The sequence below is a fragment of the Maylandia zebra genome, linkage group LG10 (assembly GCF_041146795.1).
Source record: "Maylandia zebra isolate NMK-2024a linkage group LG10, Mzebra_GT3a, whole genome shotgun sequence".
NCBI classification, from domain to species: domain Eukaryota; kingdom Metazoa; phylum Chordata; class Actinopteri; order Cichliformes; family Cichlidae; genus Maylandia; species Maylandia zebra.
Window position 1 is genome coordinate 17304463 of NC_135176.1, and position 144179 is coordinate 17448641.

The 144179-nt window shown below is 40.1% G+C and overlaps 3 protein-coding genes and 1 long non-coding RNA gene across 4 annotated transcripts; 1 reads left to right on the forward strand and 3 right to left on the reverse strand.

The window, feature by feature from the left end:
• Positions 1-13610: 13610 nt before the first annotated feature.
• Positions 13611-23598, reverse strand: trim47 (tripartite motif containing 47). The gene is made up of 8 exons (XM_004550098.6): positions 23360-23598; positions 22776-22987; positions 18379-18424; positions 18113-18208; positions 15941-16165; positions 14973-14995; positions 14776-14897; positions 13611-14322 (listed from the first exon to the last, which is right to left on the reverse strand). Exons 1-8 carry the CDS (start codon positions 23540-23542, stop codon positions 13793-13795), a joined length of 1437 nt encoding a protein of 478 aa, XP_004550155.1. The 5' UTR covers positions 23543-23598; the 3' UTR covers positions 13611-13792.
• A 2079-nt stretch (positions 23599-25677) lies between these two features.
• frem2a (FRAS1 related extracellular matrix 2a) lies at positions 25678-94645 on the reverse strand. The gene is made up of 24 exons (XM_014409899.3): positions 89497-94645; positions 86700-86789; positions 67465-67611; positions 54864-55094; positions 49006-49131; positions 46689-46940; positions 41265-41414; positions 40941-41150; positions 40245-40442; positions 39704-39868; positions 38067-38249; positions 36908-37038; positions 36315-36473; positions 35208-35511; positions 33662-33793; positions 32952-33283; positions 30502-30694; positions 30248-30373; positions 30029-30153; positions 29772-29906; positions 29472-29598; positions 28942-29129; positions 28695-28841; positions 25678-28302 (listed from the first exon to the last, which is right to left on the reverse strand). The coding sequence occupies exons 1-24, from the start codon at positions 94478-94480 to the stop codon at positions 27754-27756; spliced, it is 9384 nt and encodes a 3127-aa protein (XP_014265385.3). The 5' UTR covers positions 94481-94645; the 3' UTR covers positions 25678-27753.
• LOC143420845 (uncharacterized) lies at positions 46913-52926 on the forward strand. Its single transcript, XR_013100575.1, has 2 exons — positions 46913-46966; positions 52737-52926. It is a non-coding gene; the product is annotated as an uncharacterized LOC143420845 (long non-coding RNA).
• A 15365-nt stretch (positions 94646-110010) lies between the features above and the next one.
• On the reverse strand, positions 110011-125557 carry ufm1 (ubiquitin-fold modifier 1). Its single transcript, XM_004550100.2, has 6 exons — positions 125422-125557; positions 125265-125321; positions 119461-119518; positions 117768-117807; positions 113317-113349; positions 110011-110410 (listed from the first exon to the last, which is right to left on the reverse strand). Coding segments are annotated over exons 1-6 (264 nt in total). The 5' UTR covers positions 125424-125557; the 3' UTR covers positions 110011-110336.
• Between the last annotated feature and the right edge of the window lie 18622 nt (positions 125558-144179).

Consider the following 144179-nt stretch of genomic DNA (forward strand, 5'->3'; position numbering starts at 1 on the left):
ATCCCACATAGCAGACGGGTCTTGCCTGGATCTGGTGTCAAGCCGGCACTGCTGGCTGACTTCTGGCATGGTAAGATGGCACTGTTTATGTGATGGCATGCCACATTTGGCCTGATTGGGTGAATGTGACATGTTGTATAGAGCACTTTGAGTAATATGGGTGAGTAAAAAAGTGCTGTATAAGAATCAGTCCATTCACTGTCTGAACAGAGTTTCGTCATGTTACTTTTGCACTATTATGTTCCAGCACATGTTGTTATTACATGGCTTACATGGCTAAGGTACACATTAGGCTGACATCTGGGGCCAGAGCTGAAACTGTTCTGGGCCAGCACAGGGCCAGCAGTGTGTCTGCAACTGGCCTTGTGCTGGCTCATCAGAATCAGAATCAGAATCAGAATGGGGTTTATTGCCAAATGTTGAGCAGGTTTACAACATTAGGAAATTGCTGCGGTGCTTCAGTGCAAACATGGTGTCATAAATAACACTTAAATAGACATGGAAAAAATAAAAGTAGGGATAAGAATTAAAAGTGCTACGTGGAAAGATATGTGCATGCGATATACATGAGATATATACATGAGAGTAAGAATTAAGAGTGCTACGTTGAAAGATATATACATGAGTGCAGGTGGTGATCAGTGCCAAACATGGAATGATACAGTGAACACAGCGTAGGGTCATGTGTTAGTGGCGGGGACAGTCATATGGTTATTGTTCATGTGTCCAACAGCAGAGGGGGAGAAACTGTTCTTATGGCGAGAGGTTCTGGTGCGAATGGACCGGAGCCTCCTGCCTGAGGGGAGCAGGTCAAACAGACTGTGTCCAGGGTGAGAAGGGTCAGCTGAGATCCGAGCTGCACGCCGCAATGTCCTGGAGGTGTACAGGTCCTGCAAAGATGGGAGTCTGCAGCCAATCACCTTCTCAGCAGAGCGCACAACACGCTGCAGTCTCTGTTTGTCCCTGATAGTGGCTCCAGCGTACCACACGGTGATGGAGGAGGTGAGGATGGACTCAATGATTGCAGTGTAGAACTGCATCATCGTCCGTGTTGGCAGGTTGAATTTCTTCAGCTGCCTCAGGAAGTACATCCTCTGCTGGGCTTTCTTGATGACGGAGGTGATGGTGGGCTCCCACTTCAGGTCCTGGGTGATGGTGGTACCCAGGAAGCGGAATGAGTCCACAAGGGTGATGGGGGTGTCAGTCAGGATGATGGGGGGGAGTGGGGCTGTGTGCTTCCTGAAGTCCACAATAATCTCCACTGTCTTCTGGGCATTCAGCACCAGGTTGTTGTGGCTGCACCAGGACACCAGACGTTCAACCTCCCTCCTGTAGGCAGACTCGTCACCGTCCGAGATGAGTCCAATAACGGTGGTGTCATCTGCAAACTTGATTAGCTTGACAGACTGGTGGGTGGAGGTGCAGCAGTTGGTGTACAGGGAGAAGAGCAGAGGAGAGAGAACACAGCCCTGAGGGGAGCCGGTGCTGATGGTCCGGGAGTCCGAGACATTCTTTCCCAGCCTCACATGCTGCTTCCTGTCCGTCAGGAAGTCAGTGATCCACCGGCAGATGGGATCAGGCACATTCATCTGGGAAAGCTTGTCTCGGAGATGGTCTGGAAGGATGGTGTTGAAGGCAGAGCTGAAGTCCACAAACAGGATCCTGGCGTAGGTTCCTGGGGAGTCCAGATGCTGCAGGATGAAGTGTAGGGCCATGTTGATGGCGTCGTCTACAGACCTGTTGGCTCTATATGCAAACTGCAGGGGGTCCAGGAGGGGGGCCGTGAGGGTCCTGAGGTGGGAGAGAACTAGGCGCTCAAAGGACTTCATGACCACAGATGTCAGAGCCACGGGTCTGTAGTCATTTAGTCCAGTGATCCTAGGTTTCTTGGGGACAGGGATTATGGTGGAGGACTTGAAGCAGGCAGGCACATGACATGCCTGCAGTGAGGAGTTGAAAATGCCAGAAAACACTGGGGCTCATGTGTGGGCCACCTCTGGTAAACCAGATCTGGGCCACCATAGGGCCGTCATTCTTTGCGGTACGCAGGCCATGTGTAAGCACATTGTGTGGGACAGATCCAGGCCATACCAATTTTGCTATGTGGGAGGAATTATGTAAAAATAGAAACATCATAAAAATGAAAATGAACATAAAGTAAAATGTACTGAAAAGAACATCAGTATGGCCATCATTATTTGCTTGGAAAGTCTAAAGTTCCATGGCTTTGAACAGCCAGAGAACGCAATGCCCAGCTTAGAATGACTAAAAGTAACTTCTTTTAACATTCTGTCATTCTGCTTCTATATCAAAAATCCACTAAAAATAGTCATTTGAAAAAAAATATTCGCCACTTTTCATCAGTTTGGGTTCCTCTGTTTATAGCAATTTTTAGAAAAGAACCCAATACCTTTGTCACTATACAGTTGTACAGTGAGATACAGAGCATCTCCTACTCATTGCAAACATGCTGGGAGGGTGGCTCTATCCGCCTTAGTGCAGCTGCTGTACCATACTGTGATGCAGTAAGTTAGTAGGCTCTCAATGGGCGAGTGGTGGAAGGGTGAGCTGTAGTCCACAAAGAGCATTCTGGCGTAGCTCTGCCGCTGTTCTAGGTGACTCAGCACCGAGTGGAGGGTGATGGCATCTTCTGTGAATCTGTTTGCACGGTATGCAAACTGGTGGGTGTCGAATTCTGGGGGGAGGTAATCCTTGGTGTGCTGAAGGACTAGTCTCTCAAAGCATTTCATGATTACCGGTGTGAGGGCCACAGGGCAATAATAGTTCAGGCTGGTGATGGGAGACTTCTTTGGTACTGGGATGATTGTGGCTGATTTTAGACAGGATGGGATGGCTGCTTCATCCAGTGAGAGGTTGAAGATTCTGGTGGAGATGAGGGTGAGCTGGTGGGCACATGGTCTTAGCACTTTACCACGTATTCCGTCTGGACGCCTTCCTGGGGTTCACTGCTAGGAACACTCATCTGACATCGTGCTCCGTTACAGTGAATGGAGCAGTGCAGGAACCAGGTGAGGATGAGGATGGGAGCAGGGCTGAGGCAGATGAATGCTGCTGTTGTGGTGTTTCAAAGCGGGCAAAGAAGCTGTTTATGTCCTCTGCTAGCTGCACACTCAGGTTTTCTGTTTTCACAGTTCTGCCTCTGTGGTTTATGATGTCTATTATTCCATGCCATGTGTTGTTGCTGGACAGGTGGGACCCCTTTTCAGGTCAGCTCGAGCAGACCTGTACAGAGCTCTGTCAACAGACCTACAGGGAGTGCAGAATTATTAGGCAAGTTGTATTTTTGAGGAATAATTTTATTATTGAACAACAACCATGTTCTCAATGAACCCAAAAAACTCATTAATATCAAAGCTGAATGTTTTTGGAAGTAGTTTTTAGTTTGTTTTTAGTTTTAGTTATTTTAGGGGGATATCTGTGTGTGCAGGTGACTATTACTGTGCATAATTATTAGGCAACTTAACAAAAAACAAATATATACCCATTTCAATTATTTATTTTTACCAGTGAAACCAATATAACATCTCCACATTCACAAATATACATCTCAGAATCAGAATCAGAATCAGAATCGTGTTTATTGGCCAAGTATATGTGCAGACACATACAGGGAATTTGGTTCTGGTAGATGGTGGCTCTCAAGCACAGCAATGTAAATCTCACACACACACACACACACACACACACACACACACACACACACACACACACACACACACACAAGTGTCTATATATACACATTACACATACATACACAAAGCTATGTAAACCAACTATAAATAACGAATCTAAACTTATATACATAAAATACAGAAATGAATGAGGTGGAATGAATACTACAAAATGTACATAAGGTGCAGTTGCAGTCTGGCAGTGGGAGCAGTGTGACAGGTCAACTGTTAAGAAGGGAGATGGCGAGGGGAAAGAAACTGTTCCTGTGTCGGGTGGTCCTGGTCTGCAGGCTTCTGTACCGTCTGCCAGAGGGCAGCAGATCAAAAAGTCTGTGTGCAGGGTGTGAGGGGTCTGCGATGATTTTCCCTGCCCGTTTCCTGGTTCTTGAGAGGTACAGATCCTGGATGGAGGGCAGGGGGGCGCTGATGATCCTTTCTGCTGCCCGTACAGTCCGCTGCAGTCTGCTCCTGTCCTGTTTAGTGGCTGCTCCATACCAGACTGTGATGGAGGAGCACAGGACAGACTCAATGACCGCAGTGTAGAACTGGATCAGCAGCTCCTGTGGAAGACTGTACTTCCCCAGTTGTCTCAGGAAGTACATCCTCTGCTGGGTCTTTTTGAGGATGGAGTTGATGTTGGTCTCCCACTTCAGGTCCTGGGAGATGGTTGTACCCAGGAACTTGAAGATCTTCACAGTCGACACAGGGCTGTCTGATATGGTGAGGGGGAGCAGAGTTGAGGGATGTCTCCTGAAGTCCACTGTCATCTCTACAGTCTTAAGAGTGTTCAGCTCCAGATTGTGCTGACTGCACCAGAGTACCAGCCGCTCAACTTCCTGCCGGTATGCAGACTCATCACCATCTTGAATGAGGCCAATGACAGTGGTGTCATCTGCAAACTTTAGGAGTTTGACAGCAGAGTTATTGGAGGTGCAGTCGTTAGTGTAGAGGGAGAACAGTAGTGGTGAGAGGACACATCCTTGAGGGGCACCAATACTGAGGGACCGGGTTTCAGAGGTGATCTCCCCCAGCCTCACTTGTTGCTTTCTGTCTGTCAGGAAGCTGGTGATCCACTGACAGGTAGCTGGTGACACGCTGAGCTGGGAGAGTTTGGAGGAAAGAAGTTCAGGCACAATGGTGTTAAAAGCCGAACTAAAGTCCACAAACAGGACCCTGGCATAAGTTCCCGGGCGGTCAAGGTGTTGCAGGATGTAATGCAGCCCCATGTTCACTGCATCATCCACTGACCTGTTTGCCCGGTAGGCAAACTGCAGAGGGTCCAGCTGGTGGCCTGTAATGTCTTTCAGATGGGCTAACACCAGTCGTTCGAAGGATTTCATGACCACAGACGTCAAGGCGACAGGTCTGTAGTCATCCAGTCCTGTGATGGTGGGTTTCTTGGGAACAGGGATGATGGTGGAGCGTTTGAAGCAGGAGGGAACTTCACACAGCTCCAGGGATCTGTTGAAGATGCGAGTAAAGATGGGAGCCAGCTGTTCAGCACAGGTTTTGAGGCAGGAGGGTGAGACGCCATCTGGTCCGGGGGCTTTCCTGGGCTTCTGTTTCTGGAATAGTCGGCTCACATCCTGAGTGTGTATTCTTAGTTTCAGGGAGGAGGAAAGGGGGGTGAGAGGTGTGGTGGAGGTCGTTGAGTCTGGGATGGAGAGGGTGGTGGTGGTCGTTGAGTCTGGATTGGGGAGGGTGGGGGTGGTCGTTGAGTCTTGATTGGGGAGGGGCAGGGTGAAGGGGGGAGAGGTGGAAGGTGTGTTGGGGGTCAATGTCTGAAGCAATGTCCCTGGGAAGGGGAGGGTGGGGCGTGGGAGTCTGTCCGTCTCAAACCTGCAGTAGAAAGTGTTTAACTCGTTGGCCAGGTCTTTGTTTGCTTCAATAGTGGGTGGGGGGCGTCTGTAGCTGGTGATTTCCTGCAGGCCCCTCCACACTGATGCAGGGTCATTGGCTGAGAGCCGTTCTTCCAGCTTCTGGGAGTAGATCCTTTTAGCTGCTTTGATCTCCTTGGTCAGTGTGTTCCTGGCTTGCTTGTACAGGACCCTGTCACCACTTCTGTAGGCGTCCTCCTTGGCCTTGCGAAGATGTTGGAGTTTAGGAGTGAACCATGGTTTATTGTTGTTGTATGTGCAAAAGGTCTTTGTTGGCACACACACGTCTTCACAGAAACTGATGTATGATGTCACAGTGTCCGTGAGCTCATCTAGGTTCTCAGATGCAGCTTCAAAAACAGTCCAATCAGTGCAGTCGAAACAGTCCTGCAGTTCCTGCTTTGCTGTGTTAGTCCACTTCTTCACAGTTTTGACTACAGGCTTGGCACGTTTGAGTTTTTGCCTATAAACTGGAATAAGATGGACCATGCAGTGATCAGAATGTCCCAAAGCTGCCCGGGGCACAGAGCGATAGGCATCTTTTAGAGTGGTGTAGCAGTGATCCAGTATGATGTTGTCCCTGGTGGGGCAGACTATATGCTGTCTGTATTTAGGGAGTTCGTGGTTTAGGTTTGCTCTGTTAAAATCCCCAAGAATAATTGTAAAGGAATCCGGGAATTTCCTCTCCAGGGTAGTAATCTGGTCAGCCAGCTCGCACAGTGCGTTGTTCGCGTTGGCCTGTGGAGGGATGTAAACTCCGACCAGCATGAAGGAAGAAAACTCCCGCGGTGAATAAAAAGGTTTACAGTTGATGAGAAAACTTTCCAAGTGTGGGCTGCAGTGTTTCTGTAACACTGTGACATCAGTACACCAACCTTCATTAATGTAGAAGCAGACTCCACCACCCTTTGTTTTCCCTGAGAGCTCTGTTTCGCGGTCCGCCCGGTGAAGTTGGAAGCCCGGCAGATTTAAGACAGCGTCTGGGACTCGCTCACTGAGCCAGGTTTCAGTGAAGCAGAGGGCAGCAGAGCGTGCAAAGTCCTTGTTAGTCCGGTTTAAGAGCAGTAATTCGTCGACTTTGTTTGGAAGAGAGCGGAGATTCGCGAGGTGAATGGAGGGGAGTGCCATGCGGAATCCTCGCCGACATTCAAAAAAAAAAACAACAACAAATCAGCGACCAATATAGCCACCTTTCTTTGCAAGGACACTCAAAAGCCTGCCATCCATGGATTCTGTCAGTGTTTTGATCTGTTCACCATCAACATTGCGTGCAGCAGCAACCACAGCCTCCCAGACACTGTTCAGAGAGGTGTACTGTTTTCCCTCCTTGTAAATCTCACATTTGATGATGGACCACAGGTTCTCAATGGGGTTCAGATCAGGTGAACAAGGTGGCCATGTCATTAGTTTTTCTTCTTTTATACCCTTTCTTGCCAGCCACGCTGTGGAGTACTTGGACGCGTGTGATGGAGCATTGTCCTGCATGAAAATCATGTTTTTCTTGAAGGATGCAGACTTCTTCCTGTACCACTGCTTGAAGAAGGTGTCTTCGAGAAACTGGCAGTAGGACTGGGAGTTGAGCTTGACTCCATCCTCAACCCGAAAAGGCCCCACAAGCTCATCTTTAATGATACCAGCCCAAACCAGTACTCCACCTCCACCTTGCTGGCGTCTGAGTCAGACTGGAGCTATCTGCCCTTTACCAATCCAGCCACGGGCCCATCCATCTGGCCCATCAAGACTCACTCTCATTTCATCAGTCCATAAAACCTTAGAAAAACCAGTCTTGAGATATTTCTTGGCCCAGTCTTGACGTTTCAGCTTGTGTGTCTTGTTCAGTGGTGGTCGTCTTTCAGCCTTTCTTGCACTGAACATAAGTTCCCTGCAATTTCTGAAGAATATTACAGTAAATCTGGCTGAAACTTGGCCCAGACGTACAGCAGGTTTCCCGGAGGAGGGATGTGTTGAAAGTTGGACCTCAACTACTCAGGATGATTTTTAATGAATTTCTGAAATTTCCATAATTGTAGTGTATTGGCTGTATTGAATTGCATATAAATGTCCATTAATTTCTGAGGAATTTTACAGTGAATCTGGCTGAAACTTGGCACACAGGTACAGTAGGTGTCCCAGAGGGGGGATGTGTTGAAAGTTGGACATCAACTACTCAGGATGATTTTTAATGAATTTTTGAAAATTGACATAATTATAGTGTATTGGCTGTATTAGATTGAATACAAGTACCCTTTAATTTCTGAGGAATTCTACAGTAAATCTGGCTGAAACCTGGCACACAGGTACAGTAGGTGTCCCAGAGAAGGAATCTGTTGAAAGTTGGACATCAACTACTCAGGATGATTTTTAATGAATTTTTGAAAATTGACACAATTGTAGTGTATTGGCTGTATTAGATTGAATAAATGTTTCCATTAATTTCTGAGGAAATCTACAGTAAATCTGGATGAAACTTGGCACACAGGTACAGTAGGTGTCCCAGAGGAGGGATGTGTTGAAAGTTGGACATCAACTACTCAGGATGATTTTTAATGAATTTTTGAAAATTGACACAATTGTAGTGCATTGGCTGTATTGCATTGAATACAAGTACCCTTTAATTTCTGAGGAATTCTACAGTAAATCTGGGTGAAACCTGGCACACAGGTACAGTAGGTGTCCCAGAGGGGGGATGTGTTGAAAGTTGGACCTCAACTACTCAGGATGATTTTTAATGAATTTCTGACATTTCCATAATTGTATTGACTGTATCGGGCTGCTACATTGTAATTTGTGCGCGCGCGGGTATAGTCTTTCAATCGGCACATAAAGCGAAAAGGCGCTACCGTAAAGACTGGTGTAAAAGCGCAAGGAAATTTATGCGGCGGATAGGAGGCGGCTGGCTTGACCGCGGCTCACAAATGACGGCTCACTTTATCGCGGTTCATTTCCAAACAAGTTCAAGTGTGTATCATTCTGTAATGAAAGATACGCAACAGGAAAACATTCAAGACAAGTTTTCAGAAAACAAAGCCTACCACATTTGGACACCTGGGCCCTATTTCAGGAAGCCGGTTTAGTGGAAAAACTGAGTAAGTATACCCTGAGTTAACGAAAACTCTGGGTTTTCGGTTTCACAAAGCGAGTTCAGATGAAGCCTCAGTGAGTCACTATGACGACACACGCCGTGAAGCTAACCTGCCCCCTAGCAGGTTTACTACAACTAACCCTGACTGTCTCCGCCCCTTTGTCGGAAACCTGACAGTAGGAAGTGTCAGACATGGCGTCCCCCGTCCTTGAAGAGCCAGTAGATCGTGAAGCCCAAATTCTCCGCAGAGCTCTCCGCCGGGAGAGAGTGATCAGAGCGCGTTTGGACATTTTATCATTTCCTGATGATTTTCTGTGCGAACGTTACCGTTTCACAGCACAATCTATAAGTTATTTGGATAACATCCTCAGGCCATATATTACGCATGTGACACATCGCGGACATTCTCTCAGTTCTGTACATATTATTTGTATTGCACTTCGTTTTTTGCAAACGGGAGCTTTCTGCATAATATTGGTGACGCTGAGCACGTTTCCAAGGCTACCGTCTGTCGGGCAGTCAGGAATGTTACAGTTGCACTGAAACGTCTCCTGTACTCGTCTGTGGTGTTCCCCGGTCATAGACCCACAAGATTTATCAAAGAGGGATGCCACAAAATTGCAGGTAGCAGGATGACCAAAACTTAATTCATGATGTGGTGATACTTGAACTACTACTTAAATTTTACATTTATTCTCACGGTTCCCAGGCGTGATTGGCTGTACAGATGGCACTCACATTCCAATCATTGCTCCTTCAGTAAATGGAGGAGACTATGTGAACAGGAAGTCTTTCCACAGCATTAATGTACAGGTACATAGTTCCCTGTAGCATTTCAAACTAACAAATTATTTCATTATAGTAATGGATGCTAATTTGTGTTCTCTGCACTGTGAAGATCATATGTGATGCTGCCAACATTATCACAAATGTGGAAGCCAAGTGGCCAGGCTCTGTCCATGACTCACAAATATTCCGTGAATGTACACTGAGCACAAAATTTGGACATGGTGAGTTGAGAATACTTTAAAATATATAAAGACCAATTGCTTCAGGGACATTTGAACTGAAGTGTATCCTTCTGTCTTAGGAGAGTTCACTGGCTACTTGCTTGGTGATAGGGGGTATCCATGTTTACCCTATTTGCTTACCCCTTACCCGGGCCCACAGCAGCGATATAATCTGGCTAATTGCAGGACAAGAGCCAGAATTGAAATGACTATCGGAATGCTTAAGGCCCGGTTCCAGTGTCTGCAAAGACTCAGGGTCACCCCAGAAAGGGCATGTGACATTATTGTGGCATGTGTGATTCTTCACAACATTGCCACAATTAGAGGAGAACACTGTCCTTCTGAACCAAACATCAGCAGTGATCCAAACCATGAACATCCTGACCCTCCCACGGACATACAAGATGGAAGCGCAGTCAGAGACACCATATGTCACAATCATTTCTTTTGACCCATCACCTCAACATGTTGAAAGACGAATAAACAGATTTTTTGTTCAACTGGCTTTATTGGTCACCTGTATTTCCTGTACACAAAGTATTAAAAGATGTAAACCTCATAAAGTGTCTCTGTTGCTTCCTCCTCTGTAACAGCTGTCAATGTTTCTCCATTATTTTCCTGTAGTAAAGAAATAAACAACATTGCTGTTCTACTGTGAACTCATATAATCTGTGGAGTATTACTCACAACTGCATGTTGGTCTGGCTCAACAGGAGGCTGCACCAGATGCAGTACACCACCACCATCAACTGATAGAATATGAGGTTTATACAGGACACTTATAACTTACAAGGGACCAAATGGCAATTAACAAACATACCAATCACCTTACACTTCATTGTCATTATGCTCTCAAAGACAACCAAGACTGAGGGAAGGCAAAATCAGTAGGAAAATAACTTCACTACAAAATAATCCATTATGGTAAAGAGTTTATCAAATGAATGAGTAGCACTGCAAAGGTGACTGTGAAGAAAGGATGTATGCACATCATGTATTATTTTGAATTTACCCCCTATGTAGGCACTTGTGTCTTGCGGGGTTATTGACTCAGAGGATGTCCCCGCAGAGATGCCTTCGGCCACAGGGCGCCCACTGTTTTGGCTGAGGGCCAACTGCTCAGCCTCTGTGAGTGGTGGTGGTGGTGGAGGACCCCCACCTGTTTTTTGGGCCTCCGCTTTTTTTCCTGTTGGCTATAACGGGTCACATTTGAGCATACAGAGTAAGCAAATATGTACTTGTAATGTGCTCAGATAATTTCAATAAGTGCTTACAGAAAGAATATTAATGTAGCCTCTAACTGCAATTGATTTACATCGGACAAACAGACCAAGCACTATGGCTCATAATACAATTACACCTTACCTGTTTGGACTATATTTTTATATTTCATTTTTACTTGCTGCCAGGAACGTTTGGGGCCTGTTGGGTTGCACCTGCGCTCACATCACATCACAACATAAAATGTATACTGTTAGATATTTTGATACCACGGTAAGCATTTACAGGATATTGTTTTATACAGGAAAACTGTTACTCAATAAGGCCGATCTACTAGTTGTTTTTCTCTTTCTCTGTGACCCAAGAATTAATGTGAGACTCACAAGCTGGTACCTCAAGGTCGAAAACACCACAGAGATGAGACCACTTCCTTACTCCCATCCTCCCTTTTTCTTTATCTCCTGGAAAAGGCTCGTTAAAGGCTAGGTGGTTTGTTTCAGAATTCACTGATGAAAGAACTCTGTATTCTATGTCTAGGAGTGTATTTTGCTGGGATGATCATAAATTGTAGCTGAACTGATAAACTACACAAGGGATACTTTGCTCAGAAGGCAGGAAGACGTTTCCTTATTTGGTCTGTACCGGTTTGAACTGGGAAAGCTGACACACGAACCTTTTTTCATCTATATAAACTGCTGTGTATCAAATAAACCTTTGAGTCGATTTGGGAAGACAACCTGAAGCAGTCTGTGTTTCCTTGTTCTCCCAAGCTGCTCCCGACGTCGTAACTAACCCAGCTGAATGGCATACCTGAGTGTTACTTTAAATAATTAGGAATCTTATAAGGAAAGGACAGAACTCTGCTTATCGCTCACGCCACGGAGGAAACCCGGGAAGGCAATTTCCTTCATATACAATAACAAATAAAATAACATATGATAAAATAACGTGTTAAATGGGTGGTAATCCCTAAATCAATGTTTATATTAACACTCACGCATTGACTCTGTCGGCTATGTTTTGCCATGCATGCTCCCTTTCTTTTGCAGCTGAGGCTGTGTTACTTTTTTCCGCAAAATTTGCATGTTATCGGCATATGCTGCCATCAGAATTTCGGCCTCAAGCGCTGTAAAATACATTGACCGCGCCTTCTTTCCCTCCGTCTCCATGGTGACTCGCTTACTCTGTGCTCCGCTTATCAGGGCTTTATGTATCCTCGTCCGCGCGCTTCACTTGGGGTTAAAGCAACTCCGCGTTGATTGAACTACTTGTTATCAGCCTTTCTGAAACCGAATATTCCGAGTTGGACAGTTCGGGGTTACTCAACCCTGAGTATCGTTTTTCACTCTGAGTTTTCTAAACCGGCTTCCTGAAATAGGGCCCTGGAACTAAAATATAACCCAAATATCCCAAAGTACTCTAGAGTTCAACGTAAGGCCATCTCTGTCTGACAGCTAAAGCATGGCAAAAACTGAGGCATGTAACAAGACAACGATCCCAAGTGCAGCAGGAAATACTAAATTGCAGAGACTTGTCGTGTTTTTGATCTTTAGTAACCTTATAGCAAAGATAAAGTTCAGTTTAAAGGAAATTGTGGAAGAAGTTGCAATACTATTCTAATTTTACTGCATTGTCTAAATACAAAGTGTTTTAAATGGATGACAGACTTACAAGTCAAATACACTTTGCATCTTTTAATCCTAATGTGAGAAACACCAATCACATTAATAGAACCCCCCCCAAGGGGAAAAAATAAAAAATCCAACAATACATTTCAGTAATAAAAAGTATGTATTGAATAAGATACACCATCTGAGACAACATTTACCAGCAAATACTCAAAGTTAAAGAGTAGAGTTTCAGTCCCAACATGTGATGGCAGACCTCCGTTTTAAATGAGGCCGTTTAAGATTACAAAAAAAAAAAAAAAAAAAAAAAAAAACCCCACACACAAAAAAAACTACCAAAAAACACATTTAAAAAAGTTAAATGGGGACAAAAAGACTTGAAATACAATGGTGATGATTTGAAAACAAAATTCTGTTTATGAAAAAAAAAAAAAAAAAAAGTGCAACAACTAATGCTTGCTGAGCTGCAGTTAGAATACTGCGGTAGTTTTTCCTTCTATCCAGATCAATACCAACACTGGCTGAAACTGATTTGCTTTCAACACTGCGGGGGGGGGGGGGGGGGGGGGGGGGGGGGGAGGAAAAAAATGCAGCATCAAAAATAAGCTGCAAGAAAGATGCAACTCCGCAATATACAGAGGGAAAAGTCCAAAAATGCCAAGCGTGCAACTTTAAGTTTTTATCATCTTATATAAAATTAAGTGTTTAAAAGGTTTGTGATAAAATGATTTGTACTGATGGATGTTGCCACTTCCATTCATTCCTGGAAGTCTAATTGTAAAATCAGTACAATATGGACAAAATTGAGTGTTCAGTCTCATATTGATGAGGGAATGTAGCATGATAACAACAGACAGTCAAACTATACCAGACAATGCTTCACCACTGACCCTTCTAAGAGTGAGCTTTTATAGTAGTAGAAGTATGGCATAGTTGTTGCTAACGGGATAACAGCACTGAATATGCTCTGAACAACAAGAGCATCCGAGGCATCTGCAACCCAGCAGACACAGTGATGAATAGCAAAGCACTTCTCCAAACCCCCAGCCAAAGGAGGTGGTATGAGCCTACAGTGTGTGTCCAAGTTGAAAACTACCAAATTTGTGTACACCTGGTACTTTTTATTCAATGTAAAATGTACTTTCTAAAAACCAGTAAGACAACTCAAAAGCATACATGACTTCAAGGGTCAACATCAGCCTATCACTCCAGCCTGATCTATGAGATAAAGCCTTGCCAACAGGCAGAAATGAACACGCAGGCGTTAAACTTGTTTAAACTCTCAGTAATAGTGGCATATTTGCAGTCTGCTGCCTGGGTCATTTTTCCCTGGGCTGAAGAAAGGGTAGACAGGCTCCTCAAAGCAGGTGTCAAACATGTACAGCCTCTTCATTGTTACAGCATCATAGAAGCTAAGACGCCCGTTGTCATAGTCCAGGTACACACCCACGCGAGGAGAATTCCAGTAGTCGGCAACTGGAATGCGTCCGTCCTCCCCATTGGCGTACAGCCTGTCCTGCAGGCACAGGCTCCAGTATCCTGCGGAGGGTGTGAGGCTGACGAAGCCCTTCCTGTTGCTGCACTCTGTGGTCACTCCCAGGTACCACACACCTTTGTCCCTCACATCCACCTCCCAGTAGTGCTGGCCACTAGCATACTGGGCTGTGGAGAGGACGCCACAGAACCGATTGAAGCGGGCAGGCAGGTCTGGCTCCTGGCTGCGGACACGGCCCTCCTCCACTTTGGTGTCAAAGTCCGAGATAAGCAGGTTCGGGTGAGCGGTGTCTGGGTCCAAGGTGAGGTTCTGGGGCACTATGGAGACGCCATGACAGATTAAATCACATTAGTCTTAAGCTGACCTGATACTACATTTTTAAAAGAGCAGACTTGGTAGACAAACTGCCTGCTGAAATTGATATTTTTTTTATATTGTCATTTGTGCTTAGAAATATAATCATTTGTATGCTGATAAAAATCATATCCTTATTAGGACTGATAAAAGTCTGTGTGCAGAAAAAAAAAGGTAGATTAGTTGACTATCAAAAAGAATCATTAATTGCAGCCCTATTAGACAGTAACCCGTTTCAAAAAGAAAGCATGCAGAAAAGTTAACCTGCATTACTGCAGTTTCTTTAGAGACTTTAATATATTCACCATCCAGCAAGCTTTAGGCTGAAAATGCCCAACCTCATGCCTAAAAAATCTGTCTTACAGTTCAAATATAGCATCTCTTAAGCACTAACAGTACATGATTCTTCAACTTACTGGTGTGCAGCACGTGCATCATCTTTTTCCACATGATGAGCTGAAAGGGCCCTGAGAAGTCTGTAAATTCTGTCGGACAGTTAACCGGCTCCAAAGAGGTGAAAGGCTTGCACTGTACAACTCTGAAGAAACATGGAAATTAACATGCTGGGTTTTTGTAAAGCATTTTTGTAATAAATGAACAAAAAGCTACTTACTCATTAAATGTCTCAGCAAGGCTCTGTTGCAGGGGGGGGGGGGGGGGGGGAGAAAAGAAAGAATATACTTAATTTGTGGTTTAATGTATAATTCAAACCCTAACAAACAAGTTTCATAACATTTCTGTTGCTTTGAGCAGCCCCATGTGCCCATATGCCATTTTAAGGACGCTTTGATCCTTAATCCTTAGTGCACAGTGGTAAACTGTCATCAGGGTGTCTGCAGTTTATCACAAATTAATATTTAAAGTCCTTTTATAAGAATATGAAATCAGACCAGTTTCATGACTGTTTGGCTTTGCATGATGAATGGCCACGCAGTATGCTCACATCCACAGCAACTCTGCTTTTAATGGTAATTTGGAGAAGCTTGTCAAAATAAAGAATGTTGGATGATGGCGGCTATTTGCTGGTGGGGTTTTACTTCACGTTTGACTTCCCATGTGATATTTAAATACAACAATTTGGGCTCCTGAGTATCTACAGTAAACAGTATTTAAGGCTACTCTGGTTGACTAGGGGCGTGTTCCTAGGTCTAATTTTATAACTACAACTCTGTGCACCAAATTTTCCCATCGCATTGTTAACCTAAAGACAATGGCTGTGCTTTTATTTCAGCTTTAAAATGTATGATTATCACCCAGTTATAAACAAGCATTTTCACTTTTGCGTACAGTTTAAAAAAAAATTAAAATAAAAGGGGGCACATGTTTGTCATAGGCAGCATGATTGCATTAACACAAAAAGGTAAAGGCAATAGTGCAGCTTTTAACAGAAGAAGCCTGATAAAAAGGAATGTTACAGGCCTGCCAAAGCTGTATTTAAGACAGTCTCATTCTTAAGAATACTGCTTTATCCTTTTTGAAGCAAAAGGGTTTGGGATGGGGAACTCAGCAATAACGTTATCCAACTCTTATGTCATAGCCATGGTCTGACAATTTACAAGTTAAACTTTGAAGTCAACTGACCTCAAAGTTAGTTTTTCCATTGATCTGGCTGTGGATAGCTGCTATAGCTTTGTCCACAGCTGCTGCTTCCGTTTCCACAGTCTTCAAGTTATCATCTATAACAGCCATGGTGGCCACTTCCTCAGCGTCCAGGCTCTCAAGCAGCGAGTCCCTCTCGTCCAGCAAAAACTGGACCAAGGCACCGACGTCTGCTTCAATCTTTTCCTTGAGTCTCTGCTTTTTCAACTAGAGCAAAAGAAAAGTATAAGATAAATGTGTCGCATTCAGTGTTGGGTAAGTTACTTTAAGTAATTACTTAATATTGTATTTAAAATACTTAATTACTGTGTCGGGAAAGTTACTTAATTACTCAATAAGTAATTAAACTAAATACTTCTGTGAAGATTATGAGTAAAACATGTTATTTTATGACCATAGTCAATGTAGTTGAATTATGTTAACAGTTGTAGGACATGTATTATCCTTTAGTTTAGATGGTGTGCTGTGTATGTAGTCTAGTTCTCATTATACTCTTGAGTTAACAGAACATATTCACATATTAGTTTATTAGATAAATTTGCATCACTCTGTATCCTTGATCTGCTGTGAATGTCTCACACTGTGTTCTTGACATGTTTTATTGCTGAATCATGAAGAGAAAGGAGACTCTGAGTCTAGGGCAGAAGAGATAAACCACATTCTATACCCCCACCTTTGCAGGAAGACAGGGAGGCAAGGTCAGGAGCCAGTCTCGCTAAGAAGTAGAAAAACATGTGAAGATGTAGCTTTTATGACTAGGTGGGGCTGTCAGAAGCTATAAAAGTCTGTGAAAATCGCCACCATTTTGAGAGACATGTGCCTAACCCCCTGGCCGCATCTCTCCCGTCCGGACGTCTTAATGCTCTGTGTGTTGAATTGTATGGAAATAAATGATTGTTGATTGAGCATTTATACACCGAGTATTGTCCTTCCTTCAGCCCAAAGATTAAAAGAACTGGGAGATTACAACACTTCTTAAAAACCCTATAAACCTTGAGTGGACAAACAATAGAAATTAAAAAAAATAAATAAATAAATAAAATAAAGTTATTATTTAAAGAGTTTAAAGACTGAGACTACAGTACGCAGCGGTAGCATCTCTTCCACAATGTAGCCTGCAATCATTTAAGCTCACCTTCAGATGCTTTCTGTGCTGCTGAAGTAAAATCTAATTTTGCCTGCTTAGCAGGAGTTGCCGCGGTGTTATCCATGGATGATGAACAAGGATCAGTCAGAAGTGTTCGTCTCTGCTCTCGTGTCAGGCGCTTCAGTAGATCACTCCTGGTATTAACAGCGGCTGATTTTTTTTTTTTTTTTTTCCCCCCTCCCCAGGACATAGCTTACACCTTACTGTAATGTTCTTGTCTGCTTGTTTCAGACGAGTGAAGAGACAGGAATATGTCCATTTCATAAAACAGCCACTCGCTTCAGCCTAGTCCGACATCTTCCGCTGCGTAGTCGTATTCTAACGACTACGCAGCAAACTGGCACGAAATGACGTGCACCTGGACTACAGCGATGTTAAAGCGGCAGAGTTTACTTCTACGTTTAGAAGATAAATTATTGAAATTAAATGATATTCAGCGAGTTTTAATTTTACAATGTAATGCAAGTACATTGTAAGTAACTAATTAAAATACCTAAAAATGAACAGTAATCAGTTACTCTACTTTTTCAGTGGTAAAGTAATTTAATTACAGTAACGCATTATACCCAATGCTGGTCACATTGCAGTTCTAGTGATGCCTACCACAAACAACGACACTGTTGGTTTAAAGTATAAATGACACACGATCTGTGGTTTAAGTCAACTTTTAAATGTGACCATGCATTTCCAAATAATATGGCAGAGTCATTTGTGCAAACAAGCACGTCAGCCTGAGCAAAGCGTTATAAACAGAACTGAGAATCTGCTAGAGTCATCCTGACAAGGCTCTTACCCCCCAACAAAAAACAAAAAAAAACCCAAAATAATATTGACTGACCAGAACTATAATGTTAACATAACTTCAAGACGAATGCTCAAGAAATGCATGTTCAGCAGTCCACTAAAATTTCACCGTGCACAACTGAATGTTTGCATGCAATATGCAAAAAATGGCCACTTGAACACCAAGTTCACAAACAGAGCAAGTAAGAACGGTCATTTCATACCCTCAGTTCACTTTTAGTGAGCTCATCAGCCGTAACAACTTTTACACATTGAGACTTCTGCCAGTTGAGCTCCATTAGCCTCAGTTTCAGTTCCATCTGTAACAAATGTACAGGAAGACATGTAGTCAGGAAAGCAGGGCAACAGTGCAAATATTAGAGATGCAGTAAATAAGAGTCTAGGTTACCAATACATAATAGGAGACTACTTAAAAATAAAAAAAATATAATAATAATAATAATAATAATAATAGGAACACTACTGCTACCTTCATGTCAGTCACAACTTCTGGCACTGGTGCCACATCATGGTGTCTGAAACGAAACACTCAGCATGTTACAGAACAATTTGTTTTAATCAAAAATAAATAAACATTGGACTCACTGTGTCATCTAGAACTTCCTTTCAGACAGATGTTTAGATTGTGTTTCTTACAAATCCCAATGGATTAACTTTCCACAATATAATTATCCAACAGAGCAAATGTTATTTTACACAATTCCTCATCTGAGGATAAAGGAACAAATAAACACAAATCATATGATGTTTTGCACAGTGTGTCGTTTATAAAGAGTTTCTTGTTGTTTGAATTAACTGGGAAACTGCTATGACAGAAAAATAGCAGTTTTAGAACCTCTCATAGTGAATTAGAATGGTTGAAAGTTTTCAGCGAGTCCTTTTTTAGTTATTATATGAATAATGTTTAAAAAGTGACTCGTAAATACCTAAGACAGGAACTAGCCACAATCAGTTTTAGGTTTCAGTCATCTTTCACTTTAATCAATGAACATTATTCGTGTCACATCAGGTCTCCGACAGATTACAAAAGTGAAGGCTATGACATCAATATGGAGACAAATTTGCCTCAAGAGGGTTGTAAAAGTGTATGATATGATCCACAAGCATAAACTAAGCTTTACAAATGTGTGCAATGTTGTGTGTAACTTATGGACTCATGAGCATGTGCTTCAATAAATAAAATATAAATACTGATCAGTTATACACAGTCAAGTTGAGCTCACAAATCCAATAAGTTTTCGAAAGGTAAAATTTTCTGTGTACAAATTATTCATCCTGAGGGAAATTGAGGGAAATTGGTGTAGGGTCTGGTGTAATTGAGTGTAGGTCTGTGTCAGTGCACATTTGTGTTCAGCCGAGAGAGAGTGTCCCTTCACCCAGTTAGGCAAAAGTCAACAGTCTTTAGTCGATGCGGGTGGCCTTGGGGTGGGGGAGAGAGTCAGTCTTGTTATCCAAGGAGAATTTTGTTATTCAGCTTTTGCCTTGAGCATCCAGCTGGCGCCAGGAGGGCCGCATGAGATGAAGATGGTAGTTTTGTTTAGTGCGAACAAACTGCTTCCAATTTTGAGACCATCCTCTGCATTAAGTATATGCTCCATATTATGAATACAGATATAGTCGAGGTAAAGTGGAATAAATCCTTTGTTAATCTGAGCATTCTCTAATGAAATCAGGCCAACATTGATATTAGCGTAATTAATTATCCTTAACATTTCAGAATGTGGCAGGCTACTCTGTAGGGTCTGTAATTGTAAATCTGTATTTTCTTGTAAAAGGGATTACCAGCTGTTCTGTTTATTTAGAAAAACAAAACAAAACAAAAAACCCATATGCATGCAATGGAAGGCCAGATGTCCCAGTTTTACACTGGGATTTGAACATAGCTTATATTTGTGGATCTTGTGGAGCAGGGAAATTATTTTACTGCTATTGGTAAATAATCATCATTACTATTGCATTAATAATATAATTTACAGCATTGATATTGTATTCAGAGGTTTAAACAGTGTGTGTGTCTTTCAGAAAGACTAAGTTGCAGGAGTTGACAGGAAGTTGTAGAGAGTTTGCAGAAGTGAAAGCAGAGTAAGTTATTTTGAGGAGCAGGTTAGACGAGGCTATTTGAATTATTAGGTTATTCAAATTGTCTGTTATACTTTTATATTCTTTTAGTAGAAGTTCCACCCACACACACCCCCACACACCCACCCACACAGAGAGAGAGAATCATTTATAGGTGGAAGTTTAAACAAAAACCATAGTACACATTTGTAAAGCTTATCATGGCGTGTCCACATAAGCACCAATGCACTCATCCTCGAGTTGTTTATAATAACTTTATTTATAAAACTCTTTTAAACAAAGTTCTGAACAGTTATTTGAAGATAAAGATACTTTTTAAGTTGCTTTTTTGCAGACACTTTGTAGTTGACTAGTAGACTTTCCAGGCTCTGGTTGCCTAGGTACCACCACATGCTCATTGACAAGTTAGCTTATTTTGGATAATCAGCATTTCCTCTACTTAAATGTAGTTAAAGAAATTTGTTTCGCCTACAGTATGACCTGAATTGAGCAACCAAACCCAGAAATGCAGGAGAAAATGATTAACAGTTGTGGCAGAGGGAAGTTTTCCCTATAGAGCTCTAAAAGATGGGAAGTCTTTTAGAACCATAACCAACATGCCCCAGTGCATATTTAAATAAAATGTTTAAATCACTTTTGCATTGGCTTCACTTTTCAGAGGTACATCCTCTATATAATCTATGTGTGAGCCCCACCCACTTTGTCTGCCCTTGCTATAAGTCGCTTAATGCAGTGGTCCCCAACCCCCGGGCCTCGGACCAGTACCGGTCCGTGAGTCGTTTGGTACCGGGCCGCGAGAGTTGAGGCTCAGGTGTGAAATGTATAGTTTTCAGGGTTTTTAATCTGTTTTCAGCGTTATTTTGTTATCCTGTGTCTTTTCACGTGTGTTATGAATAAATTCTCTTTTTCTGTACCGGTACTAGTTTTATTTTGTTGTATTTATCCACGACACCTTAAAGGCCAGTCCATGAAAATATTGTCGGGCATAAACTGGTCCGTGGCACAAAAAAGGTTGGGGACCGCTGGCTTAATGTCTTGCTGAGGTCATTGCACACTGTGTGGCTGCCCCTCCTCAATACTGGTCTCAAACTAAAGTTAATTCACAGATGGACACTCGTACACTAGGCATTCACAATGATGCTTCCAAATTTCGTTGCCTTGTACCTGTGATGTGTGCAATGACCATAAAGTTGAATTCTATTCCAAATGAGTCTTGGGTACATTAGTGCCAAAAACCTCATTCTACAACCCTCCTGGGATCTTACTATGAAATGCAGATATACTGCAGTGCTTCCCAAGCTTGGTGTGGGGTCATAAGTAGGGGTGGGTTTTTATAATCGATTAAAATCGATTCTGGCTTGGATAACGTAAAATCGATTCATTTAAATCCTGAATCGATTTTTTTTAATATAAATTTATTTTGCTTGAAATGCCAGAATCTTTGGTGACATCTCACAAAATTTGAAGAACCACCAAACAGTTAAGACAGTAAATGAGAGCAGGTACACGGATTCTGCACATAGACTTAAACACACAGTGCGACCCGCGGATCAGAATCACTTAGATGTCGCCTTTCTCACGGTTGGGGCTGAAAGCCAACAGCTCGCTGATCCTGATGTTTCGGCGGGTCCACGCTTTGTGTTCACGCCCTTTTTGCGCCGATTCTAAAGCTGTTAGTTTGATCTCTCTCCAAACAATATTGACCGAACCAGCAGCAAAAGAAGATCCAAACGTAAAATCGTCATGAATTCACTCTGACTTTTACTGTTTTGCTTCCACCGCGATGCACAGCTCTCTCTCTCTCTCTCTCCCTCTCCCCCCCCCCTCTCTCTCTGTACTTCAAGAACAGTTTCCCTTTCTTCATTATTCGCTTGCTTGTTACGCACCAGTCTACCGTAGTTTACAGCGCTGTCAGCCGCTGTTTTTTTCCCTTTTACATTCTTCCGAAAAGAAAACCTCATTTCTGCTGTTCAATACTAAACAAATTTAAACTTTTTAAAATTATTCAAAATGCAAAACGCTTAACCGTGTCTCTAATAAAACCGCTGTAACTTCAGAGGTAATGTTCATATGTTGATTAATGGTTTTCTTTCGTTTTTGATGTACTGCAGAATATTTTTATAAAATCCCAGGCCAGGAAAATCACCTTCATGTTTTTCTGTGTTTTATCTTCAGCTACTTTGACACAAAGGCATCTGCTGTGATGCTCACACCTTTGATAAAGTCTTGCGTGTGTCAGCTTCCTTTTTATTGATACAAAAATATGTAAATGTACTGATTTGAATTATAATATTTCTGACTGTCAAAATTTCCCAGATTTAAATCTAATCGAATTAAATCGAATTAAATCGAATCGTGGATCGAATCGATTCGGGACCTTGTGAATCGGAATTGAATCGATTCTAGAAATCAGTGACGATACCCAGCCCTAGTCATAAGCAGCTGCCAGTCATGCTATGGGTCCCAATTTCCAATGATACTGGTTACATTAGTAAATGCTTGAAAGTTATTTAGGCGATACAGGATTGAAAAAACAAAAACAACAAAAACCCCACAAAGCCACAAACTAAAAGTAAAAATGTGAAATTATTCTGCTAATATTAAGGTAATACCATTAAGCATGGCAGACAAAACATAAGATGAAAATGGTGCTTTTTACATCGCCCCCTTATTATTCCTAAAAATCTGGTTCATACTGTCCAGTGTACTAATATCTGTCATTAATAAAATCTTTTCAGGGCACAGAGCTGTGGTGTGATATTTGTAAAGTCAATCATAAAACCCAACCTGTGTGATCTAGATTCCCTGCAGACAACACAGATAGGCCTCTTATCGGTCTGGCAGTAGAGTTTCAGCTCTTCACCATGATGCTCACACTTTTCACCAAATTTCACAGGCTTGGAGGGGGCAGGACAAGCACCCAGGCACTCCAGATCGTCCAGTTTGGCCACCAAGTTCTGCACCAGATAGTTTTTAGTGAAAGTCCTCTTGTTGAACACCTGACGGAATAAAGAAAGAAGCTAAGGACGACTAACCAAGCACAAGGTTGCGTACATCATATCATTTTTGGAGCTAAGCTTTTAACCTGCCAGCTCATGTGTTGACAGGTTGACTATCGTTAGCTAAGGGAAGGAGGAAAAAAAAACCCCAACAATAACAACCAGCTATCCTAGCAACTGCAAAATGCACTGCGTAGGTATCCGTTATTTTAAAAGCAGTAGCCAAACACGCGGTGTTATTTCTCGTAGATATTTATAAAAGAAAAAAAAAAGACATTGGAAGAAACACTGGCACCGCCGTGTTATTGTATTTACCTTCAGACGAGGTTCAAAAAAGAAAAACAAAAAGGCGTATATAATGTATTAACTTACCGTTCGGCACTGAGGACACTGATACCCATAGTCTCCGCCATTTTCATCCCAGTGCATACAGATGCAAAAGCGGCAGAAATTATGGCCGCATTTCAGAATAACGGGGTCCTTGAAGAAGTCCAAACAAATAGCACATGTCAGTTCCTTCCTCAGGTCATCTCCAGATGCACCAGCAGTCGCCATGTTTACAAACCAACCAGCAGCGGAGAACTGCCACTGCAGGAAGTGAAGGAAGAGGATGGAGGGAGGGAAGTGGGCACATTTGTGCAGTGTCGCTTTCGCTCTCAGCCAATCAGTTTTCACTCTCTCTCTATTCAATTGTATTTCAATTATATACCCTTTATTGGCACAGCAGTCAAATGAACCATAGTCTTCAATCTAAGAAATCACAAATTGCACTTTTATTTTACTGCTTCCCAGAGGAGCATTTAAAACATTTTCCCCTACAGACATTGTGGAGCCTAACTCATTTCACTGACAGTCATAATTGTGCCATTTTTTCCCTTCTTAATCGTTCCTACTTTGCCTAGGAAGGTGAATTAACAATGTGTGTGCTTACAGGTCAGCTGCTAACTGAGCTACTTTAACTTATTACTCACCAGTCCAAATAAGCTCTTAAGTCTGTGATAGCAAATGGAAAATTACTAGTACAGTGGGGGAAATAGTCCCTAATTTTTGTGGTAGTTTCACTTTAATGGTGAGACAGAATATCAACTAGAAATCTAGAACCAAAACACATTATATAAAAATTGATTTTCATGCCACTGAGTGAAATAAGTATTTGATCCCCAACAACCCAGCCAGAATACTGGCTCCCACCAATTGGTTGTGTGCCCACATGGCACATAGATTACAGTTAATCAATTAATCAGTCAATTAAATAGAGATAGTACTGATCTCAACTCATTATGTGTATAAATCACCCCTATTCACAGCATAAATATCTTCCAACCTCTCCCCCCATCATGGGTAAGACCAAAGGACTTCGGGACCAGACTGTAGAGCAGCAAAAGACTGGGATAGACCAGAAGACCATCATCAAGAAGCTTGGTGAGATGGTGACTGTTGGTGTGATTCTTTGTAAATGAAAAAAGTATAAAATGGCTATCAGCCGCCCTCAGTCTGGCGATCCAATGCAAGCCCTTGCCTCATGGGGTGAGGATGATTATGAGAAATGTGACGAATCAGCCCAAACTACAAGCGAGCAGCTTAATGATCTCAAGGCAGTTGGGACCACAGCCACCAAGAATACCACTGGTAACATGTTTTCCTGTATAACATGAATAACTGGATTGAAATGTTGAAGCGTCCGCAGGGTCCCCCATTTAAGAAGGCGCATGTACAGGCCCAACTCAAGTTTGTCAGTGAACACCTAAACGATTCAGAGAATTGTTGTGGGAAAGTACTATGGTCAGATTAAACCAAAATCGAGCTCTACTCGATCAGCTTGCAATCAACTTGACACATCATGTTTGATAGAAGAGAACTGCTGAGTGTGACTCAAAGAACACCATCCCCTCAGTCAAGTCCACAGAAGTGGAATCATTATGCTTTGGGGTTGATTTTCTGGTCAAGTTATACGTCGACCGCATTGAGGGACTAGTGACGGGGGAATGTAGTGTAAAATCTTGGACGAGAACCTCCTACTCTCAGCCGGAACACTGAAGATGGGTTAGTGATGGATGTTTTTTTTCAGCAACAAAGAAGTGGCCTAAAGAAGAAGCGCATTAGGGTCTCCAGACCTGGAGCTTCAAGTTGCCAAGTGGCTGCCAAGAAACCTGAAGGATTAAGGGAGTATCAGTAAAGAGGAGTGAGCCAAAATCCCTCCTGAGATATGTGCAAACTTGATGACCAACTACAAGACACATCTTACTGCTGTGCTTGCCAACAATGGTTTTTGCACCAAGCTTTAAGTCATGTTTTGCTTGGAGATAAAATACTTTTTTTGCTCAAAGACATGCAAATAAATTACCAACTTATATGTAATGTGTGTTTTTTTTTTTAGTTTTAATTAGTTTTAATTGATATTCTATCAACTACTATAAAAACGAGAGAGAGAGTTCATTTCCTTATAAGTAAGCAAAGTTACAAATTCAGCAGGGCATCAAATAATTACTTCCTCCACTATATGTTTTTGTTTCTATGAACATAAACCAGTAAAACAGATGATTTTAACATGACAGAGACAAATTTGGGGAAAGCATTCTCAGTCTCAAAGCAGTGAAGTCAAATCAAGTATCAAAGCCGCTAAAGTTCATATGATCCACCCCACCTCTAAACCTAAATGTACTGATTAAATCAATGAAAATAACAAAAGGCACCAGTAAACAGTATTTATTCTTAAATACATATACATAAAAACCCATTCATAAAAAGACACAAAGTAAATATCAAGTCTGATTGTGCTAAATTTGTCATATTATGGGAATAACTGGCTGTGGGGTATACATTACATTGCATAGCTAGTAGTGGCGTGTGAGGGAGGCGATGCAGAAAAGTGCATTTGATACCAAATATGGTGTTATTTCCAAGTTCATCAGGGTAGAATTAAAAAAGGAAACGAAAAATAGAAAAATACAAACACATACGCAGCTGGCAATCAGATGTATAAATCCTGACATACCTCGAGGATTCACACCTCAGCTGCTTTCCGGCTCATGTCCAGCACATCAACTAACCCTGATGAATAGTAGAAATAATTATACAAGGATGACTAACAACACCATAAGAAGACAAATATTCAGGAACACTTACATCAGCATGTCGTATATTCATAGCAGAGTAAGACATAGTTTTAACAATACATATAAACAAGAACCTTCACCAGTGACATCGACAAAATTATGAGATTATATCAAAAGTCTCAAATGTGATATTTTCCATAGTGACATACTGATCTGTGAGCAGCTATTTTCTTTGCATCATTTGTTTGGGAAAAACAAAATGAGTCAGAACACTGAAATCCCACACAACACTAGTGACAAGTAATATGAACATAATGTGGGAAGAGCAGGGGGTTAAGTCATTGGATATGGATACAGTATTTGAATGTTCACAGCACCACACTTATTAGCAGTGTAACACACACGTTGAAAGTGGCTCTTGAGAGCTCTCCAGTCAGCAGTAGTAAATTGTGTTATAACACACAGTCCATTCTTTGTAAAAGAAATAACTCCTGAGATGAGTGTCTCGTTACAAATGTACCTCAATCAGTGTTAAATAAAGAAACAAACAAACAAAAAACCCTCAAAATGACAGAAAGTATTAGAAAAACACAGAGCAACAACACTGTGAGGATAGCAGTGACAGCAGTGAACATTGTGCTATCAGACGCAGCGATGAGCTGAAAACTAAAGTGTCAAAACTGTACTAGTAATATTTAAAAAACTAAAATAAAAAGGAGCAACAGAGATGCCAAATACATGCAGGAAAACACTCTTCGGTATATGGTAAACATGATGAGGAACAGTAGATATGGTGGAGGAATAAAAAAAAAGTTTAGCTGGTGATTAAACATTAAATTATATCAGTAGTTGTTTTCAATTCCTGGAGTTTGATAATAAGAGTTTTGCAAGGTTTAATTCACAGATAAAACACAAGTGGTGCCATCTTGTCTTTATGACTGCCCCAACAAATATCTTAAGACTAAACTGTAGGCTTAAAGGCACAGTTCACCCCAGATTTAACATGAATGTGCTCATACAGCAAAAGTTTTGCAGCCAAACACTTAGTTCACAGAAGTCCAGTATTTACCTTTTGTTTTCTATTATCTCCCACCAGTGGATGGAGTTTCTAACAACCTCAGCTGCACAGCATGTGTACATTAACCTATTTTATCCTCAGCATACTGCAGAAATGATGGGATAGTTTATCATTCATATTTTTTAAGGAAACATCAGAGCGTTCTTTGTGAGATGAAATATTCTTTCCTCTGATGCACATATCGTTAATATCTAGCCTCCTTTCCCGGAGGTACACCCGCGGCGCTAAAGCTCTCGACTTGTCCTGTGTGACGCTTTATCGTAAATGTTCACTGGGTGACTGGGACTGTCCTGAAGGGATGTATTTGCTTCAGGCACTTTAACACCACAAAGCCACTCAGCGAGCACAGCAGTATTACGCTACTTGCAGGACAAGTCTGAGTATTAAATAATTTTTTTTTTAAAATGTTGTTGTTTTGCTGTTGCAGTGATAAGTATATATTCTGTACTGTAGAGCGCACCCCCATTTACAGGCACACTTAATACCATACGTGATGACTCTTGAGTTTTGGTGTTATGAAAGCAATTTAATGCCATTTTTTAAATATATTTTTTAAGATATTCCAAAGAAAAACTTATAAAAGCTCCCATATATTTCCTACATGTCCATCTGTCTGTCCGTGCATTCATTGCTCAGACCTCTGAGCTGTTGCGGCAGTCTTGCATCCTCACCACCAACATGGGCTCTGTACTGACAGACCCTTTCACCACTTCCTGCACGCCCTCCCTCCATCCTTCCTTCCCATCCTTCTGTCTGGATCTGAGCACCAGCACGATGGAGACAATAATGAGGACAATTAGCAGGAGGCCGATCAGCGCCCCTACCACAGTTACCAGACCCTCCTCTTCGTCATCTGCATGCAGCTCCCTGGGTTCCAGGCCATCAGCAAAGAGTTCATTTGGCCCCATTGGCCTACGCTTGGTGCGATCCAGAGCTATGTGCATGATGTTAGTACCACGGTTCTTATCCACTCCAATATCTTCAGCGATTTCAGGAACTTTATTGGCAGCTGACCTCCTCCAGCGGTGGCCTTTTGAACTGGATGGGGTCAAGGCCACATCATTGCTTGTGGAAGTCACAGAGTGGTACTCTAAGCTGCGTTTTCCAATCCCTCTGTTAGCATTCTCCTTGGAGCGAACTGTGTAGATGGTGTGAATGTACCATTCACGACCTGCAGCAACCTAAGAAGCAGTAAAAATGATGGATATTTTTAGAATTATAGTCACCTTAATTTGATGCAAAAGACACAAAGACTAAAACCAGACACCTAATAAAATAGAAACTGTAATCCTTAATTGTTCAAACTTAACTAGTGCAATGAAAATCTGGTATCTATAGCCAATTTATAGTCAGTTTTCTACTGGCCCTAATTTAAGTAATTTCTTAAAGATTGAGATTTTTTACATCCCTCCAAGTAAAAGTATCACAAATGCATAATCAGGATTATGTTATTCTCCTCATATCCTGCAAAGTTGCAGGGCCTCACAACTTTGTCATTCAGGTTATTTCTGTAGCTTTTGATTCATACAAAAAATGAACTGTTGGCTTCAGGAAACATTAACATATAGGATACCTGAAACATGGCTGCAGAGTCCAGTCTAAAGCCATCAGACCCTGGTTGCCTGATGAGTGACATGGCCAATGGATCGTCCGCTGCCAATACAGCATTAAAACTGACATCGCCGAATGCCCGTGCCCGAGTCTCCGGCTGAGCCTTGTCCTGGTGGAGTATTTTAGATTGAAAATCAAAAAGGGATGGAAGATTGTTAAATGTTATTTTGCATAATGAAATGTTATCATTAGAAAACAAGAATACTCACAAGAATCTTGAATCTATACAGCAATGAAGGGGAGTCTGCCAGGCATCCAAATTCAAACTTGGTCGGGTTATATTTGGGTACATATCCATCGGCGCCTGTGCAGAGGAACACCTTCTCGATGCTACAGAAGAAAGAATTTCCCAGGTTCTGCACAGGGTCCACCATGACACGGCCGTATACTGTATCACCTGAGGAAAGACAAACGTAAAATCTAAATCGTACCTTTTTTTAAAATTGTATTGTCATTTTTGTCCAAAAAAGAAACCATAGATGCATAATCTGCTGCCACTGCTTTAAGAATTATTCTCAATCAAACCAAACCAAAACTCTAAATTAAATGCTTTTATTAAAATCTCATACGATATTTTCTTTTAATAATATAAAGCAAATCATTTACTTGAAGCAACCCTATGTCTGCATGTAAGGTAAACATTTCCTTTACAAAACTGACAGAAGCAATGTGAAATATTTTAGACTAGTATAGTTCTACTAGTATAATTCTGTAAATCTTGGGACCTAATAGGCCTTACCCTCAGAAAAGGCAACATCACTCTCCTGTCCAAAACCCATGGATCCATCAGAAAGCCATAGGCTTCTTTTGGACAGCAAGAGCATCTGAGTGTTGAGACTGAATTCTACTGCAACTGGATCACTCACCTAAAAATGTATGCACATATTTAGAAAGTGATAGCATCATAAAAGAAGACAGATTGCCAGTTACAGCTGGAGACAGAGAATGGAATAAATAAATGAATACAAATGAATAAATCCTTCCTACAACGAGGAAACATGCCACTCTTGAATCTTAATCTTAGCTGATGCTGACTTACTTGCTGGAATCTGATGTCCAGATCAAAGGTGACGGGTTCTCTGGGACTGCATACAGGTGGAACGGTGTATTCCATATTTTGGGATGTTGTACAGGGAATCAGCTTCACTGTGTAGGTACCAGAGTAGTCTCTCACCTATATGCAGCAGCGGGGAGATATATAAAAACATCAGTCTGCATCTGCCCTTGTAGCTGCTTTGAAACAGACTACATGTCTCAGATTACATCGTGGCATTTAAACGTTTCATGCAGTCTTACTGCAAAATCAGAGGTGAAGGTCCACTGCTGGACTGGTTGGTTGTAGGTGGGCTCACTTCTCACTAAGGTCAGATTAAATGTCAGGCCAGTGTGGTCCACACTCATCACCATGGATGACATTGAGACTGCAGGGTAATTTTGAGAGCAAATTTTATACTTTATACTAAAATAATGGTCCCAGAATACAATTCTGATACGATGACAACATTTCAGTCTCACCAGATCGTTTTATTCTCCCAGAAGAATGAGACCTCACAAACAGACCCCTAAAGTGAGCCTTGGTATGGAAGTTTACCACCAAACGTCCCTGCTCATTGATGCGCATGCTCATAGGATACAAAGCACCTTGAAAAACACACACACATAATATACACATTCTGAATTTTGCAAGAGCTGGTCTTGTTGATGTGGAGAGTATCCTGTGCAAGAACAAAAACACAAGCTATAATATTCTTTCTGTCTTGGTGACATACCGTGTAGCTCTGCCTGTGGGGGGCTGCCGATGCCATCCTTCCAGAGGATGGCCGTGTCATACACAAAGGTGAGGCGCAGCTCGGACTGTAAATCAAAGTGCTGCCAGCCACCAGCAGCCAGAGGGGAGTGGAACACATACGATACATAAAGAGGCACACGCAGGGTCACATAGGACTGCACCAGGTTCAGCACCTGTAAAGATGTTTCAATGAAGAACTGGTCATTTGATTTTTTTAAAATGAAACAAGCTTATTGAATTGAAGGGTGAAAAGACACTACAGAAATCCTCAACATTGATGAAAAGAGGTAAAATCTTTTCAGATTAAAGGGCGATTGTAGGTCGGTAAGCTATAATAAGTGCAGAGAAGATGTAACAGATGAACACACTGTTCTCCTCCACAAGGTGTTTAATGTTTGAACTCTTTCACTCCCACTCAGTGTTTCTACAGAGATGCAGAAAACTCCTGTGTTGTACACCAAGAACCACAGTGGGCATTGGTGTGGGATTGCATTGTTTTTTAAAGGTTTTCCAAACACTTCAAAGCTTATAATTCATGTTGATCATTGATGAAATAAAGATGTGAAGGATGTTTCCAAGTATTTAAAAGTGATTTAATTACATTTTGCTTTTTCTGCTGCTACAAGATACATGCAATGTCCAGTGTTCCCTGGTAACAACAAAACAAAATCACCACTAGGTGTCTCTGTTCACCAATTTTGTTTTAGCAATGTTGTCTGACTTCACAGCTTTTGAACTATTTTATGTTCCTTAAAAAAACACAAAATAGTTCAGTTTGACAGAAGCTGAAACTGTAGTCAATTATCATTGTTTGGCTTGAAGGGAAAATTACTCGATTTGCATAGTCAATAACAGAAGTGGATTCAGAGGGGAGATTAAACGATGCGAGAAACTACGAGAAGCAAAAAATGATTCCGTAACAAAAAAATTTTGTTCTGTCTTTTCTTTTTCTGATCAACTTTTGCTTGTCAGTTGAGGACAGATGATTTAAAATCCAGTCGTATTTCTAAAACAGCATTTACATGCAAAGCACTGAACCAGTGTTGAAAAAGGAAATCAAAAGCTGGCTGATTGAGAAACAAACTCGCTCTGTCCACAATTTCACTACAACGGCTTCCTAAAATTAGCCATTCTTTCCTTACTTTCTTGAAAAATCATTTTCTTGCACTTTTCTTGGGCATTCAAAGTTCCACTTTTTCAAATACACGCACTCCACAAAGAACAAAATAACCTAGCAGTTACACAGAAAAGCAAAGCTGTTATTGAAAAAAAGCAAGAATAAATCACAGCTCATGATTTTTTCACCCAAAACTCAGGCAAAAGTTTGATTTCTGAGTTATTACATTTTTTTTCTGTGCTCTTTGATATGAGCAGCTGCATGGTAGCGCCTGTCTTTTTGTCTTTCCACAGTCCTTGAGGAACCTTACAAATGACATGGACTAGACACTAGTGGAAGGCTTGCATCATGTGCAGCTAATTGGTGTTTGCTGCATGCTATGACTAGGGACAAGTACATTCATGTTTCCATCTATAATTCCCTTTCTCTCTCTCTCTCTCTCTCTCTCTCCCTCTCCATCGCTGTTTCACACACACACACACACACACACACACACACACACACACACACACACACACACACACACACACACACACACACACACACACTTAGCAGTCTGATCAACAGCAAAAAGCTCCCAGATAAAAAGCCAGTGGAACACTAACGAACAGCAGGACATGAGCAAGGGAGCAAGGGTCTGTCTCCACAATAACAGGAAGCAAGAGAATAGTCCTTATAACATCACAACATTTGCAACATCTGCTGCAATGATGCAACAACAGAAAACAGCAACTGGAAGCTTGTTAGCACATAAATGACAGATTGCCACATTGCCAAAATTGAATGCAGTGCTTGACTTGGTAGTGAGCCCAACAGAAAGCCAGTAAAAGTACCAAAAAAAGCTTTAGAAAAGCTTTCAGGTAACTAAGAATTGGGGATATTGGTGTAGATGCCCAGGACTCAGAGATTTCATGCGGATGTAAGCTTTAGTGCTCTGTGTTGAGAATAGTATTGAGTATTTATGAGTGACGGACTGGCAGGTTGGCAATTCTTTGTATAAGTGTGTGTGTTTTATGTGTGTGTGTGTTTACCTTCACACTAAAAGCTGTCAATCAAATGCTTGTGTATAAAACTGGCAAACACACACACACAAACAGCAAATGAGACATAAAATGCAGGCAAACAGCTCTGGTGCCATTGAGTCTGGGTGTCCTCCTCATTCACAAGGCTGCAAATAAACTGAACATACAGGCAAGCACGCATACAGGTGAGCACAAACACTCACAAAGGAGAACAGTCAAACAGATGTACACGCAAAGCCAAGATTGGAATTTATGCATTGTGGAGAAAGGTACACAAGCAAACAGACTCACCTGTCCATCAGTCCCTATGGTGCCTCCACAGTCAGTAAGCAGCTCAGACATGTGGTAGTAGCTGGTGAACTCCCAGAGACAGGCTTCCAGGTTGAGGTTCCTGTAGAAGCGCAGTGTGCTGTTCCCCCGCAGAGAGCTGCTGAACTGATATGGCGCAGGGTCCCCCATGCTCTCAGGGCTGCCCGTCGATGCAGTGATGAAGCCGTGAGCTGTGGTGACCTCGGTGTAGTCAAGCAAGTTAGAGCAGCGGTGGTTTCCGACCCGGGTTCCATCGGGACTGAGAGTCAGTTCAAAGTTCGTGAGGCGGCGAGTTGAGATCACTGGAAGCATTCCTGCCAGACAAGGACATTTTTGATTTTGAGCGTGCCCAACTACCTTTGATATTTGAACTGAGAGAAACGATTATTGAAAAAAAAAAAAGTAATGCAGAGGAAAGAAAGAGTATATAGACAGTTAAAACTGATGGGGGGTGAGGGGTGGGCATAAAAAAGGAGAAGTAAAAAGATGAAGCAGAAGGAAACTGATTAAAAATCAAGAAAGGATTGTTAAGTAGCAGGTGTGCTGGAGGGTTTCTACAGGTTCGGTACAACCCGGCGAGATCTATATTCTGGCTGTCACGCTCCTGAGGAGCCCCAGACGTGAATATTACACACACTAAATTACACCTCACTTCATCTGTGGTACGAGCTCTGCCTTCAGCTCCTACATACCATCTATGTGAGGCATGGTGACAGTCACTTTGATGAGGTTAGGGTGTTTTGGGTCGTCTGCTCCAGTGTAGCGTAGCTTGGCAGAGAAAGGCTCGGCACCAACAGTGCCCATCTTGCGTGGTTGACACATACCTTTTAATGACAGAAGAGCAGAGAAGAGATATTCTAAACACAGGAATAGACACAAGACAGTTACAAAACATTAGAGAAAGCAAGATATAGTAACTGGCAATGGCTTACAGCTAATTACATGTGATAAATCCTTATGTAGTTATTCTTTTTTTTTTTTTACACATTACAAATGCAATATCCTCTTAAATCCCTTTCTGTTCATAACCTGCCCGAACTACTACTGAGTCATATAGTGATTTCCATATTTCTAAGAATACCCTGTGACCACCCTGAGAGAGTGAGTCTGAACTTGTTCCATTTGGGATGTGTAGGTGGAATGAGTGCGGCATAAGTGATAGCATAGCAACAGCAAAAATTATTATTATTTTCTTTCCCATTTGAGAAACGAGTGAGAGCTCTGACCCATCCTCATTGCACATAGCTTGTAGCTGCATTGGATTATGATTCATTAGGGCTATTGTAACCAATGAAAATGGTCTGTGGGTGTGTGTCTGTGTGTGTGTGTGTGTGTGTGTGTATGCCACTTGATTAATCTTTTAAAATAGGACAAAGTTGCAAATTAAACAATGTGTAAAATTGGTTCAGATCTTACCAGCTACAATAAAATTCCACTACATCAATTACCCAATAAATTATTCTTTAAAACTACAACATATGTAGAGGACACGGACCGTTTTCTCAATTAGGCGCTTTTTGTTTTATAATTAAGTACAGCAATAAGACTTACTTAATTTGATCAAGTACCATTGTGATTACAACCTTTATTTTTTTAGTTTCCTTGCTGGCATTAATATTTTTACTTAAAGATCTGAATACTTGTCAAATAATTTAAATCATAATTCAGAGATAAAAATACTGAACTTCAGGCAGTTTAATCACCTTATATCAGTGCCGACCCAAGTCAGCGGATTGCTCAGCTGTGGATCCAGCTTACAAATCTTATATGGGGATCCCTATTTAGACCGCCACAGCCTGCGTACAGTTGCTGCTTCCCACTTGCATGCAAGCCGCTTTGCAACCCACCTTTGTCTCCAGCTCATCATTTTCATCTGTGTTGTCAATGATGGTACTTAAAGAACATGTTTTTCTACCCATGTTGAGTACTCAAAGAGTTTTGTTAATAAAAGCCTCATTCAAACATTTATGTGGGTCAATGAGGCAAAGGAGTTTTAATATAGCACTCACATTTGCTCTGATGCATTAATTGGAGTGTGAGTACGAGTGCGGGGATGACTGGGGATTCAGCATCTTGTCCAAGTATTGAATACCAATCCTTTTTTATCAAACGTTGCCCCGACTGAACAAAGCTGTAATGTATAGTAGGTTGTTTTTGCGATTCTTGTAGAATAATTCTCCAAAAAACACCTGGAAACATCAGGCCCAGATAAGATTTAATTCATTTTTCAGTCCTCACCTTCCACCCGGCTGATTGTGACAACGGGGCTGCTGAGCTCTAAGCCCTCATCCCCGTTCGAATTAACAGCTCTAGCAGCACACTGGACCCTGGAGCCTGCTTGGAAGTAGACTGAATCCAATGTGATCATCTTGGAGGATGTAAAGAATGTGTCAAAGTCCACCTCCCTCATGGGACTGGTGACGCCATCAGGGCCAGCTGGGGCACTGATGAGCCAGCGGTAGCGGGTCAAGGTGTTGTTGATGTGCTCGCTGACACAGATAGAGCCCGTCCTGTCATAATCTAAGTATTTTGTATTGCAAGCCTGGAGGATGGATAAGGAATTTAGCAGGAGTGGGTGGGTAAGCAAGGACAGCAGAGAGATGGAGAAAGATACAGTACATGCCAGAGGAAAGAAGGAGACAGATAATACAAACGAGTAAGTGATGGTTGCCAAGGAAATCCAGATGTTTCAGTGGTTTATATTCTCACATTTGTGGTCTTGGAAATATTTTTTTTATATTTAGAAAGCTACAAATATTGGATCGAGGGTTAAACCTCAAATAGATTCTGTAGATTTCCTTTGTAAACCTGTTGACACTGAGCTTCCTGCCACAGCACTCAACACTTCAATTTCGACAAGACTTCTTCATTTTGCCTCTCCAGGGAACCTCCTACGCAGCTGACCACACTGCACGAAAATAAACACACACGTGCACTCTCTCTGTCTCTCTCTCGCACATGCAAACACATACACAGTTCTAGCCACATTCAGCAGTCACCTGAGGAGCAAATGACTTAACACATCACGACAATCCATTTAAGTTTCTCACTGAACACGTTTTCAAGAGTGGCAGAGATTCTCCTGTGTATGAGAGCATGGCGACTGTGGCCTACCAAGCTGTGTAATGTTTATTTTAAGAACAGAATAGCTGATTCCTGGTGGACAGTTTGATCCTGAGGAAAAAAAATGCTACTTTCGTTACTGGAGAAAACGTAATAAATGTAACTGTTTTCTGTTAAGCTGATCTCTCCCAGGTGTTTCTAGAAGGCATGTTGTCGTAGAGTGAGCAAGACTATTCCTCCAGGGCCACTTGTGTCCCTAAATACCATTTAAGCGTGACTCACTGTGACACAGATGAGTGGATAGCCGGCTGGTGGGTGGAGGCTGTCTTGTGTCCTGGCGACATCATCGTAATGGAGCAACGACGCCACATGAGGAAGGGAGGGAAAGGTGACATCAGCCATGCTGTTGATCTCCTCGATGTAAACGATCACTTTAGTCACCTGGTTCAGAAAAAGAGCTTTAAGGAGTACTGATACAGAGGTGTTTCTGAGTAACGAGTTATCAGTGAATGTGTTTAAATTCTTGGACATTTCTCTCTTCAGACTTTGTTTCCCCTTTTATTTCTCTTTCTACTCCTTACTTCTCCTCACTTCTTCTGTCTTTTTTTTTTAACATAATCTATTATTCATTGCAAAATGTTTTCATTGCCCTCTTGGTTGCAACTACAGTAAAGTGCTGCCGGTGTCTGGGCCAGGACACCCTTGTAAAAAAGATCCCTGATCTCACTGGGACTGACCTGGATAAATATGGGTCAAATCAGAAAAAAAAAAAGCTTTTAATCTTTTACGTTTTCATTAAGCTTTAAATTCCTGAGCCGTCAGTTTGGATTTTGTGTGATCGCTCTGTGGCGGTTAAGCACGCGCACACTTCTGACCTGAGTTTCAGCCACCATGTTTTCATCAGGCTTCAGATGGAGCGTAAACGCTTCCCTCATTTCTCGGACTCCGTCAAAAAGCACCTGCACCTCCACCACATTTTGCTTATTCCCCTGCTTGAACTCAAGGACTGGGCACACACAAATATAGAAGAACACAATCATCAGGGAAACAGTTTAAAATGTACACGACATAGCACAAATAGATCGTTATTAGGGAAAGTGTACTGCACCGATCGATATCTTTTCCTGAGATAAAAGTAATCGACTTGCAAGGCCAGATTTCCACCTCTTTTTTGCCAAATTTACATTTTTACAGGAAATAAAAAGGCCTCGCAGATTAGCCCAATGCACATTTTATTGCTTCAGAAGAATATATCACTTAGCTAAAAAGCATTGCAGGTTTCTATTTGCATAGTGCCAAAGGTGGTCCATCTCCTTGCACGGTAAGTAATAGAGCTTTGCATTAGAAATGTGCTGCGGCGAGAAAATATTGTGCAATATGAGAAATTCACGGCTGTATGATTCAAAACTGCGGGGAAATTTTAACGGTGGGTAGGCAGGTATAATTTGAATTGACTGAATGTATTCTATAAATATTTCAAGCCTTGATTAAGCTTAGAAAAGTTCACTTTGGGCTAAAAGCTGAACAGATAGAACAAAAGACCTCATCCTGCTGACATGAAGACTGCTGAAATTTTATTAAAAATTACATAACCTCCCACTGGACTATAGCAGAAATCACCTTTCTCCATTTGAGATAAAATTATAAATTAATGACCCTTGCCCAAATAAAACCCTATGCCCACTTTCATTAATCTAACATTCCTATAGGGACCCTTGTTTCACCTCTCTGGCTGCCGCAAATGCATAATAGAAATCAATCAGGAGGATATGTGTAGGTCATTAAGTGCAAATTTGGTGTATCTCGTGATTACTAATGGTGCTGTAGAGGTTTGTATTTATTAGTGAGTTACTGAACGTTCTGCTTCACGTTTCAACGCCACTAACGTGCTGAGAAAAGGGAATGAGGAGAGGAAGACAGCTTTTGGTCTTTAATAGCAGTTCAAAAAAAGAACTGTGCACTGCATTGAAGCTCTTTTATGCATCTGGAGCTTTTAATCATATCACACCATAAGAGGATATATGTGGGATTTACCTTGAGATACAGGATAATAGTCTTCTCCTGAGACAGCTGACCCATCTTTAGTGTGAACGCGAACCACCGACACTTTTGATGTGTCACCCACTCGTACCACAGGGATCTTCACAGTGGCTACAGCGCTGGCTTCCTTTGGTTCATTAACACTGAACCTGGTGTCCAGAAAACGGATGATGGGTTCTAAGGTGGACAGAATTAAAATGTAAAGCAAACTCATTGAAATGTATGCAACAACTTTTACAACATCAGTTCCAAGTCGATCAGAAAACTGTGTAAAATGTGAATAAAATACAGAATGCAATAATTTGCAGTAATTCATGCTTTATTCAGAGTAGAACATAAAAAACATATCAGATGTTTCGACTGAGATATTTTACTATTACATGAAAAATATTGGCTTATTTTGAATTTGATGGCAACGTGTCTTCAAAAAGTTGAGACAGTGGTAAAAAAAAAAAAAGGCTGGAAAAGTAAGTAGTGCTAAAAAAGAAACAGCTGGAGGAACATTTTGCAACAGGTCAGAAACACGATACGAGAGTTTCTCCAAAGAACAGGTGGGCAGAGGTTCTTCAATGTGCAATCCCCCCCCCCAAATAATAGTAGAACAATTTCAGAATATTGTTCATCAACGTAAAATTGTGTAGATGTAAAATATATATCATCATCTACAGTGCATAATATCATCAAAAGATTCAGAGAATCTGGATGCAAGTAGTTTTCAGGCCTCCGAGTGGACGGCATTAAACACAGGCACGATTCTATCATGCAAATCACTGCATGGGCTCAGAAACACTTCCAGAAATCATCGTCTTTAAACACAGTTCATTGTGCCGTCCACAAATGATGGTTAAAGAACATTTAACCAGTTCAAAATGGATTTTAAATAAAAAATGTATTTAAAATGTGGTAAATCATTGAAAGTGGTAAACCTCGTCCTCTGGAAGAGGAGAAATACCATCCAGCTTGTGTCAGCACTCAATTCAAAATCCTGCATCTATTGCACCGGCAGCTTGCACATTTAGAAAGACATCAGTGCTGAAAGTTATATACATTTATTTATAAGTCTTAGAGGAACATAAGCTTCCATCTAGACAATGTCTTTTTCAGGGAATACGTTGCATATGTCTGCAGCTATTACTGTCTAACAGCATTTATAGTAGTATGGGTGTTGACCTGACCTGCCTGGAGTGCCAACCTTTCACCAACTAAAACATTAGGTGTATCATGAAATTAAAAATAGGAAGAGCTGCTGATCAGCTAGAAGCCTATATCAGATAAGAATGGGACAACATTCCTCTCCTTAAAATCCAGCAGCCGGTTTCCTCAGTTCCCAGATGTTTATTAGATGTCTATTAAAAGAAGTTTAAACATTTGATATGCTTTCCATGCTCAGTTGTGAATAAAATAGGGGTTTTGAGATTTGCAAATCACTGTGTTGTGTTTTTACATATATTCTACAATATTCTACAAAAATTTGATTGTAATTACTACATGGTCATCAAGAATGATGATGTATTGGTGTACTTATTTTCTCTGCGAGTTATATTCAAAGCCAGTGCTCTTCATCGGCTTCTATTTTTTAAAGCAGTTAATTTCTGACCTTTTTCAACCTCTGCCTTCTTTCTTCCACTTACTGTCTGCCGTATCCTTGATTTTCACAAGCGTCTCGTTTAGAGCTCCAACTGATGCGCCAAAATGTGAATTGCTCTTCGGGTTTCCTAAAACCAGCCGGAGCTCCTCTCCATCCTCATACAGCGTGTCATCAACCAGAGACAGAACACACGGCTTCTCCACCTCGCCTAAAATGTACAGCAAAACGTGTCACAAGATGTGACATGTCAAAGAAATTGAAATGGAAGAAAAAAGGCTTCTACTCTTCTTTTATCTGTAGAGGATATAAAATCTTATTTATACAATTATTCTTCCCTTTATTCAGTCCCTCAATGGTTTAAGGAAGCTGTTTGCATGCTGAGTATGTTTGAAAAAAAATTAAAGAGAACAAAAACAAGAAAAAAAGGGAACCGTTAAAGCAGTATTGGAGTATGTGGATTTCTTTCTTTTTACATTTCTGAGAAACTTGTTTATTCACCTGAAAAGGTGTCAGCTTTCAGAACGCAGGGAACAAAAGAATTTAAGGAAAGCATGCATGATGTAACAGTGCAGTTACTGAAGAACCTGGTAAGAAACTGATGACAGAGGCATCTGTGTTTGGCCGCTCATCAAAGTCTGAGGCGACCTGCGCAGAGGCCTGACGGGTGTAACAGCGGACAGAAGATTTATGTCTGATGTCACCACTGCGGTACACTGTTGCTGTGATCTGGCCGTCGCTCTCCTCTCCAGTGTACACCGACTCACGAAACTGGACCTTTGGCACTGTAGTCAAACAGGATAGTTCAGTCATTTCATAAGATTAACGCAGAGATAATTTCTCCCTTGCTGGAATTGGAATAAGCCGCAAATGAAAGACCAAATCAAATAACATAGCTGTCACATCAAGCTAACAGTGGTAATGATTGCAGTGGAACTATGAACACACAGTGACAAATTAATTATAACTTTGCGTTTACTAAAGCAGCCAAATTAAAATCTGAAGAAGTTTGACAAACTTTCTAAGGCTTATTTATATATTTCTATACACATATATTAACAAATATCATTATTTTTATTATATTATTATCAGTAATATAAAGAACAGAAAAAACAGGCTGGATAGTGATGCTCTAGCTCAATGCTAATATCATTTTCCTACAGTAATGTGTTCCCAGTGCATTTCCAACACTTTGACCGTGTGAGTTAATCACATTAAACATAAAGTTAAGATGCCTTTATGAATGTATTTATGAAAATTCTCAGCAATATAGAGTGACTCACAGTCAGACACTGAGTCATTTATGAAGACTGTAGCCTTTCCAGGTTCTCCCAGGATGCCATTCACTGGCATGCGTAAGACCAGCTCAAAGCTCTCAATCCCCTCCAGCTCTGGCTGTCCCAGGTCATCCAGGATGATTACCCTGAACGTCTGCGTGCTGACGCCTGGAGCAAAGTCAAGGTTGTGACTGATGCCCACATAGTCAATACCGGCTGTAAATAAAATATACAGACAAACAGAATGCAGGTAAATGACAAATAATGCTATTGGTCAATTCAATTATTCTTATCTGTCAGAAGCAATACTTTAACTGTATGGGAGCTCACCTTCTGCAGAAACGAGCTCTGCCTTGCGAGAGCTGACAGTAACGGCTGCAGATTTGGACAAATCCGTTCCCGTCCTCCACACTTTGATCTCCACATACCCATCGCTCTCATCCACATGATACTCTACCTCCCCAAAGTAAAACACAGGAACTGGGGAGAAAAGACAATAAATAAATAAATGGCTGTAATTAATGGTTCTTGATTCCAGACTACAGCTTCATAATATCCGTTTAGTTTCAGTGATTTCTGTCTTTAACCTCCTAGGACCTGGCGTCCACATATGTGGATATCACATTTTGGGTTATTTAGACTAAAATAAATTATTAAAAAAAAATTGCTCTACATGGGCCTGATATCCACTTACGAGGACATTATACTGCTACTGTTCTATCAAAATTTTAAACAAATATCCTCATATGTGGCTCTTATTGTTCTTAAAAACAAAAATAAGGTAAAGAAAAAATCTGGTAATTCTTTGTTTTTACATTCATTTGGCCCCAATATGCCCAAGTATCAAAGAGAAATTAAAAATGCATGCCGTGGAAGAGTTTGGATCTGAGGAGGTTAAATGTATTAGTTGACTCATTATTTTCTTTAAATATTAACACTCTGAGATATTCAGTATTTGGGGACTTTTAAGGTCAGCACACATTTTTTCTTCATACTTTAACTTGACAGCTGACGTAGCATATATGAGCTAAATCAGCAGTGGTACTAATCTATAGATCTGTATAGATCTCCAGCAGCCACTTGCAGCCTGGCATGATTCATTTGTATAGCCAGTAGCTGGACAGAACGGTCAAAAAGCGGCAGGCCATTAGTCTGAAGCTAAACTGCAGGGGAGTGTGACCTTTCAACATCTATCGGCCTTAAATCCACACATTTCTTTATTTTAATTGTTTCTCCTGACAGAGTAATTAAGTACTTTTAACAAATATGGATGCTGTTAACACTGAAACAAAGCCTGTGTGTGTATGTGTGAGTCTGTTCCCCTGACTGTAAAGTAGTGAGATGGAGAGACAAAGAGAATGCGGCCCCCCAGACTGCTCAAAGGCTTGTTTGAACTAGGATTGTTTCCTGAGGCAGCAAAGTGGAGGCAGTCCAGTGTGTATTTGACAGTTTCATCTCTCACAAGCCGCCCCCACCCCTTTCCCTCGCACCCGCGTTGAGTCATAAAAAGTGACAGAATAAAAGTTCTTCTGTCTCCATTTTAAACTGGCCTGTTTCTTATATTCCGGCATATAATCCAAAAATAGCACGTGTGTTATTGTGTTTTCGTGTCTCGATCAAATACTTAACAAGCCAGAGATTTTTTTTTTATTCTGAATATTACTCTACTGATATATGAACTTTCATATTTTATTTATATACTTTAACTAGGCCACATAACAAAAGCTAAGTGGAGTACTTAACAAAGGGACCGAGAAAAAAAAAAATCTGCAGTTGCATGTTGACTGCCAGCTTCACATAACAAGTGACAGCTCAGGGTAATAACATCCAGCGAGTATTGCACATCAAGTGCAGCCTGTGCCCTCTCTCGCCCCATCCAAAGACTTCTTTCCTCAATGCATCTGTCTTTCTCATTTACCTTTTCTTCCTACACACTCACTGTTATCTAACAGATGCATCACTGCAAACAGAATGTGTGTATTTGCACAAAGGCAGAGTAAAAGCAAAGTAACAGACTGCGTAGGTAGGAAAAACACATGGATAAAAACGTCTGACCGTAAACACTGATAAACAAGGGGCTTGTAAGAGTGTGGACGTGTAGCTTATCTTTAAACACTAAATGCAAGCAATCTGGCTCCAGTTCCTTCTGTGCTCAGCGAGGACACTTCTGCTAAGATGCTAATAAACATGTCTGTATTCACACATGTCTTGACTGCGCTCCCCTCTGCGTGACACCACAAGAGGGAGGTGAGTGATGACTGATGAATGAGAAATGAATTCTCTCTCCCCTCTGGGACAACGCCTGTGGTTTAGCACTCTGAAGTGTGTGGGGAAGGTGTAAAGCCAAATTATGATAATTACCAGTGTGTGGGTGTCTGTAGCCATTTGTGTGTCACTGCACCTTTAAATGCAGTTTATAGTACATTCTCAGCTGTCCTGTAAAGAATGGGCCCTTTTTTGCAGGAGGCTCGCTAATACAAACTGTCTGTATGCAGTATTTCACTTGGTATGGAGGCTTTTAGGTAATAAACGTCATATCGAATCGTGGAATGATTAAGAAGGTAGGTCATATCTAACTATAATAAACAAACCTTTGTCTTTTTGTTGGCATTTAGCTTTTATCAGCTAGAATAGTGGAAAGGGCTTAAAACAGGGTATCGTGACACACAGGGAACAGGCTGGCTCACATTTGAACCCATGCCCGTTCAGCAGCCTTCACCTACTCCTCCAGGTTTTCTACAGTGGCACCTGTGAAATCTGTTGGTTTTTGGTTTTTTTTGTTCTTTTTTCTCCTCCTAGACCATCAAAACTTGGACCAAACCCCATCACACACAGACTGCTCGAAGAAATTAAAGGAACACTTATTAATCAGAATATAGCATCAAGTCAATTAAACTTTTGGGATATTGATTAAAACAGTGCTGTAAGCTAAACAGCAGAGGAGGTTAATCAGCTTTAGCAGCTGTACTAGAGGGGCAACAATGAGACAACCCCCAAAACAGGAGTGGTTTTACAGGTGGAAGTCACTGATATTTTTTCCCCCTTCTCATCTATTTTGAATGTTTTTTTTTTTCATTAGTTTTGCATTTGGCTGGGTCACTTCTGTTGGCATAAGATGACACCTGGACCCTACAGAGGTTGCACAGGTAGTCCAATTCATCCAGGATGGCACATCAATACGTGCTGTTGCCAGATGGCCATGGAGGAGAGTCCAGTGGATGAACAGTTATTGTGGGATAGCTGGACGGACCAATAGAAGGTTGTTAGCCCAACTGCAGGACCAGTATCTGCTCCTTTGTGCATGTTGGCACATTTCAGTAAACATGAAAACTGAATTTCAGTGGTCATATTTCATATAAAAAAAATTAAGAAATAATGGGTAGTTGAAGACTTATACTGTAGAAAAATAGTATTGCTGATAGCAGCACAAACAAAAACTCTCTAAGTTCTAAGTTCTGTTCTAAGTTCACCTTCTGAAATGCAAAGTAACCCGACTGTTTCACCCCAGTCAGGGCGTACAAAATAGCCAGAGGTATTCTGCAGCTTTGGTGTGACCAACACTCAGGCTGCCCTAATATTGAAATGAAGGCCTGGGTTTCCAAGAGATACTCAGAGCTAATCTACAATTCTACAAACTCAGCTGTGGCCATATGCACCCATCCGAAAAGTCTGCGCGTTCGTCTCTCCTTGGCAGGGTACAAGGAGATGACAACACTCACTTTGAGTCAAAATGTGCATCCATGCAGAGCGCAACACTCAGGGCGACAGGTACTGTAGAGTTTAATCTGATAAAGTACTAAATCAAGCAGATATCTCTGGGACTTTTTTTCTCAGATGAAGTGAGAAAACCCTGTGTGTGTGTGTGTGTGTGTGTGTGTGTGTGTGTGTGTGTGTGTGTGTGTGTGTGTGTGTGTGTGTGTGTGTGTGTGAGAGAGAGAGAGAGAGAGAGAGGTATAGTGGATAAATAGATGGAAGGAGAGCAGCCAGGTGAACTTGACTCTAACCTGAGGGAAGGAAAAATGGGGCTAGAGAGAGGACTACCAGTCACACTTAAGTGTTCTTTAAGTGCTTTTCTCACCATTTACCTTAACCTTCACACATAAACATCCATGCAGATGCAAGGAACCATGTGACACAAGTAAACACATGCTGCAAACTCTTGTTTCACTATTTTCCTGGCCAATTGGAGGTTGCACTAAAGAAAATGAGGCTGCAGTTTGACTGCCTGGGTGCAGGTATTAGAACACTGTCAGACAGCGTATTATCCTCTGGGAGGCTATGACACATAATCTCTCACTGGAGTTGGGCTCTTACAAACACATTTCCATTCCTTTGAACTCAGCACCAAGTCTGAAGTCTTCTGACAATTTACTACCAATCAGACCATGTGTCATGTTTCTTGTTAACTAGCCCCCAGATGCCTCCCTGCACATATGCACAGTCAGTCAATTTGGCACAATTGTTTGTATCCCTAAATGAGTTCTCAGTTGTAAGTCGTCATTGTTTTATTTATCCCAGGCTGCTGTTTGGCAGTAGCATGATGAGGCCTCTGTGATACAAACAGTTCATGACAAAATGAAAGACTAAAAGGAAAGCAAGATTATAAAATGTCTGTAAAATAAGACTTCATTTTTCTACATTTTAATCTTAAACCCAATAAAGAGCCTTGCCACAAATTACAGAAAATGAGTAAGGATGTGTTCTCAGCTTGATTATATATCTTACAATTTTTTTGATTTGACTTTTTCCTTTGTCCTAAAACGTTGGCTCTTACTCTGTTGCTTTAAATCTGCCAGCCTGTATTTGTCCAGATAGATGACAAATGGGTGTCTGAACAACAAGCGTGTAAGCTGAGAACCACGTTGTGCATAAAGGGAATGAAGACTGTCTTTATGGCCTTTGTTACATCACTGGTATTTGACCCAAATTCATTATAGACATTACAGCCTTATCTCCAAAAGAGATACAAAAATTGTGACTTTTACCGACTTTCACTTTTTAATCGATTTGGTGGCATTTAGCAAAAAAATCCAGAGCACAGACATCATTCTGTCACCGTGAAGTCTCTAAAGTAAATCAATGCAGAATAGTGAGATGGTGGAGAACGCATACAGATTGCAATAGGTATTTCCCAGCAGGCATGTCAGTCCCCAGATAAATCATCTACACATTTCTCTTGCTTTCGGAATATTTAATCTACTTTGGTCCATGCGATGCTGTAACTGGATGAAAGCAGACAAGGGACGCGTGTGATAATGCAGTCCCACCGGACTTGTGCTCGCTTCTCGACTGTAATTAAAAATTGTCAGAATAGCAGCGTGACAGGAGTTTGATTCCATCTGTCTGCTGTGAGTGCAGGGTCTATTTCAGCACTCTAATCCTGCATGCCTTAACACCCGCTAAGTCTGTGAAACAAGCATAATTAAGAGAAATTCTGTGATATGAGGGCTCTGAAGAAAATTCAAAACAACAGAAATCCATGCACTTGTTTGAAAGAGTGCATATAAGCACGTGTGCTTTAACATTAAAGCCAAGCTGAAATAAATCAAATCTTCTAAATCTCTGGAGTGAGACAAGAACCTTTTGCAAAGTTCGCCACAGCCGCTGTGATTCAGGTTACGGTACATCACATCTGGCAGCAAAATGGTTTGACCACAAATAGATTTTGAAGTTTTCTCTATGAAGCTCTTAGAACTTCTAGAAATGATCACCTGAAAAAGATAAAGTTAGAAAGCTATTATTAGAATGCATTACCATCATCCGTATCTTCCAAGATGTTAACTTTGGTGGTGGGGTAGTGCATTCCCAGACGTCCTCCCACAGGCAGTGACAGAGTAACATTGAAGCTCTCCTCTCCCTCGTACAGGGAGTCGTCTATGATCACCACGTGGCACAGCTTCTCCCTGTCACCTTTGTTGAAGCGAAGGAGGCTGCTGTGTTCCTCAGGACGGGAGATGTAGTCCGAGTAAGAGAGGACAGTGGTGGGAATGGTTCCTGAGGCCGAACCTTTAGAAAGACCAGCAACAAGAATGGTGAGTACGATGCACAAAAGCATAAAAAGAATAAAATATGATTGAAAAGACCTAATGAAAAGACCATAAATGGTATCCTCTGTACAAAGAAGATGTGTTATTGATACAAATCTTTTAATACAGTGTTCACAAAAAAAATTAAAGGAACAGTTTGAAAACGCAACAGATCTCTGTGGGAAAAAATCATGCTAAATAATAATATGGATATGGACTGGGTAATGTGTAAGAAATGAATGGATTGTCTAACGGAAATGAAATGTATTAACCTACAGAGGATTCAATCAAAGTGAAAAAATGATGCAACAGGCTTTTCCATTTTGCCGAAATTCCATTGCAGCAACTTAAGACACTCCGTAGTTTGTATGGCCCCCACGTTCTTGTATTCTTGACTGACAATGTCGGTGAATGCTCCTAATTAGATGACGCCAGGTGTCCTGGAGGGTCTCATCCCAGATCTGGACCAAGGCATCCTGGACAGTCTGAGGTGCAACATAACAGCATCACAAGGACTTAAAATGATGTCCTAGAGGTGTTTTACTGGATTTATGTCAGCTGAGGGTGGGGGCCACTCACTGCACCAGCGTAGGGTCTAACAATGGTTTCACGGTTTGTTCGTCTCTCCATTGGTGAACGATGTTACAAGCAGCATAATGTTCTCTGCGTCTTCTCCAGAGCCTTTCACATCTGTCACATGTGCTTAGGGTGAACCTGCCCTCATCCATGAAAACCACAGGATGTCAGTGGTGGTCCTACCAATTTTGGGGTTCTTTGGCAAATACCAATCACCTTCAAGGTGTCAGGCAGCGAGCACAGGGCCCACTAAAAGATGTCGAGCCTTCAGGCCATCCTCATGAAGTCTATTTCTGATGAGAGACATTCACACCAGTGGCCTGCTGGAGGTCATTAGTGTGACCTAACGGGAACAGGATGGCAGTGCTCTTCCTGTTTGTCCTTGTACAGAGGAGCAGATACTGGTCCTGCTGATGGGTTAAGGACCTTCTACAACCGTGTCCAGCTCTCCTATAGTAACTGCTTGTCTCCTGTAATCTCCTCCATGCTCTTGAGCCTGTGCAAACCTTCTGATAAACCCTCACCCTGGATGAGTTGGACACTGCACCTACTGTTCATGTCATTAACACCAAAGTAGCTGAAACTAATTAACAACTGTCTGTGCTACTTAACTGACCAGATGATATTCTCTGATTAAAAATAGTTCCTTTAATTTTTTTGAGGTGTGTATAAGAACTTGGATTAAGAGCATAAAAATAAATATGAAAATAATGAAATGAAGAAAATATGAATATGTTGTGTATCTCAGTGCTACAAATCTGTATTTGAATTTCATAAGATTCAGATTTTCAGCATAGCTAAACTTTGACTTTTAATTGCAGCAAGTCCATTAGGTCTGTCGGTGTATGGCAAGGAGCACAGAAGTAAATTTCCATCAAGTTCTGGCAAATTTGTTAGAAATCTTTCATTTTTCATTAACCGTGAAAAGCAAAAAAATAGTATGGCTGAATTATTAAAGGGGAAGCGGATGTTGTGGAGCATGTAAGGAATCAAGAATTCTTGCAAAACTTAACAGCTAAGTGTGATCCTGCTGTGCTTAGGCTGCTAACATGTGATTTGTGAAAATGCAAATGGCGTGTAAACAGCTTCTTTTCCAGAGAGCTGACTTGACTTTAAACAGATTTAACGGGTACTGTCAAACTGCATAGGTGAGGAAAAAAGCTGCACCCGACACTCCACCTACACATCAATATAACAAAGACATCGCCTGTCATCCAGACGCATATATCACAAGACTGAAACATGCCTCACTTTTTAGGTTTTAACAATTACATGATCTATTTGTTTTGTAATTTGAAGTAAGGACATCTGAGACTTCATTATACAGGTGAATATAACGAATGTAAATCAGACCCAGCTTTTTATACCGTTAACCAAGTGGTGCGATCACTGTCTGCAAATATGGCAGGATTGCAACGTATACAGGGGGGGAAATGGGTTAGATGAGGTGAAAAAAGGCCAGCCTGTACCCTGCTGTGTGTAGCAGACCACCATGAGCTCCTCGCTGATGTCTCCACTGCGGTGCACTGGGATGAAAAGCTCTCCAACATCTTCCTCTACTGAGCGGATCTGTTCAGGGAAAAATACAGTCGACTCTGTTTGGAAGGGGAAAAGAGAAAACGAGACAGTGAGAGAGAGTGAGAGTCAGGGAAAAAAAGAAAAGGGTAATGATATGTATAACAATCTGCAAAAATCCACAGTGCATTAGGCCATCAAGGACTAATACAGGCTTTTGTTCTGGTTCTGCATTAGCGAGCTGCAGCTGACATTTTCCTTTCATTTTTTTTTTTATTCCATTGAAGTGGTGGTCCTGCAGTGTGCTTATTCATATTCGAGAATAACTCTCCATCGGTCTTTTGGTTTGGTGTAACCAGACGGGCTCTTCAAAGAGACCGCTTTGGAAGTTTTTCTTCTTGTCTCACGTATCGCGGACAATTACACAGGCAAGAATCTGAATTTATACCACAGAGTCAATCAGCTGGGAGTTTCACCCATCTACAGCTCCATACTCAGAGGGGTCAATCATCTCTCTCATATTTTCTTCCCCGCCTTTCTCTCCGTCTCTGACTGGAGTTTGTGATTGAGGGAGAAACTTTGAGCTAGTGAAAGCATCATCTATCAAAGCACAGAACTTACTGGCATTATAGAAACAATAAATTTTGGAGGCTATTTTCCACAGACGCACTGGGACCAATAAAAATGCTAACAGAGTGGCCGAAGCTTCAGCTCGTCCCAGTTCTTCGCGTGCCTTTGTTTCGTGCGCTCTCTGAAAGAATCGATGACTGAATGATGGGAGGTGAAAAACACTGATGAAAACTTCAATTAAAAAGGCGAGGACTGGCGCGTGAAACAGATTTATATCTGACTCAATGCCCGGCGTAAAGAGAGATCAGCAACCTGAGCTGGCTGTTTGGGATGAAGTCATCAACATAAGACAATCTTACACACAGCGGGGGGAGGAGGTCGAACATTTCTTTTATCTTACGATAAGTCGCTAAATTGTTCTCACAGTCTTCTTCCACCTCTCCGACTTTTTTTCATTCTGTTCCTGTCCACAATCTGTCACTCCCCGGGGACTCATACAAGGAGACTGAGGTCCACCGCTTACCTATTCCACACACACGAGTAACGTTACAACCTGATTTTCTTCCCTCTTTCCACACACGTACTGTACACTTAGTCTCCTCCTCGCACTCTTCTATTGCCTCTAAATCCACCTACGGTTTGGAAAAGCACATTTTCAGCCAAGTGGGTCAAGTTCACCTCCTGGAGGAAAACCCACAGTCTTTTTTTAAATCATTCATGGGGATTGGAACATAAACACAGGCTTTTATGCTGGGTGTTAAAACAGCGAATACTTGCACCTGATTTTGCTATTGTTTCACCAAATAAAATAAAAACTGCTTTTGTTTTCTTTTACTCCAGCTTTTCTTTTCTTCCTATGCCTTGAACCTCTCCATTATTGATAATTTCATAAATATTCTGTGGATGCTGGGATATTTTCCTTGTTGCTGCTGTTTGACTGCGTTGTGATAAATGTGCACTTTACTCATTACCACCTTGCAATGCTGGTCATGGACAAAATGGAGATGCACATGTATAACAAATGAGCCCCTAAAAACCTGCAGTTAATAGCACAATATAAGCAAAACACAATCCAGCATAAGAAGATGTAGCTCCTTGCTTGAAAGCTCTGTGTTTACGACTAGAGACAAGTGTCCATGATGACACACAAAAACACAAGTGCGTTCTTGTTTGTTTAGCAGAATGACACTGGTGCAAACGCAGTAAAAGTTGTCCTGATGTATTGTGTTCTTAATGAGAACACAAGAACTACACGACCACCTGTAGCAATGTGGCTGCTGCTTAGAGTATGCAGTCCAACAACAGGCGTTTCCCTTCATCTTTAGTCATCATTGCGTATGCATTACATATATAAAGAATAAAATCGTAGCAATCACATGGGCAGACAGCAGGTAAAAAGTAGAAGCACACTCACACATCTCTATAAAGTATGTGTTCTTGCTTAAAACACCAGAGAAAAACTCCAAGCATCGACACAGACAAGTGCAGTTTGTTCGCAAACTCCACTCCTTAATTTTGGAGCACTTTTACTTAACGATCCTCTCTCCTCCTCTAAAGCTGATATTAGCCAAGCTGACATGTTCTCCGGGGAGTGACTCTCTGGGATAACCAGACGACTAGACAAAGCCCGTTTTCATCATTAGAGAAAGAAGCTGGAGTACAGCTAACACCACAGGCATAGCTAAAGCTTCACTAACCCATTAGAGTACAGAGTGGCACATCTCTGCCACATTAGACAGTCCCCCGAGAAGACGGAAAACAAACCAGCCCCTGCCCTCCACACACTTCGTAATTAACCCACTGGGGAGGATAGATTGAGGAGGGAAAATGTGGCATGGGGAGTGATACTGAGAAACAAAGGACAAGAAAACAAATGAGAGAGGGGTGAGAGCAACTGCAGTATGTCACTATAATGGACGCTTCAGCGTTTCCATCTTTGGTGCTCAACTGTAATTACTTGGAAGTTGCACTGAGGAGGGGGGTAATGCATGCAAAAAAATGAAAGTAAAAGCAGAAGAAAAGTAAATCTCGTCTGGATGGAGCAGAGGAGTCAGTTTGTCGCACCACTCAATATTCCATTAACATTTCAATTTGCAGGAAAAGACACAAAGAACTATGAGAGTGAAAATGGCAGATTATAACCTATTTAAGAAAGAAAGCGAAAGACATTGTGTGTGCGTAGATGTGTGTGTGAGTGTGTCAGGGTGTGATTATTATTCTTTTTTTATGCCTTATTGGATTTTAAGAAGCACAGATTGTGCTCAGTATTTCCATTGGGTATAAAAAAACACTACTACCATTAAGAGATGAGTATTATCCTTATAGTTATTTTTCACTGGCTATCATGACAAATATGTATTTCTGCTCCTTTCCTCAGGGCAGACCTGACAAGGCCTTATATTAGAAAATACTTATATTGACAGTTCTTGATTCTGCGTGTCAGGCATATGTATTTTTCAGCCTTCTGTAAAGAAATACTTGAGTGGCAGAGGAGAATTTTTGTGCTATGCTTTATGCATTGCAGAAACTTCAGTGAATATTCAGCCTTATTCTTCGATCTGGGTTAACAAAGGAATTATTTCCACTGTGCACAGTGGTTTTAATTGATTTTAATTTGTAATGCTGGGTACATCCTTCTGAATAAAATAACATTTTAGTTAACCAGTAATGACAAACAATGTTGTCTCAGTTCTTTCTACTGCAGCTCAATGTATAGAAGTAAATAAATCATTTTCAGCTTTCATGTTGTGTTGTCTGTTGAGAAAACAAAGGACACACATCAGATTAGCAGGAAGAGCAAATTGGATCTAGAATGAAATACTGTCATGACCCTGTGCCTTCTCGGCTGACTCTGTATGGCTACAAGTGTTTTTGTTGTGCTGCATCTCCCTCTCTCCCCTTCCGCGCACTGCGCTCTACCGGGGCGGAGTCATGACGGCTCCAGCCCCTGGCTCGGACACCTGCAAACAATCCTCTCACTCACTTCTTAAGGCGGCTGCTGAGAGTGCTTCCTCGCTGGATTATTGTGTAACACTCGTCAGTGTCATCACCTATCTGAGCCCTTTTCCGAGTTTCTGTCGTGCCACTACTTACCTGCTTTTCCTCTCTGTGCCAGATTTCTCGCCAGCCTGAGGACCGCCGTTCGGTGACCTAAGACCGGAGCCCGAGCTGCCTGAGCTTCAGTAGATTGTGTATATAGCCGTTCCCTTCCCGTGCCTGTGTTCCCCGGAGACCCTCTTCCTGTGCCCCCTCACTTGTATATACCCGCACCTGGTGTCTACGTGTAAATAAAATTGTGAACCTTAGTGACGGTCTGCCTCCGAGTCTCTCCTGAGCCTGACAAATAAAATGACTGTAGATGCATGCCTCTGCCCCTCTTCCTTTTCTGTCCAAACACATATAATAAATACAGGTAACAGATTAAAGGAAAAACTGCAGTAATCTGTAGTAAGGGTGTCCGGTGGCTATGCTGCTGTAGCCATTTTGCCAGACGTCCTTGGTGCCATTTCATGTAGTTTCAACCTTTATAGTAATGTGCAAAATTCTTGCGCTACCCCTTTTCATTAAGAGTGCCGTCTTGACAACCACCCTCACACTGAGCCCATTTCTGATGAGGCTCAGTCAGCAATATATTTTTTCCCTATTTCTTAAAAAGATGACTTTCAGATACTGTAGACCTGCACTAGGCCTGCCACTTGTTGTTTTGTCTTCCACATGTCTAGTTTACTCTGATTTTTTGAAGGACACACTGTACAACATGTCAAGATTTCACGTTTTGGGCTAATAGTTCTTTGGGAATCACCTTGTTGAGGAGAAAACATTTTCTGCCTGTCAAGCTCTGTTATTGTTGGCAGATGGGAACAAATTATGTTTTACGACCGCTTGCCAGTAAAGTGCCTAAGGATATAATTTAAAATAGTTTCTTAATTAATTGCATATCATGTGTAAACATAAAAGTGATTAATCCCACGCGTTGAGTTCATTTTTATGATTCATAAGTTCATGTTAAGTGGCTTAACAAACAAATATAAAAACATACCTGGGAAAATGGTCAGGTAAAAATCTGAGCTCTTTGGAAGCCAAAAAATGAAAGAAAAAATGAAGACACAAGGGGCTACTACTACTGGCTAGATAGTTTAGCACAGTAATATAATTTATCACATGCCTGTATATGTAGGGAAGACTTAACTAAATGAAAGGTATCATGTGCATTATTGTTTGACCAATAAAACAGAACATAAAGTTGCTGATCAGGCTGCAGGGAGGTAAATATGTACATACATTTTCAAACCAGCAGCACAAATCAACACATTTCAAAGGTGGGCACCAAAGTGTCACTAAGTCAGTGCTCAAGCAGTTGTAACGAACTGTCACAAATGTGACAAATGGCAAAAATGATGATGCTGTAGTGAAGGAGGCCTTTGACTTTTAGGATATTAAGCACTTAGTATTGTTAGATTAAAGTATAGATTTTTCAGTTCTGGTCAAAAATGTGTTTTGCAAAGTCAACATGTGATTCTAATTAGTCCCTCATTTAATGCTTTGGCCAAATTTGGCAATATCCTTAATTACAGCTCTTAGAACATTAATAAAAGCTGCAACAATTTACTTTGTAAAACCATATCCTGTTATTTGTTCATGATTTGTTCTCTTCCATTTCACAGTCAGGAGCTAGCTTACCTGAAGTAACTCTGGCCATTATCATGCTTTTCCTGGTAATGTCACTAAGTTCATCTGCCTACTTCTCACACATCCAACACGCTTTTCTCTTTTTTTCTAGTACACTAGAGGCCATGTGCTCTTCTTATGAGATAATCCTCCACCCGCATCATTTGTGAATAGTTAATATTTGGCCTCCTCTGGACATTAGTTCATTAGAATTCATAGGAATTACCTTAAGGTTGGAAGCATTAAAGGGGCCTTGTTGTAACATCTTGAAACGGTGTGAGCAAGGATAATATATGTGCAATATTACATCATAATTCAGTAGGTGATTATATAATGTGTCTGCAAATTATCAAGTCACTAAAGCGCTCAGAAAAATCGAGTTATGAGAGCAATAACTGCCTTACTTAAGTAAATGTATTTTACCACTCATCACCGCTGATAATTGTCACATAAAACATGTGTGTGTGTGTGTGTGTGTGTGTGTGTGTGCGTGAGTGTGTGTGTGTGTGTGTGTGTTTGTGTTTGTGTGTGCGTGTTGAAGGCAGGGTAAAAGGTGCATATGGGAAGGACTGACCATCACTGGGATCCAAGATCTCAACTGTTGCCATGACGGGGAACTCTATCACTCCCATCACCGGCTCCGATAATAAAATTTGAAAGGTTTCTGCCTGCTCGTACTTCCCATCATTCAGTATCCGAACACGCCACGTGGCTCTGGTCTGTCCCGGGTTGAACTGAATTTGCCGCTGGGACCTGCCCTTGAAGTCCTCCTCCTTCTTTGCGCTGCCGTCCTGGGTGCCAATCCCTGAGAGGTGAAGGCGGTGATGGGCATGAAAGAAGGAATAGACAAGAAAAGCAAAAAAGATGAGTTAAAAAAAAAACCAAAGGAGCGGAGACAAAGAAAATGACAATGAAAGGATGACAGGCGGGAGAGAGAAACAGATGACAAACAGATTAGATATTCACACCCTTTAATGTTGTTCAGAGAGGTGAGAAAAAGAGTGCTTTGCTTCTATTTTTTTTCTCCACTGATCACTACAGTGCCTCAATGTGTGAAATGAATTTGTGACTGAAGGATTTAAATAAGCATATTTTAGCTTACTGAGATGGATTAGCTACCATAGTTGTTAGGTACGCATACATGAATGGGTATATGTGTGTGTGTGCGTCACGACCCTTTCCCTTCAAATGCCGCTCACTTCGTCTATCGAACGTCTTTCATGTGAATCCACTTTGCAGCAATCCATCAGACATTCATGCTTGTTGATACATTTCATAAAATGAGGAAAGCTTGCTGGTACCAATGGGGTTACACATTAAACAAAAAGGAATCCAGGTGGCACAGGCCATAAAATAAAGCCTTACATTTGGAAATATGCTGCTCAGATTCCTTCCTCTATATTCATAGAGGAAGGAGTCTGAGAACAAGGTGTGCATAGCCAGGCTGATGCATGTGTTTGTACATAAAAGGATTTGTTTTCTTTTTCAGATACCCCCCCCCCCCCTCCCCACCACACACACACACACACACACACACACACACACACAAAGAGACAAACGTATGCAGATGGGCCTGAATCCATTCAATCATACGCACAACGAGATCGGAGAGGCGAGTATTGTATGCAAAATCTGAGCTGAAAATAAACACACATGCCGGAATGAAAAGTTGCACAGTCACAGTCTTTACCATGCCTGCGAGGACCTTCAGACATTATAATTATTTGCAAAAGCTCTAATATTGCTGTACATGATTTTGGAGTTTCTTCTATATTTTTTTCTCAGTCCACCAAATGCTTCTCTTTGGGCAAAGTGCTTTGGATGATGTTTAACAATAACAAAATCAAGTGAAGCACACTCACGGTCAAACCCTGCCGAACTGTAGCCGGCAACGCATTTAGGGTAACATCTGCTGTTGCTGCATTTTTGTCAACAGCCCCACAAGTATCACTCGGCCTTTACGTTTCCTGTTTTTTTTCTCTCTTTTTCTGTTTTTTTCTCAACAGGAAAAGCCAAAGATGCTTCTATTGCTCGGTGCAGCTAAACTATCGCAACATAGAAAATCTATTTCTCTGGGGGTGTTGAAAGCCTTTCCGGAAAATCTAAGACATGCCTAGCGGAAGTGCTGTCAGGAGAAGTCTTGGATCCCTTTTTCTTACTTGCAGTGCTATCATCTTAAGCTGGGTGTGTGTCTAAGTGAGAGCTGGCTGGTGCAAACCGGAATCCAAATGTGAATTCAAATATCATTATTGTTACAAAACTACTGCTAAATAACGGCATTGTTGGATAGACTATCAAAGCTGGTTTCATTTGCTATCAAGCTTAATGTCCTGTTCCAGTTTCTTCACTTGAGTTTAAAGTTAAATAAAGCACAAATGCTCGGTTGATTGATTTCCTTAAAGCACAGTGGAAATCCCATCAGCTTTTACAATCTTAAACAAGACATGACGTCTGTCAGCATGGTGACCTTTCCCATAATGAGTGCTAGTAGTCATTAATCTATTATTTTGTGATTACCACTGGCGATAGATCCACCTCGTGATTCTGTCTAGCAATCTGTGTGTGTGTCGTCACGGCAAAATGTGGTCCTGGAGACATCAACTGAAGTGTGAACTACTACAAAGACAGTCTGAGTAGTTTGACAAGTGCTTTTGTCTGACTGTCACTATGGTGAGCAGCTTTACTGAAAACACCAGGCTCAAAATGTAACGTTCAAAATTCAGTCATGAAGCTCCGCAGGTGTCTAGTAGTTGGGATCAAAATCAAGGCCGAGTCTGAAGATGAGTGTGATCTGAGCGCTCGCTGAAGACTCGCAGGGCTGAAACATCAACATGCTAATGACTGTCCGTCCTGGTATTTTGCCACTGCAAGATGGTCACTATTATTCATCATTACGCAGAACTTATGGGTCAGACCATATCTGACATGCTGAAACACAGACTTACACACCCACGCAGAAACACAAAGTGAAAACAATACTCTTGCAGTTGGTAATGAATGCAGCGATGGCAGTCTTTGCATTATTAAAAGCAAGAGTAGGACTGAAATCTGTTTTGCAGGTACTTTTATGTGCAGTTTAATGTTCTGCAACCAAGCAGCTAATTAGCTATCAAGCTTTCAAAATGAAGTTACCCAAGCACTAGTTAATGTTTATAAGGTTGTTGTTCAGAGTCTGTGGGTCTTGTGTTATGCAGCAGGGTGATTATTTTCTCACTTTGACTGTCTCTGCTGCATAGAAAGTTGATAATGGTGTTCTGTCAAGTGAAATCAAAATAATAGTGGGCAGAGTCATTAAAGTAAAAAGAATACGTTTCTTTCTTGCGTTTGAATGGGATTACAGGGCAATTAATTTAGAGGAAATGGGCAATGATGAAGCAACACATTGAACTAGACCCTAATGTATAAAATTATTGTCCATTAGTACTATTTAAGTAAAAAGAAATGTGCATTTTCCATTTGTAGTTGAGTTGTATTTGTATTTGGGAGCATGGCTCTGTTCTGGGACTTTCTCATCTTTCCATGTGCAGACATGGAAAGCCTGAAGCAGATCAGGGGAGGTCTGAAACAGCACAAAAACAAAGAAAGGGTGAGTTGTAAAGTGTCTTGTTGGGGGACGCAACAGCAGTAGACCAGCTGAAACAACCTAAATAATATGGACAGAGTGTCAAATGTATAAACTAAATGCAAAGAATAGTATCAGGTGAGCCATCAGCTAATTTGGGACTTAACTTTGTGGTGACAATGTCTCTCAGCAGTAGTATTATGTCAACCAAACTGGGGATTAGTTTCAAGAAAGCTCGTTCACAAATCTTTCATTTATGCTCTACCATATTCATTATGCAAAAAACTTTGTTTTGAATGTTTGAAATGGCTACAAACAAGTTCAAAAACAAGAACCCCTCTGCATTAACCTTACTGAAATATTCAGACAGTCTTTACTGTCTATTTACAGTAAAATAATTTCCATTGCTCCCAGAAACTTCAGCTAAAAGCCAAACAAGGGTTATTACTGGTCAGAAGAAATGGGGTCACTTTGTAATGATTAAAAGAGAAAAGAAAATAATAACATACATCAGGGAAGACATGTTGGTGGGAAAAGAAACGTGAGGTGGGAAAGGTGTTGATGGGAATTTGTGACCAAATGCTGAGGGAGAACTAAAGCCTTCAAGCCCTCCCACTCCTGTGCAGTGTGAGTGATTAGACCATACACTGGGTTGACATGTTTTTGTAATGTTGTTGCAAATGTAGAGAGAGAGAGAGAGAGAGAGAGAGAGAGAGAGAGAGAGAGAGAGAGAGAGAGAGAGAGAGAGATAGATAGATAGATAGATAGATAGATAGATAGATAGATAGATAGATAGATAGATAGATAGATAGATATTTTCAGTGTGTTATGATTATGTATGCTTTATGCGAGTTCTTTAGAGTTACATTCTAAAAATCTCATTTGGAGGCCAAGAAACATGTTAGCAATACAGACTACATGAAGAATTTTTTAAAAGTTGCTTCAGCATTGATTCATGCGCGTTGTAAATTTAAAATAAATCTGCGAGACTCTTAAAGGTCTGTAGACGATTCAGAGCAGCAGCCTCGCTCTAGGCAGCTTCTCTGTCAAGAATGCAACACATGTATCTGTTCCGAGCACAGAACAAATGATGGTGCATTTTGATAAAGAGGAGATGACAGTCAGTGCTGTTGTCTGATATGGAAATACTGTATCAGGACTTGTTGTCATTTGCATTGAGACGAACGTATGCAAAGAATCCTAAACGAGACAGCAAACTTCATCAATAACAAGGAAAACTATCGCGCAATGCAAACACACTGAATGGCCATCATTTCAAGAAACACAAGATTAGAACTTTAAAGAAGGGAAGTATGTTTGCTCATAGCTGAGTATTTCTATCTGATCTTCCTATTCTGATGATTTGTAGATCCACATCACATAAAACATCTGTACACCATGGCGTGCCTACTGGAGAGAGGAAGGGCTGTCCTTAAAAGGGTGGTGTCTCACTACACCACCCTCGATGGACTCCCTGGAGGGAAGAGGCACACAATTCCCGAGGTTGCACTGGGGTTTCTTCTCCACTGGAGGATACATATCCTCTCGAGTGTTTTTGATCTCCATCGCACTGTTGCTTAGAGCCAGAGCACCTTGTGTTTGTGTCTCCACAACAAGTACAGACTCGCAGATCCAAAGAGTTGCTTGCAAACACAAACACATCTTCTTTTTCTAGCTGCAAACTTTCCTTGTGTTTATTCACTGTTGTAGTTTCTTTAGCTTCTGAGTAACCTCAGCATGGCTCATTGAAACATGCACAATTCAAAAAAAAAAAAAAAAGCATGATGATTGCATGTTCATTATACTAGACTCATTTCACACTGAGGCAGCAAAGGTGGAGACTTGCGCAAAAAAGATGGAGGGGTCCAACAGATTCTTTTCTCTCCTGGTGAAATGCAATTATCTCTTCATCCCTTCTGCTTGGCAACAAAAATGAGGTTGGAATATGTCCCACAGGAGATAATATATCTTAACCTGGCAAAAGTACACCTCGTTAACAATTCATCTCTCAGGGCAAGGACAGACCAGAGAAGGACAGTGCTGAAATAAAAAAAAAAAGTCTTCAAAGGATGAGCTTTGACTTATGCAATAAGTAAAAAAAAAGAAGAATGAGAATTCAATTCCATCTTGTGTCCCTATGGGGTCCCTCATATTGCTCATACAGCAAGGAAGACAGGAAGCGAGAAGGAAATGGAAAAAGTCGAGGAAAAGAGAAGGCAAAGAAAGGAAATGAAAGGAAGGGAAGGAAAGATGTACAGGAGATGTGGATCTGAGAATGGAAGGTTATGTGGAGGGAAAGTGCGAGAAGGTGCAAAAGCAAGTGGAGAAACAGAGCTGAACCAGCATATGCACCGAAATGTGTAACAACCAAACAAAGGATACAACAGAAGAGGAAGGCAGAGTGGGAATAAGCAGCCAATGAGCACAGCATTGGACAGATATACGACTCATATTTCCACCCAATATACTGTCCAAAATTTGGAGTGAGACTGAAGGGGAAAAAGGTAGGTATAACACAAATAAGGGAACTTATAGAAAAGAAACAGTTGATGTCAAACACCGAAGGCTAGACTATTAGTCAGTAACGGCGCAAGAAAAGGAGAGATGGTGCCTTTGATGAGTAAAAGGAGGTTAGAAGCAAAAGGACGTCTCTACCGTAAAATGAGGTGAGGAGAGATTACGGATAAAAGGGAAAGAATGTGAGACGAGCTAAGTGGCCCGACGTCACTGGGACGGACGCTTTGGCAGAAGGAAAACAGCGACGGGACTTAATTAGCGGGATTTAGGCTGCACGTTTATATGTTTGGTCGAGAGTGGAATTTTATTGTTTTCATAAGAAATGAGAAAGCAAGGTGAAAGCTTAAAAAGTGAAAGAAGAGGATATGAGGATAGAATTCGGTCTAATCCGCATGGCCTTGTCCAGCCCTGTTCTGCCTGAGCTGTGCTTTGCGGGAGCATCTTTGAACCCTGATCTTATCTCTGTGTTCCTCCTTCACTGATCCTCTCTACCTGAACATCCTGTTGTGATGGACCATGTGTAACAACTCTCCTCCACTGTTGCCTGGCACCACACCAGCTTTCATCAGCTAACCCTTGCAACAGCAGCAGCAAGCTTCTGGCAGCATCATCGGGCAGCTTTCTCTCTGCCTTTCAATCCTTGACACAATCCTCATCAAATCCAATGCAATTTTTCCAACTATTTCCACATACGTTATTTACTTTTAACATTTCTTTTTAGAGCTGTAACAGTTTCATGATGGGATCCATGAGTCTGTCAGTAGAATTAATAAAAATATTATTTTCAGATGTAAATGTTTTGCTGCATTTTCTTTCTGTTTTATAATAACACTATAGTAGCTATTAAAGTCATGCACCTCACCTCAGTCCAGCTCGTGTTTCCCAAGGCCGGACCAAAACCGCAGAACAAGCAAGAAATGAAAAAATAGCTGTTCTCCTTGTATTTGTGTAAAAGACTTTAGACACTGGCTGCCACTTATTACGAGTCTACTGAAAGCTAGCAAAACTTTAATGCCAGCTGCCATACGTGTCTTTCATTTCATCATCAAGGTTTCCCTCTTCTGCTGGATCTGAGCTTTGTCCATCAAAACGGGTCTCGTAACGAGCCCTCCTGAATTTCACTCAGAATTCTGTCCATTTATTTCTTTTATAACTGCAAATGCAACAACACTCATGTGTTAATATTTTGCAATGAAAATAAAAAGCGAAAAAGCTCATAAGTTTGTACCATTCTAACAAACCTGAAAGTCAATATTCGCTATGATCGCCTTTATTCTTCAACGCCACCTGCACTCTCTTAGGCAAACTTTGTTGTAATTTCTTTAAGTAATCTTCAGGGACAGTTTTCCAGGTTTCTTAAAGGACATTCAAGGTTCTTCTTTGAATGTTGGTGAGGTCAGGCCATGACTGATGAGTGTTTCATTGTGGTTTTCTTCTTGGTCCAGGTATGCTTTTACTGCTCTCCCCGTGTGTTTGGGATCAATGTCAGGCTGAAAATTGAAGCCACTGCCAATCACATGCTTTCCTTCAGAAGTCTGATGCTACTTTTCTGTTCATAATTCTATCCGTTTAGACAAGAACCCCAACACCACTGGCTGAAATGGATGCAGCAAACCATGGCAGAGCCTCCATGGTGTTTTACAGAACGCTGCAGACTATCATTGTTGTCTCTCTCCTGACCTCCTCAGTACATACTGACAAAGACTTGAAACAGAAATTTGAAATTTGGGATCATCACTCCATCAGAGCTGTTAGCACTGATTTTTAGTCTAGTTCTTGTGTAATATCTGTTTTAATTCTTTAAGAATGGCTTCTTGACAGCCACTCTTCCACTGAGACCATTTCTGCTGAGACTTCAGCAAAAAGCACCTGGATCACGTCGAGGGTAGGATACATCTCACATGTACTGTGTCGGGTTTTGCTGGATTTTTTTTCCATCTGTCTTAAGGACATGACTTTCAGATACTGATGATCTGCTATAGATATTTTTTAGGCTTGCCCTTTTTCTTTGTTCTCCATTTGTTTGGTTTCTTCCAATTTTGAAATATGAAAAGGTCTCAGCTAATAGCTCTTTACCTGCCAAACTGTGTTATCTTTGGCATTTTTCATAAATAACCTAAAGACAGGAACAAATGATTTGCTTTGCCAACAGGCTGCTAGTAAAGAAAGTGCCGAAAGATACAATTTGAATTGGTTGCTTGCTAAGTTGACAGTTATGTGCAGGCACGACACTGGCCCTTGTGACTGTTTTATATATCTCACTGCAGTTTTTACATTTTTGCAATAGAAATTAATTCGTTTTAAATACTAAACATAACTATAAATAAATACATGTCTGTGTATAGCAACAACAACAAAGCAACATCCCTTAGTTGACAGTTACCAATAACAAGGGGAAAATGAAGAAACCTATGAAGAAAAACATGTTGGTTATTTTTTTTACATTGATCACTGTTGCTCTAGACTTCACCATATTTTATTATTAGTGCCTAAACAGTGCCACAAAGGCCACATTAAAACAAATAGACTGAAATTTGAACACTCCATGTGTATTTGCACTTAGAGTGATTTAGGTTGGTGCTGTGGAGGAACGGTGCACTTATTCTCTTAAGACTAACGGCACTTTCAGCTGCCATCTTATTCCTCAAGGGATCACTAGAGCAGATGGATCTGCATCTTCTGATTTGGCTCAGATTTTATACACAGGATGCCCTTTCTGATGCAAGATGCTCATTTATCCAGGCTTGGGAACAGCAGTTGAAATTTGCTTGTTAATGACCCCCAGAGGCAGGGTTTATGTCACTCTCAAATCACTATTGGTTAACATGTTCACACATAAGGTGAACATGTTACCCACTACACTGGGGTACAACTCCGATGCTCTTAAGACTACAATAAACATTTCTTTCTTCTTGATGTTGCCTTCCTCTAAAATGTACTAACCATGTAAGTGCACATGAATAACACATTCATGCATAGCGGCACGTCAGCATGCCATGTTAGACATTCCTTTTAAAATGCTGGCTTGAAAGTCGATGTGTGCGTGTGTGTGTGTGTGTGTGTACTATGTGAGTGTGGTCAGAGATAACCAGGTGCTCACACACCAACTGTGCAAAGAGATGAGAGTCTGAACGCAAGCTTTCATGTGTGCCCAAGAGATACACTTAAAACCTTCCCAAGAGGAATCAAATATACACACCAGCACACACACACACACACACACACACACACACACACACACACACACACACACACACACACACACACACACACACACAGGTAGATGAGTCTTAAAGCTAACATTAACCGCTACACTGTGATGCTAACACCTGACCCCGCGATTAACAGAATAATGATGAGAGGTGAGAGAGTAAAAGCTGCTTACAGCTGCTACTTCTCGCAGGGCAAACGAGCTGAAGCATAACAAAGTACTAAAAGGGCCGTTCAGGGACAACATCATCACCATCCTTTTAAACTTTAAACCTCCACAAACAGTCAGACATAAGCACAAAAACATGCTGGGCTGTTCTTTCCAACACAAAATCACCTCCGTCTGTTGGTCATAAGGCTTATTAAGAACTCAGGCAGTGATGTTTGTGCGACTGGCTGGATTTAAGATTTGACTGACACACACCAGCATGTTCTCCGCCCACACTGTGTTATGTACATGGATGAGTGTCACAGGCAGCATGATGCCTCCTTTATTTCAAATCCGATGATTCAAGAGGGGACAAAATGCGACTTTGTCACTGCTGCCATTGTTTTCAGTTCCGCCTGTTTGTTTGTCTCTTAGCAGGATTACATAAATACGACCAGGTTGATTTTCCTGAAAGTTGGGGGAAAGTCAGAGCACGGGTAAAAGAGGATTACAATAAAATTCTGGTGTCTGTGGCCTACACACACCATAGCACCACCAATGAGTGGGGTACCTTTATAAATACAGATTGTAAACCAGGAGAACAATTTTCACGTCAGTGTTGGATTTCATGGCTCAAACCAGAATCAGAAGACATCATTTTCCATATTGGATTTTATCTGTATTAGAAATTATGAAAGAAAAAAAAATTTGTGCAATTCTCAAAAAATGTATCTTTAGCTCAAAGCTTGCAAATATTACCTTATAGATTTTTCAAAAGTATTTCTCTCTTACAGCCCATTGATAAAGCTGGCAATCAAATAATTAAAATCATGTATTATATAGACAGGGTGTAGGCTCTGGGTCAAAAAATTGATGCCAATGGAATGACTTACACATGATCTTTTCTTTGTGAAAGTAGGGCGTAACTTTGGCTGGAAAAAGAAGTACATTGTATAAAAATCTGTGTGTACTCCTATCACTTGTCCTCAGTCTGGATGAATGGTGAGAGTTGTAACATCTATGTTTCTATGATCTGTAGCGTGAGTAGAGAGCAGGTCGAGGAGAGCCTGGAGAGGTGGAGATGTGAACTGGAGAAAAGAGGAATGACAGTAAAAGAAAAGGAACACAGGTGTAGCAGTAAATCTGCAAGGAGCAGAGTGTAAATACCTGGGATCATCCATACAAAACAAAGGGCAATGACAAGAGAGGAGAAGAAGAGAGTGCAGAGAGGGTGGAGATGAGTGTCAGCGGTGATTTGTGACAGATGGATTGCAGCAGGAGTGAAAGGGAAAATTTACAAGATGATAGTGAGACCTGCTATGATGTATGATAAGACAGCAGGTGGCAGAGCTGAAGATGTTAAGATTTTCCTTGGGAGCGACCAAGATTGAAAAGATCAGAAATGAGCACATCAGAAGAACAACTGAGGTGAGCAGTTTGGGGACAAAGTTGGACAGGCAAGGTTGAAATGATTTGGACATGTGCAGAGGAGGGATAGCGGATATACTGGACAAAGGATGTCGAATATGGAGCTGCCAGGGGGGCGGAACAAAGACAAAACACCACAGGGGCGATTTATGGATGTATTGAAAGGGAATATGCACAGGGTTGGTGTTATAGAGGAGGATGCTCAGAACAGGGTGAGATGGAGGCAGACGATCTGCTGTGGCGACCCCTAAAGGGAACGGCATCGACCGGAAGGCTTGCTTAATTTATGACCTCAGTAAAGATATTCCCAGTGACTTTATGGTCTTAATTGCTTGACTCAAGTCAAAATATCATTTTGTGAATTACTGTCCCATAAAGAATAAAGGCTTCAAACCAGGATTTTACAAAGCAATAAGCCAGGTCACAGTGCTTTGTTTTATATTCAGGTATTCGGGCACCTGCATGGACACAGGATTCAGTTTCACAGACGTTACACTGTAGCAACCGAGCACCATCAACAAGCAAAAATGCACTTTTTTCAAATAACTGAGTGTTTTTGACTCCAATAAATATTCCAAATCATTTTTCTTTTGCATCGACTTAATGTCGTCTTAATCAATTCCCTGCTCTTTCCTTTATTTTGCAGCTCAGAGTGCTGACTCATCAAACCTGCCAGCAGCTTGACAGTGATCGACTGAAGCATATAGGCCTGCTTTCCACTTCCTCTACTGTTTTCAGTTGCGCTATGCACTACAAAAACCCCCCCAGAAGAAAACAACACAAGTGGTCTATAATAGAGTGCAACTAGCATGCCATGAGTGATACCCAACTCTGCTTTTGGATGATTGCGGGAGATGGGGATCAGGGGCATGGGGAGCAACCACCTGCACGCAGATGCATCTTTATTTGGAGCGCAGAGTGTCAGAGTGGTGCTGTGGTTAGCAAGGCAGAAAACTTGCTCAGGCAATGGGAGACATGAAAACTACACACAGAAAGGTCCCCGCTGATTAGAAAGCTGTTTATATGAGGCACTGCTAACCAATGCACCACTGTCTATTCAAAACAACATTCTGATAAAATAAAATGACAGTTTATTGATGTGAATAAATAAAATAACATGTTTATTTTTATTGTATACATATAATGTTATTAATAATTTGCTTCTTCAGTTAGTTAGATAAGTGATTAAGACATAACAAAATAAATAATAAACTCGTTCAAAAGACTGAAGTCCACAAGCTGAGCAAACAGACGTTTGTCAAATAGCTAACAATGACCGTGGCATTAAAACTGCAGGGGACGGTCGGCCATAGTCGCCAGACAGAGTGAAGTCCAAAAGTCAGAAGAGAAAAACATATAAATATTCATTCACATCTACAGCTTTGTATTACTTAGAGACAAGGTGATAATGGGATGAGATTTCTCTTGATATGAATGATAATGACCTAAGTATGTAACAGGAACTTAATGTACAACCTCAGTAAAAGCCATAAAACTGTCAGTGTTTTCTTTGCAAATGTTGCCATAGCCATCTGGTCAGTGCATTTTTTATTGCCTTTTGACATGCACGTGTTTTAATATTTATTTCATGTCCTTTCTTAACCGTCTGGGACAAATACAGCAAATGAAAAATTATGGGTTGCATTACACCGGTTTCCTGTATGCGCCATTAAAGACAAAAAAAAAAGAAAAAAGAAAAGAGTTACATCTCTGTACATAGCAAAGCACTGACCTTGCAACCATCTCAGCTTCCTAAATCTAATAAAACTTTTTTTTTTTGCAAACTAAATTGGCTTGAAGCCAGAAAATATTACTCTGACTTTGAGGACAAATCTGGTCAAAATGTGCGTTAAAAGGAAATTCTGCAATAGATTTTTAGCTTCAATAGCATTTTCATTTTGCGTGAATGTGTGAGCTTTTGTTAAAAAAAATTTTGTTGCAGAAACAGGAATGTGTAGCTATGAAAAGCCTGGCATTTCAAAAGACACTGTAAAGCACTGAAATTTTAATTGAATTCTACGGAAAAAAGACAGTAAGAGAATATGAATTTGACATCAAAACTAACAGGCCATGCTGGAAGTACTGTAAAGTTGTACTCTTTGCTTTTACTAAATGGTTGCCAGCATGCAAGCATGTGCTGTGGAATGCAAAGCCAGAGCACCACCAAATTATTACAGTTGGCTATGAATATAATATAAAAAATTGAAGCAATCCACCGGACATTATTGTTCAATGCCATCCCTTGAAGACAAAATGCTAGACGATAGAACATATGTCCTCTGATCAGAAAGGGAGACTAAACAGACTCACCAACGAAAGACGTCTCCCCTAGGTATCCTCTTCGTCTGAGCACCACATCCAGAAATTTCTCCTCCTCATCCACCACATAGTACTCTTTCTCCAAAGAAATCCAGGCCCAATCCAGACAAAACTGCTGTCCTTTCAACTTGTTCCCACCTGAAAAAAAACCAAAAAACATAAAAACACTCCTGACTGTAAACTGTAATATTTTATTAATAGTTTCTCACTTATTAGAAGTTTAGCCATTGATTGAATTCTGTCCCTTCAACAACTCGTACAGTTTTTCTAAATATGGGAGTATTACGGTATTGTGTATGTGCTGAGGTGGATCTGGACCTGTTTATTTCTCTGACATAAAGACTACATGCTGCATTCATTTTCATTTTGCAAAAACTAGAAACTAGAAAACTATGATTGGAAATTCTGCCACCCGTGGGGGTAATTACCGTAAAACTGAACGAAGACTAAGGGTTTTAATTATTTTTCAACGCACAGTCCAAATGTTCACAACACATCTGCTGCAGATTTATGAAAAAGAATCGGCACAATTTTATACCAGGCAATCTTCTTCTTTTTTTTAATGTGCCCTATAATTATATTTCAGCTTTCCTTTGGTGAACTGCTTTTTTCTCTATCTTCTCTATCATCTTGATGATTCAAGCACACCAGCTAACCAGTGTTATGAAAGAAAAGTTTGTTGAACAAATGGATGTATTAGTGCTAGGTTAATAGAGCACTCAATAGCTGCCACTTCAACAAGTAGGCCAGGAGGATGATGCTTTGTGGAGCTGATTTGCCCATCTACTGCTTGCAAAAGTGGATTGGAAAAGGTAGAGGAGGGTCGATTTTCTTTTTTTTACTTTTGTGTAGAAATGAACAATACCTAACTCTGCATGCCATTCCTGGAAATTATGCCTGAGTGGGTGTTATAGTGGTAGAAGATAATGTAGAAGTGAAGAACTGTTTATGGAACCGTTATTTGTAGACCGTCAGAAAGGAAATCTCATTTAGCTCCTCTGACGACAATTTGCACAGCTGTTTGTTCTTCCAAGTCATTTATGCAGCTTACATTCAGAAGCAGAATTGCTGTTGAAAGCACACAAATCATAGCAATTTTACCTCCATCATCACAGAGGCATCCCAGTGCCTCTGGGGGAAAAAAAAGAAAAGTCAGTTGACTCTTTAAAACTGTAAAGTATATTTACTTAAGAGTATAATCAAGACTGGAAAAGATATCGAAAATTTGTACTTCTACTGTGAATTCAGGTTCTGCTCATGATCAGCAGAGGTGAAAAGTTAAGTACTTTCCAGCATGGCACAGACACATACGCACAACATGCTGAGGTGAGGAGACAGCTAATCAGAGTTCATGCATCCTCAAAAAAGCCTGTAGGCCAAGTTCAAGCTTCATTTAGCAGGTGCAAATCCAAAATTGCACACATGCGCATCTCTTCGATTTTAACTCCACTGCAGCCTGCAACCTTGACTTTCATCCCGGCTCTCTGTTAGTAAATGCAGCATAAGCCTTCTGAAGTCGTAGTTGTGTGTGTGTGTGTGTGTGTGTGTGTGTGTGTATGTCTGTATGTGTGCGCATGTTTGTGCATGTGTGACCTCTCACACTGGGAGAATATCTGTGGACAGACAATAGCGATCTGAGTCAGTGGGCTTCAGACTGTCTCATTCCTCCAGCCTTTTGGAGGGATAAAAGACCTCTCACATATGCTGACCGTACAAAAAAAAAGCAGCTTTGAAATCATCCTCAATAGAGCTAAATTCGCTTTGCAGCGTCTTTCAAAGGCTTTCCAAACAGAAACTAAGCAGAAGCTTTTTTTTCTTCACCAATTAGGGCTTCTAGTTCCAGAGCAATAAATTTTGAGGATCAAGTTGCTCTGAGAAATCTGAAGATAAAACTTTGATACTTACAGTTCTGATGCTGCATTGTGATGTAGGATCTATTTCATGGCACAATCACTGACTGCCTTACTGCTGTGTGTTTCCTCCTTTCCACTCTATTTTCTAAGATGTTATCCAGTTTACCAGCACACTGCTACACATGATGTGAACTACTGTATCTCATTTGGGTCCTTGTAGCTTGACTCAACTTGGATAACTTAGATAATGTTGCATAATTAAAGCACCACCTATACTTCTATATATTATTACTGAATCAAGTTACTACACATAATCTGAAAGGGTTGTTTGAAGCGTCGAGCTGTGGAACTTACTGCCAACTCTGCCTCTGCAGGGTCTTAAAAGGGCTAGTCAGTGTTTTGGTTTTATGCCCTGAAAAAACTGTTTGGTTCAGTCTCAATGCTTTCATTAACCCCACTGTCAGGTGGAACAAACAGCCCTCTTTAGAAAAAGAAACACAAAAAAACAAACTCCAGTATACCCACTGCATGCTACTCGAAAAGCACTAAAAAGGAAAAATGCCAAGGAGTTACAACTTACAGAGTTATAACAGAGCAACCTGATTAAATTACTGTGTAATTGCAACTGTAAGCTGCTATAGTTGCAAAGAAAAAAATGCATAAATACATAAATTAGGTACATAAATTGTTAAACAGAAAAGCAAATCTACACTAACATTCCCAGTACTGACTGGAGACAGATAAAAAATAAACTGGCTGTTGGACAGAGTTGAGAAATGAAATAATAAATATTGGAATACATTTGGCTAATGCAGGTAATATCATGTCAAAACAGTAAAAGTGCCTTTTTAAAAAATAGTCTTTTCAAAGCATGCATAAATCTCATAGTAACCAAAATCTCAGTTTTTCCCCTTCAATGTTCTCCTTTTAATGATATTTAGATCTTTACCACCAGAGGAAACCCTATTTGAAGCTAAGGCATCAAAACAACTGTACCTTCACACAGGCCTGAGTATCAGCTTTGTTCTTGAATATACTTCAGGGACCAGCCTAAATTCTCACACTTTGGGCTTAGGGAGGTTTTCAAGTCACAAAACTTGAGGCTATGCAAAGTCAAGAGATGTTAGCGTTAAAGTCAAAGTGGAGTTTAAAGCAGTTTTTGATTTTGTAAAGCTGAATCTCATTAACTCCTGAATCTGACTGAGCCAAAGCTCTCAGATTCAGCTAGTGAGCTATCTGAAGTGAGAGTTAAGCGAAAGGAATATATCAGCAATACTGCAATAAAAGTAGATTAGGTTTTAGAAAATGCTGCTAAGGCAAAGGGTTTCTTTTTTAAATTTATTGATAATAAATGACTATTAATATTGATAATAGTCACTAACCCCCACTATAACAACTTTATTGACATATTCAAAGTCTTCCTCCTATTTTACACAGTGTGTTGCTATGCTGGGTATGATGGAAAAACACATTTACAGTATTTTGAAATTTTCTAGAATTTTTACAGTTTATTGTGTTTTCTTTTTGCAACCCTCCATCTTTTTTTTTACAGCAATGAAACATCTTTCAGCTATAAACAGACATAAACAGACTACCTTGTTACCTGGCGGCACTCAATGTGTTATTCAATGGTGTAAAGGCGTAAATTTAGCAAATATCAGTGTTACAAATTATTAATTGTTTTAAAATCTCAAGTGAGTCATGGTATTTGCTGCATCATCCTACTGACTGGGGTCCGTGCAGACCCCAGAAGTATATTTTTGTAATATCTCATAGATATATAAATATATCGAGAGATTTTTTTATCATTCCATTTTTGTATGACTTTGTGAATCATTTTGTTCCTAACGATGCCACATCGTTCCTTTTTATTTTTCTTTGATTTGTGCTTTTTAAAAATCCAAATGTTCTATGAAGTTTTAATAAAGGGAATGATTTGCTCAGTTAGTGCTTACAGTGAGTCTTAAATTAAAGTGTCACACAATATCCGGGCAGTAGGGACACTCTGACACTCATTTAAGGAAGAAAAACTCAGATGCTATCACTTCATTCATCACCTGGTTATCATAATATTGGAGACATCCACAGATCTACCTGAGCGAGATAGAGGTCCCGATCATGCAACACATAGCTACACTTAAAGCCATATTTTGAGAAGCAATGATCCTCCAATGTACCTTTGTTCGCGATTTGCAGGCAGGAAGGTAGCACTATTGGTTCCTACTCTAAGATGTTATCATGGCCTTAGCAAAGCATTAGGCAAATTGTATGCTATAACTGCCTTTAGTGTGTGTTTAGCCTTAGTTTCCAATGTTTGTACAACAGTAGTGAGAGTCTGGCAGTAAAGAGCCAGACTGGTTGCTGGGTGTGGGTCTCCGCCAGGACTGCTGCTTCTGACCAATTCTGTTCTCATCTCTGGTTTTCACAGATGATGTGGTTCTGTTGGCTTCATCAAGCCATGATCTCCAGCTTGTTCTGGGGCTATTTGCAGCCAAGTGTGAAGAGGCTGGGATGAGAATCAGCACCTCCAAGTTTGAGGCCATGGCTCTCAGCTGGAAAGGAGTGGAGTGTACACACTGGATTCAGAATGAGTCGCTGCCCCGAGTGGAGAAGTTTAAGCATATGGGTGTTTGTTCAAAAGTGAAGGGAGAGGGCAGCATCAGATTGACAGAGCCATGGTAGTGGTGTGGAAGCTGTACTGATCTGCTGTAGTGAAGAAAACACTGAGCATGAAGGTAAATCTGTTGATTTACCGGCGGAACTGCGTTCCTACCCTCGCCTTTGGTCAGGAGCTATCTATAGTGACTGTAAGAATAAGATCACAGGTGCAAGTGCCAGAAACAAGTTTCCTCAGAAGAGTGTGCTCAGCCTTAGAGATCGAGTAAGGAACTCAGTCATTTTGGAGGAGTTCAGACTAAAATTGCTACTTCTCCAGATGAAAACGAGCCAGCTGAGGTAGTTTGGGCATCTGGCCAGGATGCCTCCTGGGCACCTCCTAGTGAAGTGTTTTGGGCATGTAATGGAGGCTCCGGGGAAGACCCAGAACATGCTGCAGAGATTACATCTCTGGACAGCTGGTTGTGTGTATAATTTTATAGTGGGGTTAAAGTGACCACAAATGATGTGTACTTGAAATGAATGAAAACTAAGTCATAACAGATCTAAAGATGCTGAAAAAGCTCTAAAATAATTTTGTGAACTGCATTTGGAATAATAGCTCAAAGTTGCATTCAATAAAACTATAGATTTTCATTTTACAAAATATGCAAATTAACAGTAACTTTTGTTTCTTTTGATGGAATTAATTGTGTAACTGACAAAGCTTTGAGATTGCTACTAGTATTATTATTATTGCTATTTGTCTATGCAATAAATTATTCCCCATTCAATGTTCAATGTCAGTAGTATGAGGGTTAATTTTGGGTTATTAATTTTTTAAATATTTTTTAAATACAACATACTGATTTACTTATATTTAAATGTATTTAAATTGTGTAATTATTGGCTGTTGCTTCTAAGCTGTGGCAATATGTTAGAAATATGCAAAATTAAAACAGCTCTGGTTTATTGTCTTACTATAATACTATTTGCCTGCAAACTCTTCTTACATGATCAGGAATTTAACCACCAACATTTGCACACAGCTACAACTGCAGGTTCTAATCTACCTAGCAACCACATAATAATTTATTACATTATATTATATTATAACAATTTGCCCATTTGAAGCATTTATGATATTAAAATGATCAAAAGCAGATTATCATTTTATTTCAGTCAACTCATTTAAGTGCAGAAAACTTGAACTAGGCATGATATATCATGATGTCACCATGTTGCCTAGCAACCACTACCAACAGGTTAAAGTCACAAACAATAAGTATAAAATGCAGATGCACTAGTACACTACTACCACTTTAACAATAATAATGGATTGCATTTATATAGCGCTTTTCGGGGCCCTCAAAGCCACTATTCATTCACTCTCACATTCACACACTGGTGGAGGCGAGCTGCAGTTGTATCCACAGCTGCCCTGGGGCAGACTGACAGAAGCAAGGCTGCCATATCGCGCCATCGGCACCTCTGGCCATCACCAGTAGGTGAAGTGTCTTGCCCAAGAACACAACGACTGAGACTGTCCTAGCCGGGGCTCGAACCGGCAACCTTCAGTTACAAGACGAACTGCCAACTTTTTGAGCCACGATCGCCCAACACACAGCGGTATAGATCATGCATGTTCAGTCACATGGTTTAGGGTGTGTGTGCATGTGTGTGATTATTTGTGCTTTTAATGAAAGTGGCTACTGTAACAACCACCAAATAAATGTCTATGTTTTGGGTTTTTTTATTTTTAGAATTCAACACCAAAGTTTGTTTTTTAGCATCTTTCCTAAAAATCAGGGCTGCCTTCAGTTGTGTATATTTGTGTGTGTGTGTATGTGTGTGTGTGTGTGCTTGAGATTTCACACTCAAAATCAAAGGAAATTTTTCACAGCAAGATTGTGCGACACACTACTTCTCTTCTGCTGCTGGCGGTGTGGCCTTTCTCTCACTGTTATGTCTCCATCTGCCTTCTGTACTCCTTTGTATTTCAACCCCCAACTCCCTCTGCAACTGGCAAACAGAGCTATATGCAACCAACAAACTGAATGATCTCTCACCGTGGAAAACTTTTGAGAAACATTGGTCTACGAAGGAAAAACTAAATCTAAAATTCTATTCGTTCAGTTGCCATAATGTTCCTCTTTTACAAACCACATTGCATGTTTAAGTGCTGGGACAAAAATAGACTACCAATAACATTTCAGTAGTAACAGAAGCCCACGCATCATCCACCTGAAAGGAGTGCCACACTACATAAATTTTGATGGTTGACAAAATAGAGATATCTCACACCCCCCAGGATGTTTCAGTAGCTTTTAGTTTATCCTGACAGATATGTGGCAGTCATTCTACTGAGAGGCTTGGCATGCGTGCAACTAGTGGCAAAGAGGATCAGAAAGACTGTGATGGGTTTTGCACTCAGCTGTTCCTTTCTTCTAAGAGTAGTGTCTGTGTGTGAGAGTGTGTGCGTGTGTGTGCATGTGTGTGTGTGGGGCTAGGCTTATAGCAGACAGAAAGCAAGTTATTTTGCAAGTCTTTTAGCAGCACTATAATGCAGTGTGTCTGTGCATAAACTGTACATGTGTATTCTGCTACATTTACACTTCACTCAAGGCAATCAGCATGATAGCGGATATCTCCAGAGGTGTAGGGAGTTATCAGTAATCTGACCAGGAATTCACAGCCCTGGGCAATTTCAAGCATTTAAAATGCTGCTCGACTCAAAGGCAAATATAAGCCAACATGTGTGAAGTATTTTTGTTGTTAATTTGCAAGGATCAAGTACATTTTGACAATCTTTGTATGTGTGTAGGTAATTAATTCTCCTAGTCATCGTGTTTGATCACAGGAGTTCAAACTAAACCAAACGTAAAGCTGAATCTTATGCTGCTGTTTGTGCATCAGAGAGCACTGTGTGTGCCTGTGGGCTACAAAGGAAATGAGTGCACATACATTACTTCCCACCTACCCACTCGTAAGAGATAAAAGTTGAGTGTGACAGAATAATGCATTGTTTCCTGCCTACCTTCAATAGCCATTAGGCATGAGAGTACCGCAGAAACACCTTAAGCGACCTTGCACATGAAACCATTTGAAATTGACATTTGGGGCAAAGAATACTCAAACCTTTGAAGTTCTTGCAATACAGTTAATAAATGTGAGGTTTTTCACTGATGTCTACAAAGACAGCCTTATACAACCTGCGGCATAGCTTCAAGGGTAAAGACCTGGGGACAAAGACAAGGTGGAGTGTAATATTTAATTAGGTTAACTTAAGCTTCCTTGCATTCTCTCTCTCTCCTGGCTTCCCAGAAGTCACTTCTTCTCAGCTATTCTGAGTTTCTTCCCTTACATACACTTTGAGCAAACAAGAATGGAGAGAGAAAGTTTCTGGAGGAGGATACAGATAGGAAATGTTCTATGTAGAAGTCTTTTATCAAGTGGTGTACATAAAAATGTCTCACCAGCACGTGTTCTAAGTTACTACTGGCATAGCTTACGACTGTCACTACAGAAATCAAGAATTACTCATTTTACAGCTTCGGGTGCTAGCATTTCTTCCTCCTCCTCCTTTGGACCACATCAGTGCTAATAATCTTGACATGGTGCTTTACTGGCAGTGCATAGATGAGATTTTAGGACCTCTGTTTAAATGTTGGAGCTATCTACTGCCACTTGGGAGCAGTGTCAAAAATATGTGGCATAATTTGTTTTAAGAAAACAAATGATAAATTCATCTGTTTGTCAACAACAATAACTATGACAAAAAATCTTGTATTGTGCACAGGAGGCCGGACCAGAAGTAGGTTTCTCAGGTGTGTTTATATTTGTCTGTATTTAAAGTCATGTGAAAAATAAAGTGGACCCTCTTTTCATTTGTGTATGAGGGCATAAAACCAAATCATTCAGTCCTTAGCAGGTCTATAAATTAAATAAATACGACCTCAGATGAATAACAACATATTACATCATATTATTTATTTAACAAAAGCTATGGGAAAATAAAAATGCCCAAATGGGTGAAAAAAGCACACACGTAATCTTTCCACAGAAATTAAAAGAATAATTAGCAGCCAGGTGGTTTTAATCACAGCATAGTTTTTAGCAGTTCTCAGGTTTGGTTCAGGAGTGCGTTAACAAACTGACAAGGAGAAAAGACATTCACAACGATCTTAGAGAAGCAACTGTTACTGCCCATCTAATCTGGGAAAGGTTATAAGATTATTCACAAACATTGAGGACAGTTCCTTCCCATTAGTGAATGTTCCAGCACATTCACCCCAAGGTTAGACTGTACGAGAGAGAAACTGCAAAAAACAAAACAAACCCAAGAGTTACATTTAAGACTCTACAGCAGGGGTGGGTAATTCCAGGCCTCGAGTCCTGCAGGTTTTAGATCTCACCTTGGGTCAACACACCTGAATCACATGATTAGTTTGTTACCAAGCCTCTGGAGAACTTCAGGGCATGTTTAGGAGCTATTTAGCCATTTAAATCAGCTGTGTTGGTTCAAGGAGGCATCTAAAACCTGCAGGGACACCGGCCCTCGAGGCCTGGAGTTGCCCACCCCTGCTCTACAGGCTTCAGTTAGCATAAGAGTACAATTAGAAAAAGACAAGAGTTTTGACTAGTTTTGAAGGTTTGCCAGGTCTCTAAAAACAACGAGGCAGCACAGATTAGGTTTGCAATGTTGCATCAGAGCAAACCAAAATAGTTCTGGAACAATGTCCTTTGGACAGATAAGGCTAGTGTAAAGATGTCTGGCCATACTGCCCAGTGCAATGTCCAGTGAAAACTAAACAAAGTATATGAACACAAACATCTCATCCTCACTGTCCATCACAGCCGTAGAGGACTGATAATCTGGGCTGGGCTGTTTTGTTTGCAATCATTGAGTCGACCATGACCTCCCCTGTATATCAAAGTATTCTAGAGACAAATGTGAGACCATCTGTTTGACAGTTAAAGGTTGACAAGACTGTGTCGTGGCACAGGAAAATGATCCCGAGCACAGCAGCAACTCGACAACAGAATGGCTGAAAAAGAAAAGGATAAAGATGTTGCAGTGACCCAGTCAAAGTCCAGACCTCAACATGATCGAAATGCAGTGGCAGGAGAGCCGTGCATACATAAATGCCTGCAAACCTCAACAAACTGAAGCAATGCTGTAAAGAAGAATGGGTCAAAATTATACTCTGCAATGATGTGAGACACTGGTAAAGTCTCGAATCATCACTTCTTGTTTTTCAAGCTTTTGAATCGTGGGTTATATTTACTTTTTCCAGACACTGCTTCTGCTTTTTGGCTTATTTTTTGTTAAATAAATAATGACACTGTATAATATTTTATGTAGTGTTTACAACCTAGAAAGGAACAAATGATTTTTCATTCTGTCCTGATACATAGAACTTTAGATTTGAAAAATGGTGTAGCTTCTTTTTCACTTGATTGTATGTGTAAGTGACTGCAGTGTATGTATACATTCTGGGCTTTTATTTTTTATTTTTATTTTTTTTTATGAATGATGACATTTAAAAGCATTCATTCTCCTGCAGGATCTTTTAGTGCTCATCACAAAAAAGGAACTCTAGCATGCATATCAATCCAGCTTCAGCATACATCTCCCCATTCCTCCAATGTAATATTTAACAGAAAGATGAGTTTAATGTATCGCAGGACAGTTACTGGCACTCCTGAGAGCAAACTGTGCCTCAGCAGAGACGATAAACTAGCTACTGAAAGCTCTGGTTTCTTCTTTTTTTTTTTTTCTTCTGCTCTCATTTCCTTCCATCATCTCCTCAGCCTCCTTCAAACAAAATTTTATTCTGTCAGTAAATCCTCATTTGTATTTCAGCCAATACAATGATTATGAATAATGTTTACTTTTAGATGTAAGGAAGTAAAATTGTATTTGTATAGCACCTTTCAAGATAAACATCACAAGATGCCTCACATTAAAAAGCTGGATTTATTTAATTTTTTGAATCTGAGCGATTTAATAAATAATGAATAAGGGATCAGAAAAGCTCTCATTTTCACATTAAGATGAGACGCTTATTAATTTTAACAACAAATTAAAGCTTCATTAAGATGCATTAAAAGATAGAAAACAGTTTGGTGAGCTGGAATGGTAATTTTCTTCTAATTGTACTTTGTACAGTGTGAATCACACCCTTATATGACAGAAGAAGGACAGGGTGAAAATTGGAGAAACTGCGAAGAAACAAAAGAGTGAAATGTGTTTAAAAAAGGCAACTAAGTCACTAAAAATGAATAAGATCCAGTGCTGATAACTGGAAGCAAAATAATGTATTCATATAAATGGAAATGTTTACATGACAAGAAAAAAAAAAGTTTACTCCAGAGATTCGAGGATGTTTAGCCGCGTTTCAGTGTTTGAATTACATGTCAAGCATCAGCTGTCAGCATGGACAAACACAGAATCAAAGATGATGAATATGCTGAAAACCCCCTACACATCTCTCAAAATCGAATGCTCTCGTTTCAAGGTTCTAATGAGATGCAGATCATCACAAGCGACGCTGCGCAATGTGCCGTAATCCTACAACAGAAAGAGCCATCAGCACGTTGACATCCACACAGCAGGCGGGGACAGACGGCGGCAAAAAACAGCGAGGGTTAGACAGTAAAACCGAATCCTGATGCCTAGGACAGCCTCGACGCTCATCACAATAAACCGCAACACCTTTTTAAAATTTCACTCGACGAGACAGGGAGGTAAGCTCGTACCTCGGGAGGAAAGAAGGACAATGATGGGGAGACAGTCAAAAATAACACTACAGAACAAAATATATAATGAACACAGATGCCGAGCTGTGTAAAAGAATTGAAAATGAATGAAACACATTGAGCACAGATCTAATAGTGACAGTGTGAGAAGAGGAGATGAAGAGGATAAAGATAGGAGAGCCGGGCCCTGGGAGAAGAGTGACAGTAAATTCTTGAATGCAGACAGATGAAGAGAATCCTCTACTAAAGCCAGGGGATGCTTTAGTGTGTGTGCTAGTGTGTGCATGTCTGTGGAGCGTGCTGATATATCACCTTGCCATTCTGCCCTGATCAGTACACATTGCTTTAACAACAACAGAAAAAAAGGCAAACAACAGAGAAAAGGTCAAAGGATTAAGCTGGTCCATTTGTGTCCATGGTGACAGCCGGTTCAACCCTCTAATTGTTTTCCAGGTGCCTTCAAGTCAATCTGAACTTTCAAAGCTCACAGAAGAGCGGGAAAATACAGTACGAATACTACATGAGTTTATTATGCAAACAAATGCAAACGCTCCCTGTGCTCATAGATGACTACAGATTTCTGAGCCATTATGAGTCATTATTCCACCGGTAAAAGTTATTAAAGATGTTATTTAAAAATGGACTCTGTTCTTTTTCAATAACAATTTCTTTCATCCATTGGAAAGAAAATCTGTATGTACATAAATAATTTGCAATGCTTATCATTCAGTAGCGAAGAGGACAAACCAAGGAGGTCATTTCATCTTAAAAGTTGGCACTCCTTTTATGAAAAAAGGCCTTTTGAAGAGATTAGAAAAAAAACCTCAAAGTGGGCCCACAGAGCCACAACCAATCATACATCAGGCGCAAACAAAAACTGATGATAAAGAAATGTGACCTTGCAGTATATATGGTGATAATTAGTCTTCTAACGCTAGGAAAGGAAAAGTTGCACGCAAAGTATTTTGCCATGAATAAGACGAATGCTTGAGGACTCAGAACTACATTTAATGCGGACTGTGTGCCGTGAAATGTGACTAAAATAGGACTATCAAAGCAGCAGGGAACGCTTTAAGTGGATATATTGTACTTATACTTTAGATAAAGCAGCCGTGTGTCTGAGCTCCTCATGTGCAGGTGGGGGGTAGAGGGGTGAAAGGGGCCTATCGTAACATTCAGTCTCATTTACATTAGGGTGGAGAAACAAATAGAGAAAAGCCAGGATCACGGGCAGTTTTTCTTCCTTTGTTTTTAGGTTTTTTAACCTGAGATTTTGAGACATCCACTGGTGCTGCTGCTACCCGCTGCAGCTGAATCAAATTTTAGTTCTAGTGTTAAGAGATTTAAAAATTTAACAGTACCATCTTTTTAGGTACAACGTTTTAGCAACTGTGAATACTCTGAAGACCACAAAGACCTCAAATAACAACTATGCCAGCATAGTTTCAGTGTTATACCTTTAATTAAAACCATCAACTGCACTATTGCTCATGAAAAAATAATATTACATGCTGATATTCATTTTGTATGTTTGTTTTGGTGCACCCAAAACTCAATTTTATTCACCTACATTGTGTCTTACAAGGGGACCACATATTACAGACGTATCTTTAATCACGCATGCTACTAGAGTGAAATCTAAGAAACGTAGTGCTTTCAGTTAGCTTTTAAAAGTAAAAAAAATAGGAAACTAATAATATCCACATCAACAACTGCTATGATCATCACAGGATCTTTTTAAGCAAAGTCCCCCTAAATGTTTGATCTCTAGCTTCTGTAATATGTATTTCTGCCTTTGTTTTTTAAATAATATTTTATACCTCTATGATGAATTATTTAATTGATAATTGAAGCCATTGTTACCTTCTGTACTGTATTTCAGATTTGCATGACTAGTAATCTCTGTTGTTTTCTGCTGCTCTATTATTAACTTGCTGCAAAGAGAAGCCTGGGAAACAAGTTGTGTTCCAGCCCATTGCAGTTAAGTGCAGCCGTCCTAGCTTGTCTTAATCTGTGACAGAAGGTTCTTCCTGCCACTCTTCTCCTCTAGATGAGCCTGTAACGGGGCCACACAATTACCAGTGCTTGCCTTGGAGCTCTGCCCCGCTCAGACGCCCAAGGCTCTCATTACCCGCAATGTTGCCTGAGCTCTTAAATATCAAACACCTCTTTGTGCTGGAGGCCTGGACGCCCCTTTGCCTACGGCTACCCCTCTGTTCTCTGCTCTGCGTCATTGTCTGCATGAGCGTGTACATGTACCAGTACACGACTGGAAGAGTGTCTTAACATACCTTTATAACATAAGGAAAGATTTGCTTACACGTGCATTTACATAATAAGAACGTAATGCTAAAATATTTTAAACTTGTTACCTTTAGGCTTTTAAATATATTTGTCCTTACTTCTTAAATTCTATATCTGGAATCAGTTTGCAATAACACCAACACTCCAGGGGAGGAAGGAAGACCAAGTGGCTCCACAAACTTATGGACCAATGATGATATGCAGTCATGTACTTCAAGTAGTGTTTCTTTTAAAAGCCTAAAGCCTTTTTAGTTAAACAAGAATGTAGTCGAGAGCAGAGGCAAAGAAAAAAAAAGCTCTAAGAACAGGAGCATGGACAATCAATTAGTCAATGTTTTTGCTTTTATGTGCATAAAGGAACTGTTACTCTTTTACGCATTAGCACTTTCTTTAAAGTGCATTAGAACCAGAGTATGAAAAAGACTGAAAAATGGGGCCTGAATGGAATTCCCAAAACCAATAGTTCATGTAGTTAGTCCAAAAATGTACGATGCAGGAATTCGTTCTTGAGTTGTTTTGCAGATTGTATGAACAGGACTGTTATAATTTATTCAACCAAAGAATATATGTTTGGCCAAATGTGATATATTTAAAAAAGACATTATATAGTACTGTGCAAATGACTTAAGCCATCCCTTATTTCTTTATACTTTGCTTCCAGCGCTTCCTGTAATTTTAGTCTCCTTTCTGAAGGTTTTTCTTTGGATATATGCTGCTTTCATTTTTAGTCCACTCCAGGAGTGTTTTTCTTTTTGTTAACACTGATCTGTGAATCAATCAAGCACAAAAAAGGTACATAAGACAAGGGCTGAACCAATGTTGTGTCTACACATAACAGACAACTTTGCAAACAAACAATTTGAAAATGTGTCTTTAAGCACTTTGTTACTAGCAGCCTGTCACAAAAACACATAATTTGTTCCCATTTCCTTTTCTTGCAAAGATAACACCATTTGACAGGAATAAAATTGTATTTTTCACCAACAAGGTGATTCCCAAAGAGCCATTAGGTGCAAACGGCATATCTCAGCATGGTGTAGGGTCTGTCCATAAAAGATTGAGAAAACTAAAAGCTGGACAAAAGAAGTGGCAGATCAAAAATAAAAATAAAATCATCTATTGCAGATGAACAGTGTGTGAAAGCCATGTCCTTAACAGGAAATAAAATGTGACAAAACAGGATCTGAGAGATGCATCAGATCCTTTGATTGATTGGTCTACTGTTCAGTGAAGGCTCTTCAGAAATCTGTGGTCTTAGTGAAAGGTTGGTTGTCAAGAAGTCATTCTTAAATGTTCATCAGTGTGTTTAGAAGAGGACAGAAGAGAGGTACAGCAGTGAGTGTCTGCATACGACACAGTGGAATCTCTGTCATGATCGAGGGTTGCATTTTAAGCAGGGGTGTTTAGTCAAAATTGATATGTAGTGTGAAAAAGTGTTTGCCCCCTTCCTGATTTCCCATTTTTATACATGTTTGTCACACTTCAATGTTTTGGATCATCAAACAAAATTAAAATTTAGAAAAAGATAACACAAGTAAACACAAAACGTCAATTAACTGTGGTGTATCACATCTTTGAAAAGCTGAAATCAATTTCTCTAGACACACCTATGTCTGATTATTGCCACACCTGTTCTTAACCAAGAAATCCCTTAAATGGGACCTGCCTGGCAGAGAGGAAAAGACCGAAAGACCCTCAAAAGCCAGACATCATGCCGCGATCCAAGGAAAAGGCTATAAAACCATTTCTAAAGCTTTGGGACTCCAGCGAACCACAGTGAGAGTCAGCTCAACCTTCAGGTTGAGGTCATGACTTGGGTTCTGCAGCAGGACAATGATCCAAAACAAATCCACCTCTGAATGTCCTAAGAAAAACAAAATTACTCTATAGCACAGCGATGGCTCATCTAAGAGGTCACAAAAGACCCATCCGCTTTGGTCACTTGCCTCAGTTAAGGTCAGTGTTCATGACCCCACCATAAGAAAAAGAGTGGGCAAAAGCGGCCTGCATGGCAGAGTTCCAATGGTGACCAAAAGGAACATAAAGGCTCGCCTCAGTTTCTAGCAAAACTGAGGCGTGACCTCAAGGTGAAGAGCACTTGGATTCTGCATCAAGACAATAATCCAAAACACACCAGCAAGAATTGCCAAAGAAAGATGAAGACTTTGGAGTGGCCTAATCAGGAGGATTGACCTGAATCCAATTGAGATGCTGTGGCAGGACTTTAAAAAGGCAGTTCAGGCTCGAAAATGCTCCAGTGTGGCTGAAATACAACAATTCTGCAAAGATGAGTGAGTCAAAATTCCTCCACAGGGCTTTAAAGTCTCATTGCCAGTGATCACAAACGCTTGATTTCAGTTAAGTTCTTATGTTAAGTTCTTATGTTCTTATGTTTCAGGTACATGGGCCTACCTGTTATTAGGTTTGGGGGGGGGGGGGGGTATTTATTCACACAGGGCCATGTAGGTTTGGATTTGTTTCCCCTTGATAATAAACACCTTCATTTAGAAACTGCATTTTGTGTTTACTTGTGTAATCTCTGTCTAATATTTAAATTTGTTTGATCTGAAACATTTAAGTGTCACAAACACACAAAAAATAGGAAATCAGGAAGGGGGCAAACACTTTTTCACACCACTGTATTTATGATAACCATTTGAAATATGATTGGCAACAGCCTATTTTTTCAACATGTTTCCAGACATGCTGTCAATGCAGTAAAAGCTCTGGCAGTGTGTTGGGGTTTATAAGTAATGGCCTCCTCAGAGCTTGGCCCACCCAAAGAAGAGCTCTGAATGTCCTTCACGAAGCCTGCAGAGCTATTCCTGAAGACTAAAAGAAAGTAAAGAAAGCTGATCTAAGAGAGTTCAGGCTGTACTGAAGAATAAAGCTTGTCATATTAAATATTGACTTTAAAGTTCATTAGAGATGTGCTCTAGTTTTGTATTATATACTGTTTTTTCATGTACGGCATGTTTTCACATGCTTAAATTGCTGCACCTGGTTTCCAATTTTTCTAGTAAAATATGAAGAAATGAAGGAGGTTTAAGATTTTTGCACAGTACTGTATTAACTCAGTCCTCAATGATACATACTCTTGTACATAATCTTGTAATTCACAGAGAAGCTGTGTTGGTAATCTTTAAAGACGCTACATGAGTGAGTAGTCTTTAATGTATTGTGTTGTATTGTCGTGCCTGATCATAGAGGAGGAAAATGAACAGATGGACTGAGCGGTGGTGTCAGCTGCACCTTGTTTCAAATGTGTTAATATAAAACAGATACACCTGTGTGTGTGTGTGTGTGTGTGTGTGTGTGTGTGTGTGTGTGTGTGTGTGTACTGTACATTAAAAGCAGGGCGTTGTGTTGATTTATTCTGGATAGATGAGTTCTGCTCCAGGAAAACTTTTTAACTTTTTATAAGCTCAGCGTAAAACTAGTGTTTTAAAAAATCTGTAGATTTGTAATAAAATGAAATGAAATGGCCACTGCAACAGAAACTACATCACTTACACAAAATTGGTGCTGTATTTGTAATACTGTACGTTAACCTCAATTATGTGTCTCGGTACAAGACAAGGTGATCAGTGCATTGCATTATTTAAAGAAGACAGATGTAAAGAAACAAAGCCAACAATGACTAAACTTGTAGTCCAGTTATCTGACTGTTTTAAAACAGCTTAAACCACACTATGATCACATCGTGAAGACAGCTGCTGAAGAAAGTTTGCATTATATTTTATGATAGGACTCCACCATCCCATGTTCTTATTTATTTATTAACATACTGCTTTGCTTTACAGACCCCTTTATTTTGGTTGTAGTGATACGTAACTTTGAACTTTAGGGCTCACCAGAGCAGCTCCTCTGCCTCCATCTCACCCTATCATAAGAATCCTCCTTTGACACACAACCTTCTGCATATCCTGCTTCTCTACATCCTTCTCTGTGATTTTTCTCTTTTCCTCCTGCCGGGTAGCTCCATCTTTAGCATCCTTTGTCCAGTAAGCCCACTATCCCTCCTTTCCATATGTCCAAACAATCCCAGCCTTACCTCTCTAACTTTGTCTCCAAAGCAGCCAACCTGAGCTATCCACTCATTTCTGATCCTGTCCATTCTGGTCACCCCCAATGAAAACCTCAGCATCTTAAACTCACCCATCTCTAGCTGAGCCTCCTGTCTTTTTGTCACCACCACCGTTTCCAAACCATACATCATAGCAGGTCTTGCTACCATCTTGTAAACCTTCCCTTTCACTCTTGCTGCTATCTTTCTGTAACAAATCAGCCCTGACACTCGTTTCCACTCACTCCACCCCTCCTGCACTCTCTTCTTCACCCCTCATGTGCATTGTCTGTTGCTTTGTCTGGCTGACCCAAGATATTTAAACTCTTCCACATGCATTACCTGTACTCCTTGCAGCTGTGCTGTTAAACCTCACTCTCTTTCATTCACACACATGTATATTGTATTTGAAGACATAAAAAAAGAAGAAGAAAATGCTTCAAACAAGACGGGGACTGCAAATCTTTTGCATAAATTTTGGTATTTTCAATATATCCCACTTAGAGGGATTGTTTGGAATGATTCTACTCGTGTATGTTTCTGCAGCAGTTTTTTCATGCAGAGCACATTTTCAAATATTTTTTCCTGTGCAAATTTTTATTCAATAATGAGCATATATACTCAGTATTATGAGGTTTCTTCTTAGATTTAGTCTTAAATAAATTCAACTGCATCTTAAGCTCTTCCTCCCTCACTGAGATTTTTGGCATCTGCTGATTACTTAATTAGCAGCTGCCTTCATAAAAGGATGCTAAATTAATGCACATTGGAGAGATGCATATAGCATAAGATATGGTGAATTGTACGTGTTAATTTCATGTGCAAATTGGGCCCCAATTGGCAGTTATTATGCATGTAATGTTGGTTTGAACCAAAATAGAAAGGAGGTAATATTTGCCAATGTCGTCACATGTAAAATAAAAGCAAGCAGTTATTTCTTCAAACTAAAATGTTCATCGCTTTATAAAAACTGTACATACTGTACATTGTACTGTACTCTGCATGAAACCACCTTATGTCAGTGTTTATTTTAAATACACATTGTTAATCTTCTGTTCTGTCAAAAAACTCATGAGAAATTTTCTTGCATTAAAGATAAAATATGCACTAATACTGCTTGGCATATCCTGTCATATTTACAAATTACACAGTCAGTCTCATTAACTCGATGAACTGTAAAAATGATCTTCACACCACAAAGAGTTTTCTATCTCCAGTGACCCTGGACATCTAATCAGTTCCCTGGTAAGTTAATAGAATGCAGCAGTACACAGTTACAGGCTGAACACCTCTGCTGGCCTATGCAGATTTGTCAGAATTGATATTCTACGAGGCCGCTCTGAATGGCAGATTATTTTATGGGCAAATCCTGAATCAAATGCAATCAGAGCAAAAATAAACTTCACTGATCTGTTTATAAAATCTGCTGGGAACAATTTGCAAAATTATATAACTGATCTCAGTCTGGGTTAGAATAAAAATGCTTGACAGGTGACTTGTAGATCTCAATTCTGAAATACTGAATGGTTAAGTAGTTTTTTTTTGTTTGTTTTTTTTAGCCGGACAGCTATTGTAGAAACTCAGAGCAAAGAGGAGTAATACTGACAGACAAATAAATGCAAATATAAAAGAAGGTGAACTCTTACCATTATCCTCAACAGAGAAATGGAAGACATCAGACGTAGCGTTTTCTCCACTCCGCAACACATAGCAGACGCTCAGGCCATCGATATCGGCTGCAACAGAAAAGTAACTTTAGTTTTTTTTAAAATATATATTTTCTTTTTATGAATTTTTCTTTCGTGAAACTTTGAAGTGTCAAATCAGGTGTGAAAATTAGATCTGGAAATAAAAGCACAGTGAACTGAAAGTTTGTGCAAACAGAATAAAACTCAGTCACCTGAAATCCAACAAAGGGCAAAAAACAAAAATCAAGATGATAAGCAAACAGAATTTTTTTTTAAAAATATAAGTAATTATAGAATGCAAATGAGTGCCACTGTAGCCTGCTTTCCATTTTAAAGTCATGTCTTGCGCTGTGAAGTGAATGTGAGACGATGCACGATAAACAATATCAGTTTGCTCCAACTTAAAGCAAGGTGATGGCCAAAAGTACTAATTTCATCATGCAGAGATCTGTCCTTGTCAAGATTTTTTTTTAAAATACATATTTAGTAAATAAAATTTGCATTTTAAGAGTGTAAAAAAAGGCCCTTCATGTTGTGTTTCATGCTGACTACAGAAATAGCCTCAAACACACTTTGAAGTTGCATTATGGCTTGTTCAAACACTCTCTCTGTCAAATAATTGCTCAAAGATGGAAGCTGTCCCGCTCCAGTACTATATCAGCTACAGTAACAGCAGGTCTCTAGTATCACACTGATTCAGTTCCTTATCAGTACTCAGCATGAACAATTTTCCACCAGAGAAAGCATTCTGAAAGTCATGCATCCGTAATCCAGGACGATAAGGCCGCAACCTCAAATCCAAAAGAGCTCAAGCTAAAGCAACAGAATACATTTAAACCCAGAAACGGCCAACTCGGTGTTTCATCAGCGCTGAAAACCAGGTGACAGTGGATCTTTTTTAATGACAGACAAGGCAAGAATGTTAAAACCAGGAGTTTCAGCAGGCACACAGACACACCTGTTTTTCCAACTTTTCTGAATTACAGGGCTCTGCCTACATTTCTTTTTCCCACCAGTCTCTGCAAACACCCATTACAGTACAGAAAAATCATCAAGACTGTGAAAGGGCTTTGCCCCTTCAAACCACCTCCTTTAATAATAGATGTCAGAGGAAGGAGGTTCATAAAAGTATAAACCCCCGACTCCTGCCTGGGACGAAGCTTAAGTCTGCTTCTCTTGTGCCGAACATGAAAGGTGACAAAAAATATACCTTTCATGTGATGCAAAGACTTTGTTCGCTTCCAGATTGCTGCTCATGTTTTTCAGATTATTGAGTGTCGAATCTAATCGAACGGGAGGTGCAGCCTGAGAAGGATCCTCTCTGTGGCACATACTTGAACCTGAGGGCCTTACAAATACAAAGTCAACACTGTGAACTAGGGGCACATTGTTCATTAAATATTTAAAAAGAAAGCCTCACGGGATGTGCCCTGGAAATAGGATGAGTAAATAAAGAGCGAGGGATTGTCTCTTTCACCTGACTGATTCTTCTGACGAGCCTGTTTGCTCTCTCTCTCTCTCTCTCTCTCACTCAATCTCTCACACCCCTTCCCTCATTCGTTATTTCTCTCATGTCACCCACACATCCCCCACCCCTCCTCTTCTCTTGCCTCTTTTGCACTCTCCTCCACTTTACTTGCTCTCTCTTGCCCCTCTACTGCCCTTTGTTTCTCATCCCCACTGCACTCTTGTCTCATCTATGCCCTTTATTTTTTTCCAACGACTGCAATCCTCACAGTGGTTGTCAGAAGTGTCCATCTCCTGCAGGCTCAAGTGCTGCTTTTTTTTTTGGCACTGTGTTCTCACACCACGTATGAGCTTAAGCCAAGCTGTGTCATAAGCAGGTGGATTTCCTTACTTGTTGCTCTAATTGCCTCAGCGTGATATGAAATACGGCATTGATTGCATCGCTTTGAACCTCAATCAACGGCATTGTTGTCTTGAATCCCCGCCTGTAATATCAGTCACCGAATGTGCACAAATGCAAAAGAAATGTGTTCAAACATTTAAAGCGGCACAGTGTGCTCTGCGTGTTGGTGTAAAAATGCATTTTGGTGAGAGCTCTCTGCGTTTCAACAAATTCTTTCAAATTGACTTGACCCTGGTCAAACTATCAGAATGTGCTGCAACTCAAATGCCATCCTGTCACTCGAAGCTCCGCGCTGACCTTTTCACACGATCCCCCTACTTCTGTCCTGCTTCATTTAACAGACCACTGTAGAGAACATCAGATGTGAACATTTCCCCAGAGATGCAGAAATAATAAATTATTCATCCCTAACTGTCTACAAGACATTTGTGCGAAACATCAGCCTCTAACTTTGCTCTGCTAATTATGATTTGATGAGCAAGGCACATCTAAATCAGGCGCACAAATTAACTATTGAAATTCCCAGGCCTGTACTTGTCACACGTTTGAATAATTATTACTCCATAAATTAAAGTCTTTGGTGGGCTGGAAAAATTAATCAAAACTTACACATTTGCAAGGAATTTTGATGTCTAACACTTTGCTTCTCAGGACCATCTTGTATTTAAACATATATGATTACATTTTCAAGGACAGGCATGCAGAGGTAATTTTTCTTGCAAAAAATAATAACTGATAGACTTTTCTCATAGAGTGGAATGAGCATTCTGGTTATTAGATCTGACTGATTACTAAACAAAATCAGTGCTGTTTGATTATTTCCTCCACATTCAATATTCATGCTGACACATTATAGAGCTGGTAGGTGTTTTGTTCAAAGCTTACCTTGACTGAAGGTGTTGATGGAGTTGTTGCCGTGCCCGAGATGAATGATGTAACCATGTTTTGGCTGGGTGGTGATGTGGAACAGCAGCGAGGCCGGACTGCTGTCTCTGTCCTCTGCCTTCAGCGCCTTGGAGCTGATGGGGAACCCCAAGTGACCCGTGGCCAAAATCTTCAAAGTGGGCGCACCTTTGTTTACAACAATTTGGGGGATGCCATTGTCGACTCCCACGATAGTAATCTTGAGAGTTTGAGGGCGCCTAGTCTCAAAAACAGTGTCGGGGAAAACATAAAAGTCAGTGTGTGTGCCATCGGTGACAGTAAAGGAGAGCGAGTCCTCTGATGATTCAGTTCCGTCGTGCTTGTAGCTGATGAGGTTTTCATTGAGGTCTTGTTTTGTGAAGCTGCTGATAGGTGTGGACTCGTTGTAGCGCAATTTGCCATGAACAGGAAGCTGGATGATCGTAAATTTGATCAGCTTCTCGGCTGTATCCTGGTCTTCAGCCGTGAGCTCAAAAGGTGTTATCAGCTTAAGCTGCCCTTCTGTGACAACTAGATCATTTACAGTCACAACAGGTTTTTTGTTATCGACGTCCACAATCGAGATTCTGAATGTTCTGAAAACGGGATTGTAGCCATCAGTGACTTCAAACTCAAAACTGTCCATTTTCACCTCATCGTCTGAGGTATGAATGTAGTAAATCTTACTGCCAGCCAGTTGGAGCTGGGTAAAAGACACAATGGGAATCCCAGGAGTGTCTGTGCACTCTAAGTGGCCTCTAACAGGGGCCCTTGTGACAGTGAAAGCCAAGTTCTCATCAGGACTGTTGAGGTCAGTGGTACTTAGGAGATCAGTGGTCAGAGTCACCCTGCCACCTTCTCTCAGAGAAACACCTTTACTGACCACATCAGGGAAGACCATGTCAATGCTGTCCACTGTGATGTAGAAATAACGATCAATTAGTGGGTTTAACCCGTCAGTGACATCAAATTTGACCATGTCTCGAACGCCCTCCTGTCCACTGTGCGTGTAAACTACGAGCCCTGCATCAATTTCAACTTGCGTGAAATTCATGCCCAGCGTGATGTTTTCCAGAGACCCCGATGGGGTTTTTCTCTGCAGCAGACCCTGACCAGGCCCAAACCGGATAATATATGTAAGTGTACTGTCATCTGAATCTAAATCTGTCGCTTTGAGCACTTTGTTGCTGATTTCTTTGGTCTCCCCAATTTCCACCTCTAGACCATTATTAATGAGCATTCTGGGGGTTTCATCATCAACAGCGATGATCATAACCATGGCTGTTTTTTGAGCCAAGTACTTCCCATCAGTCAGAATGACATCAAAGCTGTCCTCGATTGTCTCTGAGTCATCGTGCTCATAAATAATACTTGACGCCTCTCTAATCTGCTCTAAAGTGAAATTAGTCACCAAAATGGGGCCTGTGGCTAGCTGGTTTAAAATTGCACCATGTTTGGGAGGTTTGGAAATCATAAACACCAGCTCCTCAGATGGGATATCGGCATCAGCTCCATTCAGAATTTGTGAGTCGATGGCGATGTTCATCCCCTCCATCAAAACTATCTCTCTCAAGTAAATCTCAGGTTTTTCATCATTCGCTGGGATGATAACAATTGGGAAGAAATGGTTCTCTGAGAAATTTATACCATCAGAGCACCTAAATATGAATCTATCATCTACTGGCTCGACTCCCTTGTGAATGCTCTGCACGTAGTAGATATTTCCCTCCCCGATGTCTCTGATGGTAAAAGCACTGATAGCTGTTCCTGACCTGGACTTCTCTGAGCCTGGAACGGGGGATATATTCTCCACATAGCCGGCAGTGGGCTGCACAATGATAGTGCAAAGGATATCATCAGTTGGAGTGTCGTTATCATCAGCGTTCAAGTGCTGAGGGCCAATGGCATATTTTTCTCCTTCAATGACACTGAACTGAATACCAACTCTGACCTCAGGGGCTTGACTGTCAACAGGAAGGATGGTGACCTGAACATGGACTCCGGTGACCTTATTGCCACCTACTGCCCAATCATCAGACATGTCACTAAGAGTCAAATTGAAGCCATCCTGTTGAGAGGTGAGACCTATCTCACCACCAGTGTGTGCATAGACAACTGCACCGTTAATTATGTCAGCCTGAGTAAACTTTGTGGTTGGGACTCCTTTAACTAATATTTCACCCATAAGGGGAGGATCTTCCACAATAAAAGTCAGCCGAAGGTCATCTGTGTCATCATCATGACCTTGAATCACATTAGTTGTTATTTCTGTGGCTCCATTTTCCAGCACCTCCATATGAGACCCGATTGTTCCTGCAGGCAAGCTGATGTTTGGAGATTCATCATCGACAGGCTTTACATTAACTTTGACCGTCACGGTCACAATATGAATTCCATCACTGACATCCAGCTGAAATTCATCGTTTACTGTCTCTTCTCCACTTTGAATATACAATAACTTTCCCTCTGAGATATCCTCAAGTCTAAAAACTCCCTTTTTTTCCAGGTCAATGAATGCAACCTGGATCTGACCATGCTTAGGAGGCTGACTCAGAGTAAAGGTTATTTGCTCACTCTCAGTGTCGGGGTCTGTAGCATCTAGTTCAGCGATTGTGATGATATGTATGCCCCGTTCAAGCACAGTAAAGCCGGTGTTTGTGATCTGAGGAGGTTTGTTGTTAACAGACTGGAGATAGATGGTGAAAGCCCCTTCTACACTGTTTCCAGCTGTGTCTTCAACAGTATAACGAAACTGCACAACGTGGGCTGTGATTCCAAGCTCAACATCTGGGGGCTCGTAGGAGACCTTATGGTGGTTAATTTGAGCTTGTGTGAACTCTGTTACTTCAGTGGCGGAGTGGTCTGTCAGAACCAAAGAACCGAACACAACAGGGTTATTTTCATCTGTATCTGTGGGGGGCTGGATGACTGTATACTTGAGGTCACGGTCCTCAGAGTCCAAATCAGTATAGTGCAGAACTTCTTTGCTAAAGTGAGTAGGTTTGTACTCCTGAACAATCATTTGCAGGGTGGTGCCAGGGACCAGCTCGGGGGGTACGTCATCGACAGGTAAAACTCGGATTATAAACACACTCTCTTCTGACAAATTAGGGGGGTCGTTGTCATCCTGGACTGTGAATGCAAACTGATCCGTGATTGCATCTGTGTTGTGAGGGCCTGTGTGCTTGTAAAACAACCTCCCATCAGTGATATCTTTCTGAAGCCACTCTGTCACCTCTTTCTCATATACTTCATCCTCAGCATTAAATTTCCAAGAGGAAGGGTCCTCAGGGGCGTCTGACTGCCTTAGGAGCAGCGTGCCAATAGAAGAAAAAGGAGGCACAATGATGAATTTAATAGTTGAGTCCTCAGAATCAATATCAGCAGCGCTGAGCATGAGGGGAGATATGGGCATCATTTGATTTTTGAACAGCACCAAACCGGTGTTGGCATTTATAATCGGTGGCTCGTCATCAGTGGGAACAATTGTAATGGGAAAGAGAAATTCAACTTCATTTTGCCCATCTGTCATTTTGAAGACAATGTTGTCGCTGTATGTGTCAGTCCCGTCGTGCTGGTACACAACAACTCCTGTTGCGAGGTCTGCGGGTGTGAAGAATTTCCTGTGAGAGCCCAGCACTGTGAGGTCCCCGTGGCGCAGCCCATCCACCACTGTGACTCTGACAGAGTCGAGGTTGTCCTCATCACTGATCTCCAAGTTGTGAGCGCTGAAGAGAGGCCGAGACTGCCCCTCATACAGCAGCTGACCTGTGTTGCGTGTCACGACAGGGGCCAGAGTGTTCATGGGCTTTACAACAATCATAAAAGCAAATGGGTCCGAGATGGCCCCGTCTGTGTCCACCACCTCAAATTCAAGCTGGAAAATCCTCTCAGTGTCTGAATCCAGGGAGGGGGGCTTATAAGCTATTTTAAGATCGCGCAAGTCTCTCTGGTAGAAGGAGGTGATGGGGAGGTTTCTGTCATCAGTGCTGACTATATAGCCTTCCTCATAAGATAAGGGGGAAGTAATATTGAAAATAAGCTTGTCTGGGTCTGACTCGGCATCTTCAGCGGCAAGCATATCAGGGGTGAGGGCGGTCATGACAAACTGGCTGACCTCCATCATCATCATGGACACAAAGCTGGGTTTGGGGGGAGTGTTCTCCTCTCCCCCTTTGATGCGAATCATAAGATGAAAATACTCCTGTTTCACTAGGTTGCCTTCCTTATCCTGCAGCTCCACAACCATGGGGACATAATCCCTGTTGGGGGATTTGCGCTGAAAAGTGTGCTCATAGCGGATATCAGCTCGCGTGAATTCATCACAGTCCATCATTGCAGAAAGTTTACCGCCATGGATGAGTTTCCCGTATCTAGGCAGCGAGTTGCTGCCGCTGCTGCTGGACTGGGATGTCACCTCGCATTTGTGAGATTCTCTGTCATAAGTGAACTCTAAAATCCTCTTATCAATAGGGTTACTGATCCCTTTGAGGTTATCAACAGTCAGAGGCATGTTTTTGGTGATTAACTCGAGCTGCGTGAACATTACTTCAACCTCCATCATAAACGGAATAATGACCGTTTCGGTTTGCGCGTCATACCTGAGCTGCATCCTCACTCTGTCTTTAGCCGGACTTCTCGATCCGTGGTGGGAGTAAGTCACATCATTTGGACCAAAATCGCAGGGAAACTTTTTGGGAGACAGATGACCCGGTCTCTGCGAGAGTGGATCATTATCGAGCACGTTGATGCTGCACCGGTCGCCGGGCTGTGTCTGAATGACCAAATCATTGATTGGATCGATAAAAACCGACCTCCCGAAAGGCACGCGTATTCCGTTGTTGGCCACCAAGATAGCGTCCTCAGACAGTTCTGATCTCAGTGCATAAAATAATCCAGAGCTGTCGGACTGCGCGAAGACAATACCTGTTATGGAAAAACACAGGAGAAGTCCACAGGACAACATGTTCACCAGTTATGTGAGCTCTGCCAAGGTGCTGCTGTAACAAAGAAAATGTTTTTCCAAAATGTCTGTTTTACTTAACAAAATTAAAAAATCCCAAAACAATAGGGAGTCAGCGGGGTGCCCACGCAGTGACTCCCGTACATCTATCCGTGCGGACCCTCGACATACTCCGAGAGAATAGCGCTCAGGAGTTTTAACTTCAGCCGCTTGGGAGCCCAGCGTAAAGCGCCACCGCCCATCTCTGCACATATTGGAGGATTTTGAAGGCTTGTTAGCTCAGCCCTATCGCTAATGGGCAGTACGGCTGACAGTCACGGAGAGGTGGAGACTGGAAGATAAACTGAAGTAGACGGATTGATTATAGCTTAATTACCAAGCGTGTCCTCTTGGTAGAACTACTCCCCCCGAACGATCATAATGGAAAGACGAGTTTAAATAAAATCCTCTTTTTAAGCACTCTGCCTAACACAGATAATATTATCATGTAATCTTTGGACATGCAGACACTGATGAAATTAAGAGAAACGGCAAGTTTATAATTGTTTATTTTCCACGGTGTGCCAGAAAAGGTCATTTCAACTCCACCAACGTTGTCATTCTTCTGGTTTTTAACTTGAGAAAGCTGTAAAAGTACGCATCATACGAGCATGTAAAATTATAGTCCTTAAACTAGTTATCTTACTAAGTGAACATTTGCTGGGACATATGCAGGCTACAGATAATTTATGTGTTCCTATACGGCAACCTATTTTTCTTTTATAAGAAATTACAGACAACCCCTTAATTCCATTGATCACTGTTGTATGCCATCTGCCCCCAATATTAATAATACATTTTAAGATTTGAGCTGTATCCCCTACTTAATGGGATATCTCCATTAGTCATTTGGTAGCTGGGCGTATTAATCCCCTGTTGTGTTTCCCCTCACTTGCTCTGCAGCAACTCCTCGCTTTCTGCAAAAAGTTAAAGTACGAAGAAGGTGAGGACGAATTTTTTTGCCCATTTCTTATTCATGTATGCCTTCATCCATTTATTTATTTAGCTTTATATTTTGAAGGGAATACGCAGCTCAGTGTGGACCTCAGAAAGATGACGACCTTCCCTTAAGCAAGAAAAAGCAACAATAAAACCCCACCCACTGCCCATTGATTAGAACGAATGACCCTGTCCTTGTCAGTCCAGAATAGACCGTAATACGATAAACAAAATTCCAACTATAAGCAGGAGCGCGGGGACGTGAAATACGCGTTCAGCTGCCGTGGCATGGAGCAAGAAATATTGCAATTGTTGCTTAGAACTGGAGGGAATCTAGTGCTAGACCTTGGCGAACCTGTGAGGGGGGGTTGTTTGAAAATCTGTCAAGGCTAATTCATGAGAGAATACACCCACTTCCCCCAGTTGCTTAGCAGACTGTTTTTATGTGATCAGATTTCTAAGATTTTAACATTTATGCATTTATTTTATTGATTTTCTTTTTTTGGAACGATATTTGACGTCGCACTGGCAAATGTCCTGGTCAACGAAAAAATATATGTTTGACATTAATAAAAGATGAGCATGCCAGGAGTTCTGTTTTGGCACGAACGAGTACACTTAACGAAAAACAAGGTCAGCGAACAAGGGGACAATCTTCATCAGCCCCATTCATAATTTATCTAATGTCACTATGAGGCAAGATCTCACAGTTGCTGTAAACCAGTTGAAGTTTTTGTGAATGTTCTGATACTGGTTATAAGTTTTGAACATGAATATTTAAAAAGTTCCACACTTGCAAATCTGACAGCTCTGATCCGTAGAAGAACTGCTTGTGACTGCATTTTGTTCTCGACTCTACCCAGGTTGAAGATGCCAGGTGATTAGAGGGTTTCTTCTGCTTTGTTTCATTCAAAGTACAAGGCACCTCCAGCTTTTCCAGCTGTCACACTCGCTGCATGCTCAAAAACACTCATCTTGTGACTTCACACGTGCATGTTAGATTCACCGCTATGGAAACTGAAATTGTACTGAATATTAAAACCCGATACTTCCGAGACACAAACTGTGACAAAGATTAAAGTGAATGCAAAGATCTTAATTAGGGAGGCAAAATAATAAGCAATAGAAAAAAAAAATACACCTGGAAATTTAAGGTAATGAAAAACAACAAGAAAAAGTCCAACAATGATGGGACAGAGTTTATATCTACAGGGAGTGCAGAATTATTAGGAAAGTTGTATTTTTGAGGAATAATTTTATTATTGAACAACAACCATGTTCTCAATGAACCCAAAAAACTCATTAATATCAAAGCTGAATGTTTTTGGAAGTAGTTTTTAGTTTGTTTTTAGTTTTAGCTATTTTAGGGGGATATCTGTGTGTGCAGGTGACTATTACTGTGCATAATTATTAGGCAACTTAACAAAAAACAAATATATACCCATTTCAATTATTTATTTTTACCAGTGAAACCAATATAACATCTCCACATTCACAAATATACATTTCTGACATTCAAAAACAAAACAAAAACAAATCAGCGACCAATATAGCCACCTTTCTTTGCAAGGACACTCAAAAGCCTGCCATCCATGGATTCTGTCAGTGTTTTGATCTGTTCACCATCAACATTGCGTGCAGCAGCAACCACAGCCTCCCAGACACTGTTCAGAGAGGTGTACTGTTTTCCCTCCTTGTAAATCTCACATTTGATGATGGACCACAGGTTCTCAATGGGGTTCAGGTCAGGTGAACAAGGAGGCCATGTCATTAGTTTTTCTTCTTTTATACCCTTTGTTGCCAGCCACGCTGTGGAGTACTTGGACGCGTGTGATGGAGCATTGTCCTGCATGAAAATCATGTTTTTCTTGAAGGATGCAGACTTCTTCTTGTACCACTGCTTGAAGAAGGTGTCTTCCAGAAACTGGCAGTAGGACTGGGAGTTGAGCTTGACTCCATCCTCAACCCGAAAAGGCCCCACAAGCTCATCTTTGATGATACCAGCCCAAACCAGTACTCCACCTCCACCTTGCTGGCGTCTGAGTCAGACTGGAGCTCTCTGCCCTTTACCAATCCAGCCACGGGCCCATTCATCTGGCCCATCAAGACTCACTCTCATTTCATCAGTCCATAAAACCTTAGAAAAACCAGTCGTGAGATATTTCTTGGCCCAGTCTTGACGTTTCAGCTTGTGTGTCTTGTTCAGTGGTGGTCGTCTTTCAGCCTTTCTTACCTTGGCCATGTCTCTGAGTATTGCACACCTTGTGCTTTTGGGCACTCCAGTGATGTTGCAGCTCTGAAATATGGCCAAACTGGTGGCAAGTGGCATCTTGGCAGCTGCACGCTTGACTTTTCTCAGTTCATGGGCAGTTATTTTGCGCCTTGGTTTTTCCACACGCTTCTTGCGACCCTGTTGACTATTTTGAATGAAACGCTTGATTGTTGGATGATCACGCTTCAGAAGCTTTGCAATTTTGAGACTGCTGCATCCCTCTGCAAGATATCTCACTATTTTTGACTTTTCTGAGCCTGTCAAGTCCTTCTTTTGACCCATTTTGCCAAAGGAAAGGACGTTGCCTAATAATTATGCACACCTGATATAGGGTGTTGATGTCATTAGACCACACCCCTTCTCATTACAGAGATGCACATCACCTAATATGCTTAATTGGTAGTAGGCTTTCGAGCCTATACAGCTTGTAGTAAGACAACATGCATGAAGAGGATGATGTGGACAAAATACTCATTTGCCTAATAATTCTGCACTCCCTGTATATATGATTCTGTTCCCATCTGACTAATTAATACAGAGAGTCCTACTCATCCCTGCAGCCCATCTCTATCACCTGCTAAGCAAAACAGAATTTTTGGGGGAAAGTTGAGGCTAATATTCATGACATTTTCACACTGTACAGGTTGTGGGGTTCCTTGTGCACAGCAGCCGTTCTGCTATTATAAGGCCACATGTGGAGAGTTTTTCTTCTTCTTTCAATTGGTACCTATATTCAGGACTTTCAGGTAATTGGGTATGCCAGTATGAGTGTTAGGTATACATCAGATTTTTACATTTGCATAAAATTATCTGTACAAGTGCGGCTGAAAGCAAGGGAAATGCTCAGCATTGCAGTGTAATCACTGAGCCGGGAGCACACCAAGTACATTCATCTAAATCAGTTCTACATATTTGTGTCAGTCAGTATGAAAATGGATCGAAATTAGAGTCTGTAATACTTGGTCATAGGTTGTTTTTTTGTCTGGTTACCAGGCACCAATATAAATTAAAAAATTCCTGAAACATCTAAATGATAAATTCTCACTGCAAGGTGGAGTCCTTGAATTCTGACTGCACAGCACAGAGACAGTTTTGTTTGTTTACAAACACACACCACCCACATGCCACCGTCCCAGCAGAATCAAGAGGTAGGAGTTTTAATCTGTGATGCTGTGACAAAGCATGTGACAGTGAAAGTAAACAGAGTGCTTTTTAAGAAGAACAAAATGGAGATATTTTACGCTCATCATTTATCTCTTACTTCACAATATGCATTTGCTGATGCTCACTAGGGTTTGAGGCAAATCACAACACTGGCTCACTGTCTATGGAGGAGCTCCAGATTCTGCATCTTATTTAGAATATGCTGGCTGATTGCTTTGGGAGAAACATGCACTGATCTGAATCTGAAGTCCCTTTGTAACCTAAAGACCATATATTATTAGAAGACTTCACTCCCTGAGTGCAGTCATAATTGCGATTCCTAGAGTTTTCAAAAATATTATGGGAGCGGGGCATTTTGCCATCAGCCTTCTCTCGGGGTAAGTCCCTGAACCATCTCTTAGTTATGCTGCTATAGGCTCACACAGCTGAGTGACTTTCCATGATCCACTGAGGAGTTCTCCTACACCTTTTTCACTTCCCGTGTGTTTATATGCAATAAGCCTTGGTTGCTGCTGGTTTTCCATGATGCACTGACTGTTTCTTTTCTTCCACAGTGGGTCTTTTGTCCTGTCTTCCTCTCATCGTTGACCAGCAGGTTAAGGTAGATGGCTGCACCTCCCTGGACCTGGTTGTGCCGAAGGTTTTTTCTCTTAAAAAGGAATTTTTCTCTCCACACTAATACCAAGAGCTTGCTCATAGGGGGTGTCTGACTGTTGGGGTTTTCTCTGTATTATTGCACGGTCTTTATGTTATAGCATAAAGCAACTTGAGGCAACTGTTTGTGTGATCTATACAAATAAAACTGAACTGAACTGACTTTGTATACACTGCATGTCATTAAGTTTTTATCTACTCTCTTCCATAGTTACCCTACCCTGCTTGTTTTTTTTTTCTTGTTAGCTCCTCATCTCTAATGAGCATAACCATCAAGACACATGGTCGCTCCAAATTTTAGACTGGTTGTGCTGGTGGTCATTTCCTGTTAAAGGGCTGTTCTTCCTCCCCACTGTTCCCCCACACGTTCTTACTCTTTAAAGTTTATCACATACTAAGAGATTTCCATCCATTACGGTAGGATCTTTACCATACAATACAAAGCTCCACGAGGAGATTGTTTTAGTGTTATGGTGCTGTATAAATAAACCTGAATGCAATTGAAGCTTTTGCATTCAAATGCATCAAATAAACGAGTCATAAGAAAACTAATGTATAATCAATGCACAAATTCAGTCTTGTTATTCTTTACCACTTTATACTTATACTTCACATTGAATAGCTTTTTTCATATCAGTAATTTAAACATAAACTTTTGTGGTACATAAATTGTTTAATGGCGTCTCCACTCGTCTGGCAACACCATCACACAGCTGTTACGTTTGTGCTTTCAACGCCCGGCATCTACGAAAGGCAGCGGGCCTCTTATCACTCTCTGTTCTGTCGCCACTATCTCCATAACCACAGAGAACATGTTTCTTCTTGAGGAAGCACACGCATAAAAGCAACAGCTCAACGTGCAAAATCACTGGTTATATGTTACTGCAGAAGATGAAACAGCTTCTCTGTCTGGGTCAGCTGAATGTGTAATAGAACCCCCCACTTGCTTCCAATTTGCACATAAGCATTCTCACAACTGCGTACATAATCACATCTGGGCTTTCTTTGTTCATATGTTACAGTCAGAAAATGTAGGTTTTCAGACGACACACCAGGAACTCTTCTCCAAACACAATCGTTAGCTCCGCTGCTGCTCTGTAATCATCAGCACAAGGACTGTGTGAGTTTACATTTACACAAAGTGCCATTCTGGTTCGAGTTTGCTGTCTCGGGAAACCGCGGGTTTGTTCCTCCATCTCACACGCTCATTTCCATTACAGATGACAATGCTCTTGCCATTCAGTTAGGGGAACAGTTAGCATTATAAATTAGAGGGGAATTGGGTAAATATCTGTGTTTCTGTGAATTCTAGATTGATTGCCAGGCAAATTGTAAGAAATAAAGGCTTTAAATTAAATAATTAAACTAGTTTCTGTTAGTTTTAGTTCTAGGTAGTGTACTTACAAACAAAAAGAAAAAAAGAGAAGAAAGAGAAAAATCTGTCACTCAGGTTGACATTTACTGCTGAGACTTTTATCTTAAATACAGAACAGACAGTAAACAAAACTGGCTCTAATGATTTGTTTACATCTTGTGCGTGAGACTTCTTCCAGTTGGTTGGCTTTGTGACATGCCCTCTATAGAGCACATTCTCTCTATTTCATGTGATTTTACAGAGGTGATGAGTCTAATAAGGGACAAACCTGCCACACTCCATCACACATCAGACAAAGCACTCAGCTCTGAGCCCTCCAGGCAGTGTCAATTTCTGCTGGTTGTTGTCGGCTCTCGTGGCCTGTTGGAGGTGAACATTTGTTACAGTACTTCCGCAGCATTTTCTTTTTTTTTCTCCGGTGAATTACTTTATTGCAAGAGAAGAGCAGTGATTCATCCCTTTTACCGTGCTTTCAGCGCTTCCCCTTTAATTGTTTTCTATTTAATAGAATCCTTTTGGAGCAAAAGTACAGATAAGAATAGAAGGCCCACAGAGAAGAACAAATTAAAGTTGTTTATATTCCAGATATTCCTGTGTTGCACGAGCACTATCTTGCATATTTTTTGGCCACCTAATAGTATAAGCAAGTTTATCTAGGATAAAAGAAGAAAAACAACAACAACAACACACACGCACACACATTCTTCTAAATCAGTAAACGGCTTAAATGCAGTCATGACTTTCATCTAAATAAGACAAAGAAAATACTTTTTTAATAGGCTACTGCCCTCTAGTGGTAAAACGTGGTAGGGCAGTTCAGCAATCAGCTCCTAAGTCAAGTGCTGTTACCAGATTGAGAGATTAATCAGAAAAATCAAAATAATTCTCCGACAGGTTCCGATTCAAAACTGAATCCTTTCTGTGCTCATTGTTTTTACCTATTAATAATGGCAGCTTGTGTTACAGAGAACTATTTAGACTGACGTTTGCATTACTGTTGCCTGAAAGTGGTAAACAAAATCAGTTGGTAGACTTAGACCACACACCGTACACAAAACATCTACTTGCAAGTTAATGTCAGGCCAGATTTTTAAACCTGCACTTACCAATACAGACATCTATGTAATCACTGTGTTTAACCTGCAGTGAAGAGATCCACGCTTTATGGGAACTGTGCGAAAGGACTATGTTAAGTGCAGGCATATGTATGAGAGAGACAGAGAGAGAAAGAGATGGTCTGAGTGCCTAATTATAAGATTTGAACCCTCCTAAGTGTACTAAAAGTCAGAACACGAGGTGAAGTGGGTTTGAAGGTTAACAGTCCTCCTGCTTTTCCCTGTCCACCAACACACGCTGTGGACAGAAATACACACTATGCAAATGCTTTCTGGCATTTAACATCAGTGCAACGGTGAGATCCCTGTTACTAAAGGAAGGCTGCTCACTGCAGGGACATTAATGCTTTTTATTGCGTCAACAGTCCCTTTAGTTTGTGGAAATGCTGCACAACATGTAGACTTTCCCACAGGGAAGACGTCCAACCCTGTTTCCAGAAAAGTTTGAATGTTGCCTTAAATATACATGGGAACAGAACATGATACATACAATGTTAAAATTTAGATTTAAAAAATATGAATATGATCATTTCGAATTTGGTAAATGGCCTGTATTTGTATAGCTCTTTTTTTTTTTTTTTTTTTTTGCCTGTCCCGTTTGGCTCTTTTGCCATCAGAATTGTTGTCTAAAGGCAAAGAAAGATGCCCAACGGATTTACTTTACCAAATTGACCATCCCAGCCTTGCCATAATGGTCCATTTGATTCACCTTTTATTGTTTATTTTATTTTCACTTACTGAACATGGGACAGACTTGACTGGGGGAAAGAAGGGGAGAAAGAAAGAGGGAAAGAGAAACAGCTGAGAAGAGGGACGGGGGAGAAGGGCAAAAGACAAAAACCAACAGAATGAGCAGAAAAAGAAAAAAAATGCATATATCAATCACCTGGGTCACCTGCTGAGAAAGAAAAAAGAAAACAAGCAGAAGAGAACAAGAGTGATAGAATAAACAGCATCACAATGATATATGGGAATATGACAGTAAATACTAAATATTAAACATTATTGTGCAGCACATAAGATCAACAGAACACAGTGTGCTTTGAGGTAGGAGCCAAAAAGGGTGTAGTTTGTGGGTGTGATCACCCGTGTGTACACCTGTGAGCATGGACGCGCTTGTTTTTTGTTTTTTAAAAGGTTCCTTCATGTAATGATTTGCAAGAGGGTGTGGGGGGGCCACAGCCCCGTCCTCCAGGGCATGAAGCAGGTATGGAGGAGATCAAAACTCCAGACATCCAGAGGCCCCCAGAACACAAGAGACCAAGGAAGACCAACAGAGGGGCAGCTGCGCCACTGTCCCGGAAAGAGCTGAGGAGAGTCCCAGATGAGGGCTCACCCAGCAGCCGCGGAGCAGAAGCCAGGGGGAGTTGCAGTGACGCGCCCGTGAGCTCCGCCGGCAGCCAGCCGTGCCTGAGTGACCGAGCCCCAGGCCGAGAGGCCGGGGGCACCCCACCTCCGAAGTGGCCCGAGCGAGCCCCAGGCTCCAGGCCCCGATAAGCGGCCGCCAAGGAGTGAGCCGGTGTGTACCTGGACGCCCATCCCCGGACACAAAGAACCACCAACGCACCGACGTCTGAGGGAGTCCGCCACTGGCAGGGGAAGTGGTGGTAGGGGGAGATAGGCCTCCATACCTTGGAGGGCCTAAGATGTCCCCAGAGAGGTGGCGCCTGACACCCAACCTGATATATAGACACAGGCATACAGGCACACACATATACAAACATCCATTCCCACCCTCATGCTCTCATATGCACTTACTCCACACTCAACCAACGTGGAGACAGACATAAAGAGACGCTGTACACACGATCACACTCCCCAAGCGTACTCTAAGCCCCGGGTCTAGGTACCCTTGCCCCTGGAGGGGGGGGGGGGGGAACTGCACCCAGACCCAGGTGGTGTTACCCTTTTCCCTGCGGTGGGGGGAGGCAGACCGCCCCGACTCCGCAGCAGCAGGGAGGCCCCACACTCCAGACCGCAGTCGGACGGCCAACTCCTCCTCCTAGCCCCCCCGCTCCAGCAGGCCGCAGAGAATGGGGGTGAGAGAAGACTCCAAACCTCCCTCCACCCGCTCATTGTAGTGTTGATGCATGTGTGTTCTAAGGTGCATTTAAAACCCAGGAGGGCATGGAGCTACCTGCCAGAGAGCAGCAGGTAAGCGCATGGTCCCTCCTGCTGGCACGATACACGGAATCGTGTATCGTGCCCACCCCCAAGATCCTATATGTATGTGTAATGAGAGTGTGAGTAATGTGAATGTCTAAGTTGTGAGATCCCTGTTACTAAAGGAAGGCTGCTCACTGCAGGGACATTAATGCTTTTTATTGCGTCAACAGTCCCTTTAGTTTGTGGCAATGCTGCACAACATGTAGACTTTCCCACAGGGAAGACGTCCAACCCTGTTTCCAGAAAAGTTTGAATGTTGCCTTAAATATACATGGGAACAGAACATGATACATACAATGTTAAAATTTAGATTTAAAAAATATGAATATGATCATTTCGAATTTGGTAAATGGCCTGTATTTGTATAGCTCTTTACTTAGTCCCTAAGGACCCCAAAGCGCATTTAGTCATCCACCCATTCACACACACATTCACACACTGGTGATTGCAGCTACATTGTAGCCACAGCTGCCCTGGGGCGCACTGACAGAGGCGAGGCTGCCGGACACTGGTGCCACCGGGCCCTCTGACCACCACCAGTAGGCAACGGGTGAAGTGTCTTGTCCAAGGACACAATGACCGATACTGTAGGAGCCAGGGCTCGTACAGGCAACCTTCCAATTACAAGACGAACTGCCAACTCTTGAGCCACCATCGCCACAATTTGATGCTTGTGGCACATTTCAAAAACGTTCGGTCAGTAAAAGGCGTCAAAAGCTCAAAACAAAAATCCCCTGATTAAACTCCTACCTAACAGTCAGTGCAGTTAGTCGCATGAGTGAAAAAAGAGCTTCCCAGAAATCTGAAATAAATTTATTTTCACCAAAACAAGTTGTCTTTGTGAGTTTTATTTAGCTTTTGCAAAGGGGTGAAACAAAAAATACAGAATGTGGCAGCAGCCTGCGTATTTGGCCAAGAAGAATTACAAGCACAGAGGTTTGGCCTCAAAAGTAAAAATGTGGTGGGATTTACAACTGTGTGATAGACTGCACTGCACAAGCAAATATTTCAGCATTTTCATGTTTTTCTACATTAAAAATACAAAGAATTCAGTGATTTAATAACTTGTGATATGTATCACTGAAAGATTCAGAGAACGAAGAGAAACCTCTACATGCAAATAAACAGGTGTTAGTTTCAGACCATGGGGCAACGCTGTAGAAGACAAAACGTTGTGGTAATTATTAGATGAGCTCAGAAACACTATTTGAACCCTGTGAAAACCAAGTGCAAACCTGTGAATTTAGCAATAGCAGCAGCAGTACACTGTATTCAATTTTGTCTAGAGCTAATAATCACTCACAGTAAGTTTCTGGTTTGCAACAGCAGTGCTTTGTGCTAAACGCTAACCTGACTGTGCATAAATACGCTCAATGAAAACATGAAATCACAATTTTTAGTGTAACATTTCCGTCCCCTATTTTAGGCAGTCGTCCTTTGCTTTTTAGCAATATACAACAAAAGTGTCCCGGTGCTAAAGTGAATTAAGGCATTAGTTGATTTTGTGTCATAAATAAAAATCTCAACTGATGGTGGCACAGGAAATTAAAGGATAAACTCTACTGAAAAGTAAATGAGCATCAAATTTCATGATAATCCATTCAATTTTACTAAAAGCCCGAGTATCAGCCAAGGCTGTTCTAAAGATAAAGTCGGGGGATGATCTGAGGATCCATTGTCTAGGCAGCATGGGTGTCCAATCTACTCCAGAGTATTTGTGGAGTTCTAAATTGCTCTGGCTGCACACTCTCACAGCATACTATCGCTGAGCGCACATGAACTGCTGTTGGAAAACTACACTGGCTGAGCCTGCTTTTTCTGTTTTGTCCAAGCTGATGGAGTGCACATTGCCCGTGGCTGTTGTGCCCTTAAAATACACTCTCTAAGCAATTTATTAATACCTACACAACCCCTCTGCACACATAGTTGCAGAAAGTTGTTGCACAGATGGAAGTGATGCAAAGAAACTGGGGAAAATAAAAAAATAACTCTAGGACTGCCTTGCAGGTTCAAGAGTGGACAGCCAGTCAGATTCATACAAGACATTCATTTCAGTTAGCTGTTGTGTTGAATCACGTTATTGGTTGATAACACCGTAACATACGATGTGTGTCACTGCTGATTAATACATTTTTCAGTTGAATGAAAAGTAAAATGGTAGACCTGGTATGTTTGCATCATGTAGTGGTTGCCATAAAAGACATAAAAGTTGATACTTTTAATACCAAACACACTGAGTATTAAATGCAGGCAGTCTGACAGCGGTAAGAAATCTGTTCATTCCTTTCACGGCAAAAACTTGTTAAAATAGGACAATACTGTAGTCATCGGACCATCTTCACCTTCTGTGTAATAATAGATGAAACAACCTATCAGACACACACCAGGGGTGACAAAGAGAATTGTTGTTAAGCCAACTGAACCCATCAGACTTGTGGTTCTCACAGTAGGTTTCCTTTGGATCCTTTTTGGATATATTTTTAAGATGACATGTCATACATACACTGACAGGACAATTAATATTTAAAGAATTATTTGGGCTTACTTTCAAAATATAACTTGAATATATTCCTTGAATTTATTCACACTTGAGAAGAGAAACAAATAATTACTGCCAAACCATGACGTGACACGACAAACAGCGAGCGTTTTGTTAAAAAGAAAGAAAAGAAAGAAAAGAAACTGAGGAAGATTAAACCTGGCAAATTGGGGCTTTCAACCAGCTGCCATACTAAATTTATGACAGAAGGGGGCAGAATCAGGTCATTCATATAATTAAATAATCTTGATGTGATGCCTCAACTGGTTTTCCTCATGTTTCCTAATGTGTGACACTCTTTTCCCAGGGGGTGTGGACTTTGTGATTGAGGTTCTAGTTCAGCTGGGACTAAACTAGAACTACACGGTTTGCAGACTGAGCTGTATATCCACATGTTTTAGAGACTGATGTGTGGGAATGGGGGTGAAAATTAGCTGGACGGGATGACGGAGAGAATCTCTTTCCATTCCCTGGCTCCTGATTTCTTTATCTGGCTCACTGACCTGTGGCCACAGTGGTGATCTTGTCTGCACGGAGAATTGAAAGATCACCAGATCTCATTTTAGATTGGCCGCCTTTACTTGGTGGCTGCACACTCAACATGTCATTTATGAAGCAGGTTGAGCGCAAACGATTGGGGGAAAGAGGGCAGCAGACCAGTGCATGGGGAAAACCCATTTCATAGCAAATGGGCTTTTCGCCGTCACGCAGACACAGACACAGTATCAGGCACAGCCGCTGAGACCAGTCAGCACTACGCTGTCAGCCCGTGTCAGCTCCCGGTTCCCCGTTTGTCTCTTTATGTCTGTCATCTTTATATCAAGAGACTAAAAATACAGCTGGAGACCTCAAACTGTTTCCTAACTCGGTTCAAGACAAATCAATCAATCACTGGGACATGTCCAATCTTTGTGAGTGTTAATAATCTTAATATCAGTGGTTTGCAAATGAACTGTTACCTCCTCATACATCAACAATCACAGTCTCTCACATCTTTTAAATACAACTGTACACCACAAATGCTGTTATCAAAAACTCAGTATTCTCTGTTATCATTTCAGTGGCCTAACTGTTTACAGTGAGCTAAACCAGTGGCTATTTAAGACAGAGCCATGGCTTTAAAATTGCAAAGAGAAAATCTTAAATGGAGAATTCTGCAGCTTTTAAAGCATTTATCAAATTTGATGTGTTATCCTGTACCTGCACCCTTTTTTTTAAAAAAATGTCTTGATTTGAAATCTAAATGAATTTGGAAAATTCAAAGAGTGAGTTTTCTAGGAGTTTGGCTAAAGACATCCCAATTTGACACCCACTAAAGTGTCTCCCCTGAGTCTTTATATTCCACAGCAGAGGCAACAGACCGAACTGTATGAACTGCCTTTTGATTGTCTTGTCTCTACAATGGACCTGCTGAAGCCAGCTACAGTGGTGGTAGGAGCTATTTAGTTTGTTGATTAAAAAGCAGAACTCATCAGAGAGCTGTATATTTTAAATTTAGTTTAAAATATCCAAACCCTGTTATTTAGTTTATCTCCTCGTTTCGATTATTTTACTAACTGCATTATTTTAAAAGAGCAGAGAAACACCAGGAGGCTCTCATATTTCATAGAGCCTGTTAAAGGACCAGCATGCATGAGGGGCCTATTTTTTCCAGAGTAATAGAACCCACAGGACAAACTATTTTTTTTTTGTTCTATTGTTTGCTTGCTCGCATTTGATAAATAACCCAGAAAACCTATAGAACAAGTTTGTAATAGACTTCTTTTGCCCAAGTACGATACCCACAGTGCATCAGTGCCTCTTAAGTTAGGTTTGACTTTGGGGCACAGTTCAGCCTGCAGCTGACTCGGGACATGGAGCTCAATTAATGCGATTACGAGACTTTTTTTGCTTCTCAGAAATATTAAACCAGAGCATCCATTCTGTTTAACTGTGAAATTTTAATTTCATGCTTTAAAGAGCACAAATTCAGGTGTGAAATGAGCTGATCTCTTACCTTTTTTTTCTTCTTTTTTTATTTAAGTTTCATCTTATTCGGTTTAGTCAGCATGCAAAATGATCATGTATTGATCTTGGCCTAAAGACTATTCACCCGTTTAAAAAGTACAAAAAAATGTACTCTTTTTTTTTTTACCCCTTCAGGAACACATGTATGAGAAATATCTGCAGCAATTAAGCAATTTTCAACCACCAACATTGCAACGCTGGGAGATAACATCTGCTGCATTCAGGGCACTCTGCGGTCGACTCCAATTTAAGAAGCAAATTTCTGCTGTGCCCAGCAGTGATTTTGATTAAAACAGAAAAGCAAATCCATTTGCGATGGCCCTCATACTCCTCCCCCCCATCCCAGCCTGCATCCTAACAAATGGTGAGACACAACCGTAAGCTTTCTCTTGTGTATTACACCATGCACACTCAATTATTCACCCCAGTCTATTTTTCTTTACAAAGTGTGAATTGTATTTCTTTTTGGGGGGTTGAGAAACTGAACCAATTCAGAAACAAATGATGCAGACCTTCTCAAATGAAAATGATTAATGCGGAGAGGATAGTCAGCTGCTTCTTTGCATTAATCAGTTAATAAAGCACATTTCATAAAGGAAAAAACACGGACTGGTCTGTTAGTCATGTTGTTTTGGGTGGAAATAATCAAGGAGGCTTGATATTCAGACACAATTTCTGTTTACTTGTTTTTCAAACTGCGACACTGTCAAAAAGAGAAGCCACATGACAAACGACTGCAAACACGTGACATTTATTTCCAAGATGAAAATCCGTGTTACCAGTGGCTGATGAATCTTATTGATAGCTACTCAGACACATCTCGATGCCAATTTTAATCTAAGCTCTTTGGACGCTTGGCTTGTTTTATCAACACCTGCTTTATCAGTTCATAATCAGGCAGCATTATTCAGTGGAGATTTTCTATATTTATTGTGTGTAGGTGCGCAGTGTGTGATTTCAAGTGGGGGGATGAGTGCATTTGATGCTCGAATGTAACCTGAGAGAGGGCAGCAAAGAGCCATATGTTTGAACAGATTGATTTAACAGTTTCATGCTTTAATCAGAAGCTGTGTTGGATCGACTCAAAGACAAATCTGGTCCCCAGGACAACTGCAGCATCTGTTTGAAGAACACTGCTCTGACACAAGGTGCCTGATTAGCACAGATAAAGTCACCAGTCGCTTAATGAAGCACTTAACAGCATGCTTTGTAGATATTATTACCAATTCCAGTACGAACAAAAATAACGCTGCACTGAGCATGTGCTGTTGGTCATATGGATTCTTTATTGTCATTTACAAAGATACAAAAGTCAGCTGACTCAGTTGTTTGCTGATCTTTCCTGGGATGTAGATGCTGTGTTGTGTGAATTCATTACTCTCTTACTCTCTCCTGATGTTACTCCAAACTTTTGAACACAGGGAACATGCGCACGTCATCAATGTGTTTAAATATACTCTCATGTGAGTCACTGTCAGTGGTGGGCCAGAAAATAAAAATGACACACGCTGAGGTGTTTCCTGGGTCTCGAGCGTTACATGAATCTGCCGCGTGAGTCATTATGCCGATGTCGACGAGGAAAAGCAGCATCAGTCTCCTTGTCCTCCCACTCTGTCTCTTGGAATGAGGCGAAGCTCTGAGCCGTGCTTCAGAAACACATTCCCTGCAACACAAGGCAGAGCACTATATAAAGATCATGGTTCATAATCAGTGTGCTTTAATAAGGGGTTTTATTGTCACCAAAGCTGCCAACAACATGTCAACTCACCAGCTGGGAGAGAAACTTGACAAAAAAGCATGCAATCTCTGACTCAAAGTCTTGGATTCGATTACAACTTGCACACAGATTCAGTCTTCACACAGACGCTTCGAGCTGGAACGATCACTAAACTGACAGATGAAAAAAATCCTAGTGCCTAATTTTCAGCTCTTCAGTCAGCCTACATAAACCAATTATTAAAAAAAGAAAGAAATGGATGTTAACAAGAGCATGCATTTTAAGCAGTTCTTATTGGCATATGTGCACCTTTGCCATTTTCCAAAAGAAGTGTGATTTTAACCTTAGAAAGCATGTCGGGAAAAAAAAAGAACTTGACAGATTGATTTCCACCATCTCAGTCCTGTAAACAGGAGGTGGAGTGGCTGCAGTGGGTGAAAAAAAGCCAATCGGACAGAGGTTTCTGAACTGCTGCTATTCTTGGCAGCACAGCGCATGAGTGTAATTCAGATAAAAAGCTGAATGCCCACCAATGTCCTTCCTCAGCAGAAGAGACCCAATGCATAAGGAGAAGTAGGCCAAACTTCTACAGTTCTGATCACATTCAACATATAATATAAATGTGACAAGATCTCCGAGTATGACCAGTGGTGATGAAGTCCTGCAATTCTTTGTAAAGAGACTGGCTGAATGATTAGTAAGATTTTCAATACTTGCTTATCAAGGTAGCACTGTGACATCTCTGCCCTCCCAAATTCACATCTAACTTGTAAGAGCCAAAACCAATCAACACTATTTTTTTTTTTTTAAGTAAATCAAAGACAACCTCATTAAAAACAAATTTCAGCTACCAAACAAATGGAAGATTGTTCAGGTGGCTGCAGTAGACTCAGATCAGTTAGACAGAGAACATTAATATCAGGCTGCACTCTCTTTTGCCTGCAGAGCTGTCTTAATTCTTCCAAGTCATAGATTTAACAAGGTGCAAAAAACATTCCCTAGAAAATTTTGGTCCACCTTGACATGATGCTATCAGACAATTGTTGCAGATTGGTTGGTTCATAACTCTCCCATTCCATCACATCCCAAATATACTCTATTGGATTTAGATTTGGTGACTGATGAGGCCATTTAAGAACAGTCTACTCATTCGAATGTTCAAGAAACCAGCTGAGAGGATTGGAGCTTTGACATGACGTGTTATCCTGTAAAGTGTGCATGTTAGTCCCCATAGGGAAATAGTTCCTCTGCATTTAACCCATTCACCCAGTGAAGCAGTGGGCAGCCACCAGTGCAGCGCCCGGAGAGCAGTGTGTAGGGATGGTACCTTGGTCAGGGGTACCTCAGGGTAGCCGTTCAGTGGAGTTGAACCCCCGACCTTCCGATCATGGGGCCACCACTCTACCTACTGAGCTATCCCTGCCCCCTTCCTGCTGGAAGCAGCCATCAGAAGAACAATACACTGTGCTCATAAAGAGATCAGCAATGCTCAATAAGCAATGCTCAGTTGATACTAACAGCTCCAAAGTGTCCCAGGAAAATATCTCCCCACCAACACCAGCTTGAACCACTGAAAATATGCAGTGTGGATCCATACTTTCATATTTATGATACATTCTTACCCGGCCATCCGAATACTGCAGCAGAAATCAAGACTCACACCAGGCAATGCTTTTCTACATACCTTGGTTGTAACAAACCTTTACTTGAGATACTGTCGACTTCTTATCTGCTCAAAGCAGTCTGGCCATTCTCCTCTGACCTCCGGCATCAACAAAGCATTTTCACCCACACGTGAAATATCAAGTGATACTCAAAGCATTTCTTCTCCCTTTCAGACCATTCTCAGTAATCCCTAGGCTGTGTAGGAAAATCTCAGTAATCAGCAGTTACTGAAATACTCAGATGAGCCCCTTCTGGGACCAACAACCATGCCCCAAAGTCACCTAAATCACTTTTCTTTTCCTGTTCCTGATGTTTGCTCAGCAGTTTGTCTTGATCATGTCTACATCCCTATAAGCACTGAGCTGCTGCCATGTAATTGGTTGATCAGAGATTTGCATTATTGGACAGATAAACAGTTAAACCTAACAAAGTGTCTGTTGGATGTATATTTGATGATGCTGTAGCTAATAAAGTTAAACACTTAATGTGCTCTATATGCAACTATTGTACTCATATTCTAAGGTAGCGCAGATTTGTGATGGGACTCTCATTGTCATGTTAGATTCAGGTGCATAATAGTTTGCAATAACTTGAGAACAAGGCAAGAAAACAGTTAATTTTATTTATTAATATGTAAAAACAGACTTAAATGACCCAAATTTAATTAGAAATGACTGATCACAAAGTGAGCAAGAAAATACAAGGTAATTCTTACTGTATATTCTTGCTCTCTTTCTGGAACCATGCACAGTTACATCCCATTGAGTATTAGCAGAAATACTGGTGGTGACCAGTGGTAGCCCCCAGGCTCCCAGTAGATGCACCTATGGTTTCAATTTCAAAATCCTATCTTGCCTTGTTCTCAAGTTATTGCATTTGCAAGGTTTTCAGAAAACGACCGCTGACCTTCAGGCCAATGTCACTGAGATTTGAACACGTCCGAGATATAAAGCATAATGATTCATACTTTGTTCAAGAACTGTATTAATTGCTTAGGCTATTTATGATTTGACAAAAGCAGTCTGACAAGTGTCAACAAGCTTAAAAGAAAGCCCAGAGGTCATTTGCATATTAATACAACAGATGGAGAACATGTCACCTTAAATCATCTTGAGGATCAAAGTATTTCTAATACTTAAAAAAAGAAAAGAAAAAAGAAAAACATACATAAGAACACAAGAACTCACCTGCAGTCTGAGCCGGGTTGATTCCTATTCCATCTGCAAAGCAAACATTAAAATGAGAATGTAAACACAAAATGCAGAAAATACAAGAAAAAAAACTGTTATCCAAAAGACAAGCAAAGAAATAAGAAATAAAATGTATTCAATAACTGCTTCATTTGTAATAACAGTTCACTCAGCAGCACAACTGATAGCAAAGAGATCTATCTGGAACAATGACAGACGAGCCATTTTTCTTTTGATAAATTTAAAACTTATCTTTGAACGTATCATCACTTCAGTCATTTTAACACAAACCTTATCTTTATGTTATCTGTCAACACAATATGTCCCCAAGAAAGTAATCTTCCTGTGATTTAAAATACAATTAAGTTCACTAGTCTAACCCTGTCAGAACAGAGCAGAAGAAAACGACGTTGCCAGCAATCTGCTCTTCGATTGCTGGAGTACAATGAAAAAGCCAACAATTTTTCTCCTAACACCCATCAAGGCAATTTAGTGTCATTTGCTCTGGTAATTTCTAAGAGTGTGGCTATAAGATCAATAACGTGTTGTGTAACTGGAGGAATCCAGCTGAAAATTTAGGCTCAGATTATTTCAGACATCCATCTGTTCGGTATGTGTTCTGCCTTTTAGAAAAGAATCTGTTGACCTAACAACTTATTGCATGCCCGAGAAAGTACTTGCAGAGGTTCAATATTTTACCAGAAAATGTATTTTATTGATACTTTTCATATCTTTTCTTGTCTTTGAGAGTTGGCTGAAATGACAGCAGCACAAACATTTATCCAAGCATGCATTTTACTTGTCCTACTCACACTCTGTGGACAAACTGCTCACTGTCAAAATAAATACAAAGGTAAGTGGCACAGAAACTTGTGCAACTGGTTTGTCATGAATACTTGAACATGAAAAGACATTAAAAATAGCTTAGTGTTGTACTTTTCTCGTTCATCCAGCAAATCTGTTTTCCGGAGTCAGGCTAATGGTTCTGAATTTGAAATCATACTTGTATGTAATTTTAAACTTTTTTCCTGTAGTTATAGAACCATGTTTGTAGCATGACTTCACTGAATTCGAGGAACTGATGTTGGATTTTAATGTGACCTAGTTTTCAAAAAAAAAAAGTTGAACGTTTTCTTTTCTTTCGTATTCTTCACACGTGGTTGCAGTGCTTTACTGACAGAAAGTGTAGTTGGTTTGTTTGAAAGAACTAACTGTGGAAACTGTTGACAAAGTGTGAAATAAATAAACAAATGAAATAAATGAAATGAAACGTTGTTTCTTAAGGTTGAAACAAGTTTAAACGTTCAAAAAAGATCTAAGAATAAATTAAGAAATAGTTTTCAGTAATCACTACTTGAATTACTAGTATGTTAATATTCAAATAAAATAAAAATGCGGGTGTTTTCTCTATTGGTGCAGGGGTTTATTTGATTGAACAGTTTCTCTGTGTATAATTGTGCAAAAAATAAAATCATTGTTTAAATAAAAAAGGCTGATTTTCATTTCACTTCTAATGACTTCTTGTTTTAATATAATTTATATATTTACTTACCTACTGAATGCTTGCCTATTTTGGTAAACTGAAGTGCTAAAAAAAATAATCACGTTTCACCTAAATATGGAAGTAAAAATAAAAAATTTTAATTGCACTAATTTACAACTTTGAACTCTATTTCTGTTTTATACACACACTAATTAGATGAATCCCCTCTAAGGTGAAGCTTTAGACTGATTTACTTTATACAGATCACACAAAGGGTCTTAACACAAACTGGGAGAAGCTATGCAAAACTTCTGCTAGTGGAGGATGCAGGATTCAGTGTTACTGAGTCCTGATGGCCTAAAACTGATATGCTTTAAAAGTACCAAGTAAAACGAAGATTAATTTAGCAATGAAAACCTCAGAAAGTGGACTTAAATTCAACCTTTTTTATAAGGTGCTCGTGAAATTACAGACACCTCCCATTTACTGTCATAAGAAATACAGTCGGTGAAAAACTATTACAACAATGCAAAGTTTAGGAAATATTTTATACGGATCTGTCTTGGCTTAAAAATAGTCAAAATACTGACAGAACATTGTTTTTATTTATTGAATATATCTCAAATTATTTTTACTTAAACACTCAGCTACTTTATTAGTTACTCCTTACTGGTACCAGGTTGACGTTCAGTTTTATTTGCTGTGTTCTCCTGTTTTAAGCAAGAAGATTTATACACTGCTGTTACAAAAGGGAGGGTGTGATCAGCAACAATTACTCTGGTAAGCTGTGGCATTTAAACAATTTAAAGGGCCCAAAGCGTGCCAAGAAATTATGCCCCACACCATCACCACCACTAGCCTGAACCTTTGATATGAGGCAGGAAGCTTCAGTAATGTTTATACCAACTGCTGACTGCATCAATTTAACATTGCAGCAGAAATCCAAAATTGGAAGATCAGGTGTCATTCGTCCGTACAATTTTGTTGAGCTTGTGTGAACTGCTCAGCTTTTTTTTTCCACAGCTGGTAGGAGTAACACCCAGTGTTGTCTTCTGCTCCTCTTAAGGATCAACTTGTCACACTTTCAGAGATGCTCTTCTGCACATCTTGGTTCTAACTAGAGATGGACCGATCCGATATTACGTATCGGTATCGGTCCGATACTGACCTAAATTACTGGATCGGATATCGGAGAAAAATAAAAAAATGTAATCCGATCCATTAAATATCACGAAAGCACCTCACAAAACTTGCAACACGCCGTAACTCACCTCAGAACGTTAGCACGTCGGAGCAGTATGCATCACGTGATAGAGCGGCTGTGGCATGCGGGACCTGTCGGTGGTCTGGATAGCATTTGGAGCTTCGCTAGCAACCCGGCATTTCATCTCCGACAAAGTTATCCCGAGAGAAGTAAAGCAAGTGTGTAAGTCCATCTCTGAATGTTTGTAAAGCATTCCTGCGTTAAGCTTAACAAGCGACTGCCTCTCCTGCTGCTACTTCAATCATGAAACTGCTTAACGATCAGCTGATCGGCTTTTCTGTCGCGAGTCCGTGTCTCTAGTTTGCTTTTGGCCCACTTTGCACCAGAAAGAGGAAACCAGCGGCTGAACAACAGCAGCACGTTTAAGCTTGATCAGCTGTTGTTAGAATGTATTTAATATTACTTTCTACTCGAGGATCTTTTTCTACGTAGCTGACGGCTGGTAACTGTGCAGGGGCGGATCTAGCAAAGTTTAGCCAGGGGGGCCGATAGGGCATTAACAGGGAAAAGGGGGCACAAAGACATACTTTTCTTTCTTATTCTCATTTAAAATGTCTAGCTTTTAATAAATAATTATCTGACACCCAAAGTTTTAATTTGATGTAAAATGAATAGAAGTCAATTACTGTATATAGTAACTATTAAGTCTAATATATATACCCTAGTAAGCTATAGTACTTTTTCCTTTGGGAAGGTACCATCTGTGCAGTCTGCAATTTTGTTGAAGAAAGATGTTGAATCTATTTAATTATTCTTGAAAAATAATTGATTTCTGTGCATTTTTTTTCACACTGCATCAAATTAAGGTTGATTACGTCGATTAAGCATCATGAGGTAGAGCGTGAGGGGTGGTTCCCTATTTTTTATTTATTTATTTTTGTTGTTGCTGGGAGTTGGAACCCTATTAGTTAGGTTGCTTAATATTTATGCTAAGTACTCTTTAAAATACCAGAATAGGGAGGATGGTGTAGGTTTAAATTTATTAGATTGATCAGTATTGCTGAACTATGAAATTTTTTTTTTTTTTGCATACAGGTATAACAGAATAGCTTTAGTGTAGTTGTTGTTTTAAACTTGAGTATGAACTTATACAAAATGCAGCAAGATATTTAAAAAACAGTTTTGTTGATTAAAAAACACTATATCGGATTCATATCGGTATCGGCAGATATCCAAATTTATGATATCGGTATCGGTATCGGACATAAAAAAGTGGTATCGTGCCATCTCTAGTTCTAACAAGAGATTATTTGAGTTACTTTTGGTTTCCTATCAGCTAGTAGAAATCTTTTTCACCCAGAGACACCCCGCACCCAAATTCTGATCCTTATTTTGAACTTCAGCAGGTCCAGTCTTGACCATGACCACATGTCTAAATGTATGTTTGATGAGATATTCCCATTACATTATGTTTGCTTGCTTTTGGTGATCAATATATCATTATATGTGACTTGACAGTACTTCAAGCATCAGCTTATTTCCAGACCCGCTGTGTAGTTCAAAGACCACAGCAAGCACGCCTTCACTTGGATGCATCTTCCACACATCCTTCCAGCTTTTTGTTGACTTCAAACCTGCCTGTCAAAACACTTGGCTTGTAAAAGCACGAGACTCTCTGTAACCATAAAATGGTTCCTAATAACTCGAGTTCACTTGGAACATCAAATAAATAAATAAATAAATAAAATTCTGTGTACTCACCATTTGTTATTATTGCACTGGTTGCTGACGGCACTTTAAACTGGAAGAGAAATTGAAGCAGATACCAATGTTAACATTAAAAGTGAATTTCTCAACAGAAGTTAGCATTTGACATTTCAGCAGCACTAATCCATTCTAGTTAAATAATCAGGGACATGTTGCTCCCATATTTCACTTGGCCTGAAGACAAAGTGTGAAACTAAAACTACCATGAAAGACAGCTTCATCTACTGAGTCAGCGTGCTGCCGTTCTCTGACTTTATTGGGTAACAATTTCAAAATAGAAGCGAGAGCTACTACACGATGTCTTCACTACCATAGTGAGTAAAACAAGCAAAAATGAAAAACACTTTTGTTTTTGTCCTTTGTCTCCCAACTTTCACGCTTGTCAGACACACAAGTGTTTTGTGGTTTCACACAAAAATGCACCTGAGCACACGCACACATTCAAATAAACACTTTAGAGAGGGCCTGTGGGAAAGATAGCCACGCTTGAATTTCTGGATGAAAATCACTCAGCACGGTTACAATACATGTCCTACTTCAGTGTTCGGCAGAAGAGGATGTGGGCTGGTGGGGATTTGCTGCAAACGGGTGGAGGAAGCAGTCTGTCTCCAGGGAGATAAGGTTAGCAAAGTGCTGCTCACCAAACTACTGGCTTGTGTAGCACAAGCAGCACACATGAAACAGTTTGATCAGAGACAAATGGGAGGTGATGAGCTTTGTTTTTGTGGCAGAAAGAAAAAAAAAAAACTCCTAAAGGATTAAATATAGCATATAAATGAGTTTGAACCACCCGCCTGGTTGGTTGGTTTATGATAAAATATTTAACATTATATCTGAAAGAAAATAAAATCATTTTATTCTGCCAGTTGAACCATAATAAAGAAAATGTAAAATATAAAGCTACTAACACAAAAGCAAAATCTGTGTTGATGAATAAATAAATGTAAGTGAACAAGGCAGCAATATGAAGCCACTCCAGGAAACTACTCCCATGGCTAAGTAATTCAAAGGCTAACTTTTGTGGGAAATCAATGGTGAAATCTTTGTCGTTCTACTTAACCATAACTGTATTCTCCTCACAGTCAATTAACTTCTAGCAGCACGTATGTTCATTGCATGCAAATTTGGGGATCACAATGTGAAAATTATGTTTCATTAGTTTCCTGGTTTGTAACAGAATAAGATTAATACCCTGTCAACACACTGAAAAGGAGCACATCTGCAGCCGCAGCTTTACTCATTCATTAGGATGATTTAAGCCGCAGTACTGCTGCGTGTTTATGCACAGAAAAGGGAAGAAAATACACTTCAAAGGCTAAAGAGAGGCTTTCGGTGACAGCAGACGGCTCTATTGATTAAAATATAAGTGAACCCGTTGTGTCAGACTGAAAAACGTGGCTGAAAAACACATCCAGTGCCTGAAACACTTACTGCAACAAGACTTCATTTTAGTCTATTAAAAGGTACAATTGTTTATACTAGAATTTTGTAACTATAAATAGATAAATGTTGAATAAATGTTGCAAGGGTATGTCACAGTCAAAACCATCAAATATAAAACTGTTTTTAAATTAGCTGACATATATTTTCACATGTACCATAGATCTGTATTAAGCTGAACAGCATTACTGCGCAATGCAATTATTCCACCGTAGTCTTGCACAAAGAACAAGGAGAAACAGCTTACCTCCTCAGCTGCAAACTTCAAAACCGCTGTGAATGGTGTGCTCTCTGGGACACTTAGTCTGCAACAGACATATTAAATGGGATTTTAAAAATGCTCTAAAATAACATTTTTATTTTATAAAATGCCTACTATTTTACAGTCTTGTGAAGAAGAAGGTTTACACAGATCTATTAGAGGTGGGAATCACCATACATCCCACGATACGATATTATCACAATACTTAACGCACGATACAATATTATTGCAATTTTTAAAAATATTTTGCGATATTCAGATTCTGTACATAAAGGTAAACTTTGATATTAGATAAAATGAATATTGATAAAGTCTCCCACTCAGTCTTTCTCTCATTTCAGTCAGTTATATTGGTGACAAACTGAACGGTTTGTATTACAGTCTAGTCCAACTTAACTGAATGCAACCATCTGGTACAACTATAGCTATTCTGAACTAAGCAATTTATGAAAACTATGCAGGCCCTTCAGCAACTGAAGAATTTGAAATTAAATTAAAACAAAATATAATTTTACATTAAATAAAAAAAGTTTTAAACTTAATTAAAATAAAACATGTCTTAAATTAAAATAAGTAAACTGTCATGTTTATTGCTGCCAAAAAAAAAGTTAAAACACATTTGGACAGTGAAGGAATGTCAGGATTCTTGCTCAGAAAAAGGATCAACATGCTCTGAAGTCAGAGCACAAAAACCTTTTTTGTAACAAAATATCGATTTCTGCTGTCCCTGTCCGGTTGTTCAGTCTGACGTCACTAGCCGTGTCTGGGTCTAAACTCCGCTGCAGGTCCATATATCAAATGATCACTATGGCATTACTGAGAGTTGAAAAACTGTCTAAAGTCTTTCATCTTTAATAAAATGATCAGCGTTCTGCTCTACCAGGTGTAACAATTGAGTTTAACACCCAGGCATCCATGAAAACGGAATTTATGACATTTAACGGAGTTAGAAGTTAGCAGGGAGTTAGCTCGCTAGCTTCTATCTAAATACAATATAGCATGTCCTGACTGCGGGGTTTTGGAAACAAATTAAAACGTACAGCTCTGTTATCACTTCCAGCATAAATGAAGACAGAAAACTAAACAGCAGTGACGTTTGTAGGGTTACTGAAGTTGGGCTAGCTGGTATATAATGATGTGCTACGTGACTGCTAGCGACACAGCTATGTTAGCATAATATAAACAAGCTAACTGTTTTTCCACTCGATAAAAGTTAGCGTGAGTGTTCTCGGTGGTCAGGAACAAATGTAATCGCATGGCAGGATGCTGTAAAAGGACCAAACTTCAGCCAGGAGAACAACTGAGATAATCCATCCACAATACGAGGTTAGTCATTCATATACTGCTGCATGGGCTGGGCTGTAGTTACATCCTAAGGTTTTAAAAACTGAGCTTAAATAAATGATTAGCGGTAATAAAAGCAGAGGGAGGTCAACAGGGATCACTGACTGTTTTAGGAGCTTTTTGAGATCAAATAGAAGAAAATACATAACATTAAACATGTTAACAACACAAAAGCCATATTAAACGCAGACTACTTTAGACCCGGAAGTAGGATTCGTCGCGTCATCACTGAACAACCGGGTATCGATACATTATTAGCAAACAAAATATCACGATACTACACAGTATCGATTTTTTCCCCCACCCCTAAGATCTATGTAGTCTTGTGAAGAACTAACTACATCCTTACTGCTAGCATAGGAATTAAGAGGGTAAAGAGCAACCAAGTGCTACAAATCAAAACTTATCAAATGTGAGCAGCTCTATAAAAGCACAAGGTGTGTGCTACCACAATCTTCCCAGGAGTGGACATCCCCACAAACTCAGACCATGCGAAGCTCAGAGAACTTGCCAAAAATATAAGAGCAACATCTAAGACTCTACAGGCCTAAACTAACATGTTAAATGTTAACATTCCTGACAATATGGTGGAAAAAATACAAAACGAGTACACAAAAAGTAACTGACTTGGGTTGCCAGGACAGAGGCTCTTCTCTCTAGAAAGAACATGGCAGCGAAGGTTTGCAAAGCGGTATCTGAACATACCACAAACCTTCTGGAACAATGTCCTTTAGTTAAGACCAAAGTGGAGATGTTGCCCATAATGCACAGCACCACGTTAGGCAAAAACCAAACACAGCATTTCAGCACAAACACCTCATACCAACTGTGAGTACAGAGGTGGTTTGCAGACACTGGACCTGGACACCTTGCAGTCATTGAACCAACCGTATTTTGTAAAACTAGTTTGTAAAAATATTCTAGACTCAATTGTGAGGCCAATTGTCTGACATCTAAAGCTCGGCTCAACTTGGGTCATGCATCAGGAGAATGATCCCAAGAACAGCAGCAAATCTACAACACAAAGGCTAAAAAGAAAAGAATACACGAGTTGCACTGGCCCAGTTAAAGTTCACACCTCAACATACTGGCCAGGGCTGGTCCTTAAGGGTGCATAAACAGTTACACATACAACACTGTCAGATGGATGCTTCTCAAATGAATTCTGCAGAGCAGTGCTCAGTGGGGACCAGAGATCTCCCAAGGGCAACCCAAAAACCACCAGACTCTTTAAACAGATGTGAGAGTTTTTTTTAAATAAATAAAAAATATTTAAAAAAAAAAATCAAGGCCAGAAATGCAATTGCCAAGTAAGGTGATGCAGTGGAGATGAGCTCTAGGAGGGTGAAAATCAATTGATGTACTCAGCACTGCAGTAAAAAGAGAAAGAAGCTAAGCTTAAGCTGAATCTTCAGCCTATTTGTGAGAGTGAAAACCTGGGAGATTATAAAGATGACCTTGTGTTAACTGAGAGCCAGTGGTAACCTTTTTTGAATGTCTGACAGGGCTAATGCGATACCTCATTATCATCACCATCCCTCTGCTCAAGCCATAACATTATTAGCTCCAGCAAGGTTTTCTCTGACCTCATTAAAGAAAAGACGCTCTGTCAACATGTTAAAGTAACAACAGTCTCCAGTATTTTACATCTAATTATTTGAACCTACTCATTTGAACCTTTGTTGGAAATTATGACCATGCATTATGTGACAAAAATACCATGAAAACAAAACACTCTGCAACTGCATCTTGTTTACACCTCAATTCTACAAAGGGCACATCTCTTGAAAACCTTGTGTGAAACCTTAAAATAAGACATTTGGGATTTTTTTTATTCTTAGCCTCACTATTTGTATATTTTTTCACTAGATTGACCATCAAAGAAAATTCAACTTGTATATTAATCAACTTTTTGCAGCTTAATACTAGGGTTTAGCTGGGTTTCCAACCAGAAAGGACAATCTTTAATTGACATAAATTCTAATCTTGCTTTCAAACTTTGCTTTGTAATAATATAGTTAAAATATAGGGATGTCATTTGGTGCTGCTTAAAAAATGATTGTCATAGAACATGATTTTAAGATTTAAGATGTTTGGATTGTATATGTTTTTTAAGAAGTTAGCACACATTGTTTTGCTACTAACGTCAAATTAGTCCATAAAAGGTCAAAAGCTCAACAATTTAAGTGCTTTGAGACAATGTGATAGCAGGAATGTTACGCCCATACACACAAAACCAGATGACATAATCCAGTATGTAAAAAACAAAGCCATTATACTTTTTGTTAATCTAAAAGGGAGAAAACAGTGAGACATCATTTATGTAAGGTGGCACACACTGCTTAAATTAACTACATGTTGACCAATCATGGCTTACATTTTAGTTACTTTTAGTTTTAGTTAAATAAAGAAAATGTAAAATTTTTTATTCATGTAGAAAAAAATGGTTTTATTTAGGGGTTAAAGTGAGATTCGACAGGGGGAGTGCAGCATGGGGATAAGAATGACTTAGAATTAAGTCACATAATGATTTGTTTGTGAGCTCCAGTAGATTTTTCTTTGTGTATACACTTTGATCAAATGACCTGTGCTGCTACTCTATGTTCTGCTCTAGTTATATGGCTGATTGCTAACTCCTAGACACAAAGCTAATAGGTAATAGGTAAAATCCAGCAAGTGAATCCCCTTAAATATGAATTGATGTTTGCTACCCTTGATGTAACCTATTAACAGTACTCAGGAAGCAACCAGCCCAACACACTGCATCATTCTAAATTCTATCTCAATATTGCACAATAATCAGTTTACCCTGCACTAAACTGCCTGGTATTTTATGCAACCTTTGAATAACATAAATTTAATACACTTTTTTAGTTTTGCAAGCTATTTCATGAAAGCATTGATTCAGAAAAACATTATTTATATCTTCAATATCTCATTTCAAAAATTATTAGAAATAAATTACATGTAAGATTTAAATTTCCAGTCTATAAAATTTCCCCTGTTAAGCGGTGCTTACCTTTAAAAATAAAATGTTCTAATTTAAAAATAATCTAATTACCAGTACTCATTAGATCAAGGTGCTACAAAGCTATTCAGCTCCACTTTATTCCCTTGTTTCATTCATGGGAATACATTCATAATAAGCTATTTAATAATCTATTTAAATAAGACCTGAACAAGATTTTTTCTGGTCTTTTAGTGTTCATTCTACCACTTTATATTGCACTAAAAAAAAAAACCCAAACAAACAAAGATGACACAAATCAGCTGCAGAAATGGCAAAAATGGATTCAACTATGATTTCTGCATAAAATCCATGAAGGATTTCAGGTAATTTGTCAGAAACCTGAAGTTCAAGCAGAAATGGAAATGGATCTGTTTAATATGCCAAAGTGTTGCTCAAACAGAAGAACCAGAGTATTAGAAAAAAATATTGAAAACCTAGATTTGAATACTTTGTTCAAGAATACCACTTAAAATGTTAAACTCTGTATCAAAAGCTATTGAATATTCAACAATATCATCAAATTATGAAACTTATACTAATAATACTATAAAAAAATAGATTCACTAAACTTACTTTTTCTAGATTAAAAAAAGACTTTCTCATACTCTGAATTAGCATTCTATTTTTTTTAAACATGCCTGTGCTTGACTATGACAAAGACTTGGATTATAAAAAGCACACTGTGCCTTTAAGCAATGCAAAGTCAAACACCACAGCCATAACAGTCTGTCTGAGGGCTTAATGTTAAAAGGTCTGCTTTACATTTACCCTTGGCTGCTATGATTCCTGTTTCTGCTCGTCCTGTCCATGTTCTGATGTCTTTTTATCCTGCATATAGCAGGGACATCAATGCCATTTTAAAATGTGGGGCCCCAAACAGCCAACTTTTATTCAGTCTTTATTCATTCAGATCATTTTTAAAACTATAGACTTATTGTAAATACTGGAAAACCAGAAACCTTTCTGTCATTTAATCATTTATCTATTACTTTACTACTTTGATGTAGTACGAATGGCGGTCATTAATAGGAAACGCTGTAAAACTTATAGAAATACAGTTAAAAGTTTAAAATCAATTTAATAATATTTTTATGACTCTGGCTGTTTGTCAGGATTCACATATATTATACAAATTACTTTAATGAGTGCCATTTCCATTGATCACGACGTAAAGATGGTCAGGTTAATTCATAACAGACCTCATAAAATGCTGTGAAGCCACACTACAGAAAACGGAAGCCGACTGTGATTACAGTGTCAGCATCGGCACTAGCAGATGTTCACTCATTGCCCACGTGTTACGTTGCTTAATAAAAAACTACAAACACAAAATATCTGCAGTAGCCGTGAAATGTTAACTAAACGTTAAATAAAGTCGAAAATGTAGCTGGCTGACATATTAAAGCGGTGACTGCTGAGTTGTCAGTGTACTCACACTTTGTATGGTAGCCGGGGGTCCGACGTCAGGGTGATTTTAAACGTTACTTTAGACCTAATGAAGAACACACCATTACTGTTGTTAACAGACGGATACACGTGAATGCATGTGAAATATGTCCATGTCAAAATTTTACGAAAGTCCAAAAACTCACATCTTTATGGGCGAGGCGACTCCGCTTGATATCTGTTTATACAAACCCGGAAGTCAGAAGGACCCTCACGTACACGTCATCCATCTGGTGCCAAGTTTGAGAAGTAAATGTACCTATTTTAAAGTTTAATAGTTAGGTAAGTTTTTTTTCATAAATGACTAAATTTTTTCAGTTAAATTGCGTATTATTATTAAAACATAATCCATTTTATGTCCTATTAACGGACAGGCATTCATAGCAAATAGCTAACCTTTACCGTAAAGGCTGTAAACAAGACGCAGTTACTTCTGTGAGGCGCACTGACATCTTTCAGCACTGTTGTTCAACTCAATCCAGGTTCTTGACGTTAAACAAACATAACCCTCATTCAGATTGGAAATTTTCTACTTGACATGATGTTGTTGGGAAGAATTTAAGAATTAAAAAGAAAATTATTAAATCCAGATTTCCTTCACGTTTGTTTTAATGGCAGCCAGTAGAACCTACAGGTAGCTCAGTGTTCTGACTGATGCTGTGTATCTATATTGCAGTATGTTGTATATTTTCAGTCACTGTAAGACAGGATGATGAGACACCAGCCTAAGCCCAACCTGGACACAGATAAATCGACACCAACCACCAGGAACATGCCAGTGGTGCTTCTTTCTGTGAAAATAGATAGGGGGAGATATAGTAGATAGAGAGTTAATCAATAGACCTTTAATTTTAATTAGTTTGTTGCATGTATATAATTTAACATTTACAGATATCTGAGGTTTGTCATACTCTGTACACCTTCCCACTGTGCTTTGGGGATTTTCTCCCCCTAATTTTAACAATTTGATATATAGCTTTGGTGGATTAGAAAAAAGCTTTCCAAACTATGAACAGTCTGTACCAGTTAGAACGACCGTCTCCTACAGAAAACACTGTTGCTCAATTGTTTCATATGTAGTCCTGCCCTTTCTTCTGTTACTTATCTGCACCACTGTCATAATGCCCGCCTAGTGGTTGGTTTGGCAGAGCCTCAAACAAAGAAAACGGCTTCATGTCCCGATGCAGCCAGCTGCCAGAAAGCCAGAGCTGCTTTCACTAAATCTGTCTCTAAAGTGTAAAAGCTATGAGCAAAGCACAGGAACTGTTTGGCTGTAAGAGTGAATCTAAGAATCTTCATGCATTCCAGCAGAACCTCTGGATTGCTTTTATTTTTCATGAAAATGTCCCCACTACAATGGCAAAATCTCAACCTATGTTTTGTGTTAGAACCACTAACACAATGTATGGTAAATGTGGCTTACACCTTATTTCCTACTTCTTTTTGTGACATTAAAATACAGCCCGAAAATACTTTTGAATTTTATTCCCAATAATATAAGAGTTTCTATTGTCAAATAACATACAAATATAAAATAGTAGCACATAGCACTTTTGGACTAATGTAAACCAGCTTTCGTCTTAAGTCACTTTCCGACCTGTTGCTCTGAATTAGTAAAGTTCCTAATGAGTCTAACAAAATAAATCCACATTCAAAGACTACAATTACAGCTGATTTTACATGCAAAATATGCTAAAAGAAAGGTAGAAGTGACTTAACGTGTCTTCAGTGTGGTTAAAGCAAAAGGTGGTTGTTAGCAGTAAATAACCTTTTCTTTTCTTTTCTTAGCCTCTTTCCTGGCACTACTGATACAGTAGTAAGAAAAAGTAGGTGATACACTGTAAGCAGTGAAATGATAACCAGCAAAAAAGATGGTAACAGACTCAATGACTCAGCGTTCCAGTGCAGACACTCAGGCAAACACCTCTGGGATTCAGTGACGAGATTTTCACAGGAAAATGTAGGGAAAAAAAGAAGTTTACTAAAAAGAAAAAACCTCACAAAGGATTAAAACTTTCATAGTAATGTATCATGGAATATAGAGGAGTGTGGCATGTGAGGAAATGAGAAACGACACAAGGATACCCGAAAAGGAAAACCCCACATAAAGCACGAGTTGCCAAAATAGCTTCAGAGCTCCTTGGCATTGATTTGTACAAGTCTATGCTGGAGGGAAAAACACAATTCTTCCAAATGATCTTCCTTAACTTGGTGTTTTAATAATGCAGAGCTGTGCCTACCCATATGGAAAAGAAATAGTAAAAACATACAGTGGGGCAAAAAAGTATTTAGTCAGCCACCGATTGTGCAAGTTCCCCCACTTAAAATGATGACAGAGGTCAGTAATTTGCACCAGAGGTACACTTCAACTGTGAGAGACAGAATGTGAAAAAAAAATCCATGAATCCACATGGTAGGATTTGTAAAGAATTTATTCGTAAATTAGGGTGGAAAATAAGTATTTGGTCACCTCAAACAAGGAAAATCTCTGGCTCTCACAGACCTGTAACGTCCTCTGTAAGAAGCTTTTCTGTCCCCCACTCGTTACCTGTATGAATGGCACCTGTTTGAACTCATCATCTGTATAAAAGACACCTGTCCACAGCCTCAAACAGTCAGACTCCAAACGCCGCCATGGCCAAGACCAAAGAGCTTTCGAAGGACACCAGGAAAAGTATTGTAGACCTGCACCAGACTGGAAAGAGTGAATCTACAATAGGCAAGCAGCTTGGTGTGAAAAAATCAACTGTGGGAGCAATCATCAGAAAATGGAAGACATACAAGACCACTGATAATCTCCCTCGATCTGGGGCTCCACGCAAGATCTCATCCCGTGGGGTCAAAATGATCATGAGAACGGTGAGCAAAGATCCCAGAACCACACGGGGGGACCTGGTGAATGACCTGCAGAGAGCTGGGACCAAAGTAACAAAGGTCACCATCAGTAACACACTACAACGGCAGGGAATCAAATCCCGCAGTGCCAGACGTGTTCCGCTGCTGAAGCCAGTGCATGTCCAGGCCCGTCTGAAGTTTGCCAGAGAGCACATGGATTATACAGCAGAGGATTGGGAGAATGTCATGTGGTCAGATGAAACCAAAGTAGAACTTTTTGGTATAAACTCAACTCGTCGTGTTTGGAGGAAGAAGAATACTGAGTTGCATCCCAAGAACACCATACCTACTGTGAAGCATGGGGGTGGAAACATCATGCTATGGGGCTGTTTTTCTGCCAAGGGGACAGGACGACTGATCCGTGTTAAGGACAGAATGAATGGGGCCATGTATCGTGAGATTTTGAGCCAAAACCTCCTTCCATCAGTGAGAACTTTGAAGATGAAACGAGGCTGGGTCTTCCAACATGACAATGATCCAAAACACACCGCCCGGGCAACAAAGGAGTGGCTCCGTAAGAAGCATTTGAAAGTCCTGGAGTGGCCTAGCCAGTCTCCAGACCTCAACCCCATAGCAAAACATCACTGCTCTCGAGAAGATCTGCATGGAGGAATGGGCCAAAATACCAGCTACTGTGTGTGCAAACCTGGTAAAGACCTATAGTAAACGTTTGACCTCTGTTATTGCCAACAAAGGTTATGTTACAAAGTATTGAGTTGTATTTTTGTTATTGACCAAATACTTATTTTCCACCCTGATTTACGAATAAATTCTTTACAAATCCTACCATGTGGATTCATGGATTTTTTTTTTTTTTTTTCACATTCTGTCTCTCACAGTTGAAGTGTACCTCTGGTGCAAATTACTGACCTCTGTCATCATTTTAAGTGGGGGAACTTGCACAATCGGTGGCTGACTAAATACTTTTTTGCCCCACTGTATATGATTTACTCATGAAAGTGGCCACTTTCATGAGTAAATCAAATCATATAAGGCTTACATGATTTACTCTTGAAAGTGGCCATTTTCTCATTACTTTCATATATTTTTTTAGAGAGTATACAAAACATACAAGTTTCATTATATAATTTTTCAAGGGATCTTATATGTGTTTTCACTCTTGTATGCTTTTCATACAAGTTTCATACAAGACAAAAACTTTATAAGATTTATATATATCTTTTCCATATGGGTAGTATGTTAATCTTCCATCTCCCATAGGCTTGTAAATTGGTTGAGATCCAGTGACTGTGAAGAACACAGACTATAATTCTGTGTTTTTCAAAAATTTCAGTGATCTCTTGTGATGGTGGCATTGTCATTGTGGAAGAGACCACTACTATCAGCACTGAAGTATGTCATCATAGAATAGAAATGGACACTCAGAACAACTCTGTATTGATTTGCAGTGAACCTTCCCTCAATGAGGCCAAAGATGATTATACAATAAGAGCAAAATGGCACTCAGAGCATACTGGTCACTTAAGTTCAAGTTTTTTTGCAGAATCTTTTGTGCAGGACATTTGTACTGATGACGTATAATGAATATACACTGAATGCAGTTTTCAGTAATTGACAGCCCCCCCAAAAAGAGACAGAGACTTAATTCAGCATATTCAGGGCAGTTTTAATGAACTAGTCACATTGAAGTTCCTGTCTTGAGCTCATTCTCTTTGATCATAAATAGAAATGTATAATGAATGAGTTCCATACAGAAAGACACATTTCATGGAGTGCCTCTGTCAATGTGGCAAAGAGGAAATATTGCTTTGAAGAACATGACAGTTGCCCATCATCTTCTTCTTGCAGAAAGTCTGAGGGTGTGTTCAAAATGCATAACCCAGCAATAGGATTCAGTGCATTGTGTAGCTTCCACTGAAAAAGCATAAAAAAGGCAAACCTCATAGACAGAGGGAGAAAATGCCAGCATTACCAGCAGAAATATAACAGTTATCTACATTTATACTCCTCCTTATGCGTGTAGACATATGCCCAAATGTATGTGCCTAATGCACATTCCTGTATGCATGCAGCAGATATTAGTTTAGTTCCAAAAGGTCACTGCTTAACAGTTTGTATAAATTTTCATTGGATTGGCAGAAATATTGACATAATTGGACGTCCCTAGGAAAAGGGCATAGACATCACGGTGAAATAAAGCAAGATGAGTAATGGTAATGCAACGTGTAAATGAAATAGTGTCTATAGTTGCTGCTGAAGAACTCTGGCTCACACAGCTATCTATTTATATATAGGAAATTCTGCTGTGCACAGTACTCTGCAACACCCACCAAGTAATGCTCCAAAGTGTTTGATTGTTGTGTGCTATGCCTGTTTCAGCAGTGTTATGCTTTTCTGTGTTGTATTTCTACTCGCTGCACAATGCCAGTGCAGAAGCTAAACACGAAACATCAGATATTTTGATCTGATCAGAAAGGCTCATGCTTTATTTTATTATTCTTTTTACCTCACTCACTGTTGATTTTAACAGAAAAACTGGAGACTTATCTTTTATCTGGTTTTTTGTATTAATTTTTTTTAAATGAACAAAGCTTAGGCTGAGCATGACAAAGGGTCATCAGTTCAGGAGGGTAACACATCAGCTAAGATTTGCGTTGCACAAATATCTAAAACTAATAGAAAAAAAAAACAAAGGCAGTCCAAATAGGATAAAAAAGTAATACAATTCTCATTTCCTGTTAATCACTGACAGGCTCAGTGGGTCTTGGCAAAAAAAAACTCATTCTAGGTTATTGAAATAAACACAAAATACCCCAGCTTCAAACATGAAGAACTCTGAGATTATTCACTTCACCCCACCTCTCTTTCATTCTGCCTGTGTGGCAGTTCTTCTCTGCAGGCACTGGAGAGGCGGTGTGGGTTTTTTTCCTGTAAGGCAACACTGGCAACACCTGAGCCCAGTGTGCCAGTGCTCTACGAAAGACATTAGTTGTTTGTTTCGGTTCCTGAATGACATCATATACACCACTCATCCACCAATTTACACGACTGGAATTGGAAATTCAAAGAAATGAATACAGATACACACGTTCGATAAGATTGCCCCTCATGCGAAAAGCAATAATGAATAATTATATGTGACAGCTACGGCGACTATACCTCAGGGGACAGCCCCAATGTCATTCTTTTAATGTTTACTTACTTTGCATAATCCCCAGCATACTGAGTGGTAATTAAATTTGAGCTGGGGAATAATTTGCCTGTGCTGTGTTAACATGGGAGAGAGCAAAGCACCAAAGCTGCTTTCCTGATATTTATTCGGATGTTTCTCAAGAGAACACTGTACAGTAACATACATGACAACCTGATTGTATAGAGTGCATAACACTGATGTGCCACCCTGCCCCAGCCTCTAACCACTATTAATGTTATTGATAGATCTATTTAACCTTGCTGTCGTAAATGCACTCCCCAGATCCTTTTTAGGAGACAAGACATTATCCTGGTGGTACACTGAGTGCAAACAAAATGAATCACTGATGCAAGTGAGTGGCCAAATGTATATCACAAAACATAACTCTCTGCCTCTTTCTCTCTCTCACACAGACACACATATGCACACAATTAATAATGCATAACAGAATAATTTAGTTGCCTGCATGTGCTGTGGATTTAGACGGTGGAAATCAGCTGATGGGAGAAAAAAAATTATGTTTTTCAGATTTTGTTTGAAAATATCAGTTTACATTAGTGATGTAATATATTCCCCTAACTGGTTGACAGTCCAATCTTTAAAAAAAAATGTAATCCAACTTCTATGCATGACCCCCACTTCTCATGCAAAGTGCATGCAGTTAACAGCATATCATCGCTACTGACAGATGGGTGTTAAGGTAGCAGGCCAGTAAATGCGTGTCAAAGTGATGTTGAGATGAGAGCGCAGCAAAGAGCGACAGCCAGGAGCAGACAAGCTTCCGTTTTAATTACACGCTCCATTCACAATGAATCAGATGTTGCGCTCCAGTGTGGAAAGGATGTGTGAATACTTAAAAATAAGGTGTTGATTGATGGTGTACAGTTTGAAGCCTTTATAGCTAAAACTGAAGACAAGTTTTACAGGACTGGAGAAGGAAAAAACAGAAGGCCAAAAAAAAGAAAGAAAGTTGTGTGATACGTGGGTGTTTGGTCCTTGTGGCAAATCAACACATCCCTGTAACAAACCGACACGTCAGAGATAATTAGCAGCACACTCTATTTCTGCTTCATCGAAGTATGTGTTTCCACAACGCATGTGTACGCCACATAGACTCTGTGATATGAACAGATTTGACTTGTTTTCATACTCAAAAAGATACAATTTATTTTGCAGTTGCTTTGCATAGTTTAAACTTAGTAACAGCAGATGTGGGGGCATCCGGCATGTGCAAAAGTCATTAAGAAATGATCGTTATTTGATCTGTGAAAAAGAAAAGTCTCAAGATGTAGAGAACATGCATGCCAGCATGAACCTACTGTGATATTTGTTGCCAAAAACGGACTCAGTGCATTTCCCAAACGCATGTATTGTATATGGCACGGTCATTGTATTTAATTTTTGCTTACTGTTTAAATTTGTGTCACATTTAACATTTACATTGGTTTTATTTATATCTTCTCTCTTTAGTTGTATGATTTATTTATTTAACTGGTGCACAAAAATTTGCATTTGCTGACTAGCAAAAAAAAGCACGTTAAATCACAAACAAAGGGAAAATGAATTATTCTCAGGCTGCTACAGTCTTTGCTTTTGCTTTATATTGTTTTTTCAATTTGTCTAATATGATAATTTAATACTGTACTGTAGCATATATTATTCTTTCCATGTGACAAATCTTCATAGTCATATGAAAATTGTGCAGTAATGTCTTTAATCATAAGTGACTCACATAGAGTGTTTTTGCAGACAAAGTTAAACAGTTTAAAAGTAAAAATATTCTCATAATTTTTAAATATTTTTTCCATCGTTTGGTATTGTTTTACCTTCCCCTTTCTTTTTCTCTCTTTTTTGTCATATATCTTTTTTATTTAAAAAAAGAATCCCTGCTGTCCAGATTTAGCACCTCTCTTCCCCTCTGTCTCTTTTCACCTTCACAGTTCTGGATTCAATTCTTTGTTACTGTCTCTCTGTCCCGCATGTCCTTCCTCAAATGTAGTAACTGAATGAAGCTGCTGACAGTTAAAGCAGCCTCTCGTCACAGTGAAGTGGCAGTAAAGTGGTTTTATTGGTGACTTTGCCCTCCTCACACTCTCATCCTAAAATCGAAAGCACAAACAATTGTGGTCATATAACACCATTATATGACTCTGGCAGACACCACAGAAGGTTTGAGAAACGGTAATAACTAATGGGCTCATCACTGCCTTTACCATCCGTTTAAGCTCTCCGAAAGTAAACATCCATTGAGTTTATAAGTGCTGGTTATTCCCCACTGTTCAGCTGCTCATTAACACAAGTATCTAATCAGCCAATCATGCTGCAGCAACTAATGCATTAAGCACATGATCAAGACAACCTACTCGATTTGCTGAAGTTCAAATCGAGTTTCAAAATGAGGACGATTTAAGTGACTTTGAACTTGGCATGGTTATTGGTGCAGGATGAGCTGGTCTGCGGATCTATTGGGATTTTCCCACACAATCATCTGTAGGAAAAGCACAAATAAAAGTGAGCAGTCCTCTGGGTGAAAATGCCCTGTTAATGCAGGAGGTCAGAGAGGAATGGCCAGACTGCTTTGAGCTAATAGGAGGAGAAAATTCACTTAAATAACCACCAGTCACAACCAAGGCATGCTGAACCTCGATGCTCTGAATGCAAAGCGTGTCTAATGCTGAAGCAGGTACAGCAACAGGAGATCTGATCCGGTCTGGAAAGCCTCAATTTCGCTGTGACATTTGGATATAGGGTCAGAATTTTGCATAAACATCATGAAAGCACGGATCGATCCTGCTTTGTACCAACAGTTCAGGTTGATGGTAGTGATGTACTGGTGCGGGGGATATTTTCTTTACAGACATTTGGGCTCTTGGTATCAAATCATCATCATTTAATACAAACAAAGGATACCTGAGTGTTGCGTACCCATCATCTGATGGCTGCTTCCAACAGGATGAAACACCATGTCACGAAGTTGAAATCATCTCAAACTGGTTTCACGAACATGACAATGAGTTCTCTGTACTCAAATCCCCTCCACAGTCACCAGATCTCAAACCAGTAGAGCCCCTTTGGGATGTAGTAGTCATGGATGCACATGTGACAAATCTGCAGCAGTAAAGACCAAAATCTCTGAGGAATGTCTTTAACATCTTGTTGAATTTGGTGAGTGTACATAATTCCTATAAATAATGTGTATTTATTTATTTATGTTTGCATGTGTGCATGTATAAGCTGTGGCTGCCTACAGAGGACGAGGCCTAAAGCTCTAATTAGTATGATTACAGCTCATTTCCCTTCTGCTGTCACCACAAACATATATTTCCAGACATAGCCAAAGCCTCTATATTTATAAGAAGAAAATCATCGTTTCTGCCAGAAAACAACATAACATAATTTGTCTGGGATGTACATGAAAGGCATCTCTAAAAAGGTTTGTAAGCATATTGAAACCAGGCTATAAAATTTTCTGTACTGTACACTGCATTTTGGAAGCCCAGGGGGTGCCGCATCTCAACCGCCTACACAGCCTCACTTTAGTTTAAGTCACAGAAAACAGACTTATTGTAGTTCTAAAGTTTGAACTTTTTCTCCTTCCCCCCTCATTCCCTCTACAATGGGCCAGATTTATCTATGTGGGGACAGCCCATGTGAAATCAATACTAACCTACTTAGTGCATATCGTTTGTTTTGCTACAGGGAGCTTTTTCAGCTCAGGACAGCATCTTCTAATCACTGGAAACTAAAAGGCTGTCTGGCGACACTAATGGATGTAACTTAAGCTATCAAATATGCTTAGTTAATTCATTTAATCACACAAGATGTTTTAGAAGTAAAAGAAAGGGACAATCTTCTCTGCAGGATGTCGGTGGCATTTAAGAGTAAGACTATGCCTGACCTTTCTCTTGCTTGTTCACTGTAAAACCTAAAAGTTGCCAGCAGTTTATAAAAAGCAATTATTCTTAATACGTTGTGTCCTCATAATGAACAAGTTGCCCTAACTTGGGTACCTTAAGTGAAATGTACTTAGTTTTTCTAAGTTTTTCTAAGACAAGTTTACATAATTTTTATAAGAACTGGCAGCTTATTAAATTTTAAAGTGCTAAAATTATTGGGAGACTTTAGTTATTCAAACAGTAACACATATAATGAGTGGATCATTACTAAACTCAACACCAAAAAAGGGAGAAATGTTTTTCAGATTCGGTTTTGGATCATTATACTCAGATAATAACAGAGTCAGATTTACACGCCATGTGGTCACTTAATCGCTTCAGTGTTGCGATATATTTAATTAGCATCCTTGAACAGACAGTTTTGATGCGTTTGCAGCTTCTGTATGTTTACTGTATAATTAAACTCCAACAGCTTTTTAAAAACATAGATTAAAATCAGGATACCAAGAAAACACCAAGAAAAATAATATAGGAAAAGAACAGTTCAAGTATAAAATATAATTTAAAAAGAACATTTTATTGTAATGTTATAATAATTTCTACAAGTCTGAAATTATTTAATGCCTCACCAATACAAACCTGCACTGTTGAAGCCATGCGCTCAGACTGATCTCAGTCCAGTTTGGTGATGTTGGATTGGGACCCGTCTGGCACTAACGTCTTTGCATCTCCTGCCATGTAAACACCAGTCAGTCATTGCAGATGGCCCATGTCCTGTTTCACAGTCCAGATCGCTCAAACACTTGCTTCCCTACCACTCATTAGCTTGGGGAATTATTTTCATGGTGCTGTCACGCTCGTAATGAATTTCATGGATGTCATCCTGTTCAGCTGACCGCCTGTTGCACTTGGCTGTAAAACTGCCACAGCGTTTTTACACGGCCATGCTGATGAAATAGGCACCCATATTGAATTTTTTTTAAAAAAATGTATATGCCAAGTGTTTAGTAGCTGTTTATTTTTATTGCTGTATTTCCTGTCGCCTTCTCTTTCCATATGTGCTGCGATGCCATGCTGCTCGCTAATATGTTCATAAAAACCAGTAGAAGCGGGCCACTTTGATGTACATTCAGTGCATTTGAATTACAATAAGATGTTTTTTGTGCCACACAGATAGAGGGGGGAACAGGAATTATCAGAGCTTGTCATCAAACGTAATATTTGACAGCGCTTAACATCTGACACAACTACAGATTTTCAATTGAGAAAAGGCTTAAATTGAAGCCCTGTCACAGAGGCTGTGATGTTAGCCATTATGTCTTGTCTTCCAGCAGGTTATTTGCTGTATTGTGAAGTGAGCATTATGAATGACAGTCAGAGTGTTGCTACAATGAATTTGAATTCAAAAGATAAAATTAGAAACATATGAAAGCAGCTTCCGCTCTGCTCCAGTTAATACTGAGGATGAAACAGAGATGAAAGGCAGGGTTGAGCATCATCAAACGCTGTGGTGCAAAGTGTTACTAAAATTACACAAAACACATAAAGTGCATCTAATTATAAAGTGTTCCACACCTAGCCTGAGCTTTAAAAAGTTGCCTGACCACCTTTTTACTCATTTCTATGTATCTATATATATATCTTCACATCAGGACTTTATTTTTAGAGTGCAGACTAATTATTTGGGAGCTGGGGAATAAGAGGATTAATATACATAGGCTTTTTTTTGGAGTACAGTCACATAGTCAGCCTGATAGTGGTACTCTAAAAGAGCGGAAGTAAACCAGTGAAGTTAGATCAATGCTTTTATTATTCCAGCATAATTCCCAGTATAATAGGAATTATTGTAACCTGAAAGTCAATTGATGTATGTAGTTTTCTTTTTTTAAATACTATTAAACTGATTGTTTTTGGATAGCAGCTAACCACTGCAATTTAATTTATTAAAAAGAAAGAAAGAAGGATATTCATAAAAATGCTGGATAAAAGTAGCTCAAATGTAACTTGTTCAGCAAAACAATGTGCCTGATCTACAGGGTTTCTTCTTAATTAAAGAGTCACACTTCTTGTAGAGCTCACATGTGCAGTTGCTGAAAAGCCTGAATTTCTGAAACACTTTTAACACAAATCAGTTTTCATGCTTTGGCCTTGTTTCGCATTAATGCATGCCAAGGCACCGTTTAATGAAAGGGGAACAAAAAGATTCTCTATTTATTCTTAAACTTAACATTTTTACAAACAGAGATAGTGCGAGCAAAAAAAAAAAGAAGCTGTGAAGCTGGTGGAGATCAGCCTGCTGTTTTTGGCACCAGGGTGTCAGTACAGAGTGTACCCTGGGCCTCCTTCGGCAATCACAGTCTTAATGGATGACTGGCCTGAGAAACTGCAGGCGCTATACTGAAGTGTAAAGGACTAACTCAGGATATGCCAGACTCTCTCTCGTTCTCTCATGCACACACACACACACACACACACACACACACACACACACACACACACACACACACACACACACACACACACACACACTTATGCGCACTAAAAAAAGCAGCATTTCAAATGACTTTTAAATGAAAATGTGCGCTTTCAGAGACAATTAGCCGTAGGTTTTATACAGCAACTGACGTGTGTCTCCAATTTGGCTGGAAGCACACACAGTGTGGACAGTCCAGCAGCCTATGATTTGTGCTTGATGAGCCTACCTGCTCATCACGACTTGTGATACTAACTGCGGTGGAGGTCGGGACTATTTTCATGGCTTTCTGTTCAAAAGCTTATCAGTGCCTGTTTCTGACAGTTTCTCTGGAAATCAACACATTTCCATTAAAGGAAAAAAAATCATATTTATTTAAATTATTTGGAGGTCTATGAATATATGTTTAGCTTGTGTGTGTATATAATACACTTATTACATAAAGTGTCAATAATGGAGGTTGCCAGCACCTTGTAGTGCCTGTGGAGGTGTTATTCTTGTAGCAAAACTGTCACTGCGTGTAACCACTGCATCTGTTTTTGCTGTTATATAAATTGACCATTTGTCATCCTAAGCAATTGTTCTCCTATGAAAGTGTAGCAAGGGAAGTAAATGCCATAACTCCTGTGAGTAATTTAACTTTAGATGCCATATGTTAGTTTGGGGTACTTTTGTTCATTCAGGGTTTGGTTTCAAGATTTTTCTCTTTAAATACACACTAGTACAGTGAAACTGTACAATGACATAGCCACGATGCACAATCCTGACACATTCAAATGTATTTCTCTCAAACCCACCACGTTTTAGCCATCATATGGTTTAATTCTGTTAAAGAAAGATATTTCTACCTTCATACCAATCCTCTAAACATTTGCCCACTGGTTCAAAAAGCTTGCTGAATGCAATTACTGAAAGCTGTGGTGAATAAAAACAATGATACATACTTAATGATGACACATTTTTTTGTGTTTTGCTGTTAAACTTTGATAAGGTTATTAACTTTAATGCTCTTTAAAGACAAGAAGGTTTTTTTTTATACTTAATGGGGAGTTATAATGATCTAATTTTATATGTCACGTCTAGAACAATGAGCCTTCTGTGTGATTCTGTAACGCTTGTTATGTGACATTATTTACAAGTTTCCAACTGTTAGGGTGAAAAGCTAGTATTTAAGCGCTTGGCTGTGTATTTGCTTAATGATGAATTTGTCATCATTGTCCTGTAGGAACAGGACAAATAGTCATACTCAATGTTTTCTCATATATATTATCGATAGAATGGGAACAAATATCTCCAGTTAATGCATCACATAATTAAATCGAATTCATATTATTTCAAGCTTTAAAAATGTAATGGAGTTGAACCATATTTATCTGTAGATTTTCTCATTTTTTAGTAAATTAGAGTAGCCATTAGCAGCAAAGCAGTTTTAAACATTCAACAAAATAACTCAGCCAGCTCTATTACTGATCCATTTACATGTAGCTGTGGTGAAACCAGAGCTGGTATTAGTTGCCTAAAAGTGAAATAACCCATCATAGCTGTGCAGGAAAACAACAAATCACAGGAGAATAGCATCCCCACAACAGGTCCAATTTAATACTAAAAATGACTCAAACTGAATAATGTTGAAAACACACATTAGCACAATGAAGTGAATAAAAAGGTCTGAATGATTCATGATATTTTCCTGTCTTTTGGAGATTCTTTTTTTGTTGGTGATATGCATTTCTCAGGACTGTGATACTATTATTAGTATCACAGTCCTGAGAAATGCATGGGTGAGCCTGTAACGCCCACCCTTACATTTGAGACTGTGTTTTCTTGCATCTTTTGCTTTGTTAATATGCAGTTATCTTAATGTTTTTCAACTGTTTTAACCCTCTCGAGGCAGGCGTTGCCGATGTGCAACAGTTAAAAACTAACAACCTGATTACCCCACATATATATTTTATGGGTTTTTTTTACTCATAAGTACCACTGCAGGACATGGTTGTGCATTAGCAACTAAAACTTAATTTGAGCCTGAAAGGGTTAAGGTTATCAACAGCTTCCTTCAATTCTTCACTCTGCTTGTTTGTGCAGCGCCACCATTTCTGCCTCAATACATTTCCAAATGTAATCTGATTTGAAGAACCAGATTTCTGCAACAACGTACAGCAGCTTAATCCCTATGCCCTAGGTCTGACATGCTTTTTTTCAGCCCTGTTTTTTTAACTTTATTAGTGGTGGCTGAGTTTGTGCCTTTTCCAATGCATGCAATGCTCTGATATATAAAAAAATAATGAACGCTAATATAAAGTAATTTAGCATCTGGGAATACTAATAACTACTTAAGAGAAACCAGAGATCAGGGAATGTGTATATTGGCTTTTCTGTGTGTGCACAATGGAGTTGCAATTAATGTATACAATATTGATTGATTGATTGATTGATTGATTGATTGATTGATTGATTGATTGGTAATTTATTTCAACATGTGAACAATATACAAGTACATTTAGAAAAGAAATAAGAGAGAAAAAAATACTATACAAATTACATACAAAAAACCATTCTGATTAATTTACATGTTGAAAGGGAGTGGGAAGAAGTATACACTTATTTAATCCCACCCCTGTCCCATAAATTATCAGTGAATATTTAGTCAGCTTCCTTACTGATATAATTTGTAATAAAAATAGTGAACAGATTTCTGATATACTATATACTATAATATCACATCATGAATTTTTTGTTTGTTTGTTTTTAAATAGAGACATTCACTTAATTTAAATATTTTCCTTTTCTTTATAGATCGAGAAGATCATATTTTTATAACTCTTTTTGAACAGTTTTATGTTTGGACATTGCTTTAATTCCATATTCAGTTTGTTCCATAGTTTCACTCCATGAACAGAAACACAAAAGCCTTTTCTTGTAGTACGTACCTTCATTGTTTTGAAGTTACAAAAACCCCTTAAATTATAACTTCCTTCTTTCAAAAAAAACATACTCTGAATATTACCTGGCAGTTCTTTATTTTTTGCTTTGAATAGAATTTGTGCTGTTTGGAATTTCACTATATCGTCAATTTTCAATATTTCAGACTGCAAAAATAGTGAGTTTGTATGTTCCCTATAACCTGCATTGTGGATGATTCGAATTGCTTTCTTTTGAAGAGTAAAAAGTGAATGTAATGTGGTTTTATAGTTATTGCCCCAGACCTCTGCACAATAGCTTAAGTATGGCGAAACCAGTGAACAGTAGAGAATATGAAGTGATGTTCTGTCGAATACCTGTTTTGCCTTGTTTAGTACTGCAATGCTTCGTGATACTTTGGAATGAATATATCTTACGTGAGCTCTCCAGTTAAGTTTTTCATCTATTATTACCCCCAGAAATTTATTTTCACTGACTCTTTCAATATCAACACCATTTATTTGAATCTTTGCATTTGTATTTAAACTACTATTTCCAAATAACATCAGTTTAGATTTATTCAAATTTAATGATAATTTGTTTTTATCAAGCCAGAACTTCACTTTACTTATTTCATTAGTCATATCCTCCAATAAATTCTGCAGATCATCACCAGAGCAAAAAATGTTTGTATCGTCAGCAAAGAGAACCATTTTTAATACTTTGGACACTTTACAGATGTCGTTAATGTACAAGTTGAAGAATTTTGGACCCAAAACTGACCCTTGGGGTACACCACAAGCAATGTCCATACATAAGGAGCAACCACCATTTATTTTCACAAACTGCTTTCTGTCACTTAAATAACTCCGGACCCAATCTAAAACTACCCCTCTGACACCATAACGTTCTAGTTTTCTTATTAATATATCATGATCTATAGTGTCAAATGCCTTTGTCAAGTCTATGAATAACCCAGCCACATATTGCTTTTTGTCTATGGAATTTGTGATGTATTCTATCGAATCTAATAGTGCCGATGATGTTGATCTGCTTGATCGGAATCCGTACTGACTCTCAGTGAGTAGTTTATGTTTATCTATAAATTTTTCCAGTCTGTTTTTAAACAGTTTTTCAAGAACTTTTGAGAATTGAGGTAGTAAAGAGACAGGCCTGTAGTTTGTGAAATGGTGTTTGTTTCCAGATTTGTATAGAGGTATAACTTTTGCTATTTTCATTCTGTCTGGAAATCGACCAGTTTGAAATGATAAATTACAGATGTATGTAAATGGTTTTATAATAGCCTCAATGACTCTTTTAACCACTATCATATCAATATCATTACAATCCAAAGATTTGTGATTTTTACATTTTTTGACAATTTCAAGAACTTCATTTTCATCAACGGCTGTGAGAAACATAGAATATGGATTTCTGTCAATCAGTGTATCGGGTTTTTCCTGTGCTTTCCCAGGATGAGTGATTGTTCTTGCTAAATTTGGTCCAGCAGTTACAAAGAATTCATTGAGACTATTTGCCACAACATCCATATTGTATTCTTCATGGTCATTACAAATGAAATACTTGGGATAGTTCTTTTGTTCAGTCCCACATTTTATAACACTGTTCAGGATTTCCCATAATCTTTTATTATTATTTCTATTTATATCTAATTGCTTCTTATAGTATTCCTTTTTACTAAATCTAAGTATATTAGTTAACCTATTTTTATATCTTTTGTATCTGATTTCAGCATCTTTAGTTCTCGTTCTTAAGAACTCTCTGTATAGAGCATTTTTCTTTATACATGCATTTTGCAGACCTTTTGTTATCCATGGACAGTCCATATATTTCTGTTTCCTACTATATTGCTTTATTGGACAGTTGGTATTGTACAGTAATGTAAATATTCTAAGGAATTTATTATAAGCACTATTAACGTCCTGTTCCTGATATACTTCACCCCAGTTTTCCTTCAATAAATCTTTTTTAAATGCATTCATTCTTTCTTCTGTTCTTACTCGTCTGTACTCTTTTTTACTGTCCATTTTATTGATCTTGTAATTCCTATCATAGATTGTAAAAATTGGAAGATGGTCACTTATGTCGTTAATCAGGAGTCCACTTACAGTCTTATTTTCAATGTCATTTGCAAAAATGTTGTCTATGAGAGTTGCACAATGTGATGTAATCCTGGTAGGTCTAGTAATTTTAGGGAATAGGTTCAATATGTAAGGATTAATGAGTTATTAGTTAAAGTACAAAAGGAAGGGGCAGTATAGGTTTTGAACAGAGCTCATTTACTATTTTTGGCCCTTTTTAATGGACCTCATTGAACAGGTCACAATACAGCCAGTATATACGGCTTCAGTTATAGAGAGGTCAGATTTCGTTGTGACCGTGTCAGCCGTGAACCCTGTTCAGGTCGTTGGAGGCAGGAAGAGATAGACAGAGGGATAGAAATGACACAATTAAGACATCTTAGAGATTAAGCACAAGACAGCTTTTGGCATTATCCGCTTCACACCTGGTAACCATGGAGACAAGTTTTGGCTCATTGTCTGAGGATGAATAATGTTTCCTTATGTTCAGCGGCCACCCCAGGAGATAAAGGAGAATAGAATGGAAATGGAGAAAACTGAAAGATAGTTTTGCAGACTGATGACAATACCTCAGGCGGGAGAAGCTTTTAAAAAAGACAGGCACCATTAGAGAGGTACATCCTCGATATTTTTTCATGTTAAAGCACAAATCTGGGAACAGTATATCGTATAGTTTATACAGAGATGCAACAAAGAAAGGTTTTTACAGGACTCTTTGAAGTCTTTTAATTAATTAAGCAAATCAATCATCAAAAAAAAAAAAAAAAGGGGGGGCAGGGATAGCTCAGTAGGTAGAGTGGTGGCCCCATGATCGGAAGGTCGGGGGTTCAACTCCACTGAACGGCTACCGTGAGGTAGCCCTGAGCAAGGTACCGTCCCTACACACTGCTCCCCGGGCGCTGCATTGGTGGCTGCCCACTGCTTCACTGGGTGAATGGGTTAAATGCAGAGGAACTATTTCCCTATGGGGACTAACACATACACATTATTATTATAATTTTAAGCCAAATTGCTTCTTTTGTTTGTGAGATTTAGATAGAAGCTTCTGTAAATGGAATGGGATACTGTGCACAGAGCACGTCTCATTAATCCTTACATATTGTTTGAGTCAAATTTAACATTTTTTGATATTTCAGTAACAGCAGTAACAATTCCCTAAATGTAATTATTTTAGCCTGAAATTTGGTGAACTACATGTGCTACAAATTTTTCTGCGGGCTGTTCTGGGTCATATCTTTTCAGATCCATTTTAGATCCACCAATGTGGGTCAAAAATGTTTTTGGATACTGTGAAACTGTACTTGCCATGTCTGTGTGTATTTTTTATGTGACAGTGATGACAGATTTCAAGGAGGCCTTGACACTGTGACAGGAACTGTCTCTGTTCCAAGCACATTTGCCCAAGCTTCTGCAGAAACAGACACCTGCTGGTGTTTGAAGGGTCTTGGGGGGATTTTAAAAGCGTAAAGAAAGAAAACCAGAA

Excerpts from the sequence above, each read along its gene's own strand:
- frem2a (XM_014409899.3), bottom strand. The coding sequence starts at position 94,480 with ATGTTGTCCTGTGGACTTCTCCTGTGTTTTTCCATAACAGGTATTGTC. Across the intron at positions 55,095-67,464 it reads AGGGGAGACGTCTTTCGTTG|GGATTGGCACCCAGGACGGC; the intron begins GTGAGTCTGTTT and ends TTCACCTCTCAG. Across the intron at positions 39,869-40,244 it reads TGTCATCAGTTTCTTACCAG|GCGAGGTGGAGAAGCCGTGT; the intron begins GTTCTTCAGTAA and ends TGTACATTTTAG.
- ufm1 (XM_004550100.2), bottom strand. Across the intron at positions 117,808-119,460 it reads TGAAGTTTGCAGCTGAGGAG|TTTAAAGTGCCGTCAGCAAC; the intron begins GTAAGCTGTTTC and ends TTTCTCTTCCAG. Across the intron at positions 113,350-117,767 it reads CAGTGCAATAATAACAAATG|ATGGAATAGGAATCAACCCG; the intron begins GTGAGTACACAG and ends TTTGCTTTGCAG.
- trim47 (XM_004550098.6), bottom strand. The coding sequence starts at position 23,542 with ATGGCGACTGCTGGTGCATCTGGAGATGACCTGAGGAAGGAACTGACA. Across the intron at positions 16,166-18,112 it reads TCACTAAAAGTGAACTGAGG|TTGAAAAAGCAGAGACTCAA; the intron begins GTATGAAATGAC and ends CTTTTGCTCTAG. Across the intron at positions 14,898-14,972 it reads CTTGCTGAGACATTTAATGA|AGTTGTACAGTGCAAGCCTT; the intron begins GTAAGTAGCTTT and ends ATGTTTCTTCAG.